Source organism: Pseudophryne corroboree, unplaced genomic scaffold (genome assembly GCF_028390025.1).
Source record: "Pseudophryne corroboree isolate aPseCor3 unplaced genomic scaffold, aPseCor3.hap2 scaffold_873, whole genome shotgun sequence".
Taxonomy (NCBI): Eukaryota; Metazoa; Chordata; class Amphibia; order Anura; family Myobatrachidae; genus Pseudophryne; species Pseudophryne corroboree.
The window spans coordinates 42,905-178,305 of NW_026970452.1; the positions used below are offsets into that span (position 1 = coordinate 42,905).

Genomic DNA, 135,401 nt, shown 5'->3' on the forward strand with positions numbered 1-135,401 from the left:
ATGCCTGATATGTCAGAATCTTATTGGTGTTTGGGTGTCTGTATGTTTTCAAATTGGTCTTGTGTTTGTTTGTGCTCTGGGTCGTGTTCCTACACCTGGATTTGAAATGTGTTGGTATCCCTGATGTGGACGGTGTGGCTTTCCTTCCTTTCTGTGTGCTCTTGATGCCCCACCTGTCCCTGAGGAATTTTTTCTTTTCCTTTCAATAATGATATCCTCCCCCTTTCTTAATCTGTTTTGAGTCAGTGTCTCTATTTTCTGATAGTCTTGATCCTTTTGATATAATTCCAAATTGTTGTGTAGTGAGATGATATCTTTATCTATTGTTGCTAGATCCTTCTGTTGTTCTATAATAATGTGTATCAGTTTCAAGGAACATTCTTTAAGAGTGTTGTTCCATTTGTCCATGAACTCTTTGTTCTCTCTATTATGTGTCGGTATTTTCTTAATAGTCAGTCCCTTTGGTATGGTTTTTTGGTCTGCGTACCATTGTAATGCAAACGTGTCCCACCATAATTTTGTCTCTTGTTTGAGTAGGCGTTCCAATCGGACTATGTGTGTACATAGATCCTGTCCCTTGCTGAGGAATGATGTGGTTTGTTCAAAGTTGGTGAATGTTTCTTTTGCCCTATCTATACGGTCATTCCTGTAGTCTAATAATCCCATGTGTGACTGTTTTGATGTTGATCTCTGCGTGTCCTACTGGAAAATGAAATTACGGGGGTGCGGTGTGTGCTGCAGCTTCTTGTGGACAATACGTTAATTGGAAAAAGGGGGGTGGAAGCTGCGCTCACAGAGTGGGGTACCAATTGTGCTGCTATACCTGAAGGCGTCCTACCTCCTTGCGTGGAATAATGGTTGTAAAGGTCAGCGCACTAATTGGTTGGTAAGGGTATGTAATGGGTGTGTGATGGTCTGGGTGAAGTTTGTGTGCCACGTGGATGTGTGTGTCAATGATGGTCACTCTAACCGTTGGATTGCCGTGTGCATCTAATTTTATTTTTATTTTTATTTTAAAATGTTCATACAGTATCAAGGTTGTCCTTATTGGCAACAACCTATGAGGATTAGATAATGGTTCCTTTCAGTTATTGGTCCACCTCTTTCAGGTGTGTCCTGCAGACTACCCTTTATTTTTGTATACCTTCCTAGTGGTATACAAGATGGACCCCAGTTCAGGTGAATGTCAGGTGTACCCTGCGGGTCACCTTTACCATAGGGGTAATGAGAGCCTATGTTCCCTCTGAGTCTGGATGCTGGATGGTGTCTATGGAGTATGATCAGTGCGGGCGTCCCGCCTGTCATACGCCTTCTGTGTGCAGCACTGAGGTGTGAAAGAGTGGGCTGTGTGCACTGACACTTACCGCCGTGGACAGGATTTTCTGCTGCCTGTCGCCGGTGAGCCGCGTCTCTGCTGTTCCCCCCCTCAGGCTGTCAGTCCTCCGTTACCTCCGTCTTTCTTAGTGGATGTTCTCCCCAGCGGCAGCCGGTCCCCTCCGTGGCTTCTTCTGTCTCCCTTACTGTGCGCGCTGTCTGGCGGCAGCTGATCTCCTTCGTCTCCTCCTCGTCGTCCGCGTTCCGTCCTGCCGCTTCCGGGTTCGCGCGTCACGTTCAGTACCACGTGAGCGCTCTTTCAGTGCAAAGTTCAGATTGCCCTGTTCCCTTCTCCGGCCGGAGAGGGGAATCTGTAGGCTGTATTCTTGTGAATGAGTGTGATGTTAATTACGTCCCAACGCGTTTCAGCACGAATGCCTTTGTCTAGGGTTACAAGTGTATGTTCCTGTGCCCATTATATGGTGCAGTTACCATGTTGATTGGTCCATACAGATTGTCTTTGGTCACCGCCCACCACTGTGATTGGTTGCGGTGACTCTCCACCTGTCAATCAATCACGTCATGTCGTCTATGTGTTTCGGACTTGCTCTTACTCCTAAGTGCAGGTCTCATTATTAACATGGACTACAATGTCAGCGTTGAGTTCTGTAAAATATACCCAGCTGCCTGTGCCTCTAGGTTGCAGTCTGTATGGACCAATCAACATGGTAACTGCACCATATAATGGGCACAGGAACATACACTTGTAACCCTAGACAAAGGCATTCGTGCTGAAAACGCGTTGGGACGTAATTAACATCACACTCATTCACAAGAATACAGCCTACAGATTCCCCTCTCCGGCCGGAGAAGGGAACAGGGCAATCTGAACTTTGCACTGAAAGAGCGCTCACGTGGTACTGAACGTGACGCGCGAACCCGGAAGCGGCAGGACGGAACGCGGACGACGAGGAGGAGACGAAGGAGATCAGCTGCCGCCAGACAGCGCGCACAGTAAGGGAGACAGAAGAAGCCACGGAGGGGACCGGCTGCCGCTGGGGAGAACATCCACTAAGAAAGACGGAGGTAACGGAGGACTGACAGCCTGAGGGGGGAACAGCAGAGACGCGGCTCACCGGCGACAGGCAGCAGAAAATCCTGGGTCCACGGCGGTAAGTGTCAGTGCACACAGCCCACTCTTTCACACCTCAGTGCTGCACACAGAAGGCGTATGACAGGCGGGACGCCCGCACTGATCATACTCCATAGACACCATCCAGCATCCAGACTCAGAGGGAACATAGGCTCTCATTACCCCTATGGTAAAGGTGACCCGCAGGGTACACCTGACATTCACCTGAACTGGGGTCCATCTTGTATACCACTAGGAAGGTATACAAAATAAAGGGTAGTCTGCAGGACACACCTGAAAGAGGTGGACCAATAACTGAAAGGAACCATTATCTAATCCTCATAGGTTGTTGCCAATAAGGACAACCTTGATACTGTATGAACATTTTAAAATAAAAATAAAAATAAAATTAGATGCACACGGCAATCCAACGGTTAGAGTGACCATCATTGACACACACATCCACGTGGCACACAAACTTCACCCAGACCATCACACACCCATTACATACCCTTACCAACCAATTAGTGCGCTGACCTTTACAACCATTATTCCACGCAAGGAGGTAGGACGCCTTCAGGTATAGCAGCACAATTGGTACCCCACTCTGTGAGCGCAGCTTCCACCCCCCTTTTTCCAATTAACGTATTGTCCACAAGAAGCTGCAGCACACACCGCACCCCCGTAATTTCATTTTCCAGTAGGACACGCAGAGATCAACATCAAAACAGTCACACATGGGATTATTAGACTACAGGAATGACCGTATAGATAGGGCAAAAGAAACATTCACCAACTTTGAACAAACCACATCATTCCTCAGCAAGGGACAGGATCTATGTACACACATAGTCCGATTGGAACGCCTACTCAAACAAGAGACAAAATTATGGTGGGACACGTTTGCATTACAATGGTACGCAGACCAAAAAAACCATACCAAAGGGACTGACTATTAAGAAAATACCGACACATAATAGAGAGAACAAAGAGTTCATGGACAAATGGAACAACACTCTTAAAGAATGTTCCTTGAAACTGATACACATTATTATAGAACAACACGAGAAGGATCTAGCAACAATAGATAAAGATATCATCTCACTACACAACAATTTGGAATTATATCAAAAGGATCAAGACTATCAGAAAATAGAGACACTGACTCAAAACAGATTAAGAAAGGGGGAGGATATCATTATTGAAAGGAAAAAGAAAAAATTCCTCAGGGACAGGTGGGGCATCAAGAGCACACAGAAAGGAAGGAAAGCCACACCGTCCACATCAGGGATACCAACACATTTCAAATCCAGGTGTAGGAACACGACCCAGAGCACAAACAAACACAAGACCAATTTGAAAACATACAGACACCCAAACACCAATAAGATTCTGACATATCAGGCATACATGACACTGATCCACTCAAACATAGCAAGATCCACAGACAGGGAATCTGAAACAGAATCGGACATCACGGACATATCATGTATGATAGAAGCAGAATCATCTTTCTCAATCACGAGATAGAGGATCCAAAGTACGAGGCTACAATAAGACAATCACTGGAGAAAGGATGTCTGACGGCACTAACAGATACACAGATAGGAAAACATGGCAGCCTAGGGACAGAAAGTACCACACAAGCAGAGAAAACACAAGACCAAACACCCACCAACATAACCACAAAAAATGGAGAACATTGGGACATAGATTTTTTAGATTTAGAGGCAGGCATTGCGGCCTGCCAAACACCGTCAAAACACACGCAGACCAACAAAAGAAAACTCATAGAACTAGACGAGGCTGTAGGGGAGGTCAAAAAACAAAACCAATAAGGACACAGAGAAAAAACCGTCAGTTGAAGGGATATTTAACCTAAGCAGTTTCCACCTAGGGGAACAACACAAGCAACTACTCAATAAAGGACTCAAATTCGCCCCAACTAGAAAGATGAACAAATTCGACACCTATATGGACATACAGGCATTCACTAGGAAGATCACACTCAAAAAATTCTTTGCACAAACCCACCTACAACACAAACCAGACGAACAAACCTCAACCTTCAAACACACTGACCACAAACCGCAATCAACATTTTACCCACAACACATAAAGGGACACATAATCAACACCTTTGAACAACTACTTACTAATGACTTAGAGAAAATGGACAACACATGTAATAAACATCTGAACCTGAACAAGGGAGAGATACAAGCCTTGGAGGAACTTAAGAACTCCAAAACACTGATCATTAAACGGCGGATAAGGGGGGTGGCATTGTACTGCTAGATAAAAAAGACTACATACAGGAATCAAAACGATTGCTCGGGGATACACAAACATACACCAAATTGACAGGAGATCCAACACAGGAATACAAACGACAGTTACAATCACTACTGAATGAAGGCCTATCACTAGGGATCATCAACAAAAAAGAATTTGACTTTCTCACCCCAACAAACCCTGTAATACTGTATTTTACTACCTCCCGAAGATACACAAAGACTTGGAACACCCACCGGGGAGACCAATAATCTCAGGGATCAACTCACTCACATCCAACCTTTCCAGATACATAGATTCCTTCCTACAACAACATGTAGTTAAACAGAAATCCTATCTAAGAGACACCACTCACACACTCCAAAACTACAGGATACAGTTTGGACAGAAGACATGTTTTTAGTGACAAGTGATGTAACATCCTTGTACACAGTCATAGATCACAAGCAAGGGACTGATAGTGCAAGACATTTCCTCTCACAAGACAACACACTACAACCCCTGCAGACAGATTTCATACTAAAGGCCATCACATTCATACTTGAACATAATTACACGTGGTTTGACGATGAATACTACAAACAGCAGACAGGGACAGCAATGGGGACCAGGTTCGCCCCGAGTTATGCCAACCTGTTTATGAGTAAGTGGGAGGAGGATAACATCTGGAAGGGGCATGACTTCGGAGCGAACCTGGTCCTCTGGCACAGGTATATAGATGATGTACTATTCATATGGAAAGGGACAGAGAACCAACTACAAGCATTTCTACTACACATCAGCAAGAATGACAGGAATTTACGTTTCACTACAAAATACAGCAAAGAACAAGTAGTGTTCCTTGATTTAGAGATCAATATTATGAACAACCAGATACTCACACGCACGCACCACAAACAGGTAGACGTGAATAGCTACATCTTATCCACAAGTGGCCACCACCCAAACTGGCTCCAGAGCATCCCGACAGGACAATTTACAAGACTGAGAAGGAACTGCACACGGATAGAAGACTATCACAAACAAGGACAAGACTTGAAACAGAAATTCATAGATAGGAAATACGACAAGGGGATTGTACATAAAGCATATAAGAAATTGGAGGACACAGATAGACATGACTTACTGAAATACAAGGAGAGACAAGAGAAACAGCACAACAACGACATTTATTTCATAACACAGTACAACACCGGAGCAGGTAGGATGAAACAGAGCATACTGAAACACTGGGCCATCTTAATGCAAGATGACACGTTAGCGAAAATATTACCCCAACAACCAAAAGTAGTGTATAGGAAGGCCCCAGACCTGAGGGAAAAATTAGTACATAATCACATCCCACCATCAAGACAAATACAGACCACACTAGAGGGTACTAAGAGAAAGAGAGGATTTTACTACTGTGGGTCGTGTTTAGGGTGCAGAACAACAAACTCCAGAACAACACAGAATACCACAGGATTTTGCTCGCACATCACCGGTCAAAAATATGAGATTAGAGAGGAACTCACATGCCACACAAAAGGGGTGATATACCTTATCACCTGCCCATGCGGACTACAATATGTGGGACGCACCATTAGAACACTAAAGATTAGGATCTCCGAGCACATACAGAACATAAAGAAGGGATATGAGAAACACAGTGTTTCACAGCACTTTAAGGAGACTCACATGCAGGACCCATCCAAACTACACTTTTTGGCAATAAAACAGATAACCAACAACTGGCGAGGGGGAGACTACCTGAAAAAAATCAATAGGGAGGAACTCAGATGGATCTACAATCTGAAAACCTTAACACCAAGAGGATTAAACATAGACTACAACATTGCCGCAGCCCTCTAACAATACGGGTTGAAACACATCATCAGAAGCACTGACCCACACCCACCCTACACATCCTGTCCTTTCTCCCCTTCCCCCCCCCCCCGTTCCACCCCAACCCCCCCCCCCTTCATCACCCCCCTCATACCCTCCCCACCACGTCTCATTTAAAGGCTCGCATAATCCTAACCAGAGATTCTCCCCCCTCCCCATCCCCCACATCCTTCCCCCTACACCCGACCACCACCCACACTGACAGGACAGACCACCCACATCAATTAATTACCCTTATATCCAATACAGCAATACAGCATAACGGCATCCCCATATTGCAATTCATTCTCATGTAACTATACAATCACCCACAGACTGCAACCTAGAGGCACAGGCAGCTGGGTATATTTTACAGAACTCAACGCTGACATTGTAGTCCATGTTAATAATGAGACCTGCACTTAGGAGTAAGAGCAAGTCCGAAACACATAGACGACATGACGTGATTGATTGACAGGTGGAGAGTCACCGCAACCAATCACAGTGGTGGGCGGTGACCAAAGACAATCTGTATGGACCAATCAACATGGTAACTGCACCATATAATGGGCACAGGAACATACACTTGTAACCCTAGACAAAGGCATTCGTGCTGAAACGCGTTGGGACGTAATTAACATCACACTCATTCACAAGAATACAGCCTACAGATTCCCCTCTCCGGCCGGAGAAGGGAACAGGGCAATCTGAACTTTGCACTGAAAGAGCGCTCACGTGGTACTGAACGTGACGCGCGAACCCGGAAGCGGCAGGACGGAACGCGGACGACGAGGAGGAGACGAAGGAGATCAGCTGCCGCCAGACAGCGCGCACAGTAAGGGAGACAGAAGAAGCCACGGAGGGGACCGGCTGCCGCTGGGGAGAACATCCACTAAGAAAGACGGAGGTAACGGAGGACTGACAGCCTGAGGGGGGAACAGCAGAGACGCGGCTCACCGGCGACAGGCAGCAGAAAATCCTGTCCACGGCGGTAAGTGTCAGTGCACACAGCCCACTCTTTCACACCTCAGTGCTGCACACAGAAGGCGTATGACAGGCGGGACGCCGCACTGATCATACTCCATAGACACCATCCAGCATCCAGACTCAGAGGGAACATAGGCTCTCATTACCCCTATGGTAAAGGTGACCCGCAGGGTACACCTGACATTCACCTGAACTGGGGTCCATCTTGTATACCACTAGGAAGGTATACAAAATAAAGGGTAGTCTGCAGGACACACCTGAAAGAGGTGGACCAATAACTGAAAGGAACCATTATCTAATCCTCATAGGTTGTTGCCAATAAGGACAACCTTGATACTGTATGAACATTTTAAAATAAAAATAAAAATAAAATTAGATGCACACGGCAATCCAACGGTTAGAGTGACCATCATTGACACACACATCCACGTGGCACACAAACTTCACCCAGACCATCACACACCCATTACATACCCTTACCAACCAATTAGTGCGCTGACCTTTACAACCATTATTCCACGCAAGGAGGTAGGACGCCTTCAGGTATAGCAGCACAATTGGTACCCCACTCTGTGAGCGCAGCTTCCACCCCCCTTTTTCCATCTAGGAGTGGCACTGCAGTGTCACGCATGATGGCCCTTCCAAAAAACACTCCCCAAACAGCACATGACGCAAAGAAAAAAAGAGGCGCAATGAGGTAGCTGTGTGACTAAGCTCAGCGACCCAAGTGGCCGACACAAACACCTGGCCCATCTAGGAGTGGCACTGCAGTGTCACGCAGGATGGCCCTTCCAAAAAACACTCCCCAAACAGCACATGACGCAAAGAAAAAAAGAGGCGCAATGAGGTAGCTGTGTGACTAAGCTCAGCGACCCAAGTGGCCGACACAAACACCTGGCCCATCTAGGAGTGGCACTGCAGTGTCACGCAGGATGGCCCTTCCAAAAACACTCCCCAAACAGCACATGACGCAAAGAAAAAAAGAGGCGCAATGAGGTAGCTGTGTGACTAAGCTCAGCGACCCAAGTGGCCGACACAAACACCTGGCCCATCTAGGAGTGGCACTGCAGTGTCACGCAGGATGGCCCTTCCAAAAAACACTCCCCAAACAGCACATGACGCAAAGAAAAAAAGTGGCGCAATGAGGTAGCTGTGTGACTAAGCTCAGCGACCCAAGTGGACGACACAAACACCTGGCCCATCTAGGAGTGTCACTGCAGTGTCACGCAGGATGGCCCTTCCAAAAAACACTCCCCAAACAGCACATGACGCAAAGAAAAAAAGAGGCGCAATGAGGTAGCTGTGTGACTAAGCTCAGCGACCCAAGTGGCCGACACAAACACCTGGCCCATCTAGGAGTGGCACTGCAGTGTCACGCAGGATGGCCCTTCCAAAAAACACTCCCCAAACAGCACATGACGCAAAGAAAAATAAAAGAAAAAAGAGGTGCAAGGTGGAATTGCCTTGGGCCCTCCCACCCACCCTTATGTTGTATAAACAGGACATGCACACTTTAACCAACCCATCATTTCAGTGACAGGGTCTGCCACACGACTGTGACTGAAATGACGGGTTGGTTTGGACCCCCACCAAAAAAGAAGCAATAAATCTCTCCTTGCACAAACTGGCTCTATAGAGGCAAGATGTCCACCTCATCATCATCCTCCGATTCATCACCGTGTACATCCCCCTCCTCACAGATTATCAATTCGTCCCCACTGGAATCCACCATCTCAGCTCCCTGTATACTTTGTGGAGGCAATTGCTGCTGGTCAATGTCTCCACGGAGCAATTGATTATAATTCATTTTAATGAACATCATCTTCTCCACATTTTCTGGAAGTAACCTCGTACGCCGATTGCTGACAAGGTGAGCGGCGGCACTAAACACTCTTTCGGAGTACACACTTGTGGGAGGGCAACTTAGGTAGAATAAAGCCAGTTTGTGCAAGGGCCTCCAAATTGCCTCTTTTTCCTGCCAGTATACGTACGGACTGTCTGACGTGCCTACTTGGATGCGGTCACTCATATAATCCTCCACCATTCTTTCAATGGTGAGAGAATCATATGCAGTGACAGTAGACGACATGTCCGTAATCGTTGGCAGGTCCTTCAGTCCGGACCAGATGTCAGCATCAGCAGTCGCTCCAGACTGCCCTGCATCACCGCCAGCGGGTGGGCTCGGAATTCTGAGCCTTTTCCTCGCACCCCCAATTGCGGGAGACTGTGAAGGAGGAGCTGTTGACCGATCAAGTTCCGCTTGACTTGATAATTTTCTCACCAGCAGGTCTTTGAACCCCTGCAGACTTGTGTCTGCCGGAAAGAGAGATACAACGTAGGTTTTAAATCTAGGATCGAGCACGGTGGCCAAAATGTAGTGCTCTGATTTCAACAGATTGACCACCCGTGAATCCTGGTTAAGCGAATGAAGGGCTCCATCCACAAGTCCCACATGCCTAGCGGAATCGCTCTGTCTTAGCTCCTCCTTCAATGTCTCCAGCTTCTTCTGCAAAAGCCTGATGATGGGAATGACCTGACTCAGGCTGGCAGTGTCTGAACTGACTTCACGTGTGGCAAGTTCAAAAGGTTGCAGAACCTTGCACAACGTTGAAATCATTCTCCACTGCGCTTGAGACAGGTGCATTCCACCTCCTATATCGTGGTCAGATGTATAGGCTTGAATGGCCTTTTGCTGCTCCTCCATCCTCTGAAGCATATAGAGGGTTGAATTCCACCTCGTTTCCACTTCTTGCTTCAGATGATGGCAGGGCAGGTTCAGGCGTTTTTGGTGTTGCTCCAGTCTTCTGTACGTGGTGCCTGTACGCCGAAAGTGTCCCGCAATTCTTGTGGCCACCGACAGCATCTCTTGCACGCCCCTGTCGTTTTTTAAATAATTCTGCACCACCAAATTCAAGGTATGTGCAAAACATGGGACGTGCTGGAATTTGCCCAGATATAATGCACGCACAATATTGCTGGCGTTGTCCGATGCCACAAATCCACAGGAGAGTCCAATTGGGGTAAGCCATTCTGTGATGATCTTCCTCAGTTGCCGTAAGAGGTTTTCATCTGTGTGCGTATTCTGGAAAGCGGTGATACAAAGCGTAGCCTGCCTAGGAAAGAGTTGGCGTTTGCGAGATGCTGCTACTGGTGCCGCCGCTGCTGTTCTTGCGGCGGGAGTCAATACATCTACCCAGTGGGCTGTCACAGTCATATAGTCCTGAGTCTGCCCTGCTCCACTTGTCCACATGTCCGTGGTTAAGTGGACATTGGGTACAACTGCATTTTTTAGGACACTGGTGAGTCTTTTTCTGAGGTCTGTGTACATTTTCGGTATCGCCTGCCTAGAGAAATGGAACCTAGATAGTATTTGGTACCGGGGACACAGTACCTCAATCAAGTCTATAGTTGGCTCTGAAGTAATGATGGATACTGGAACCACGTTTCTCACTGCCCAGGATGCCAAGGCCTCAGTTATCCGCTTTGCAGCAGGATGACTGCTGTGATATTTCATCTTCCTCGCAAAGGACTGTTGGACAGTCAATTGCTTGGTGGAAGTAGTAAAAGTGGTCTTACGACTTCCCCTCTGGGATGACCATCGACTCCCAGCAGCAACAACAGCAGCGCCAGCAGCAGTAGGCGTTACACTCAAGGATGCATCGGAGGAATCCCAGGCAGGAGAGAACTCGTCAGAATTGCCAGTGACATGGCCTGCAGGACTATTGGCATTCCTGGGGAAGGAGGAAATTGACACTGAGGGAGTTGGTGGGGTGGTTTGCGTGAGCTTGGTTACAAGAGGAAGGGATTTACTGGTCAGTGGACTGCTTCCGCTGTCGCCCAAAGTTTTTGAACTTGTCACTGACTTATGATGAATGCGCTGCAGGTGACGTATAAGGGAGGATGTTCCGAGGTGGTTAACGTCCTTACCCCTACTTATTACAGCTTGACAAAGGCAACACACGGCTTGACACCTGTTGTCCGCATTTCTGTTGAAATACTTCCACACCGAAGAGCTGATTTTTTTGGTATTTTCACCAGGCATGTCAATGGCCATATTCCTCCCACGGACAACAGGTGTCTCGCCGGGTGCCTGACTTAAACAAACCACCTCACCATCAGAATCCTCCTTGTCAATTTCCTCCCCAGCGCCAGCAACACCCATATTCTCCTCATCCTGGTGTACTTCAACACTGACATCTTCAATCTGACTATCAGGAACTGGACTGCGGGTGCTCCTTCCAGCACTTGCAGGGGGCGTGCAAATGGTGGAAGGTGCATGCTCTTCACGTCCAGTGTTGGGAAGGTCAGGCATCGCAACCGACACAATTGGACTCTCCTTGTGGATTTGTGATTTTGAAGAACGCACAGTTCTTTGCTGTGCTTTTGCCAGCTTAAGTCTTTTCATTTTTCTAGCGAGAGGCTGAGTGCTTCCATCCTCATGTGAAGCTGAACCACTAGCCATGAAGATAGGCCAGGGCCTCAGCCGTTCCTTGCCACTCCGTGTGGTAAATGGCATATTGGCAAGTTTACGCTTCTCCTCCGACGATTTTTATTTAGATTTTTGAGTCATTTTTTTACTGATCTTTTGTGTTTTGGATTTTACATGCTCTGTACTATGACATTGGGCATCGGCCTTGGCAGACGACGTTGATGGAATTTCATCGTCTCGGCCATGACTAGTGGCAGCAGCTTCAGCACGAGGTGGAAGTGGATCTTGATCTTTCCCTATTTTTGGAACCTCAACATTTTTGTTCTCCATATTTTAATAGGCACAACTAAAAGGCACCTCAGGTAAACAATGGAGATGGATGGATACTAGTATACTTATGGATGACGAGTGACTGACGACACAGAGGTAGCTACAGCCGTGGACTACCGTACTGCGTCTGCTAGTATAGAGATGATAATTAATGATATAAAAAAAAATATATATATAACTACTGTAGGTATATATAATATAATGACAGACCTGGTGGACACTGTCAGCAGACTGCTAAACTACTAGTATGAAGAAGATAGAAAAAAACTTCCACCACAGGTAGGTAGGTATACAATTATGGACGAGCACTGACGACACAGAGATAGCCACAGCCGTGGCCTACCGTACTGCGTCTGCTAGTATAGAGATGATAATTAATGATATAAAAAAAAATATATATAACTACTGTAGGTATATATAATATAATGACGGACCTGGTGGACACTGTCAGCAGACTGCTAAACTACTAGTATGAAGAAGATAGAAAAAAAAAACCACCACAGTTAGGTATACAATTATGGACGAGTGACGACACAGAGGTAGGTACAGCCGTGGACTACCGTACTGCGTCTGCTAGTATAGATAATATACTAAATATATTACTACTGTAGGTATATAATATAATGACGGACCTGGTGGACACTGTCAGCAGACTCCTAAACTACTAGTATGAAGAAGATAAAAAAAAAACCCCACCACAGGTAGGTAGGTATACAATTATGGACGAGCACTGACGACACAGAGATAGCCACAGCCGTGGACTACAGTACTGCGTCTGCTAGTATAGATAATATAATAAATATATTACTACTGTAGGTATATAATATAATGATGGACCTGGTGGACACTGTCAGTAGACTCCTAAACTACTAGTATGAAGAAGATAGAAAAAAAAAAAACCACCACAGGTAGGTAGGTATACAATTATGGACGAGCACTGACGACACAGAGATAGCCACAGCCGTGGACTACCGTACTGCGTCTGCTAATATAGAGATGATAAAGATGAAAAAAAAAATATAACACTACTGCAGGTAAATATTTATATAATATATGTATGACGGACCTGCTGGACACTGTCAGCAGAATGCATTTATAGAATAAAAAAAAAACACCACAGGAGTGTTTAACTTTTTCAGGCAGACAATATACTGGTGGTCACACTGGCAGCAAAAGTGTGCACTGTACTCCTGCTATAACTGCTCCCCAGTCTCCCCCACAATTAAGCTGTGTGAGCAGTGAGCACTCAGCACAGTCAGATATACATAGATGATATATCATGCAGCACACTGAGGCTGAGCACAGATATGGTATGTGTATCGTTTTTTTTCAGGCAGAGAACGGATTATAAATAATAAAACTGGTGGTCACTATCAGCAAAACTCTGCACTACTGAGTACTCCTGACAAGTTCAACTGCTCCCCAAATTAGTAGTAAATCAAATGTCACTCGTCTCTATCTTCTAATCTAAACGGAGAGGACGCCAGCCACGTCCTCTCCCTATCAATCTCAATGCACGTGTGAAAATGGCGGCGACGCGCGGCTCCTTATATAGAATCCAAGTCTCGTGAGAATCCGACAGCGGGATGATGACGTTCGGGCGCGCTCGGGTTAACCGAGCAAGGCGAGAGGATCCGAGTCTGCTCGGACCCGAGCAAAAAAGGGTGAAGTTCGGGCGGGTTCGGATTCCGAGGAACCGAACCCGCTCATCTCTTATGGCCACCCAGCATGACGCCTCCCTTCTTGACCATGCTGTAATTGCAGTCGCACTGCAGTTCAGCGTGATCATAAAAAATGGTGTAGCCTCCTGCTGGTGCAGACTGTATGTGCGCGCAGGAAGCCGCCACCATTTTTGTGATCACAGCGGCTGAATGTGATGTCATACAGCTGCTGTGACCACGCCCCCTGTGTCTCCTCCATTGCAGACCCCATTTTGAAGCCTTGCCCCCGCACCGCTCCATCCCTGACTTGGAAATGGAGTGTTGCTGACCCCCCTCTCCCCCCCTGCCCCGATTGACAGGCAGAGGCGATCGCATTCTCTGCGGGGTGCCGCAGAAAATGCAGGCACATGCGTATGCTCTTAGCAATTTTTGCAGTTGGATCACTTATTGTGATTGCAATCCAACCTGAATCAGGCCCTATTACCTATCACAATGCGCTGCGGGCAGTACAAAATTGGTTTAATATAGGAGAAAAACCCCCAGACCTGTGCTCCTTAACTGTACCTGGTGGCTAGTGGAGCGGCTGCCCAGTAATCAGTGTCCACGCCAGTGCGCACACGGTCCACCCCCTACGGCCACGCTCCCCTTCATCAGCGGCCTCGTGATCCGGAAGGGCGGTGTGTGTGTGACTGACCTTAGGAAGAAACCGGAGCCTCCGCTGCAGTGACCCAGCAACCAGGGCACGGGAGTATACAGCGCCGCTGGGAGTGATGAAGCTGCAGTAAAGATGTCTATTAGACCTAGCCTGCTGCAGCCCTTGTAGATTCTCATAAAACAAGTTCTTCTTTTCTTGTCAAAATGAATAGCTAAGAATTGGCTTCCTGAGGCAGGCCCCTGTTAAGTGGCCTGCTACTGAAGGCACCAACTACAAACTGAGCTCCCTGTTCATGGAAGCGGGGTTATAGAGGAGGATGCGCTGAGCATCTTGGGAACAGTCAAAAGCTTTGAGTCGGTTGGTGCCTCAGATCAAGATCCTACTCTACACCCCAATGTGAATCCTTGTGGAGTCCTGTGTACCCCACAGAAGAAATTAATGTGTCACACCCATTGGCAGCAACCTTAGAATAGCTGCTGATGGGCACAATTGAGAAAGGAAGGGGGGGGGGACATTTGAATCCAGCACATAGATGCAATTCAAATATGTAATTTGTACCTTCCTATTTTAAAATATAATGGATGAACTTCACCCTGTGAGAACAATCTTCATGATCAAGAGATCTCATATGCAAAATAAGTATGAGTTGGGATAGGGCTGGGGAGGGTGGCTGCTCGGGCAGCCCCTCCCCCATCAAGTTAAGGAGATTCAACTGAGGAAGCACAAGGGAACTCTCGTCTGGGGACAACAACTGCAGGGAGACCACATCTTTTCAGATGAACATGGGAGGGCGGAAGGCTGCCTAATACTGAAGCACCATCAAATATCAAACCATATGCAACAACTAGTACAAGCATTCCTGGGGGAAGGTCTGCAGCAGACGGATTTGCATACGGTGATGTCATCCAAGCAGTGGGCCAAAGTTGGCTGGAACCCTCATCTGCATATGAAAAGAGAAAAGGGGCATGCAGGGCATGGCGGCCTTTTGCGGTGCTTGGATGACCCCTAGTTCGCATTAAACACCCCCACCCTCCTTTGGTGTGGGGCTCATGTTGGCTATGCCCCAGCCCCTGAAGCATTCAAGCTGATTTCTTACAGCAGCTGGGCACTGTAACAGCTCCAGAGCTGCTCTGTAAGGCAACTAAAAGGGTGTGGGCCCTGCAGCACTACCTGTAGTTCGCATTGTGCGTTGGAAGGCACAAAGTAAGCAGACGGGAGAAGTCAGGATAGTGCGCAAGGGCATAGAAGGGAGTGGCTCCAGAAAAGAGAAGTGGAAACAGACAGCAAACTAGGCTGGAGAGAGACCTGAGACAAAGAGATCTGAATTATACGAGAGCCGACCAGGGGAAACACAAATTATGCAATCAAGTTTCCCACATTTGGGGAAATCACAGGAGCAGCACACCCAGAGTGCAATGGGTGAGCCTTGCCCTGGGAGAAGCACCTTCATGATCATAGTATCTCACCTGGCAGGTAAGTAGGAGTTGGGCTAGAGCTGGGGAGGGTCACTGCTCGGGCACCCCCCTGTCAAGTGAAGGAGATCCAACTGAGGCAGCACAAGGGAACTCTCGAAAGAAGAACAAGGCTAGAGGAATATATGAGACAAAGAAATCTGACTTTTACCAGAGCTGACCAGAGGAAAACACAAACACAGTCCCCCACTACCACAAAAAATGCAGGCGAGTTTCCCACATTTGGGGAAATCACAGGGGTCAGCATACCCAGAATGCAATGAATGAACCTCACCCTGGGTGAACAATCTTCATGACCATGGTGTCTCCTATGCAAAATAAGTATGATTTGGGATAGGGCTGGGAGGGCCGCTGCTCAGGCACATCTCTGTCAAGTAAAGGAGATTCAACTGAGGCAGCACAAGGGAACTCTCATCTGGGGACAACAACTGCAGGGAGAACACATATTTTCAGATGAACATGGGAGGGCAGAAGGCTGCCTAATACTGAAGCACCCCCAAACAACAAACCAAATGCAACAACTAGTGCAAGCATTCCTGGGGCAAGGCCTGCAGCAGATGGATTTGCATATGGTGATGTCATCCAAGCAGTGGGTCAAAGTTGGCTTCAACCCTCATCTGCATATGAAAAGAGAAAAGGGGCGTGCAGGGCATGGCGGCCTTTTGCGGTGCTTGGATTACCCCTAGTTCGCATTAAACACCCCCACCCACCTTTGGTGTGGGGCTCATGTTGGCCATGCCCCATCCCCTGAAGCATTCAAGCTGATTTCTTGCAGCAGCTGGGCACTGTAACAGCTCCAGAGCTGCTCTTTAAGGCAAGTAAAAGATTGTGTGGGCCCTGCAGCACTACCTGTAGTTTGCATTGTGCATTGGAAGGCACAAAGTAAGCAGACGGGAGGAGAAGTCAGGATAGTGCACAAGGGTATAGAAGGGAGGGGCTCAAGATAAAAGAAGTGGAAACAGACAGCAAACTAGGCTGGAGAAAGACCTGAGACAAAGAGATCTGAATTATACGAGAGCCGACCAGAGGAAACACAAATTATGCAGTCAAGTGTCCCACATTTGGGGAAATCGTAAGAGTAGCACACCCAGAGTGCAATGGGTGAGCCTTGCCCTGGGAGAAGCACCTTCCTGATCATAGTATCTCACCTGGCAGGTAAGTAGGAGTTGGGCTAGAGCTGGGGAGGGTCACTGCTCGGGCACCCCCCTGTCAAGTGAAGGAGATCCAACTGAGGCAGCACAAGGGAACTCTCGAAAGAAGAACAAGGCTAGAGGAATATATGAGACAAAGAAATCTGACTTTTACCAGAGCTGACCAGAGGAAAACACAAACACAGTCCCCCACTACCACAAAAAATGCAGGCGAGTTTCCCACATTTGGGGAAATCACAGGGGTCAGCATACCCAGAATGCAATGAATGAACCTCACCCTGGGTGAACAATCTTCATGACCATGGTGTCTCCTATGCAAAATAAGTATGATTTGGGATAGGGCTGGGAGGGCCGCTGCTCAGGCACATCTCTGTCAAGTAAAGGAGATTCAACTGAGGCAGCACAAGGGAACTCTCATCTGGGGACAACAACTGCAGGGAGAACACATATTTTCAGATGAACATGGGAGGGCAGAAGGCTGCCTAATACTGAAGCACCCCCAAACAACAAACCAAATGCAACAACTAGTGCAAGCATTCCTGGGGGAAGTTCTGCAGAAGACGGATTTGCATACGGTGATGTCATCCAAGCAGTGGGCCAAAGTTGGCTGGAACCCTCATCTGCATATGAAAAGAGAAAAGGGGTATGCAGGGCATGGCGGCCTTTTGCGGCGCTTGGATGACCCTTAGTTCGCATTAAACACCCCCACCCTCCTTCGGTGTGGGGCTCATGTTGGCCATGCCCCATCCCCTGAAGCATTCAAGCTGATTTCTTGCAGCAGCTTGGCACTGTATCAGCTCCAGAGCTGCTCTGTAAGGCAAGTAAAAGGGTGTGGGCCCTGCAGCACTACCTGTAGTTTGCATTGTGCATTGGAAGGCACAAAGTAAGCAGACAGGAGGAGAAGTCAGGATAGTGCACAAGGGTATAAAAGCGAGTTTCCCACATTTGGGAAAATCACAGGGGTCAGCATACCCAGAATGCAATGAATGAACCTCACCCTGGGAGAACAATCTTCATGACCATGGTATCTCCTATGCAAAATAAGTATGATTTGGGATAGGGCTGGGGAGGGCCGCTGCTCAGGCACATCTCTGTCAAGTAAAGGAGATTCAACTGAGGCAGCACAAGGGAACTCTCATCTGGGGACAACAACTGCAGGGAGAACACATATTTTCAGATAAAAATCTTGGTCATGCTCTGGTTTCTCTTCAGAACGAACAAATCTTTTGCCTTTTATTAAAGATTTCCGTGGAGAGGAGCAAAACCGAGTTTTATCTCAATTTTTGCATGCCCCATCTTTTTGGGGTTTCTTTTATCGGTTTAAAGATAGAATGAGTGTGCTTTAATGTAAGCTCATTTGCATAGAAATGACAGTAAATGTTTGTTTCTTTTCAAACAGAACTTTCTTGACCATGCTACTTGCTTGAAAGATCTGGGAGCACATGGAATACAGTACAAACCATGCTTATAGCAAGGAGAAGCCAGGTGAGAAATCTGCTTACTTTCAAGTTGGGCGCTCACTTTGATCTGAATGAGGACTGCTGGCACAGCATTTAGGCGACAGGTGGAATCTTGGTCATGCTCTGGTTTCTCTTCAAAACGAACAGATCTTTCGCCTTTTACTAAAGATTTCCGTGGAGAGGAGCAAAACTGAGTTTTATCTAAATTTTTGCATGCTCCGTCTTATTGGGGTTTCTTTTATCGGTTTAAAGATAGAACGAGTGTGCTTTAATGTAAGCTCATTTGCATAGAAATGACAGTAAATGTTTGTTTCTTTTCAAACAGAACTTTCTTGACTATACTAAATGCTTGAAAGATCTGGGAGCACATGGAAAAGAGTACAAACCATGTTTATAGCAAGGGGAAGCCTGGTGAGAAATCTGCTTTCTTTCTTTCAAATTGGGTGCTCACTTTGAGCTGAATGAGGACTGCTGGCATGGCACTCAGGCGACAGGTGGAATCTTGGTCATGTTCTGGTTTCTCTTCAGAACGAACAAATCTTTCGCCTTTTACTAAAGATTTCCGTGGAGAGGAGCAAAACTGAGTTTTATCTCAATTTTTGCATGCCCCATCTTATTGGGATTTTATTTTATCGGTTTAAAGATAGAACGAGTGTGCTTTAATGTAAGCTCATTTGCATAGAAATGACAGTAAATGTTTGTTTCTTTTCAAACAGAACTTTCTTGACCACACTAATTGCTTGAAAGATCTGGGAGCACATGGAAAAGAGTACAAACCATGTTTATAGCAAGGGGAAGCCTGGTGAGAAATCTGCTTTCTTTCTTTCAAATTGGGTGCTCACTTTGAGCTGAATGAGGATTGCTGGCATGGCACTCAGGCGACAGGTGGAATCTTGGTCATGCTCTGGTTTCTCTTCAAAACGAACAGATCTTTCGCCTTTTACTAAAGATTTCCGTGGAGAGGAGCAAAACTGAGTTTTATCTCAATTTTTGCATGCTCCGTCTTATTGGGGTTTCTTTTATCGGTTTAAAGATAGAACGAGTGTGCTTTAATGTAAGCTCATTTGCATAGAAATGACAGTAAATGTTTGTTTCTTTTCAAACAGAACTTTCTTGACTATACTAATTGCTTGAAAGATCTGGGAGCACATGGAAAAGAGTACAAACCATGTTTATAGCAAGGGGAAGCCTGGTGAGAAATCTGCTTTCTTTCTTTCAAATTGGGTGCTCACTTTGAGCTGAATGAGGACTGCTGGCATGGCACTCAGGCGACAGGTGGAATCTTGGTCATGTTCTGGTTTCTCTTCAGAACGAACAAATCTTTCGCCTTTTACTAAAGATTTCCGTGGAGAGGAGCAAAACTGAGTTTTATCTCAATTTTTGCATGCCCCATCTTATTGGGGTTTTATTTTATCGGTTTAAAGATAGAACGAGTGTGCTTTAATGTAAGCTCATTTGCATAGAAATGACAGTAAATGTTTGTTTCTTTTCAAACAGAACTTTCTTGACCACACTAATTGCTTGAAAGATCTGGGAGCACATGGAAAAGAGTACAAACCATGTTTATAGCAAGGGGAAGCCTGGTGAGAAATCTGCTTTCTTTCATTCAAATTGGGTGCTCACTTTCAGCTGAATGAGAACTGCTGGCATGGCACTCAGGCGACAGGTGGAATCTTGGTCATGCTCTGGTTTCTCTTCAGAACTAACAAATATTTCGCCTTTTATTAAAGATTTCCGTGGAGAGGAGCAAAACTGAGTTTTATCTCAATTTTTGCATGCCCCATATTATTGGGGTTTCTTTTATCAGTTTAAAGACAGAACGAGTGTGCTTTCTTGTTAGCTTTAATGTAAGTTTATTTGCATAACAATGACAGTAAATGTTGTTTCTTTTCAAACAGAACTTTCTTGACCATGCTACTTGCTTAAAGGTCTGGGAGCACATGGAAAACTGTACAAACCATGCAGTATCACAAGAGCCTTTATTTGATCTTTCATGAAGATAGAGCAGAATTGAGGACACGTCAACAATTTCTGCCGAAGGTGGTTCATCTTTCCACATGGTGCCTTTGGCCACTGACACCTTCGTTGAGTCAAAGTCTCTGGCTGTGGTCAGAACTTTGAAAATGTATGTCACCAGAACGGTTCAGATTAGGAAAACAGAGGCTCTGTTTGTCCTGTATGCTCCCAACAGGATTTGGTGTCCTGCTTCCATGCAGACCATTATGCGCTGGATCTGTGGTAAGATTCAGCATGCTCGTTCCACGGCAGGATTGCCGTTACTGAAGTAGGTGAAGACCCATTCTACTAGAAAGGTGGGTTCATCCTTGGCAGCTGGTCGGGGAGTCTCGGCATTGCAACTTTGCCGAGCAGCTATTTAGTAAACACTTTTGCTAAGTTTTACAAGTTTGATACCTTGGCTGATGATAACCTTAAGTTGGGTCATTCGGTGCTGCAGAGTCGTACGCACTCTCCCACCCGTTCAAGAGCTTTGGTATAACCCCATGGTTCTTAATGTGACCCCAGCATCCTCTAGGTCGTATGAGAAAATAGGATTTTAATACCTACCGGTAAATCCTTTTCTCTTAGTCTGTAGAGGATGCTGGGCACCCGTCCCAGTCCATACTGTGTCTGCAGTTATTACTTGTGGTTATACACATGTTGTGTTATGGTTCTGGTCAGCTTTTTGCTGCAATTGTTCATGCCGTTGGCTTGTGTTCTGTTGAATGCCACGTTCTGCGGCATGTTTAAGGTGTGAGCTGGTAAGATGCTCACCTTAGTTTAACAATAAATCCTTTCCTCGAAATGTCCGTCTCCCTGGGCACAGTTCCTATAACTGGAGTCTGGAGGAGGGGCATAGAGGGAGGAGCCAGTTCACACCCTTTGAAAGTCTTAAAGTGCCCATGTCTCTTGCGGATCCCGTCTATACCCCATGGTTCTTAATGTGACCCCAGCATCCTCTACGGACTAAGAGAAAAGAATGCCCTTGCGCACTATCCTGACTTCTCCTCCCGTCTGCTTACTTTGTGCCTTCCAACGCACAATGCGAACTACAGGTGGTGCTGCAGGGCCCACACCCTTTTACTTGCCTTACAGAACAGCTCTGGAGCTGTTACAGTGCCCAGCTGCTGCAAGAAATCAGCTTGAATGCTTCAGGGGATGGGGCATGGCCAACATGAGCCCCACACCAAAGGAGGGTGGGGGTGTTTAATGTGAACTAGGGGTCATCCAAGCACTGCAAAAGGCCGCCATGCCCTGCATGCCCCTTTTCTCTTTTCATATGCAGATGAGGGTTCCAGTCAACTTTGGCCCACTGCTTGGATAACATCACCGTATGCAAATCCGTCTGCTGCAGACCTTCCCCCAGGAATGCTTGTACTAGTTGTTGCATATGGTGCTTCAGTATTAGGCAGCCTTCCGCCCTCCCATGTTCATCTGAAAAGATGTGGTCTCCCTGCAGTTGTTGTCCCCAGACGAGAGTTCCCTTGTGCTTCCTCAGTTGAATCTCCTTAACTTGACGGGGGAGGTGCTGCCCGAGCAGCCCTCCCCAGCCCTATCCCAACTCATATTTATTTTGCATATGAGATCTCTTGATCATGAAGATTGTTCTCACAGGGTGAGGTTCATCCATTATATTTTAAAATAGGAAGGTACGAATTACATATTTGAATTGCATCTATGTGCTGGATTCAAATGTCCCCCCCCCCTTCCTTTCTCAATTGTGCCCATCAGCAGCTATTCTAAGGTTGCTGCCAATGGGTGTGACACATTAATTTCTTCTGTGGGGTACACTGGACTCCACAAGGATTCACATTGGGGTGTAGAGTAGGATCTTGATCTGAGGCACCAACCGGCTCAAAGCTTTTGACTGTTCCCAAGAAGCTCAGTGCATTCTCCTCTATAACCCCGCTTCCATGAACAGGGAGCTCAGTTTGTAGTTGGTGCCTTCAGTAGCAGGCCAATTAACAGGGGCCTGCCTCAGGCAGCCTATTCTTAGCTATTAATTTTGACAAGAAAAGAAGAACTTGTTTTATGAGAATCTACAAGGGCTGCAGCAGGCTAGGTCTAATAGACATCTTTACTGCAGCTTCATCACTCCCAGCGGCGCTGTATACTCCCGTGCCCTGGTTGCTGGGTCACTGCAGCGGAGGCTCCGGTTTCATCCTAAGGTCAGTCACACACACACCACCCTTCCGGATCACGAGGCCGCTGCTGAAGGGGAGCGAGGCCGTAGGGGGTGGGCCGTGTGCGCACTGCGGTGGACACTGATTACTGGGCAGCCGCTCCACTAGCCACCAGGTACAGTTAAGGAGCACAGGTCTGGGGGTTTTTCTCCTATATTAACCCAATTTTGTACTGCCCGCAGCGCATTGTGATAGGTAATAGGGCCTGATTCAGGTTGGATTGCAATCACAATAAGCGATCCAACTGCAAAAATTGCTAAGAGCATACGCATGTGCCTGCATTTTCTGCGGCACCCCGCAGAGAATGTGATCGCCTCTGCCTGTCAATCGGGGCGGGGAAGGGGGGGAGAGGTGGGTCAGCAACACTCCATTTCCAAGTCAGGGATGGAGCGGTGCGGGGGCAAGGCTTCAAAATGGGGTCTGCAACGGAGGAGACACAGGGGGCGTGGTCACAGCGACTGTATGACATCACATTCAGCCGCTGTGATCACAAAAATGGTGGCGGCTTCCTGCGCGCACATACAGTCTGCACCAGCAGGCGCCTACACCATTTTTTATGATCACGCTGAACTGCAGTGCGACTGCAATTACAGCATGGTCAAGAAGGGAGGCGTCATGCTGGGTGGCCATGCCCTGTCACTTTGCAGGAGCCAGCACCGCTCACACACTAGTCCCCGGGTGCAGCCCCCAACCCCCGGGACACCCGGAGCAACAAAATGTAGATTCAGGCCACCAGGCCACGCCCCTACCTATGAAACCATGCCTCCTTTTTACCATTGCACTGCTTATCTGCGCGCACTGCATTACAATCTCCCTCGCCACCTCTCTGGGTGTCACCAGTGATAGTGACACCTCTGCCATGCTTGTAGCAGCTGGTCCTAAGATCTACGCCTCAAACCCTGAGTGTTTGCCCTTGTGACTTGTTGATCATCATAGCGAAGCAGATGCTTACAGAAAACTGCAGGGGCTTAGATTGAAAATAAAAAAATTGATAGGGTATAAGGTAGAGAGGAGCGGGTTCGGTTCTCCGAGAACCGAATTCCCCACAAACTCCACGTGGTTTACACTGGTCCGAGGCAGGCTCGGTTGTTCCCGCCTGACTCGGAAAACCTGAACAAGGGAAAATGTCATCATCCCGCTGTCGGATTCTCGCGAGATTCGGATTCCATATAAAGAGCTGCGCGTTGCTGCCATTTTTACTCGTGCATTGAAGAGAGAGCGGAGAGGACGTGGCTATGTTCTCTCAGTGGAAATCTCAATATCAGTGCTCAGTATCAGTGGTTACTTATTGCTGCTCAGTAATACTAGTAGTGTGTCTCTCCTGCTCAGTGTCAGTTCTCAGTAGTATCCTCATCAGTGCTCAGTATCACTGTTCATTGTCTTGTGCTGCATTGTGTTGCTCAGCATAATACAGTACATTACTAATAGTCCAGTGCTGCATCTTGCTGCTCAGTGTCAGTTCTAGTATCCTCATCAGTGCTCACTATCACTGCTCATTGCATTGTGGTGTTCTGTATACTACAATAACATAGTAATATAGTAACATAGTTTTTGAGGTTGAATAGAGGCAAATTGCCCATCGTGTTCAACCTGTTTTAAGTTGTGATGATTCTACATACTTGCTGAATAATGTTTTATGACTAGTTAGCTACTATAACTCATGTTACCCCCGGATTAACCATGTTGATATTTTAAGTATTATAACCTTGGATAGCTTTTTCATTCAGAAATGTATCCATTCCTTTTTTAAATCCATTTACAGAGTCCGCCATTACCACCTTCCCTGGCAGGGAATTCCACATCCTGATTGCCCTAACAGTGAAGAAACCTTTCCTCCATTGCGTTCTGAACTTTCCTCCAGTCGCAGCGAGTGACCACGTGTTCTTTTAATAAATAATTCCTCTGATAACTCTTTGTTATGTATCTTTACATATTTGAAGATATTAATAATATCTCCTCTTAGGCACCTCTTTTCTAGTGTATAAATATTCAGCCTAGTAAGTCTTTCCTTATAGTCCAGTACTTTAAGGCCTTTAATCAATTTAGTCTTCAGGATCTCTGACACTTCCATGAGCAGCAGAGTAGTGCAATGGAAGCATGCTGGGCCCATAACCCAGAGGTCGATTGATCGAAACTATCCTCTGCTATGTGCATTTTTTTTTTTATAATTAAAGTAATCAAAAACTGGGATTGATATTTTGGCACTTTTATTTTTACTTAAAGTACAATAACTTTTATCATTTTAATTTGTTTTAATAGTATATTGACAGCATTGTTTTCTTTAAAAAATCCACTTACCATTTCAGTAATAGGGTAAAGAAAATTAATTGACAAAAACAAACTACATTGTCACCAGAAGAGCAATGCAAAATGTACAAGTGATATATGAAAATCATCTTCCATCTTGAATTTCAATGATGCATTGGGACAACAATTTGTGAGAAACATCTTCACCCATAAAGAAAGATTTTCTTAATTCCTTACCTGTGTGCTGATTAGATATCACCTTGTTTTCACATTAAACAGACTTCCCCATGAGGAAGCAGCAAGGATGCAGTGACGTTTCCTGGTGTCAACCTGTATTATTTCAGTAGACATTGAAATGAGGATGCATCTTTGATGCCTTTCCAATGAAGCAAGTTTAATTCAGTAATAGGTGAAAAACCATTCCTACAAAGGTGTTAATCAGAGACTTGGCTTTGTGGACACTTTTCAGAGAGCAAATTTGTTAGCATAAACATAAAATCAGAAAATGAAGAGCTGTTTAATCACTCAATTGGACTTTTCTGCCAGCATAATTTTTTTTCTCTGCAACTCACTGCTAAATTGTGCTTCCTAGCTGTTTTTTTTATAAAATCACTTAATCAAATCTAACTCTGATTACATCAGAGAAGGCCAGGTACCCTACACCATAAGGGGGGTTTTTGAAATTTTGACTTGTCTACTTAAAGATCACCAAAATCTGATTACAAGGTCAATTACATCCCTGGGTGGGATTGAACCACCAACCTTTTGGTTAATAGCCAAACATGCTAACCGATTGCGCCACAGAGACACCTTGCGAAAGTCAATACTGACAAAGGCTAATCAGCATTCATCTAGAACGTTTCCTAGAAAAACTTTAAAAAGTCAATAATCTGGAGAATTTTTGTAAGAAACACATTGGTACTTTCCCATGATGAAGTGAGTGCTTCAGGATTTCTTGCACTTACATGGGCTATTAACCAAAAGGTTGGTGGTTCAATCCCACCCAGGGATGTAATTGACCTTGTCATCAGATTTTGGTGATCTTTAAGTAGACAAGTCAAAATTTCAAACCCCCTCTTATGGTGTAGGGTACCTGGCCTTCTCTGACGTAATCAGAGTTAGATTTAATTAAGTGATTTTATAAAAAACAGCTAGGAAGCACAATTTAGCAGTGGGTTGCAGAGAAAAAAATAACATTTTAAACCTACCGGTAATTTTTTTTTCTCGTAGTCCGTAGAGGATGATGGGGACTCCGTAAGGACCATGGGGGATAGACGGGCTCCGCAGCAGACATGGGCACTTTAAGAAAGACTTTAGATCTGGGTGTGCACTGGCTCCTCCCTCTATGCCCCTCCTCCATACCTCAGTTAGAGAAACTGTGCCCAGAGGAGACGGACAGTACGAGGAAAGGATTTTTGTTAATCCAAGGTCAAGATTCATACCAGCCACACCAATCACACCGTATAACTTGTGATATACTACCCAGTTAACAGTATGAAAACAACATAGCATCAGTCCAAGACCGATGAAAACTAACATATAACCCTTATGTAAGCAATAACTATATACAAGTCTTGCAGAAGTAGTCCGCACTTGGGACGGGCACCCAGCATCCTCTACGGACTACGAGAAAAAGATTTACCGGTAGGTTTAAAATCTTATTTTCTCTTACGTCCTAGAGGATGCTGGGGACTCCGTAAGGACCATGGGGATTATACAAAGCTCCCAAACGGGCAGGAGAGTGCGGATGACTTTGCAGCACCGATTGAGCAAACAGGAGGTCCTCCTCAGCCAGGGTATCAAACTTATAGAACTTTGCAAAGGTGTTTGAACCAACTTTGACCCACTGCTTGGATGACATCACCATATGCAAATCCATCTGCGGCAGGCCTTCCCCCAGGAATGCTTGCACTAGTTGTTGCATTTGGTTTGTTGTTTGGGGTGCTTCAGTATTAGGCAGCCTTCTGCCCTCCCATGTTCATCTGAAAATATGTGTTCTCCCTGCAGTTGTTGTCCCCAGATGAGAGTTCCCTTGTGCTGCCTCAGTTGAATCTCCTTTACTTGACAGAGATGTGCCTGAGCAGCGGCCCTCCCCAGCCCTATCCCAAATCATACTTATTTTGCATAGGAGATACCATGGTCATGAAGATTGTTCTCCCAGGGTTAGGTTCATTCATTGCATTCTGGGTATGCTGACCCCTGTGATTTCCCCAAATGTGGGAAACTCAACTGCATTATTTGTGGTAGTGGGGGACTGTGTTTTGTGCTTTCCTCTGGTCAGCTCTGGTAAAAGTCAGATTTCTTTGTCTCAGATCTTCCTCTAGCCTTGTTCTTCTAGAGTTCCCTTGTGCTGCCTCAGTTGGATCTCCTTCACTTGACAGGGGGGTGCCCGAGCAGCGACCCTCCCCAGCTCTAGCCCAACTCCTACTTACCTGCCAGGTGAGATACTATGATCATGAAGATGCTTCTCCCAGGGGCAAGGCTCACCCATTGCACTCTGGCTGTGCTGCCCCTGCGATTTCCCAAATGTGGGAAACTTGACTGTCATAATTTGTGTTTCCCCTGGTCGGCTCTCATATAATTCAGATCTCTTTGTCTCAGGTCTCTCTCCAGCCTAGTTTGCTGTCTGTTTCCACTTCTTTTTTCTTGAGCCCCTCCCTTCTATACCCTTGTGCACTATCCTGACTTCTCCCATCTGCTTACTTTGTGCCTTCCAACGCACAATGCAAACTACAGGTAGTGCTGCAGGCCCACACCCTTTTACTTGCTTTACAGAGCAGCTCTGGAGCTGTTACAGTGCCCAGCTGCTGCAAGAAATCAGCTTGAATGCTTCAGGGGCTGGGGCATAGCCAACATGAGCCCCACACCGAAGGAGGGTGGAGGTGTTTAATGCGAACTAGGGGTCATCCAAGCGCCGCAAAAGGCCGCCATGCCCTGCACACCCCTTTTTTCTTTTCATATGCAGACGAGGGTTGAAGCCAACTTTGACCCACTGCTTGGATGACATCACCATATGCAAATCCATCTGCTGCAGGCCTTCCCCCAGGAATGCTTGCACTAGTAGTTGCATTTGGTTCGTTGTTTGGTGGGTGCTTCAGTTTTAGGCAGCCTTCTGCCCTCCCATGTTCATCTGAAAATATGTGTTCTCCCTGCAGTTGTTGTCCCCAGATGAGAGTTCCTTGTGCTGCCTCAGTTGAATCTCCTTTACTTGACAGAGAATGTGCCTGAGCAGCGGCCCTCCCCAGCCCTATCCCAAATCATACTTATTTTGCATAGGAGATACCTTGGTCATGAAGATTGTTCTCCCAGGGTGAGGTTCATTCATTGCATTCTGGGTATGCTGACCCCTGTGATTTCCCCAAATGTGGGAAACTCGACTGCATTATTTGTGGTAGTGGGGGACTGTGTTTGTGCTTTCCTCTGGTCAGCTCTGGTAAAAGTCAGATTTCTTTGTCTCAGATCTTTCCTCTAGCCTTGTTCTTCTTTCGAGAGTTCCCTTGTGCTGCCTCAGTTGGATCTCCTTCACTTGACAGGGGGTGCCAAGCAGCAATCCTCCACAGCTCTAGCCCAACTCCTACTTACCTGCCAGGTGAGATACTATGATCTTCACTGTTAGGGCAATCAGGATGTGGAATTCCCTGCCAGGGAAGGTGGTAATGGCGGACTCTGTAATTGGATTTAAAAAAGGAATGGATACATTTCTGAATGAAAAAAGCTATCCAAGGTTATAATACTTAAAATATCAACATGGTTAATCCGGGGGTAACATGAGTTGTAGTAGTTAACTAGTCATAAACATTATTCAGCAAGTATGTAGAATCATCACAACTTAAAACAGGTTGAACACGATGGGCAATTTGCCTCTTTTCAACCTCAAAAACTATATTACTATATGTTACTATATTACTATGTTACTGTAGTATACAGAACACCACAATGTAATGAGCAGTGATAGTGAGCACTGATGAGGATACTAGAACTGACACTGAGCAGCAAGATGCAGCACTGGACTATTAGTAATGTACTGTAGTAGTGCTGAGCACCACAATGCAGCACAAGACAATGAGCAGTGATACTGAGCACTGATGAGGATACTACTGAGAACTGACACTGAGCAGGAGAGACACACTACTAGTATTACTGAGCAGCAATAAGTAACCACTGATACTGAGCACTGATATTGAGATTTCCACTGAGGAGAACATAGCCACGTCCTCTCCGCTCCCTCTTCAATGCACGAGTAAAAATGGCGGCAACGCGCAGCTCTTTATATGAAATCCGAATCTCGCGAGAATCCGACAGCGGGATGATGACATTTTCCCTTGTTCAGGTTTTCGAGTCAGGCGGGAACAACCGAGCCTGCCTCGGACCAGTGTAAACCACGTGGAGTTCGTGGGGAATTCGGTTCTCGGGAGAACCGAACCCGCTCCTCTCTACCTTATACCCATATATTTTTTTAGATTTCAATCTAAGCCCCCTGCAGTTTTCTGTAAGCATCTGCTTCGCTTATGATGATCAACAAGTCACAAGGGCAAACACTCAGGGCTTGAGGCGTAGATCTTAGGACCAGCTGCTACAAGCATGGCAGAGGTGTCACTTATCACTGTGACACCCAGAGAGGTGGCGAAGGAGATTGTAATGCAGTGCGCGCAGATAAGCAGCGCAATGGTAAAAAGGAGGCATGGTTTCATAGGTAGGGGCGTGGCCTGGTGGCCTGAATCTACATTTTGTTGCTCCGGGTGTCCCGGGGGTTGGGGGCTGCACCCTGGGACTAGTGTGTGAGCGGTGCTGGCTCCTGCACAGTGACAGGACATGGCCACCCAGCATGACGCCTCCCTTCTTGACCAATCTGTAATTGCAGTCGCACTGCAGTTCAGCGTGATCATAAAAAATGGTGTAGCCTCCTGCTGGTGCAGACTGTATGTGCGCACAGGAAGCCGCCACCATTTTTGTGATCACAGCGGCTGAATGTGATGTCATACAGCCGCTGTGACCACGCCCCCTGTGTCTCCTCCGTTGCAGACCCCATTTTGAAGCCTTGCCCCCGCACCGCTCCATCCCTGACTTGGAAATGGAGTGTTGCTGACCCCCCTCTCCCCCCCTGCCCCGATTGACAGGCAGAGGCGATCGCATTCTCTGCGGGGTGCCGCAGAAAATGCAGGCACATGCGTATGCTCTTAGCAATTTTTGCAGTTGGATCGCTTACTGTGATTGCAATCCAACCTGAATCAGGCCCTATTACCTATCACAATGCGCTGCGGGCAGTACAAAATTGGTTTAATATGGGAGAAAAAACCCCAGACCTGTGCTCCTTAACTGTACCTGGTGGCTCGTGGAGCGGCTGCCCAGTAATCAGTGTCCACGCCAGTGCGCACACGGTCCACCCCCTACGGCCACGCTCCCCTTCATCAGCGGCCTCGTGATCCGGAAGGGCGGTGCGTGTGTGACTGACCTTAGGAAGAAACCGGAGCCTCCGCTGCAGTGACCCAGCAACCAGGGCACGGGAGTATACAGCGCCGCTGGGAGTGATGAAGCTGCAGTAAAGATGTCTATTAGACCTAGCCTGCTGCAGCCCTTGTAGATTCTCATAAAAAAAGTTCTTATTTTCTTGTCAAAATTAATAGCTAAGAATAGGCTGCCTGAGGCAGGCCCCTGTTAAGTGGCCTGCTACTGAAGGCACCAACTACAAACTGAGCTCCCTGTTCATGGAAGCGGGGTTATAGAGGAGAATGCGCTGAGCATCTTGGGAACAGTCAAAAGCTTTGAGCCGGTTGGTGCCTCAGATCAAGATCCTACTCTACACCCCAATGTGAATCCTTGTGGAGTCCAGTGTACCCCACAGAAGAAATTAATGTGTCACACCCATTGGCAGCAACCTTAGAATAGCTGCTGACGGGCACAATTGAGAAAGGAAGGGGGGGGGGACATTTGAATCCAGCACATAGATGCAATTCAAATATGTAATTTGAACCTTCCTATTTTAAAATATAATGGATGAACTTCACCCTGTGATAACAATCTTCATGATATAGAGATCTCATATGCAAAATAAGTATGAGTTGGGATAGGGCTGGGGAGGGTGGCTGCTCGGGCAAGCCCCTCCCCCGTCAAGTTAAGGAGATTCAACTGAGGAAGCACAAGGGAACTCTCGTCTGGGGACAACAACTGCAGGGAGACCACATTTTTTCAGATGAACATGGGAGGGCGGAAGGCTGCCTAATACTGAAGCACCATCAAATATCAAACCATATGCAATAACTAGTACAAGCATTCCTGGGGGAAGGTCTGCAGGAGACGAATTTGCATACGGTGATGTCATCCAAGCAGTGGGCCAAAGTTGGCTGGAACCCTCATCTGCATATGAAAAGAGAAAAGGGTTATGCAGGGCATGGCGGCCTTTTGCGGCGCTTGGATGACCCCTAGTTCGCATTAAACACCTCCACCTTCCTTCGGTGTGGGGCTCATGTTGGCTATGCCCCAGCCCCTGAAGCATTCAAGCTGATTTCTTGCAGCAGCTGGGCACTGTAACAGCTCCAGAGCTGCTCTGTAAGGCAAATAAAAGGGTGTGGGCCCTGCAGCACTACCTGTAGTTCGCATTGTGCGTTGGAAGGCACAAAGTAAGCAGACGGGAGAAGTCAGGATAGTGCGCAAGGGCATAGAAGGGAGCGGCTCAAGAAAAGAGAAGTGGAAACAGACAGCAAACTAGGCTGGAGAGAGACCTGAGACAAAGAGATCTGAATTATACGAGAGCCGACCAGGGGAAACACAAATTATGCAGTCAAGTTTCCCATATTTGGGGAAATCGCAGGGGCAGCACACCCAGAGTGCAATGGTTGAGCCTTGCCCTGGGAGAAGCACCTTCAAGATCATAGTATCTCACCTGGCAGGTAAGTAGGAGTTGGGCTAGAGCTGGGGAGGGTCGCTGCTCGGGCACCCCCCTGTCAAGTGAAGGAGATCCAACTGAGGCAGCACAATGGAACTCTCGAAAGAAGAACAAGGCTAGAGGAAGATCTGAGACAAAGAAATCTGACTTTTACCAGAGCTGACCAGCGGAAAACACAAACACAGTCCCCAACTACCACAAATAATGCAGGCGAGTTTCCCACATTTGGGTAAATCACAGGGGTCAGCATACCCAGAATGCAATGAATGAACCTCACCCTGGGTGAACAATTTTCATGACCATGGTGTCTCCTATGCAAAATAAGTATGATTTGGGATAGGGCTGGGGAGGGCCGCTGCTCAGGCACATCTCTGTCAAGTAAAGGAGATTCAACTGAGGCAGCACAAGGGAACTCTCATATGGGGACAACAACTGCAGGGAGAACACATATTTTCAGATGAACATGGGAGGGCAGAAGGCTGCCTAATACTGAAGCACCCCCAAACAACAAACCAAATGCAACAACTAGTGCAAGCATTCCTGGGGGAAGGCCTGCAGCAGATGGATTTGCATATGGTGATGTTATCCAAGCAGTGGGTCAAAGTTGGCTTCAACCCTCATCTGCATATGAAAAGAGAAAAGGGGCGTGCAGGGCATGGCGGCCTTTTGCGGTGCTTGGATGACCCCTAGATCGCATTAAACACCCCCACCCTCCTTTGGTGTGGGGCTCATGTTGGCCATGCCCCATCCCATGAAGCATTCAAGCTGATTTCTTGCAGCAGCTGGGCACTGTAACAGCTCCAGAGCTGCTCTGTAAGGCAAGTAAAAGGGTGTGGGCCCTGCAGCACTACCTGTAGTTTGCATTGTGCATTGGAAGGCACAAAGTAAGCAGACGGGAGGAGAAGTCAGGATAGTGCACAAGGGTATAGAAGGGAGGGGCTCAAGAAAAAAGAAGTGGAAACAGAGAGCAAACTAGGCTGGAGAGAGACCTGAGACAAAGAGATCTGAATTATACGAGAGCCGACCAGAGGAAACACAAATTATGCAGTCAAGTGTCCCACATTTGGGGAAATCGTAGGAGCAGCACACCCAGTGTGCAATGGGTGAGCCTTGCCCTGGGAGAAGCACCTTCCTGATTATAGTATCTCACCTGGGTGTGCTGCCCCTGCGATTTCCCCAAATGTGGGAAACTTGACTGCATAATTTGTGTTTCCCCTGGTCGGCTCTCATATAATTCAGATCTCTTTGTCTCAGGTCTCTCTCCAGCCTAGTTTGCTGTCTGTTTCCACTTCTTTTTTCTTGAGCCCCTCCCTTCTATACCCTTGTGGACTATCCTGACTTCTCCTCCTGTCTGCTTACTTTGTGCCTTCCAATGCACAATGCAAACTACAGGTAGTGCTGCAGGGCCCACACCCTTTTACTTGCCTTACAGAGCAGCTCTGGAGCTGTTACAGTGCCAAGCTGCTGCAAGAAATCAGCTTGAATGCTTCAGGGGCTGGGGCATGGCCAACATGAGCCCCACACCGAAGGAGGGTGGGGGTGTTTAATGCGAACTAAGGGTCATCCAAGCGCCACAAAAGGCCGCCATGCCCTGCATACCCCTTTTCTCTTTTCATATGCAGATGAGGGTTCCAGCCAACTTTGGCCCACTGCTTGGATGACATCACTATATGCATATCCGTCTTCTGCAGACCTTCCCCCAGGAATGCTTGTACTAGTTGTTGCATTTGGTTTGTTGTTTGGGGGTGCTTCAGTATTAGGCAGCCTTCTGCCCTCCCATGTTCATCTGAAAATATGTGTTCTCACTGCAGTTGTTGTCCCCAGATGAGAGTTCCCTTGTGCTGCCTCAGTTGAATCTCCTTTACTCTAAAACTTGTAAAACTTAGCAAAAGTGTTTACTAAATAGCTGCTCGGCAAAGTTGCAATGCCGAGACTCCCCGACCAGCTGCCCAGGATGAACCCACCTTTCTAGTAGAATGGGTCTTCACCTAATTCAGTAACGGCAATCCTGCCGTGGAATGAGCATGCTGAATCTTACCACAGATCCAGCGCATAATTGTCTACATGGAAGCAGGACACCCAATCCTGTTGGGAGCATACAGGACAAACAGAGCCTCTGTTTTCCTAATCTGAACCGTTCTGGTGACATAAATTTTCAAAGTTCTGACCACAGCCAGAGACTTTGACTCAACGAAGGTGTCAGTGGCCAAAGGCACCATGTGGAAAGATGAACCACCTTCGGCAGAAATAGTTGACGTGTCCTCAATTCTGCTCTATCTTCATGAAATATCAAATAAAGGCTCTTGTGATACTGCATGGTTTGTACTGTTTTCCATGTGCTCCCAGATCTTTCAAGCAAGAAGCATGGTCAAGAAAGTTCTGTTTGAAAAGAAACAACATTTACTGTCATTGTTATAGAATTTGGGAGAAAAAACAAGAAGAAATCTGCACTGTTGACGCACTGGACAGAATGAATGAATCATAAAATATAACCTTTATTAAGTATGTATTAAAATTGGATAAATATTAATATTATTATCCCAAACTGCAGTGAAACATAAAGGTTAAAATCACAGAACTAACATACATGTGCATAAGAAGAATAAAGAGATGTGAAAAAAAGGTTTAAAAAGCGTGTCCGTGTGTGATTATTTTTGAAGGCACAACCCTGGCGGGGTTGTTTATATAGATATATATGTTGCTAATAATCACTTTCTAGCGTAATGTTATTAAATAGCTGTTAGTATCTATGTCGTCAGGTACCACTGGGTCGTATCCTATATACTCCTGTGGGAAACTTGACTGCATAATTTGTGTTTCCCCTGGTCGGCTCTCGTATAATTCAGATCTCTTTGTCTCAGGTCTCTCTCCAGCCTAGTTTGCTGTCTGTTTCCACTTCTCTTTTCTTGAGCCGCTGCCTTCTATGCCCTTGTGCACTCTCCAGACTTCTCCTGTCTGCTTACTTTGTGCCTTCCAACGCACAATGCAAACTACAGGTAGTGCTGCAGGGCCCACACCCTTTTACTTGCCTTACAGAGCAGCTCTGGAGCTGTTACAGTGCCCAGCTGCAGCAAGAAATCAGCTTGAATGCTTCAGGGGCTGGGGCATAGCCAACATGAGCCCCACACCGACGGAGGGTGGAGGTGTTTAATGCAAACTAGGGGTCAGCCAAGCGCCGCAAAAGGCCGCCATGCCCTGCATGCCCCTTTTCTCTTTTCATATGCAGACGAGGGTTGAAGCCAACTTTGACCCACTGCTTGGATGACATCACCATATGCAAATCCATCTGCGGCAGGCCTTCCCCCAGGAATGCTTGCACTAGTTGTTGCATTTGGTTTGTTGTTTGGGGGTGCTTCAGTATTAGGCAGCCTTCTGCCCTCCCATGTTCATCTGAAAATATGTGTTCTCCCTGCAGTTGTTGTCCCCAGATGAGAGTTCCCTTGTGCTGCCTCAGTTGAATCTCCTTTACTTGACAGAGATGTGCCTGAGCAGCGGCCCTCCCCAGCCCTATCCCAAATCATACTTATTTTGCATAGGAGATACCATGGTCATGAAGATTGTTCTCCCAGGGTTAGGTTCATTCATTGCGTTCTGGGTATGCTGACCTCTGTGATTTCCCCAAATGTGGGAAACTCAACTGCATTATTTGTGGTAGTGGGGGACTGTGTTTGTGCTTTCCTCTGGTCAGCTCTGGTAAAAGTCAGATTTCTTTGTCTCAGATCTTCCTCTAGCCTTGTTCTTCTTTCAAGAGTTCCCTTGTGCTGCCTCAGTTGGATCTCCTTCACTTGACAGGGGGGTGCCCGAGCAGCGACCCTCCCCAGCTCTAGCCCAACTCCTACTTACCTGCCAGGTGAGATACTATGATCATGAAGTTGCTTCTCCCAGGGCAAGGCTCACCCATTGCACTCTGGGTGTGCTGCCCCTGCGATTTCCCCAAATATGGGAAACTTGATTGCATAATTTGTGTTTCCCCTAGTCGGCTCTCATATAATTCAGATCTCTTTGTCTCAGGTCTCTCTCCAGCCTAGTTTGCTGTCTGTTTCCACTTCTTTTTTCTTGAGCCCCTCCCTTCTATACCCTTGTGCACTATCCTGACTTCTCCTCCTGTCTGCTTACTTTGTGCCTTCCGATGCACAATGCAAACTACAGGTAGTGCTGCAGGGCCCACACCCTTTTACTTGCCTTACAGAGCAGCTCTGGAGCTGTTACAGTGCCAAGCTGCTGCAAGAAATCAGCTTGAATGCTTCAGGGGCTGGGGCATGGCCAACATGAGCCCCACACCGAAGTAGGGTGGGGGTGTTTAATGCGAACTAAGGGTCATCCAAGCGCCGCAAAAGGCCGCCATGCCCTGCATACCCCTTTTCTCTTTTCATATGCAGATGAGGGTTCCAGCCAACTTTGGCCCACTGCTTGGATGACATCACTGTATGCAAATCCGTCTTCTGCAGACCTTCCCCCAGGAATGCTTGTACTAGTTGTTGCATTTGGTTTGTTGTTTGGGGGTGCTTCAGTATTAGGCAGCCTTCTGCCCTCCCATGTTCATCTGAAAATATGTGTTCTCCCGGCAGTTGTTGTCCCCAGATGAGAGTTCCCTTGTGCTGCCTCAGTTGATTCTCCTTTACTTGACAGAGATGTGCCTGAGCAGCGGCCCTCCCCAGCCCTATCCCAAATCATACTTATTTTGCATAGGAGATACCATGGTCATAAAGATTGTTCTCCCAGGGTGAGGTTCATTCATTGCATTCTGGGTATGCTGACCCCTGTGATTTCCCCAAATGTGGGAAACTCAACTGCATTATTTGTGGTAGTGGGGGACTGTGTTTGTGTTTTCCTCTGGTCAGCTCTGGTAAAAGTCAGATTTCTTTGTCTCAGATCTTCCTCTAGCCTTGTTCTTCTTTCGAGAGTTCCATTGTGCTGCCTCAGTTTGATCTCCTTCACTTGACAGGGGGGTACCCGAGCAGCGACCCTCCCCAGCTCTAGCCCAACTCCTACATAACTGCCAGGTGAGATACTATGATCATGAAGGTGCTTCTCCCAGGGCAAGGCTCACCCATTGCACTCTGGGTGTGCTGCTCCTGCGATTTCCCCAAATGTGGGAAACTTGACTGCATAATTTGCGTTTCCCCTGGTCGGCTCTCGTATAATTCAGATCTCTTTGTCTCAGGTCTCTCTCCAGCCTAGTTTGCTGTCTGTTTCCACTTCTCTTTTCTTGAGCCGCTGCCTTCTATGCCCTTGTGCACTCTCCTGACTTCTCCTGTCTGCTTACTTTGTGCCTTCCAACGCACAATGCAAACTACAGGTAGTGCTGCAGGGCCCACACCCTTTTACTTGCCTTTCAGAGCAGCTCTGGAGCTGTTACAGTGCCCAGCTGCTGCAAGAAATCAGCTTGAATGCTTCAGGGGCTGGGGCATAGCCAACATGAGCCCCACACCGACGGAGGGTGGAGGTGTTTAATGCGAACTAAGGGTCATCCAAGCGCCGCAAAAGGCCGCCATGCCCTGCATACCCCTTTTCTCTTTTCATATGCAGATGAGGGTTCCAGCCAACTTTGGCCCACTGCTTGGATGACATCACCGTATGCAAATACGTCTTCTGCAGACCTTCCCCCAGGAATGCTTGTACTAGTTGTTGCATTTGGTTTGTTGTTTGGGGTGCTTCAGTATTAGGCAGCCTTCTGCTCTCCCATGTTCATCTGAAAATATGTGTTCTCCCTGCAGTTGTTGTCCCCAGATGAGACTTCTCTTGTGCTGCCTCAGTTGAATCTCCTTTACTTGACAGAGATGTGCCTGAGCAGCGGCCATCCCCAGCCCTATCCCAAATCATACTTATTTTGCATAGGAGATACCATGGTCATGAAGATTGTTCTTCCAGGGTGAGGTTCATTCATTGCATTCTGGGTATGCTGACCCCTGTGATTTCCCCAAATGTGGGAAACTCGACTGCATTATTTGTGGTAGTGGGGGACTGTGTTTGTGCTTTCCTCTGGTCAGCTCTGGTAAAAGTCAGATTTCTTTGTCTCAGATCTTCCTCTAGCCTTGTTCTTTTTTTGAGAGTTTCCTTGTGCTGCCTCAGTTGGATTTCCTTCACTTGACAGGGGGGTGCCCGAGCAGCGACCCTCCCCAGCTCTAGCCCAACTCCTACTTACCTGCCAGGTGAGATACTATGATCAGGAAGGTGCTTCTCCCAGGGCAAGGCTCACCCATTGCACTCTGGGTGTGCTGCTCCTACGATTTCCCCAAATGTGGGACACTTGACTACATAATTTGTGTTTCCTCTGGTCGGCTACTCGTATAATTCAGATCTCTTTGTCTCAGGTCTCTCTCCAGCCTAGTTTGCTGTCTGTTTCCACTTCTCTTTTCTTGAGCCCCTGCCCTTGCCCTTGTGCACTCTCCTGACTTCTCCTGTCTGCTTACTTTGTGCCTTCCAACGCACAATGCAAACTACAGGTAGTGCTGCAGGGCCAACACCCTTTTACTTGCCTTACAGAGCAGCTCTGGAGCTGTTACAGTGCCCAGCTGCTGCAAGAAATCAGCTTGAATGCTTCAGGGGCTGGGGCATAGCCAACATGAGCCCCACACCGACGGAGGGTGGAGGTGTTTAATGCGAACTAAGGGTCATCCAAGCGCCGCAAAAGGCCGCCATGCCCTGCATACCCCTTTTCTCTTTTCATATGCAGATGAGGGTTCCAGCCAACTTTGGCCCACTGCTTGGATGACATCACCGTATGCAAATCCGTCTTCTGCAGACCTTTTCCCAGGAATGCTTGTACTAGTTGTTGCATTTGGTTTGTTGTTTGGGGGTGCTTCAGTATTAGGCAGCCTTCTGCTCTCCCATGTTCATCTGAAAATATGTGTTCTCCCTGCAGTTGTTGTCCCCAGATGAGAGTTCCCTTGTGCTGCCTCAGTTGAATCTCCTTTACTTGACAGAGATGTGCCTGAGCAGCGGCCCTCCCCAGCCCTATCCCAAATCATACTTATTTTGCATAGGAGATACCATTGTCATGAAGATTGTTCTCCCAGGGTGAGGTTCATTCATTGCATTCTGGGTATGCTGACCCCTGTCATTTCCCCAAATGTGGGAAACTCGACTGCATTATTTGTGGTAGTGGGGGACTGTGTTTGTGCTTTCCTCTGGTCAGCTCTGGTAAAAGTCAGATTTCTTTGTCTCAGATCTTCCTCTAGCCTTGTTCTTTTTTCGAGAGTTTCCTTGTGCTGCCTCAGTTGGATCTCCTTCACTTGACAGGGGGGTGCCCGAACAGCGACCCTCCCCAGCTCTAGCCCAACTCCTACTTACCTGCCAGGTGAGATACTATGATCAGGAAGGTGCTTCTCCCAGGGCAAGGCTCACCCAATGCACTCTGGGTGTGCTGCTCCTACGATTTCCCCAAATGTGGGACACTTGATTACATAATTTGTGTTTCCTCTGGTCGGCTCTCGTATAATTCAGATCTCTTTGTCTCAGGTCTCTCTCCAGCCTAGTTTGCTGTCTGTTTCCACTTCTCTTTTCTTGAGCCGCTCCCTTCTATGCCCTTGTGCACTATCCTGACTTCTCCCGTCTGCTTACTTTGTGCCTTCCAACACACAATGCAAACTACAGGTAGTGCTGCAGGGCCCACACCCTTTTACTTGCTTTTCAGAGCAGCTCTGGAGCTGTTACAGTGCCCAGCTGCTGCAAGAAATCAGCTTGAATGCTTCAGGGGCTGGGGCATAGCCAACATGAGCCCCACACCGAAGGAAGGTGGAGGTGTTTAATGCAAACTAGGGGTCATCCAAGCGCCGCAAAAGGCCGCCATGCCCTGCACACCCCTTTTTTATTTTCATATGCAGACGAGGGTTGAAGCCAACTTTGACCCACTGCTTGGATGACATCACCATATGCAAATCCATCTGCTGCAGGCCTTCCCCCAGGAATGCTTGCACTAGTAGTTGCATTTGGTTTGTTGTTTGGGGGTGCTTCAGTGTTAGGCAGCCTTCTGCCCTCCCATGTTCATCTGAAAATATGTGTTCTCCCTGCAGTTGTTGTCCCCAGATGAGAGTTCCCTTGTGTTGCCTCAGTTGAATCTCCTTTACTTGACAGAGATGTGCCTGAGCAGCGGCCCTCCCCAGCCCTATCCCAAATCATACTTATTTTGCATAGGAGATACCATGGTCATGAAGATTGTTCTCCCAGGGTGAGGTTCATTCATTGCACTCTGGGTATGCTGACCCCTGTGATTTCCCCAAATGTGGGAAACTCGACTGCATTATTTGTGGTAGTGGGGGACTGCGTTTGTGCTTTCCTCTGGTCAGCTCTGGTAAAAGTCAGATTTCTTTGTCTCAGATCTTCCTCTAGCCTTGTTCTTCTTTCGAGAGTTCCCTTGTGCTGCCTCAGTTGGATCTCCTTCACTTGACAGGGGGTGCCCGAGCAGCAATCCTCCACAGCTCTAGCCCAACTCCTACTTACCTGCCAGGTGAGATATTATGATGTTCACTGTTAGGGCAATCAGGATGTGGAATTCCCTGCCAGGGAAGGTGGTAATGGCGGACTCTGTAATTGGATTTAAAAAAGGAATGGATACATTTCTGAATGAAAAAGCTATCCAAGGTTATAATACTTAAAATATCAACATGGTTAATCCGGGGGTAACATGAGTTATAGTAGCTAACTAGTCATAAAACATTATTCAGCAAGTATGTAGAATCATCACAACTTAAAACAGGTTGAACACGATGGGCAATTTGCCTCTATTCAACCTCAAAAACTATGTTACTATATGTTACTATATTACTATGTTACTGTAGTATACAGAACACCACAATGTAATGAGCAGTGATAGTGAGCACTGATGAGGATACTAGAACTGACACTGAGCAGCAAGATGCAGCACTGGACTATTAGTAATGTACTGTAGTATGCTGAGCACCACAATGCAGCACAAGACAATGAGCAGTGATACTGAGCACTGATGAGGATACTACTGAGAACTGACACTGAGCAGGAGAGACACACTACTAGTATTACTGAGCAGCAATAAGTAACCACTGATACTGAGCACTGATATTGAGATTTCCACTGAGAGAACATAGCCACGTCCTCTCCGCTCTCTCTTCAATGCACGAGTAAAAATGGCGGCAACGCGCAGCTCTTTATATGGAATCCGAATCTCGAGAGAATCCGACAGCGGGATGATGACATTTTCCCTTGTTCAGGTTTTCCGAGTCAGGCGGGAACAACCGAGCCTGCCTCGGACCAGTGTAAACCACATGGAGTTCGTGGGGAATTCGGTTCTCGGAGAACCGAACCCGCTCCTCTCTACCTTATACCCATCAATTTTTTTATTTTCAATCTAAGCCCCTGCAGTTTTCTGTAAGCATCTGCTTCGCTATGATGATCAACAAGTCACAAGGGCAAACACTCAGGGCTTGAGGCGTAGATCTTAGGACCAGCTGCTACAAGCATGGCAGAGGTGTCACTATCACTGGTGACACCCAGAGAGGTGGCGAAGGAGATTGTAATGCAGTGCGCGCAGATAAGCAGCGCAATGGTAAAAAGGAGGCATGGTTTCATAGGTAGGGGCGTGGCCTGGTGGCCTGAATCTACATTTTGTTGCTCCGGGTGTCCCGGGGGTTGGGGGCTGCACCCGGGGACTAGTGTGTGTGCGGTGCTGGCTCCTGCACAGTGACAGGGCATGGCCACCCAGCATGACGCCTCCATTCTTGACCATGCTGTAATTGCAGTCGCACTGCAGTTCAGCGTGATCATAAAAAATGGTGTAGCCTCCTGCTGGTGCAAACTGTATGTGCGCGCAGGAAGCCGCCACCATTTTTGTGATCACAGCGGCTGAATGTGATGTCATACAGCCGCTGTGACCACGCCCCCTGTGTCTCCTCCGTTGCAGACCCCATTTTGAAGCCTTGCCCCCGCACCGCTCCATCCCTGACTTGGAAATGGAGTGTTGCTGACCCCCCTCTCCCCCCCCCCGCCCCGATTGACAGGCAGAGGCGATCGCATTCTCTGCGGGGTGCCGCAGAAAATGCAGGCACATGCGTATGCTGTTAGCAATTTTTGCAGTTGGATCGCTTATTGTGATTGCATTCCAACCTGAATCAGGCCCTATTACCTATCACAATGCGCTGCGGGCAGTACAAAATTGGGTTAATATAGGAGTAAAACTCCCAGACCTGTGCTCCTTAACTGTACCTGGTGGCTAGTGGAGCGGCTGCCCAGTAATCAGTGTCCACGCCAGTGCGCACACGGTCCACCCCCTACGGCCACGCTCCCCTTCATCAGCGGCCTCGTGATCCGGAAGGGCGGTGTGTGTGTGACTGACCTTAGGAAGAAACTGGAGCCTCCGCTGCAGTGACCCAGCAACCAGGTGACAATGCTAAATTCCTTGTCGTATAAACAACCCTTTATGAAGCTAAGAACACTGTACGCTGTTTACTTAAGAAGTACCGTAATGGTACGCTATTGACGTAGCGATCGCTCAGCCGTAGGCGAGACGCTCAAGCGTCACGTTCGCTCGCGGCCCAGTGATCACAGGACACGTTATTGGCTATGTCTAGGGGAATGATTCGCTATGGCGTAGCTTACGCTCGAGACCACGAGGAGGTCACCAGCGATGCAGACGCTCACAACACTATACCTTTATGTTAAAACCTTATACCAATGAAATACACTGAATACCTTAATGTGAGTACAGGGTGTAAATGCAACCTTGTGTAACCTGACTAACTACAAAGCTGCTTGAGCGTCACCGACGCTCAAGTGAACACTTAACACTATAGAAAATACACAGATACTGGTTTAGGTTCCAAAGCCTATTAACTGTATTATATCTAATATACTTGTAAAAGGGGATAACAGTACAAATGATACACTACAATATAACAAGGACTTCCTAACCACAGAACTAAACAATAAATACAAAAAGACAATACTACACTGACCTAAATGCAATACAGTACAATACTATAATACTATGAGAGATATAAGAGAAAAGAAGAGAGAGAGAGATAGAGAGAGAGAGAGAAATTGGCTCACAGAAAGACAATGATTACGGAGAGAAACTTACGCACAAAGGGTATGATCGCCTGCGCCTCGATATCCAGCTCCCGGCTATCAGCAGATAACCGTTGATGAGAGAGTGAGAGCTGGATGTGGTCGGCCTGCCTATTTATACCCCACACACAATGCAATCTCATGGTCCTACAATCCCATTGTCCATTGGCCGAAGGAATTCGGCCCTGCATCATAACAAAAGGTCATAGGGTGATTCATACAGGTGGGCTGTGACGATTTCCAACAGCTCAGGTGGGTGGGAAACTGGGTTTCCCGCCGCATACCTATATATATTATTTGGAAAACCTTTATCGGATATCCTAGAGTCAGAGGCTGAATCGAAGAAGGTCAGATTTCCGGCTACCTACAACCCTATTTATGAGTAAATAATAGAAATGGACATAAACTTCTTATGTCCATAACTATTCGCACGAGCGATTAATACGCTCCAAACCAACACCGGAATATTGCTAATTAAATACTCTTCCGATGGGTACCAAACACTGCTGTATGATTCCTGTTAGACCCTTCGTACGATATAAAGAGGGATTCCTCAGCTCTGGGACATTGTATTTTAACCAAACTTTCAGAATCTATCAAAGGGACCATGATCTATAAACTACATTAATTGTGAAAATATGTAACGAATGAGTCGCACGCTACGACTACGTAAACTCTACCGTAAATGCGCATACCGCGCCTGCGAGTGTACGCTATTGCGGGTATGCGCCTCCACGGGAGAGCGTACGCACGCGCAGCGCGGACCAGTGTGCGGTGCAAATATGGCAACGTGCATTGAGACATTTTTCTGACTTTGACACAGGGCACGGGAGTATACAGCGCCGCTGGGAGTGATGAAGCTGCAGTAAAGATGTCTATTAGACCTAGCCTGCTGCAGCCCTTGTAGATTCTCATAAAACAAGTTCTTCTTTTCTTGTCAAAATTAATAGCTAAGAATAGGCTGCCTGAGGCAGGCCCCTGTTAAGTGGCCTGCTACTGAAGGCACCAACTACAAACTGAGCTCCCTGTTCATGGAAGCGGGGTTATAGACGAGGATGCGCTGAGCATCTTGGGAACAGTCAAAAGCTTTGAGCCGGTTGGTGCCTCAGATCAAGATCCTACTCTACACCCCAATGTGAATCCTTGTGGAGTCCAGTGTACCCCACAGAAGAAATTAATGTGTCACACCCATTGGCAGCAACCTTGGAATAGCTGCTGACGGGCACAATTGAGAAAGGAAGGGGGGGGGGGGACATTTGAATCCAGCACATAGATGCAATTCAAATATGTAATTTGTACCTTCCTATTTTAAAATATAATGGATGAACCTCACCCTGTGAGAACAATCTTCATGATCAAGAGATCTCATATGCAAAATAAGTATGAGTTGGGATAGGGCTGGGGAGGGTGGCTGCTCGGGTAGCCCCTCCCCCGTCAAGTTAAGGAGATTCAACTGAGGACGCACAAGGGAACTCTCGTCTTGGGACAACAACTGCAGGGAGACCACATCTGTTCAGATGAACATGGGAGGGTGGAAGGCTGCCTAATATTGAAGCACCATCAAATATCAAACCATATGCAACAACTAGTACAAGCATTCCTGGGGGAAGGTCTGCAGAAGACGGATTTGCATACGGTGATGTCATCCAAGATGTGGGCCAAAGTTGGCTGGAACCCTCATCTGCATATGAAAAGAGAAAAGGGGCATGCAGGGCATGGCGGCCTTTTGCGGTGCTTGGATGACCCCTAGTTCGCATTAAACACCCCCACCCTCCTTTGGTGTGGGGCTCATGTTGGCCATGCCCCATCCCCTGAAGCATTCAAGCTGATTTCTTGCAGCAGCTGGGCACTGTAACAGCTCCAGAGCTGTTCTGTAAGGCAAGTAAAAGGGTGTGGGCCCTGCAGCACCACCTGTAGTTCGCATTGTGCATTGGAAGGCACAAAGTAAGCAGACGGGAGGAGAAGTCAGGATAGTGCGCAAGGGCATCCTTTTCTCTTAGTCCGTAGAGGATGCTGGGGTCACATTAAGAACCATGGGGTATAGACGGGATCCGCAAGAGACATGGGCACTTTAAGACTTTCAAAGGGTGTGAACTGGCTCCTCCCTCTATGCCCCTCCTCCAGACTCCAGTTATAGGAACTGTGCCCAGGGAGACGGACATTTCGAGGAAAGGATTTATTGTTAAACTAAGGTGAGCATCTTACCAGCTCACACCTTAAGCATGCCGCAGAACGTGGCATTCAACAGAACACAAGCCAACGGCATGAACAATTGCAGCAAAAAGCTGACCAGAACCATAACATAACATGTGTATAACCACAAGTAATAACTGCAGACACAGTATGGACTGGGACGGGTGCCCAGCATCCTCTACGGACTAAGAGAAAAGGATTTACCGGTAGGTATTAAAATCCTATTTTCTCATACGACCTAGAGGATGCTGGGGTCACATTAAGAACCATGGGGTTATACCAAAGCTCTTGAACGGGTGGGAGAGTGCGTACGACTCTGCAGCACCGAATGACCCAACTTGAGGTTATCATCAGCCAAGGTATCAAACTTGTAAAACTTAGCAAAAGTGTTTACTAAATAGCTGCTCGGCAAAGTTGCAATGCCGAGACTCCCCGACCAGCTGCCCAGGATGAACCCACCTTTCTAGTAGAATGGGTCTTCACCTAATTCAGTAACGGCAATCCTGCCATGGAATGAGCATGCTGAATCTTACCACAGATCCAGCGCATAATGGTCTACATGGAAGCAGGACACCCAATCCTGTTGGGAGCATACAGGACAAACAGAGCCTCTGTTTTCCTAATCTGAACCGTTCTGGTGACATAAATTTTCAAAGTTCTGACCACAGCCAGAGACTTTGACTCAACGAAGGTGTCAGTGGCCAAAGGCACCATGTGGAAAGATGAACCACCTTCGGCAGAAATTGTTGACGTGTCCTCAATTCTGCTCTATCTTCATGAAAGATCAAATAAAGGCTCTTGTGATACTGCATGGTTTGTACTGTTTTCCATGTGCTCCCAGATCTTTCAAGCAAGTAGCATGGTCAAGAAAGTTCTGTTTGAAAAGAAACAACATTTACTGTCATTGTTATAGAATTTGGGAGAAAAAACAAGAAGAAATCTGCACTGTTGACGCACTGGACAGAATGAATGAATCATAAAATATAACCTTTATTAAGTATGTATTAAAATTGGATAAATATTAATATTATTATCCCAAACTGCAGTGAAACATAAAGGTTAAAATCACAGAACTAACATACATGTGCATAAGAAGAATAAAGAGATGTGAAAAAAAGGTTTAAAAAGCGTGTCCGTGTGTGATTATTTTTGAAGGCACAACCCTGGCGGGGTTGTTTATATAGATATATATGTTGCTAATAATCACTTTCTAGCGTAATGTTATTAAATAGCTGTTAGTATCTATGTCGTCAGGTACCACTGGGTCGTATCCTATATACTCCCTTCACTCAATAGGGGTTACCTCCCGGGAAGCCATCCCCATTGGCGAATTTGTGGGGGTGATTGAGTATAACCGGTAAGCTAACCTCCAATTTGTGGGGTGCTTAGGTAGATGGGGATCACTTATTTCTCTGTGTCCCCTAAGACTATATTCCTAAATTCAATACCACAGGGGGATAGCTTTCTATATCGGATAAGGAATCACTTGATAGGGAAATCTCTATGCATCATGGAAAGATCATATTTATTAATATCCAAACTAAAAAAATGATGAATAGCTTTAATTTAGCTGTTTAGATATAGTTAATTGGCGAGATATACCAACAGGTGCGGTTGCCTTAAGGAATATGGCAATTCCAATATAAATAGCAGCCCTCCTTCATATAATCAGCCAGATCTTATTAAATCTGGTCCAGATATAGCCGTTCAGATATACTTAATTGACAACATATATCAATCGGTGGGGTTGCCTTAAGGAATATAGCAATTCCAATTCTCATATAAATAGCAACCTTCCTTCATATATTCAGCCAGATCTTATTTAATCTGATCTAGGCGTAGGCAATAATGCTTTCCTTAGAGGTATAGCCACCTCAATTCTTATTAGGAAGCAAAGTGTCTGTCATAATGGTTTATCCAATTCATCTAAGAAATAATATATTCCATGTGTCAGAGATTCATTACTCTCTATTTACACTGTTAAAGAGTTAATTCTTATTATGTTACAGTGTAATGAAATTATCATATAGGGAGATGTGGCAATTCCATGTGCTATATATATAATAACCCTTAGTGGTCCAGATTCCACAATGAGGAATTTTCTTATAAACCGCTGAAACACACAGCTGTTTGACTGACTTCCAAATATATCTATCTCACTTTGTAACAGTCTTATGATAGAGAAACTGTTACATATTCGGTCACTTAGTTATCTAAAGGTAAACAGACTCAGTGTGAGGGTAATATAATATATCAAATGCGCTGTCAATAATCGTGGTAACTGGTGTAATAATGTGGTATATTGAGTATGCTAGTAAGGCATATAACTGCTCTCCAGCCTTTAAGTGTTACCAATCAATTTGTTACACTGTAAAGGATTTATGGTGTCCTGTTAGGACATGCAGCTGCTAGGCTGACTCAAAGATTTATCCATTTGTAACAATTATGTAACAGTTATATACATGTTACTGGTATTACATAGAAATAGTATGACACAGGCCAGCAGTCCCATGTGTCTAGATTCCACAATAGGAGATTTTCTTTGTCTTATAAACTGCTGGAACACACAGCTGCTAGACTGACTTCAAATATATATATTACTTTGTAACAGTCTTATAGTAAAGAGACTGTTACACACTGTCATTTAGTTATCTCAAGGTTAGCAGATTCTGTGTGAGGATAGTGTTCTGTTAGAACATGCAGCTGCTAGGCTGACTCATAGAAAATGTATCCATTTGTAACAAATGACACATACAGCATTAAATTAATATCTATAGCAGCCCATGTGACATCTCTACTCTTATCATAATTGTCTGGTTATTGCCAATCTGGACAGCAGGAGTGATATATATTCACTAGTCCCAATATCCCATCATATAAATATACCCACACTGATATACTTTCTTATCAAGAGTTATTAGTAGCTATCTGTATGCACTTTAGACATTGTATCTGCTAAGTGACATCATATCTAGTGTATTCCTTTCTTATAGCTCAGCTTCTATTCCCTATTAGTGGAGACTAACAGCTAACATCATAATCATATATTTTTGTTTTATAACATTTCACATGAGTCAAATACACGCGGACACGCCGTGCCCTACACGTGTGTTTCACTGCATCTATGGCAACTTACATTAAAGCTAACAAGAAAGCACACTCGTTCTGTCTTTAAACTGATAAAAGAAACCCCAATAATATGGGGCATGCAAAAATTGAGATAAAACTCAGTTTTGCTCCTCTCCACGGAAATCTTTAATAAAAGGCGAAATATTTGTTAGTTCTGAAGAGAAACCAGAGCATGACCAAGATTCCACCTGTCGCCTGAGTGCCATGCCAGCAGTTCTCATTGAGCTCAAAGTGAGCACCCAATTTGAAAGAAAGATAGCAGATTTCTCACCAGGCTTCCCCTAGCTATAAACATGGTTTGTACTCTTTTCCATGTGTTCCCAGATCTTTCAAGCAATTAGTATAGTCAAGAAAGTTCTGTTTGAAAAGAAACAAACATTTACTGTCATTTCTATGCAAATGAGCTTACATTAAAGCACACTCGTTCTATCTTTAAACAGATAAAATAAAACCCCAATAAGATGGGGAATGCAAAATTTGAGATAAAACTCAGTTTTGCTCCTCTCCACGGAAATCTTTAGTAAAAGGCGAAAGATTTGTTCGTTCTGAAGAGAAACCAGAGCATGACCAAGATTCCACCTGTCGCCTGAGTGCCATGCCAGCAGTCCTCATTCAGCTCAAAGTGAGCACCCAATTTGAAAGAAAGAAAGCAGATTTCTCACCAGGCTTCCCCTTGCTATAAGCATGGTTTGTACTCTTTTCCATGTGCTCCCAGATCTTTCAAGCAAGTAGCATGGTCAAGAAAGTTCTGTTTGAAAAGAAACAGACATTTACTGTCATTGTTATACAAATAAACTTACATTAAAGCCAACAAGAAAGCATACTCATTCTGTCCTTAAACTGATAAAAGAAACCCCAATAATATGGGGCATGCAAAAATTGAGATAAAACTCAGTTTTGCTCCTCTCCACGGAAATCTTTAATAAATGGCGAAAGATTTGTTCATTCTGAAGAGAAACCAGAGCATGACCAAGATTCCACCTGTCGCCTGAGTGCCATGCCAGCAGTCCTCATTCAGATCAAAGTGAGCGCCCAATTTGAAAGAAAGCAGATTTCTCACCTGGCTTCTCCTTGCTATAAGCATGGTTTGTACTGTATTCCATGTGCTCCCAGATCTTTCAAGCAAGTAGCATGGTCAAGAAAGTTCTGTTTGAAAAGAAACAAACATTTACTGTAATTTCTATGCAAATGAGCTTTCATTAAAGCACACTCATTCTATCTTTAAACCGATAAAAGAAAATCCAAAAAGATGGGGCATGCAAAAATTGAGGTAAAACTCAGTTTTGCTCCTCTCCACGGAAATCTTTAGTAAAAGGCGAAAGATTTGTTCGTTCTGAAGAGAAACCAGAGCATGACCAAGATTTTCATCTGAAAATATGTGTTCTCCCTGCAGTTGTTGTCCCCAGATGAGAGTTCCCTTGTGCTGCCTCAGTTGAATCTCCTTTACTTGACAGAGATGTGCCTGAGCAGCGGCCCTCCCCAGCCCTATCCCAAATCATACTTATTTTGCATAGGAGATACCATGGTCATGAAGATTGTTCTCCCAGGGTGAGGTTCATTCATTGCATTCTGGGTATGCTGACCCCTGTGATTTCCCCAATGTGGGAAACTCGACTGCATTATTTGTGGTAGTGGGGGACTGTGTTTGTGCTTTCCTCTGGTCAGCTCTGGTAAAAGTCAGATTTCTTTGTCTCAGATCTTCCTCTAGCCTTGTTCTTCTTTCGAGAGTTCCCTTGTGCTGCCTCAGTTGGATCTCCTTCACTTGACAGGGGGTGCCCGAGCAGCAATCCTCCACAGCTCTAGCCCAACTCCTACTTACCTGCCAGGTGAGATACTATGATCTTCACTGTTAGGGCAATCAGGATGTGGAATTCCCTGCCAGGGAAGGTGGTAATGGCGGACTCTGTAATTGGATTTAAAAAAGGAATGGATACATTTCTGAATAAAAAAGCTATCTAAGGTTATAATACTTAAAATATCAACATGGTTAATCCGGGGGTAACATGAGTTATAGTAGCTAACTAGTCATAAAACATTATTCAGCAAGTATGTAGAATCATCACAACTTAAAACAGGTTGAACACGATGGGCAATTTGCCTCTATTCAACCTCAAAAACTATGTTACTATATGTTACTATATTACTATGTTACTGTAGTATACAGAAAACCAAAATGCAATGAACAGTGATAGTGAGCACTGATGAGGATACTAGAACTGACACTGAGCAGCAAGATGCAGCACTGGACTATTAGTAATGTACTGTAGTATGCTGAGCACCACAATGCAGCACAAGACAATGAGCAGTGATACTGAGCACTGATGAGGATACTACTGAGAACTGACACTGAGCAGGAGAGACACACTACTAGTATTACTGAGCAGCAATAAGTAACCACTGATACTGAGCACTGATATTGAGATTTCCACTGAGAGAACATAGCCACGTCCATTCCGCTCTCTCTTCAATGCACGAGTAAAAATGGCGGCAACGCGCAGCTCTTTATATGGAATCCGAATCTCGCGAGAATCCGACAGCGGGATGATGACATTTTCCCTTGTTCAGGTTTTGCGAGTCAGGCGGGAACAACCGAGCCTGCCTCGGACCAGTGTAAACAACGTGGAGTTCGTGGGGAATTCGGTTCTCGGAGAACCGAACCCGCTCCTCTCTACCTTATACCAATCAATTTTTTTATTTTCAATCTAAGCCCCTGCAGTTTTCTGTAAGCATCTGCTTCGCTATGATGATCAACAAGTCACAAGGGCAAACACTCAGGGCTTGAGGCGTAGATCTTAGGACCAGCTGCTACAAGCATGGCAGAGGTGTCACTATCACTGGTGACACCCAGAGAGGTGGCGAGGGAGATTGTAATGCAGTGCGCGCAGATAAGCAGCGCAATGGTAAAAAGGAGGCATGGTTTCATAGGTAGGGGCGTGGCCTGGTGGCCTGAATCTACATTTTGTTGCTCCGGGTGTCCCGGGGGTTGGGGGCTGCACCCGGGGACTAGTGTGTGAGCGATGCTGGCTCCTGCACAGTGAAAGGGCATGGCCACCCAGCATGACGCCTCCCTTCTTGACCATGCTGTAATTGCAGTCGCACTGCAGTTCAGCGTGATCATAAAAAATGGTGTAGCCTCCTGCTGGTGCAGACTGTATGTGCGCGCAGGAAGCCGCCACCATTTTTGTGATCACAGCGGCTGAATGTGATGTCATACAGCCGCTGTGACCACGCCCCCTGTGTCTACTCCGTTGCAGACCCCATTTTGAAGCCTTGCCCCCGCACCGCTCCATCCCTGACTTGGAAATGGAGTGTTGCTGACCCACCTATCCCCCCCCGCCCCGATTGACAGGCAGAGGCGATCGCATTCTCTGCGGGGTGCCGCAGAAAATGCAGGCACATGCGTATGCTCTTAGCAATTTTTGCAGTTGGATCGCTTATTGTGATTGCAATCCAACCTGAATCAGGCCCTATTACCTATCACAATGCGCTGCGGGCAGTACAAAATTGGGTTAATATAGGAGAAAAACCCCCAGACCTGTGCTCCTTAACTGTACCTGGTGGCTAGTGGAGCGGCTGCCCAGTAATCAGTGTCCACGCCAGTGCGCACACGGTCCACCCCCTACGGCCACGCTCCCCTTCATCAGCGGCCTCGTGATCCGGAAGGGTGGTGTGTGTGTGACTGACCTTAGGATGAAACCGGACCCTCCGCTGCAGTGACCCAGCAACCAGGGCACGGGAGTATACAGCGCCGCTGGGAGTGATGAAGCTGCAGTAAAGATGTCTATTAGACCTAGCCTGCTGCAGCCCTTGTAGATTCTCATAAAACAAGTTCTTCTTTTCTTGTCAAAATTTATAGCTAAGAATAGGCTGCCTGAGGCAGGCCCCTGTTAAGTGGCCTGCTACTGAAGGCACCAACTACAAACTGAGCTCCCTGTTCATGGAAGCGGGGTTATAGAGGAGAATGCACTGAGCATCTTGGGAACAGTCAAAAGCTTTGAGCCGGTTGGTGCCTCAGATCAAGATCCTACTGTACACCCCAATGTGAATCCTTGTGGAGTCCAGTGTACCCCACAGAAGAAATTAATGTGTCACACCCATTGGCAGCAACCTTAGAATAGCTGCTGACGGGCACAATTGAGAAAGGAAGGGGGGGGGGACATTTGAATCCAGCACATAAATGCAATTCAAATATGTAATTTGTACCTTCCTATTTTAAAATATAATGGATGAACCTCACCCTGTGAGAACAATCTTCATGATCAAGAGATCACATATGCAAAATAAGTATGAGTTGGGATAGGGCTGGGGAGGGTGGCTGCTCGGGCAGCCCCTCCCCCGTCAAGTTAAGGAGATTCAACTGAGGAAGCACAAGGGAACTCTCGTCTGGGGACAACAACTGCAGGGAGACCACATCTTTTCAGATGAACATGGGAGGGCGGAAGGCTGCCTAATACTGAAGCACCATCAAATATCAAACCATATGCAACATCTAGTACAAGCCTTCCTGGGGGAAGGTCTGCAGCAGACGGATTTGCATACAGTGATGTTATTCAAGCAGTGGGCCAAAGTTGGCTGGAACCCTCATCTGCATATGAAAAGAGAAAAGGGGCGTGCAGGGCATGGCGGCCTTTTGCAGTGCTTGGATGACCCCTAGTTCTCATTAAACACCCCCACCCTCCTTTGGTGTGGGGCTCATGTTGGCCATGCCCCATCCCCTGAAGCATTCAAGCTGATTTCTTGCAGCAGCTGGGCACTGTAACAGCTCCAGAGCTGTTCTGTAAGGCAAGTAAAAGGGTGTGGGCCCTGCAGCACCACCTGTAGTTTGCATTGTGCGTTGGAAGGCACAAAGTAAGCAGACGGGAGGAGAAGTCAGGATAGTGCGCAAGGGCATCCTTTTCTCTTAGTCCGTAGAGGATGCTGGGGTCACATTAAGAACCATGGGGTATAGACGGGATCCGCAAGAGACATGGGCACTTTAAGACTATCAAAGGGTGTGAACTGGCTCCTCCCTCTATGCCCCTCCTCCAGACTCCAGTTATAGGAACTGTGCCCATGGAGATGGACATTTCGAGGAAAGGATTTATTGTTAAACTAAGGTGAGCATCTTACCAGCTCACACCTTAAGCATGCCGCAGAACGTGGCATTCAACAGAACACAAGCCAACGGCATGAATAATTGCAGCAAAAAGCTGACCAGAACCATAACACAACATGTGTATAACCACAAGTAATAACTGCAGACACAGTATGGACTGGGACGGGTGCCCAGCATCCTCTACAGACTAAGAGAAAAGGATTTACCGGTAGGTATTAAAATCCTATTTTCTCATACGACCTAGAGGATGCTGGGGTCACATTAAGAACCATGGGGTTATACCAAAGCTCTTGAACGGGTGGAAGAGTGCGTACGACTCTGCAGCACCGAATTACCCAACTTGAAGTTATCATCGGCCAAGGTATCAAACTTGTAAAACTTAGCAAAAGTGTTTACTAAATAGCTGCTCGGCAAAGTTGCAATGCCGAGACTCCCCGACCAGCTGCCCAGGATGAACCCACCTTTCTAGTAGAATGGGTCTTCACCTAATTCAGTAACGGCAATCCTGCCATGGAATGAGCATGCTGAATCTTACCACAGATCCAGCGCATAATGGTCTACATGGAAGCAGGACACCCAATCCTGTTGGGAGCATACAGGACAAACAGAGCCTCTGTTTTCCTAATCTGAACCGTTCTGGTGACATAAATTTTCAAAGTTCTGACCACAGCCAGAGACTTTGACTCAACGAAGGTGTCAGTGGCCAAAGGCACCATGTGGAAAGATGAACCACCTTCGGCAGAAATTGTTGACGTGTCCTCAATTCTGCTCTATCTTCATGAAAGATCAAATAAAGGCTCTTGTGATACTGCATGGTTTGTACTGTTTTCCATGTGCTCCCAGATCTTTCAAGCAAGTAGCATGGTCAAGAAAGTTCTGTTTGAAAAGAAACAAACATTTACTGTCATTGTTATGCAAATAAACTTACATTAAAGCTAACCAGAAAGCACACTCGTTCTGTCTTTAAACTGATAAAAGAAACCCCAATAATATGGGCATACCTCCCAACTTTGTCGGCTCGCAAAGAGGGACACACGCGCGGCGAAGTCGCACGCGCTCCCAAAAAGGGCGTGGCCTAAGTAAAAAGGGGCATGGCTTCGCGGGAGGACCCGCGATCGCGAGTCACGCCCCCGTTTTCGGCACTGAGGGGGCATGCCCAGCGCTCTGTGAGCCGCTGGCATGCCACCTCTCCCTCTGACTTCAGTGAATAGACGCTGTGCGCACAGCGACTATTCACCGCTGCTCTGCTAAGCAGGGCAGCGACAGACAGAGCCTCCCAACTGTCCTCCCCACCGCGGGACACTGCGGCCCGCAGGTGGGACAGCGGGACAGTCCCCAAAAAACGGGACTGTCCCGCGAAAATCGGGACAGTTGGGAGGTATGATATGGGGCATGCAAAAATTGAGATAAAACTCAGTTTTGCTCCTCTCCACGGAAATCTTTAGTAAAAGGCGAAAGATTTGTTCGTTCTGAAGAGAAACCAGAGCATGACCAAGATTCCACCTGTCGCCTGAGTGCCATGCCAGCAGTCCTCATTCAGCTCAAAGTGAGCACCCAATTTGAAAGAAAGAAAGCAGATTTCTCACCAGGCTTCCCCTTGCTATAAACATGGTTTGTACTCTTTTCCATGTGCTCCCAGATCTTTCAAGCAATTAGTATGGTCAAGAAAGTTCTGCTTGAAAAGAAACAGACATTTATTGTCATTGTTATGCAAATAAACTTACATTAAAGCTAACAAGAAAGCACACTTGTTCTGTCTTTAAACTGATAAAAGAAACCCCAATAATATGGGGCATGCAAAAATTGAGATAAAACTCAGTTTTGCTCCTCTCCACGGATAATCTTTAATAAAAGGCGAAAGATTTGTTCATTCTGAAGAGAAACCAGAGCATGACCAAGATTCCACCTGTCGCCTGAGTGCTGTGCCAGCAGTCCTCATTCAGATCAAAGTGAGCGCCCAATTTGAAAGAAAGCAGATTTCTCACCTGGCTTCTCCTTGCTATAAGCATGGTTTGTACTGTATTCCATGTGCTCCCAGATCTTTAAAGCAAGTAGCATGGTCAAGAAAGTTCTGTTTGAACATAAATAAACATTTACTGTCATTTCTATGCAAATGAGCTTACATTAAAGCACACTCATTCTATCTTTAAACCGGTAAAAGAAACCCCAAAAAGATGGGGCATGCAAAAATTGAGATAAAACTCGGTTTTGCTCCTCTCCACGGAAATCTTTAGTAAGAGGCGAAAGATTTGTTCGTTCTGAAGAGAAACCAGAGCATGACCAAGATTTTTATCTGAAAATATGTGTTCTCCCTGCAGTTGTTGTCCCCAGATGAGAGTTCCCTTGTGCTGCCTCAGCTGAATCTCCTTTACTTGACAGAGATGTGCCTGAGCAGCGGCCCTCCCCAGCCTTATCCCAAATCATACTTATTTTGCATAGGCGATACCATGGTCATGAAGATTGTTCTCCCAGGGTGAGGTTCATTCATTGCATTCTGGGTATGCTGACCCCTGTGATTTCCCCAAATGTGGGAAACTCGACTGCATTATTTGTGGTAGTGGGGGACTGTGTTTGTGCTTTCCTCTAGTCAGCTCTGGTAAAAGTCAGATTTATTTGTCTCAGATCTTCCTCTAGCCTTGTTCTTCTTTTGAGAGTTCCCTTGTGCTGCCTCAGTTGGATCTCTTTCACTTGACAGGGGGGTGCCCGAGTAGCGACCCTCCCCAGCTCTAGCCCAACTCCTACTTACCTGCCAGGTGAGATACTATGATCATGAAGGTGCTTCTCCCAGGGCAAGGCTCACCCATTGCACTCTGGGTGTGGTGCCCCTGCGATTTCCCCAAATGTGGGAAGCTTGACTGCATAATTTGTGTTTCCCCTGGTCGGCTCTCGTATAATTCAGATCTCTTTGTCTCAGGTCTCTCTCCAGCCTAGTTTGCTGTCTGTTTCCACTTCTTTTTTCATGAGCCCCTCCCTTTTATACCCTTGTGCACTATCCTGACTTCTCCTCTTGTCTGCTTATTTTGTGCCTTCCAATGCACAATGCAAACTACAGGTAGTGCTGCAGGGCCCACTCCCTTTTACTTGCCGTACAGAGCAGCTCTGGAGCTGTTACAGTGCCCAGCTGCTGCAAGAAATCAGCTTGAATGCTTCAGGGGCTGGGGCATAGCCAACATGAGCCCCACACCGAAGGAGGGTGGAGGTGTTTAATGCGAACTAGGGGTCATCCAAGCGCCGCAAAAGGCCGCTATGCCCTGCACGCCCCTTTTCTCTTTTCATATGCAGACGAGGGTTGAAGCCAACTTTGACCCACTGCTTGGATGACATCACCGTATGCAAATCCATCTGCTGCAGGCCTTCCCCCAGGAATGCTTGCACTAGTTGTTGCATTTGGTTTGTTGTTTGGGGGTGCTTCATTATTAGGCAGCCTTCTGCCCTCCCATGTTCATCTGAAAATATGTGTTCTCCCTGCAGTTGTTGTCCCCAGATGAGAGTTCCCTTGTGCTGCCTCAGTTGAATCTCCTTTACTTGACAGAGATGTGCCTGAGCAGCGGCCCTCCCCAGCCCTATCCCAAATCATACTTATTTTGCATAGGAGATACCATGGTCATGAAGATTGTTCTCCCAGGGTGAGGTTCATTCATTGCATTCTGGGTATGCTGACCCCTGTGATTTCCCCAAATGTGGGAAACTCGACTGCATTATTTGTGGTAGTGGGGGACTGTGTTTGTGCTTTCCTCTGGTCAGCTCTGGTAAAAGTCAGATTTATTTGTCTCAGATCTTCCTCTAGCCTTGTTCTTCTTTCGAGAGTTCCCTTGTGCTGCCTCAGTTGAATCTCCTTCACTTGACAGGGGGGTACCCGAGCAGCGACCCTCCCCAGCTCTAGCCCAACTTCTACTTACCTGGCAGGTGAGATACTATGATCATGTAGGTGCTTCTCCCAGGGCAAGGCTCACCCATTGCACTCTGGGTGTGCTGCTCCTGCGATTTCCCCAAATGTGGGAAACTTGACTGCATAATTTGTGTTTCCCCTGGTCGGCTCTCGTATAATTCAGATCTCTTTGTCTCAGGTCTCTCTCCAGCCTAGTTTGCTGTCTGTTTCAACTTCTCTTTTCTTAAGCCGCTCCCTTCTATGCCCTTGCGCACTATCCTGACTTCTCCCGTCTGCTTACTTTGTGCCTTCCAATGCACAATGCAAACTACAGGTAGTGCTGCAGGGCCCACACCCTTTTACTTGCCGTTCAGAGCAGCTCTGGAGCTGTTACAGTGCCCAGCTGCTGCAAGAAATCAGCTTGAATGCTTCAGGGGCTGGGGCATAGCCAACATGAGCCCCACACCGAAGGAGGGTGGAGGTGTTTAATGCGAACTAGGGGTCATCCAAGCGCCGCAAAAGGCTGCCATGCCCTGCACGCCCCTTTTCTCTTTTCATATGCAGACGAGGGTTGAAGCCAACTTTGACCCACTGCTTGGATGACATCACTATATGCAAATCCATCTGCTGCAAGCCTTCCCCCAGGAATGCTTGTACTAGTTGTTGCATTTGGTTTGTTGTTTGGGGGTGCTTCAGTATTAGGCAGCCTTCTGCCCTCCCATGTTTATCTGAAAATATGTGTTCTCCCTGCAGTTGTTGTCCCCAGATGAGAGTTCCCTTGTGCTGCCTCAGTTGAATCTCCTTTACTTGACAGAGATGTGCCTGAGCAGCGGCCCTCCCCAACCCTATCCCAAATCATACTTATTTTGCATAGGCGATACCATGGTCATGAAGATTGTTCTCCCAGGGTGAGGTTCATTCATTGCATTCTGGGTATGCTGACCCCTGTGATTTCCCCAAATGTGGGAAACTCGACTGCATTATTTGTGGTAGTGGGGGACTGTGTTTGTGCTTTCCTCTGGACAGCTCTGGTAAAAGTCAGATTTCTTTGTCTCAGATCTTCCTCTAGCCTTGTTCTTCTTTCGAGAGTTCCCTTGTGCTGCCTCAGTTGGATCTCTTTAACTTGACAGGGGGGTGCCCGAGCAGCGACCCTCCCCAGCTCTAGCCCAACTCCTACTTACTTGCCAGGTGAGATACTATGATCATGAAGGATCTTCTCCCAGGGCAAGGCTCACCCATTGCACTCTGGGTGTGGTGCCCCTGCGATTTCCCCAAATGTGGGAAGCTTGACTGCATAATTTGTGTTTCCCCTGGTCGGCTCTCGTATAATTCAGATCTCTTTGTCTCAGGTCTCTCTCCAGCCTAGTTTGCTGTCTGTTTCCACTTCTTTTTTCATGAGCCCCTCCCTTTTATACCCTTGTGCACTATCCTGACTTCTCCTCCTGTCTGCTTACTTTGTGCCTTCCAATGCACAATGCAAACTACAGGTAGTGCTGTAGGGCCCACACCCTTTAACTTGCCGTACAGAGCAGCTCTGGAGCTGTTACAGTGCCCAGCTACTGCAAGAAATCAGCTTGAATGCTTCAGGGGCTGGGGCACAGCCAACATGAGCCCCACACCGAAGGAGGGTGGAGGTGTTTAATGTGAACTAGGGGTAATCCAAGCACCGCAAAAGGCCGCCATGCCCTGCACGCCCCTTTTCTCTTTTCATATGCAGACGAGGGTTGAAGCCAACTTTGACCCACTGCTTGGATGACATCACCGTATGCAAATCCATCTGCTGCAGGCCTTCCCCCAGGAATGCTTGCACTAGTTGTTGCATTTGGTTTGTTGTTTGGGGGTGCTTCAGTATTAGGCAGCCTTCTGCCCTCCCATGTTCATCTGAAAATATGTGTTCTCCCTGCAGTTGTTGTCCCCAGATGAGAGTTCCCTTGTGCTGCCTCAGTTGAATCTCCTTTACTTGACAGAGATGTGCCTGAGCAGCGGCCCTCCCCAGCCCTATCCCAAATCATACTTATTTTGCATAGGAGATACCATGGTCATGAAGATTGTTCTCCCAGGGTGAGGTTCATTCATTGCATTCTGGGTATGCTGACCCCTGTGATTTCCCCAAATGTGGGAAACTCGACTGCATTATTTGTGGTAGTGGGGGACTGTGTTTGTGCTTTCCTCTGGTCAGCTCTGGTAAAAGTCAGATTTATTTGTCTCAGATCTTCCTCTAGCCTTGTTCTTCTTTCGAGAGTTTCCTTGTGCTGCCTCAGTTGGATCTCTTTCACTTGACAGGGGGGTGCCCGAGCAGCGACCCTCCCCAGCTCTAGCCCAACTCCTACTTACCTGCCAGGTGAGATACTATGATCATGAAGGTGCTTCTCCCAGGGCAAGGCTCACCCATTGCACTCTGATTTCCCCAAATGTGGGAAGCTTGACTGCATAATTTGTGTTTCCCCTGGTCGGCTCTCGTATAATTCAGATCTCTTTTTCTCAGGTCTCTCTCCAGCCTAGTTTGCTGTCTGTTTCCACTTCTTTTTTCATGAGCCCCTCCCTTTTATACCCTTGTGCACTATCCTGACTTCTCCTCCTGTCTGCTTACTTTGTGCCTTCCAATGCACAATGCAAACTACAGGTAGTGCTGCAGGGCCCACACCCTTTTACTTGCCGTACAGAGCAGCTCTGGAGCTGTTACAGTGCCCAGCTGCTGCAAGAAATCAGCTTGAATGCTTCAGGGGCTGGGGCATAGCCAACATGAGCCCCACACCGAAGGAGGGTGGAGGTGTTTAATGCGAACTAGGGGTCATCCAAGCGCCGCAAAAGGCCGCCATGCCCTGCACGCCCCTTTTCTCTTTTCATATGCAGACGAGGGTTGAAGCCAACTTTGACCCACTGCTTGGATGACATCACCGTATGCAAATCCATCTGCTGCAGGCCTTCCCCCAGGAATGCTTGCACTAGTTGATGCATTTGGTTTGTTGTTTGGGGGTGCTTCAGTATTAGGCAGCCTTCTGCCCTCCCATGTTCATCTGAAAATATGTGTTCTCCCTGCAGTTGTTGTCCCCAGATGAGAGTTCCCTTGTGCTGCCTCAGTTGAATCTCCTTTACTTGACAGAGATGTGCCTGAGCAGCGGCCCTCCCCAGCCCTATCCCAAATCATACTTATTTTGCATAGGAGATACCATGGTCATGAAGATTGTTCTCCCACGGTGAGGTTCATTCATTGCATTCTGGGTATGCTGACCCCTGTGATTTCCCCAAATGTGGGAAACTCGACTGCTTTATTTGTGGTAGTGGGGGACTGTGTTTGTGCTTTCCTCTGGTCAGCTCTGGTAAAAGTCAGATTTATTTGTCTCAGATCTTCCTCTAGCCTTGTTCTTCTTTCGAGAGTTCCCTTGTGCTGCCTCAGTTGGATCTCCTTCACTTGACAGGGGGGTACCCGAGCAGCGACCCTCCCCAGCTCTAGCCCAACTTCTACTTACCTGGCAGGTGAGATACTATGATCATGTAGGTGCTTCTCCCAGGGCAAGGCTCACCCATTGCACTCTGGGTGTGCTGCTCCTGCGATTTCCCCAAATGTGGGAAACTTGACTGCATAATTTGTGTTTCCCCTGGTCGGCTCTCGTATAATTCAGATCTCTTTGTCTCAGGTCTCTCTCCAGCCTAGTTTGCTGTCTGTTTCAACTTCTCTTTTCTTGAGCCGCTCCCTTCTATGCCCTTGCGCACTATCCTGACTTCTCCCGTCTGCTTACTTTGTGCCTTCCAATGCACAATGCAAACTACAGGTAGTGCTGCAGGGCCCACACCCTTTTACTTGCCGTTCAGAGCTGCTCTGGAGCTGTTACAGTGCCCAGCTGCTGCAATAAATCAGCTTGAATGCTTCAGGGGATGGGGCATGGCCAACATGAGCCCCACACCAAAGGAGGGTGGGGTGTTTAATGCGAACTAGGGGTCATCCAAGCACCGCAAAAGGCCGCCATGCCCTGCACGCCCCTTTTCTCTTTTCATATGCAGATGAGGGTTGAAGCCAACTTTGACCCACTGCTTGGATGACATCACCGTATGCAAATCCGTCTTCTGCAGAACTTCCCCCAGGAATGCTTGCACTAGTTGTTGCATTTGGTTTGTTGTTTGGGGGTGCTTCAGTATTAGGCAGCCTTCTGCCCTCCCTTGTTCATCTGAAAATATGTGTTCTCCCTGCAGTTGTTGTCCCCAGATGAGAGTTCCCTTGTGCTGCCTCAGTTGAATCTCCTTTACTTGACAGAGATGTGCATGAGCAGCGGCCCTCCCCAGCCCTATCCCAAATCATACTTATTTTGCATAGGAGATACCATGGTCATGAAGATTACTCTCCCAGGGTGAGGTTCATTCATTGCATTCTGGGTATGCTGACCCCTGTGATTTCCCCAAATGTGGGAAACGTGACTGCTTTATTTGTTGGTAGTGGGGGACTGTGTTTGTGTTTTCCTCTGATCTCTGGTAAAAGTCAGATTTCTTTGTTTCAGATCTTCCTCTAGCCTTGTTCTTCTTTCGAGAGTTTCCTTGTGCTGCCTCAGTTGGATCTCCTTCACTTGACAGGGGGGTGCCCGAGCAGCGACCCTCCCCAGCTCTAGCCCAACTCCTACTTACCTGCCAGGTGAGATACTATGATCATGAAGGTGCTTCTCCCAGGGCAAGGCTCACCCATTGCACTCTGGGTGTGCTGCCCCTGCGATTTCCCCAAATGTGGGAAACTTGACTGCATAATTTGTGTTTCCCCTGGTCAGGTCTCGTATAATTCAGATCTCTTTGTCTCAGGTCTCTCTCCAGCCTAGTTTGCTGTCTGTTTCCACTTCTCTTTTCTTGAGCCGCTCCCTTCTATGCCCTTGCGCACTATCCTGACTTCTCCTCCTTTCTGCTTACTTTGTGCCTTCCAACGCACAATGCGAACTACAGGTAGTGCTGCAGGGCCCACACCCTTTTACTTGCCTTACAGAGCAGCTCTGGAGCTGTTACAGTGCCCAGCTGCTGCAAGAAATCAGCTTGAATGCTTCAGGGGCTGGGGCATAGCCAACATGAGCCCCACACCGAAGGAGGGTGGAGGTGTTTAATGCAAACTAGGGGTCAGCCAAGTGCTGCAAAAGGCCACCATGCCCTGCACGCCCCTTTTCTCTTTTCATATGCAGACGAGGGTTGAAGCCAACTTTGACCCACTGCTTGGATGACATCACCATATGCAAATCTATCTGCTGCAGGCCTTCCCCCAGGAATGCTTGCACTAGTTGTTGCATTTGGTTTGTTGTTTGGGGGTGCTTCAGTATTAGGCAGCCTTCTGCCCTCCCATGTTCATCTGAAAATATGTGTTCTCCCTGCAGTTGTTGTCCCCAGATGAGAGTTCCCTTGTGCTGCCTCAGTTGAATCTCCTTTACTTGACAGAGATGTGCCTGAGCAGCGGCCCTCCCCAGCCATATCCCAAATCATACTTATTTTGCATAGGAGATACCATTGTTATGAAGATTGTTCTCCCAGGGTGCGGTTCATTCATTGCACTCTGGGTATGCTGACCCCTGTGATTTCCCCAAATGTGGGAAACTCGACTGCATTATTTGTGGTAGTGGTGGACTGTGTTTGTGCTTTCCTCTGGTCAGCTCTGGTAAAAGTCAGATTTCTTTGTCTCAGATCTTCCTCTAGCCTTGTTCTTCTTTCGAGAGTTCCTTTGTGCTGCCTCAGTTGGATCTCCTTCACTTGACAGGGGGGTGCCCGAGCAGCGACCCTCCCCAGCTCTAGCCCAACTCCTACTTACCTGCCAGGTGAGATACTATGATCATGAAGGTGCTTCTCCAAGGGCAAGGCTCACCCATTGCACTCTGGGTGTGCTGCTCCTGCGATTTCCCCAAATGTGGGAAACTTGACTGCATAATTTGTGTTTCCCCTGGTCAGGTCTCGTATAATTCAGATATCTTTGTCTCAGGTCTCTCTCCAGCCTAGTTTGCTGTCTGTTTCCACTTCTCTTTTCTTGAGCCGCTCCCTTCTATGCCCTTGCGCACTATCCTGACTTCTCCTCCTTTCTGCTTACTTTGTGCCTTCCAACGCACAATGCGAACTACAGGTAGTGCTGCAGGGCCCACACCCTTTTACTTGCCTTACAGAGCAGCTCTGGAGCTGTTACAGTGCCCAGCTGCTGCAAGAAATCAGCTTGAATGCTTCAGGGGCTGGGGCATAGCCAACATGAGCCCCACACCGAAGGAGGGTGGAGGTGTTTAATGCAAACTAGGGGTCAGCCAAGTGCCGCAAAAGGCCACCATGCCCTGCACGCCCCTTTTCTCTTTTCATATGCAGACGAGGGTTGAAGCCAACTTTGACCCACTGCTTGGATGACATCACCATATGCAAATCTATCTGCTGCAGGCCTTCCCCCAGGAATGCTTGCACTAGTTGTTGCATTTGGTTTGTTGTTTGGGGGTGCTTCAGTATTAGGCAGCCTTCTGCCCTCCCATGTTCATCTGAAAATATGTGTTCTCCCTGCAGTTGTTGTCCCCAGATGAGAGTTCCCTTGTGCTGCCTCAGTTGAATCTCCTTTACTTGACAGAGATGTGCCTGAGCAGCGGCCCTCCCCAGCCATATCCCAAATCATACTTATTTTGCATAGGAGATACCATTGTTATGAAGATTGTTCTCCCAGGGTGCGGTTCATTCATTGCACTCTGGGTATGCTGACCCCTGTGATTTCCCCAAATGTGGGAAACTCGACTGCATTATTTGTGGTAGTGGTGGACTGTGTTTGTGCTTTCCTCTGGTCAGCTCTGGTAAAAGTCAGATTTCTTTGTCTCAGATCTTCCTCTAGCCTTGTTCTTCTTTCGAGAGTTCCTTTGTGCTGCCTCAGTTGGATCTCCTTCACTTGACAGGGGGGTGCCCGAGCAGCGACCCTCCCCAGCTCTAGCCCAACTCCTACTTACCTGCCAGGTGAGATACTATGATCATGAAGGTGCTTCTCCCAGGGCAAGGCTCACCCATTGCACTCTGGGTGTGCTGCCCCTGCAATTTCCCCAAATGTGGGAAACTTGACTGCATAATTTGTGTTTCCCCTGGTCGGCTCTCGTATAATTCAGATCTCTTTGTCTCAGGTCTCTCTCCAGCCTAGTTTGCTGTCTGTTTCCACTTCTCTTTTCTTGAGCCCCTCCCTTCTATACCCTTGTGCACTATCCTGACTTCTCCTCCCGTCTGCTTACTTTGTGCCTTCCAATGCACAATGCAAACTACAGGTAGTGCTGCAGGGCCCACACCCTTTTACTTGCCTTACAGAGCAGCTCTGGAGCTGTTACAGTGCCCAGCTGCTGCAAGAAATCAGCTTGAATGCTTCATGGGATGGGGCATGGCCAACATGAGCCCCACACCAAAGGAGGGTGGGGGTGTTTAATGCGATCTAGGGGTCATCCAAGCAGCGCAAAAGGCCGCCATGCCCTGCACGCCCCTTTTCTCTTTTCATATGCAGATGAGGGTTGAAGCCAACTTTGACCCACTGCTTGGATAACATCACCATATGCAAATCCATCTGCTGCAGGCCTTCCCCCAGGAATGCTTGCACTAGTTGTTGCATTTGGTTTGTTGTTTGGGGGTGCTTCAGTATTAGGCAGCCTTCTGCCCTCCCATGTTCATCTGAAAATATGTGTTCTCCCTGCAGTTGTTGTCCCCAGATGAGAGTTCCCTTGTGCTGCCTCAGTTGAATTTCCTTTACTTGACAGAGATGTGCCTGAGCAGCGGCCCTCCCCAGCCCTATCCCAAATCATACTTATTTTGCATAGGAGACACCATGGTCATGAAGATTGTTCACCCAGGGTGAGGTTCATTCATTGCATTCTGGGTATGCTGACCCCTGTGATTTCCCCAAATGTGGGAAACTCGCCTGCATTATTTGTGGTAGTGGGGGACTGTGTTTGTGTTTTCCGCTGGTCAGCTCTGGTAAAAGTCAGATTTCTTTGTCTCAGATCTTCCTCTAGCCTTGTTCTTCTTTCGAGAGTTCCATTGTGCTGCCTCAGTTGGATCTCCTTCACTTGACAGGGGGGTGCCCGAGCAGCGACCCTCCCCAGCTCTAGCCCAACTCCTATTTACCTGCCAGGTGAGATACTATGATCTTGAAGGTGCTTCTCCCAGGGCAAGGCTCACCCATTGCACTCTGGCTGTGCTGCCCCTGCGATTTCCCCAAATGTGGGAAACTTGACTGCATAATTTGTGTTTCCCCTGGTCGGCTCTCGTATAATTCAGATCTCTTTGTCTCAGGTCTCTCTCCAGCCTAGTTTGCTGTCTGTTTCCACTTCTCTTTTCTTGAGCCGCTCCCTTCTATGCCCTTGCGCACTATCCTGACTTCTCCCGTCTGCTTACTTTGTGCCTTCCAACGCACAATGCGAACTACAGGTAGTGCTGCAGGGCCCACACCCTTTTATTTGCCTTACAGAGCAGCTCTGGAGCTGTTACAGTGCCCAGCTGCTGCAAGAAATCAGCTTGAATGCTTCAGGGGCTGGGGCATAGTCAACATGAGCCCCACACCGAAGGAGGGTGGAGGTGTTTAATGCGAACTAGGGGTCATCCAAGCACCGCAAAAGGCCGCCATGCCCTGCACGCCCCTTTTCTCTTTTCATATGCAGATGAGGGTTGAAGCCAACTTTGACCCACTGCTTGGATGACATCACCGTATGCAAATCCGTCTTCTGCAGAACTTCCCCCAGGAATGCTTGCACTAGTTGTTGCATTTGGTTTGTTGTTTGGGGGTGCTTCAGTATTAGGCAGCCTTCTGCCCTCCCATGTTCATCTGAAAATATGTGTTCTCCCTGCAGTTGTTGTCCCCAGATGAGAGTTCCCTTGTGCTGCCTCAGTTGAATCTCCTTTACTTGACAGAGATGTGCATGAGCAGCGGCCCTCCCCAGCCCTATCCCAAATCATACTTATTTTGCATAGGAGATACCATGGTCATGAAGATTACTCTCCCAGGGTGAGGTTCATTCATTGCATTCTGGGTATGCTGACCCCTGTGATTTCCCCAAATGTGGGAAACGTGACTGCTTTATTTGTTGGTAGTGGGGGACTGTGTTTGTGTTTTCCTCTGATCTCTGGTAAAAGTCAGATTTCTTTGTTTCAGATCTTCCTCTAGCCTTGTTCTTCTTTCGAGAGTTTCCTTGTGCTGCCTCAGTTGGATCTCCTTCACTTGACAGGGGGGTGCCCGAGCAGCGACCCTCCCCAGCTCTAGCCCAACTCCTACTTACCTGCCAGGTGAGATACTATGATCATGAAGGTGCTTCTCCCAGGGCAAGGCTCACCCATTGCACTCTGGGTGTGCTGCCCCTGCGATTTCCCCAAATGTGGGAAACTTGACTGCATAATTTGTGTTTCCCCTGGTCAGGTCTCGTATAATTCAGATCTCTTTGTCTCAGGTCTCTCTCCAGCCTAGTTTGCTGTCTGTTTCCACTTCTCTTTTCTTGAGCCGCTCCCTTCTATGCCCTTGCGCACTATCCTGACTTCTCCTCCTTTCTGCTTACTTTGTGCCTTCCAACGCACAATGCGAACTACAGGTAGTGCTGCAGGGCCCACACCCTTTTACTTGCCTTACAGAGCAGCTCTGGAGCTGTTACAGTGCCCAGCTGCTGCAAGAAATCAGCTTGAATGCTTCAGGGGCTGGGGCATAGCCAACATGAGCCCCACACCGAAGGAGGGTGGAGGTGTTTAATGCAAACTAGGGGTCAGCCAAGTGCTGCAAAAGGCCACCATGCCCTGCACGCCCCTTTTCTCTTTTCATATGCAGACGAGGGTTGAAGCCAACTTTGACACACTGCTTGGATGACATCACCATATGCAAATCTATCTGCTGCAGGCCTTCCCCCAGGAATGCTTGCACTAGTTGTTGCATTTGGTTTGTTGTTTGGGGGTGCTTCAGTATTAGGCAGCCTTCTGCCCTCCCATGTTCATCTGAAAATATGTGTTCTCCCTGCAGTTGTTGTCCCCAGATGAGAGTTCCCTTGTGCTGCCTCAGTTGAATCTCCTTTACTTGACAGAGATGTGCCTGAGCAGCGGCCCTCCCCAGCCATATCCCAAATCATACTTATTTTGCATAGGAGATACCATTGTTATGAAGATTGTTCTCCCAGGGTGAGGTTCATTCATTGCACTCTGGGTATGCTGACCCCTGTGATTTCCCCAAATGTGGGAAACTCGACTGCATTATTTGTGGTAGTGGTGGACTGTGTTTGTGCTTTCCTCTGGTCAGCTCTGGTAAAAGTCAGATTTCTTTGTCTCAGATCTTCCTCTAGCCTTGTTCTTCTTTCGAGAGTTCCTTTGTGCTGCCTCAGTTGGATCTCCTTCACTTGACAGGGGGGTGCCCGAGCAGCGACCCTCCCCAGCTCTAGCCCAACTCATACTTACCTGCCAGGTGAGATACTATGATCATGAAGGTGCTTCTCCAAGGGCAAGGCTCACCCATTGCACTCTGGGTGTGCTGCTCCTGCGATTTCCCCAAATGTGGGAAACTTGACTGCATAATTTGTGTTTCCCCTGGTCAGGTCTCGTATAATTCAGATATCTTTGTCTCAGGTCTCTCTCCAGCCTAGTTTGCTGTCTGTTTCCACTTCTCTTTTCTTGAGCCGCTCCCTTCTATGCCCTTGCGCACTATCCTGACTTCTCCTCCTTTCTGCTTACTTTGTGCCTTCCAACGCACAATGCGAACTACAGGTAGTGCTGCAGGGCCCACACCCTTTTACTTGCCTTACAGAGCAGCTCTGGAGCTGTTACAGTGCCCAGCTGCTGCAAGAAATCAGCTTGAATGCTTCAGGGGCTGGGGCATAGCCAACATGAGCCCCACACCGAAGGAGGGTGGAGGTGTTTAATGCAAACTAGGGGTCAGCCAAGTGCCGCAAAAGGCCACCATGCCCTGCACGCCCCTTTTCTCTTTTCATATGCAGACGAGGGTTGAAGCCAACTTTGAGCCACTGCTTGGATGACATCACCATATGCAAATCTATCTGCTGCAGGCCTTCCCCCAGGAATGCTTGCACTAGTTGTTGCATTTGGTTTGTTGTTTGGGGGTGCTTCAGTATTAGGCAGCCTTCTGCCCTCCCATGTTCATCTGAAAATATGTGTTCTCCCTGCAGTTGTTGTCCCCAGATGAGAGTTCCCTTGTGCTGCCTCAGTTGAATCTCCTTTACTTGACAGAGATGTGCCTGAGCAGCGGCCCTCCCCAGCCATATCCCAAATCATACTTATTTTGCATAGGAGATACCATTGTTATGAAGATTGTTCTCCCAGGGTGCGGTTCATTCATTGCACTCTGGGTATGCTGACCCCTGTGATTTCCCCAAATGTGGGAAACTCGACTGCATTATTTGTGGTAGTGGTGGACTGTGTTTGTGCTTTCCTCTGGTCAGCTCTGGTAAAAGTCAGATTTCTTTGTCTCAGATCTTCCTCTAGCCTTGTTCTTCTTTCGAGAGTTCCTTTGTGCTGCCTCAGTTGGATCTCCTTCACTTGACAGGGGGGTGCCCGAGCAGCGACCCTCCCCAGCTCTAGCCCAACTCCTACTTACCTGCCAGGTGAGATACTATGATCATGAAGGTGCTTCTCCCAGGGCAAGGCTCACCCATTGCACTCTGGGTGTGCTGCCCCTGCAATTTCCCCAAATGTGGGAAACTTGACTGCATAATTTGTGTTTCCCCTGGTCGGCTCTCGTATAATTCAGATCTCTTTGTCTCAGGTCTCTCTCCAGCCTAGTTTGCTGTCTGTTTCCACTTCTCTTTTCTTGAGCCCCTCCCTTCTATACCCTTGTGCACTATCCTGACTTCTCCTCCCGTCTGCTTACTTTGTGCCTTCCAATGCACAATGCAAACTACAGGTAGTGCTGCAGGGCCCACACCCTTTTACTTGCCTTACAGAGCAGCTCTGGAGCTGTTACAGTGCCCAGCTGCTGCAAGAAATCAGCTTGAATGCTTCATGGGATGGGGCATGGCCAACATGAGCCCCACACCAAAGGAGGGTGGGGGTGTTTAATGCGATCTAGGGGTCATCCAAGCAGCGCAAAAGGCCGCCATGCCCTGCACGCCCCTTTTCTCTTTTCATATGCAGATGAGGGTTGAAGCCAACTTTGACCCACTGCTTGGATAACATCACCATATGCAAATCCATCTGCTGCAGGCCTTCCCCCAGGAATGCTTGCACTAGTTGTTGCATTTGGTTTGTTGTTTGGGGGTGCTTCAGTATTAGGCAGCCTTCTGCCCTCCCATGTTCATCTGAAAATATGTGTTCTCCCTGCAGTTGTTGTCCCCAGATGAGAGTTCCCTTGTGCTGCCTCAGTTGAATTTCCTTTACTTGACAGAGATGTGCCTGAGCAGCGGCCCTCCCCAGCCCTATCCCAAATCATACTTATTTTGCATAGGAGACACCATGGTCATGAAGATTGTTCACCCAGGGTGAGGTTCATTCATTGCATTCTGGGTATGCTGACCCCTGTGATTTCCCCAAATGTGGGAAACTCGCCTGCATTATTTGTGGTAGTGGGGGACTGTGTTTGTGTTTTCCGCTGGTCAGCTCTGGTAAAAGTCAGATTTCTTTGTCTCAGATCTTCCTCTAGCCTTGTTCTTCTTTCGAGAGTTCCATTGTGCTGCCTCAGTTGGATCTCCTTCACTTGACAGGGGGGTGCCCGAGCAGCGACCCTCCCCAGCTCTAGCCCAACTCCTATTTACCTGCCAGGTGAGATACTATGATCTTGAAGGTGCTTCTCCAAGGGCAAGGCTCACCCATTGCACTCTGGCTGTGCTGCCCCTGCGATTTCCCCAAATGTGGGAAACTTGACTGCATAATTTGTGTTTCCCCTGGTCGGCTCTCGTATAATTCAGATCTCTTTGTCTCAGGTCTCTCTCCAGCCTAGTTTGCTGTCTGTTTCCACTTCTCTTTTCTTGAGCCGCTCCCTTCTATGCCCTTGCGCACTATCCTGACTTCTCCCGTCTGCTTACTTTGTGCCTTCCAACGCACAATGCGAACTACAGGTAGTGCTGCAGGGCCCACACCCTTTTATTTGCCTTACAGAGCAGCTCTGGAGCTGTTACAGTGCCCAGCTGCTGCAAGAAATCAGCTTGAATGCTTCAGGGGCTGGGGCATAGTCAACATGAGCCCCACACCGAAGGAGGGTGGAGGTGTTTAATGCGAACTAGGGGTCATCCAAGCGCCGCAAAATGCCGCCATGCCCTGCATAACCCTTTTCTCTTTTCATATGCAGATGAGGGTTCCAGCCAACTTTGGCCCACTGCTTGGATGACATCACCGTATGCAAATTCGTCTCCTGCAGACCTTCCCCCAGGAATGCTTGTACTAGTTATTGCATATGGTTTGATATTTGATGGTGCTTCAGTATTAGGCAGCCTTCCGCCCTCCCATGTTCATCTGAAAAGATGTGGTCTCCCTGCAGTTGTTGTCCCCAGACGAGAGTTCCCTTGTGCTTCCTCAGTTGAATCTCCTTAACTTGACGGGGGAGGGGCTGCCCGAGCAGCCACCCTCCCCAGCCCTATCCCAACTCATACTTATTTTGCATATGAGATCTCTATATCATGAAGATTGTTCTCACAGGGTGAGGTTCATCCATTATATTTTAAAATAGGAAGGTTCAAATTACATATTTGAATTGCATCTATGTGCTGGATTCAAATGTCCCCCCCCCCTTCCTTTCTCAATTGTGCCCATCAGCAGCTATTCTAAGGTTGCTGCCAATGGGTGTGACACATTAATTTCTTCTGTGGGGTACACTGGACTCCACAAGGATTCACATTGGGGTGTAGAGTAGGATCTTGATCTGAGGCACCAACCGGCTCAAAGCTTTTGACTGTTCCCAAGATGCTCAGCGCATTCTCCTCTATAACCCCGCTTCCATGAACAGGGAGCTCAGTTTGTAGTTGTTGCCTTCAGTAGCAGGCCACTTAACAGGGGCCTGCCTCAAGCAGCCTATTCTTAGCTATTAATTTTGACAAGAAAAGAAGAACTTTTTTTATGAGAATCTACAAGGGCTGCAGCAGGCTAGGTCTAATAGACATCTTTACTGCAGCTTCATCACTCCCAGCGGCACTGTATACTCCCGTGCCCTGGTTGCTGGGTCACTGCAGCGGAGGCTCCGGTTTCTTCCTAAGGTCAGTCACACACAATGTAACACCCCGGTATAACAAGTGTGTAAACTATGTGGAACAGGTCAGGGATACCTTGATGGACTATTCCTCCTTCAGCAGCAGCTCTTCTCTATTCCTGGCAGAGAGGCAAGGTTTCCCCAGACACAAAGAAAGGCAGGCAGGGCTTTGTATGAAAGAATAAATGGTTTACCACATAACTCAGAAAAGGAACTGATTACAGTAGGGAAGGGAAAGATTTGATTCAAGCAACTTAAACACAGACACCATATACACTTTAAGTCATTACACAAATGGTAATATAACTAAATCTGAGATTAATACTATGTTGCTTAGTAATAGAAATCAACTTATGCAGACAATATTTAAGTCCAAGATAACATTGGTGTCACTGCAGGGAGTCTCTATGTGCACGTTGGGGCCCGGTTATGTTGTTACATAGTTATATGCAGCTATTGTCTCCTTTAGCTGTGAACAAAATATTGTAGCTCTGTGTAGTAAAGATGATTGTTTAAAACAAACTGGAGCTGCTTCCCATGTAAATCGCTGCATAGGTATAGTAAATATAGGATAATGTCCTTTGCAGTGGAGTAGGTTTCAGTATAAATATGGATTTATCTCACCCAGTCAATAGATGTTTCTGAGGCAGTTTCCCCTCAGATGTAGGCCAGTCAGCATTGGTATAAAGGCTTTATACTCTCCTGTCTCTGACACTTGCTGTGCACTCTCTTGGCTGAGAGTGTCATGGCGTTCTTACTTGTTAATTGCTGCACTTCCACTGCTGTATTTTGCACTACTGCTTACTCTCTCATGCAATTTTCAGCTTATTTGTCTCCCCTCTCTCAGCTGCTCATCTCTGCGTAATGGCGTCGCCAGCTCTTTCCTCACCATGGCTCCAACTGACTTCTCAAACTGCTGTTCAATTTTCTTTTAAATAAACTTTATTTAAAATGGCACAGGCAACTACACTGTTGTCAAAAATGTCCTTGTTGTTATGGGATATCACACGTGCCCCCCCCCAAAACATGCGTGTCCTCACGCATTTTGGTTTTATCCCTATATAAACTTCTCACTATATCCAGTCACATTCATTAGTGAACACAGATTATGTCTGAAACATTAACATTTATCAACATTTTTAACATCAGTATCTGATAGGTATAATTCCTTTTGTGCTATAGTACATTAACACATGCTCCTGGAGCAATCGGTTGAAATCTGGACAGTATATGGTCTTGAAAAGTTTGTCTAGGAAACCTCAACCCCCCTGCCATGGATGAGTATTGAACTCTTTCTAAACTGTCTTTGGGACATGCTGTACAAAACTGCAGCTGACTATGGTGGTTTTCTGTTTTGCAAGCCCTAGTCTTCTTGCCTCCTTGTCGGTGACAAACCACCTTAGTCTGCTGTAAATACATTTTATGAGCCTCTTCCATTCCATCTTGGGATTCAGTATCACAGCTGGTTTGGGACAATGGATTCTGGAGAGAAAGAGGCAGCAAGGTTCTTCTTACAGAACAGGTTGGACAGTTTCGGCACCATCTCTTGATGTCTTCCCTCATTTCAACCCAAAAGAACTTTTTCCAGATGCTTGTTTCCATCCTTTTGCACCCAGGGTGACCTGACTTGTAATGAGTATTAGGATCCACACTACATCGAACCAACTGTCCTTTCTCTTCAAACAGCCTTTCTCGCTGTCTCAACAACTTCAGGAGTTCTGGCGAGGATTCTTGCCTTTGTCGCTTGGTCAGGTATTTCCCAATCTTCAGTAAGGCTTTGAGGTGTCTTATCATCTGACTTTTATCTTGCAGGTGGTCAAAACTGGTTCCTTGAATAGGTTGCTCACAGTTTCTAGAACTGGATGCTATATTATTCATGCCTAACATTGAAGCATTCTTTCGGATAATCTGGACACTGGAGATGGGCATTTCTATCATTATTTGGCTGGCCTTATTTTTTTCATGTTCCTCTCTTACAGATAATTCTGTTATCATTCTTCCCTTTTGTTTGGCTATCCCAGGTTGAAGGCCTTGTTTCTCCTGGAGCTTGTCAGTTTGAAACTCTCCTTGGAGTGCTGCTACGAGCTCCTCACAGCAGTTCCGCAACACATTCATGCCCACTATCACTGGAGGCAATCCATCATCTTGGGCAGTGGTGATGATGAAGCCTTGCTGTGGTAGCACTGTTCGTCCGATTTGAATTTCAGCTTCCCAGTATCCTTTGCAAGGGATGCAGTGCCCATTGCTTGCAATCGGGTTTATCAATGTGGAAGTTGACGGAAACATCTGTTCCTCAGTCCAATGCTGCTCAAACTGTGTTGCTTGTATTGTGGTCACTTGTGATCCAGTGTCTAAGAGAGCGGGCATTGAGACTCCATTGATGCAAACTTGAACCACCGGGCATTGGCTAACATAACGGGTTAACCACATGAATTTGGAGTTTAAATGATCTGGCTGCTCAAATTCTCTCTTAATTTGTCCGCTTCCTTCACAGCTTTGAAAAATGGGTCGCCTTTGGGAGGCAAAGTGGTTGGAAAAAAGTGTCTCCCTGTTTCTATGTAGGTCCCATTGGGAACTGTTCAGTGGTCTCCTCTCCTGGCACCATTCCATTTCTTCATGGAGCAGTGCCTGCTGTCTCTTCAGAATCTGCAGGTCTCTGCGCATCTCTGTCACACCACGTGTCAGTTCAGCCAGCAGACTTCGTAACTCACTAGAAGAGTCAAATATGCATGTCTTTGAACATGGCACTGTCACTCCTTTTACTGTAGGTGGGTAAGTAGCTCCTTTAAAACTTGACTCCTGGGCATCAGAATTCTCTTGATACCGTGGCATCTCTGGAATAGACTCTTGTGGAACAGCCCCTGAAGTAAGACTGGAGCCTAGAACTTTAATCGCAGCCTCTTTAAAATCCAGGAATGTGCTTCCAGGCTTCTGCAATCTCAATAGTCGCAGCTGAGTTTTTACAAATTCGCCCCTTGCAACTTCAGTGAACTGGTCCAATAACATTTTCTCTTTGTCATGCACTTCCTCAGGGTCTGCTTGCTGAACATCTCTGAGTGCTTCCTGAAAGCTGAGGGCATAGCCCCGTAGTGACTCTCCTGGTTGTTGCTTTCGAGCAAAGAAGTGCATTTTAAGTTCTGACACTGTCCTTGTGTCAAATGTGGTAGCAAGCCTGTTGAGGATCTGGTCCACAGTCTTCTTCTCTTCAGTAGGCCAGGAAGTAACCTCTCTAAGTGCAAGCCCTTTCAACTGTCCCATCAAGATCTCCAACTTTTGCTGCTCTTTCAGCGGGTACAGACGAAACAAAGACTGCAGTAGTATCCTCATCAGTTTATTTTTGTCAATTACCATTTTAATAATCGGGTAAAGAAAATTAAGTGGATTTTTGAAAGAAAACAATACTGTCAATATACTATTAAAACAAATTAAAATGGTAAAAGTTATTGTACTTTAAGTAAAAATAAAAGAGCAAAAATATCAATCCCAGTTTTGGATTACTTTAATTAACAAAAAAAAATGCATATAGCAGAGGATAGTTTCAATCTGCCTACCTCTGGGCTATGGACCCAGCATGCTTCCATTACAGTACTCTGCTGCACATGTAATTGCAAGAGATCCTGAAGCACTCACTCATCATGGGAAAGTACCAATGTGTTTCTTCATTGGTTGATGGAAGAAACATCTTACAAAAACTCTCCAGATTATTGACTATTTAAAGTTTTTCTTGGAAACGTTCTAGATGAATGCTTATCAGCCTTTGTCAGTATGTACTTTTGCAAAGTGTCGCTGTGGCGCAATCAGTTAGTGTGTAAGGCTATTAACCAAAAGGTTGGTGGTTCAATCCCACCCAGGGACGTAATTGACCTTGTTATCAGATTTTGGTGATCTTTAAGTAGACAAGTCAAAATTTCAAAAACCCCTCTTATGGTGTAGGGTACCTGGCCTTCTCTGATGTAATCAGAGTTAGATTTGATTCAGTGATTTTATAAAAACAGCTAGGAAGCACAATTTAGCAGTGGTTTGCAGAGAAAAAGAAATATGCTGGCAAAAAAATCCAATTGAGTGATTAAACAGCTCTTCATTTTCTGGCTTTACTTTTATGCTAACAAATTTGTTCTCTGAAAAGTGTCCACAAAGCCAAATATCTGATTAACATCTTTGTAGGGATGGTTTTTCACCTATTACTAAATTAAACTTGCTTCATTGGAAAGGCAGCAAGATGCATCCTCATTTCAATATCTACTGAAATAATACAGGTTGACACCAGGAAACATTAACGCCACTGCATCCTTGCTGCTTTCTCATGTGGAAGTCTGTTTAATGTGAAAACAAGGTGATATCTAATTAGCACACAGGTAAGGAATTAAGAAAATCTTTATTTAAGGGTGAAGATGTTTCTCACAAAATCGTTGCCCCAATGCATCATTGAAATTCAAGCTGGAAAGATGATTTTAATATATCACTTGTACATTTTGTATTGCTCTTCTGGTGACAATGTAGTTTGTTTTTGTCAATTACCATTTTAATAATAGGGTAAAGAAAATTAAGTGGATTTTTGAAAGAAAACAATACTGTCAATATACTATTAAAACAAATTAAAATGGTAAAAGTTATTGTACTTTAAGTAAAAATAAAAGCTAAAATATCAATCCCAGTTTTGGATTACTTTAATGAACAAAAAAATATGCATATAGCAAAGGATAGTTTCAATCTGCCTACCTCTGGGTTATGGACCCAGCATGCTTCCATTACAGTACTCTGCTGCACATGTAAGTGCAAGAGATCCTGAAGCACTCACTCATCATGCGAAAGTACCAATGTGTTTCTTCATTGGTTGCTGGAAGAAACATCTTACAAAAACTCTCCAGATTATTGACTTTTTAAAGTTTTTCTAGGAAACGTTCTAGATGAATGCTTATTAGTCTTTGTCAGTATTTACTTTTTGCAAAGTGTCTCTGTGGCGCAATCGGTTAGTGTGTTCAGCTATTAATCAAAAGGTTGGTGGTTCAATCCCACCCAGGGACGTGATTGACCTTGTGATCAGATTTTGGTGATATTTAAGTAGACAAGTCAAAATTGCAAACCCCCTCTTATGGTGTAGGGTACCTGGCCTTCTCTGATGTAATCAGAGTTAGATTTGATTAAGTGATTTTATAAAAAAAACAGCTAGGAAGCACAATTTAGCAGTGAGTTGCAGAGAAAAAGAAAAATGCTGGCAGAAAAATCCAATTGAGTGATTAAACAGCTCTTCATTTTCTGGCTTTATTTTTATGATAACAAATTTGTTCTCTGAAAAGTGTCCACAAAGCCAAGTATCTGATTAACATCTTTGTAGGGATGGTTTTTCACCTATTACTAAATTAAACTTGCTTCATTGGAAAGGCAGCAAGATGCATCCTCATTTCAATATCTACGGAAATAATACAGGTTGACACCATGAAACATTAACGCCACTGCATCTTTGCTGTTTTCTCATGTGGAAGTCTGTTTAATGTGAAAACAAGGTGATATCTAATTAGCACACAGGTAAGGAATTAAGAAAATCTTTATTTAAGGGTGAAGATGTTTCTCACAAAATCGTTGCCCCAATGCATCATTGAAATCCAAGCTGGAAAGATGATTTTAATATATTACTTGAACATTTTATATTGCTCTTCTGGTGATAATGTAGTTTGTTTTTGTCAATTACCATTTTAATAATCGGGTAAAGAAAATTAAGTGGATTTTTGAAAGAAAACAATATTGTCAATATACTATTAAAACAAATTAAAATGGTAAAAGTTATTGTACTTTAAGTAAAAATAAAAGAGCAAAAATATCAATCCCAGTTTTGGATTACTTTAATTAACAAAAAAAAATGCATATAGCAGAGGATAGTTTCAATCTGCCTACCTCTGGGTTATGGACCCAGCATGCTTCCATTACAGTACTCTGCTGCACATGTAAGTGCAAGAGATCCTGAAGCACTCACTCATCATGGGAAAGTACCAATGTGTTTCTTCATTGGTTGATGGAAGAAACATCTTACAAAAACTCTCCACATTATTGACTTTTTAAAATGTTTCTAGGAATCGTTCTAGATGAATGCTTATTAGCCTTTGTCAGTATGGACTTTTGCAAAGTGTTGCTGTGGTGCAATCAGTTACTGTGTAAGGCTATTAACCAAAAGGTTGGTGGTTCAATCCCACCCAGGGACGTAATTGACCTCGTTATCAGATTTTGGTGATCTTTATGTAGACAAGTCAAAATTTCGAAAACCCCTCTTATGGTGTAGGGTACCTGGCCTTCTCTGATGTAATCAGAGTTAGATTTGATTCAGTGATTTTATAAAAACAGCTAGGAAGCACAATTTAGCAGTGGGTTGCAGAGAAAAAGAAATATGCTGGCAAAAAAATCCAATTGAGTGATTAAATAGCTCTTCATTTTCTGGCTTTATTTTTATGCTAACAAATTTGTTCTCTGAAAAGTGTCCACAAAGCCAAGTATCTGATTAACATCTTTGTAGGGATGGTTTTTCACCTATTACTAAATTAAACTTGCTTCATTGGAAAGGCAACAAGATGCATCCTCATTTCAATATCTACTGAAATAATACAGGTTGACACCAGGAAACATTAACGCCACTGCATCCTTGCTGCTTTCTCATGTGGAAGTCTGTTTAATGTGAAAACAAGGTGATATCTAATTAGCACACAGGTAAGGAATTAAGAAAATCTTTATTTAAGGGTGAAGATGTTTCTCACAAAATCGTTGCCCCAATGCATCATTTAAATTCAAGCTGGAAAGATGATTTTAATATATCATTTGTACATTTTGTATTGCTCTTCTGGTGACAATGTAGTTTGTTTTTGTCAATTACCATTTTAATAATCGGGTAAAGAAAATTAATTGGATTTTTGAAAGAAAACAATACTGTCAATATACTATTAAAACAAATTAAAATGGTAAAAGTTATTGTACTTTAAGTAAAAATAAAAGAGCAAAAATATCAATCCCAGTTTTGGATTACTTTAATTAACAAAAAAAAATGCATATAGCAGAGGATAGTTTCAATCTGCCTACCTCTGGGTTATGGACCCAGCATGCTTCCATTACAGTACTCTGCTGCACATGTAAGTGCAAGAGATCCTGAAGCACTCACTCATCATGGGAAAGTACCAATGTGTTTCTTCATTGGTTGATGGAAGAAACATCTTACAAAAACTCTCCACATTATTGACTTTTTAAAATGTTTCTAGGAATCGTTCTAGATGAATGCTTATTAGCCTTTGTCAGTATGGACTTTTGCAAAGTGTTGCTGTGGCGCAATCAGTTACTGTGTAAGGCTATTAACCAAAAGGTTGGTGGTTCAATCCCACCCAGGGATGTAATTGACCTTGTTATCAGATTTTGGTGATCTTTATGTAGACAAGTCAAAATTTCAAACCCCCTCTTATGGTGTAGGGTACCTGGCCTTCTCTGATGTAATCAGAGTTAGATTTGATTCAGTGATTTTATAAAAACAGCTAGGAAGCACAATTTAGCAGTGGGTTGCTGAGAAAAAGAAATATGCTGGCAAAAAAATCCAATTGAGTGATTAAACAGCTCTTCATTTTCTGGCTTTATTTTTATGCTAACAAATTTGTTCTCTGAAAAGTGTCCACAAAGCCAAGTTTCTGATTAACACATTTGTAGGGATGGTTTTTCACCTATTACTAAATTAAACTTGCTTCATTGGAAAGGCAGCAAGATGCATCCTCATTTCAATATCTACTGAAATAATACAGGTTGACACCAGGAAACATTAACGCCACTGCATCCTTGCTGCTTTCTCATGTGGAAGTCTGTTTAATGTGAAAACAAGGTGATATCTAATTAGCACACAGGTAAGGAATTAAGAAAATCTTTATTTAAGGGTGAAGATGTTTCTCACAAAATCGTTGCCCCAATGCATCATTGAAATTCAAGCTGGAAAGATGATTTTAATATATCACTTGTACATTTTGTATTGCTCTTCTGGTGACAATGTAGTTTGTTTTTGTCAATTACCATTTTAATAATCGGGTAAAGAAAATTAAGTGGATTTTTGAAAGAAAACAATACTGTCAATATACTATTAAAACAAATGAAAATGGTAAAAGTTATTGTACTTTAAGTAAAAATAAAAGAGCAAAAATATCAATCCCAGTTTTGGATTACTTTAATTAACAAAAAAAAACGCATATAGCAGAGGATAGTTTCAATCTGCCTACATCTGGGCTATGGACCCAGCATGCTTCCATTACAGTACTCTGCTGCACATGTAATTGCAAGAGATCCTGAAGTACTCACTCATCATGGGAAAGTACCAATGTGTTTCTTCATTGGTTGATGGAAGAAACATCTTACAAAAACTCTCCAGATTATTGACTATTTAAAGTTTTTCTAGGAAACGTTCTAGATGAATGCTTATTAGCCTTTGTCAGTATGTACTTTTGCAAAGTGTCGCTGTGGCGCAATCAGTTAGTGTGTACGGCTATTAACCAAAAGGTTGGTGGTTCAATCCCACCCAGGGATGTAATTGACCTTGTTATCAGATTTTGGTGATCTTTAAGTAGACAAGTCAAAATTTCAAAAACCCCTGTTATGGTGTAGGGTACCTGGCCTTCTCTGATGTAATCAGAGTTAGATTTGATTCAGTGATTTTATAAAAACAGCTAGGAAGCACAATTTAGCAGCGGTTTGCAGAGAAAAAGAAATATGCTGGCAAAAAAATCCAATTGAGTGATTAAACAGCTCTTCATTTTCTGGCTTTATTTTTATGCTAACAAATTTGTTCTCTGAAAAGTGTCCACAAAGCCAAGTATCTGATTAACATCTTTGTAGGGATGGTTTTTCACCTATTACTAAATTAAACATGCTTCATTGGGAGCACATGGAAAAGAGTACAAACCATGTTTATAGCAAGGGGAAGCCTGGTGAGAAATCTGCTTTCTTTCTTTCAAATTGGGTGCTCACTTTGAGCTGAATGAGGACTGCTGGCATGGCACTCAGGCGACAGGTGGAATCTTGGTCATGTTCTGGTTTCTCTTCAGAACGAACAAATCTTTCGCCTTTTACTAAAGATTTCCGTGGAGAGGAGCAAAACTGAGTTTTATCTCAATTTTTGCATGCCCCATCTTATTGGGGTTTTATTTTATCGGTTTAAAGATAGAACGAGTGTGCTTTAATGTAAGCTCATTTGCATAGAAATGACAGTAAATGTTTGTTTCTTTTCAAACAGAACTTTCTTGACCACACTAATTGCTTGAAAGATCTGGGAGCACATGGAAAAGAGTACAAACCATGTTTATAGCAAGGGGAAGCCTGGTGAGAAATCTGCTTTCTTTCATTCAAATTGGGTGCTCACTTTCAGCTGAATGAGAACTGCTGGCATGGCACTCAGGCGACAGGTGGAATCTTGGTCATGCTCTGGTTTCTCTTCAGAACTAACAAATATTTCGCCTTTTATTAAAGATTTCCGTGGAGAGGAGCAAAACTGAGTTTTATCTCAATTTTTGCATGCCCCATATTATTGGGGTTTCTTTTATCAGTTTAAAGACAGAACGAGTGTGCTTTCTTGTTAGCTTTAATGTAAGTTTATTTGCATAACAATGACAGTAAATGTTGTTTCTTTTCAAACAGAACTTTCTTGACCATGCTACTTGCTTAAAGGTCTGGGAGCACATGGAAAACAGTACAAACCATGCAGTATCACAAGAGCCTTTATTTGATCTTTCATGAAGATAGAGCAGAATTGAGGACACGTCAACAATTTCTGCCGAAGGTGGTTCATCTTTCCACATGGTGCCTTTGGCCACTGACACCTTCGTTGAGTCAAAGTCTCTGGCTGTGGTCAGAACTTTGAAAATGTATGTCACCAGAACGGTTCAGATTAGGAAAACAGAGGCTCTGTTTGTCCTGTATGCTCCCAACAGGATTTGGTGTCCTGCTTCCATGCAGACCATTATGCGCTGGATCTGTGGTAAGATTCAGCATGCTCGTTCCACGGCAGGATTGCCGTTACTGAAGTAGGTGAAGACCCATTCTACTAGAAAGGTGGGTTCATCCTTGGCAGCTGGTCGGGGAGTCTCGGCATTGCAACTTTGCCGAGCAGCTATTTAGTAAACACTTTTGCTAAGTTTTACAAGTTTGATACCTTGGCTGATGATAACCTTAAGTTGGGTCATTCGGTGCTGCAGAGTCGTACGCACTCTCCCACCCGTTCAAGAGCTTTGGTATAACCCCATGGTTCTTAATGTGACCCCAGCATCCTCTAGGTCGTATGAGAAAATAGGATTTTAATACCTACCGGTAAATCCTTTTCTCTTAGTCTGTAGAGGATGCTGGGCACCCGTCCCAGTCCATACTGTGTCTGCAGTTATTACTTGTGGTTATACACATGTTGTGTTATGGTTCTGGTCAGCTTTTTGCTGCAATTGTTCATGCCGTTGGCTTGTGTTCTGTTGAATGCCACGTTCTGCGGCATGTTTAAGGTGTGAGCTGGTAAGATGCTCACCTTAGTTTAACAATAAATCCTTTCCTCGAAATGTCCGTCTCCCTGGGCACAGTTCCTATAACTGGAGTCTGGAGGAGGGGCATAGAGGGAGGAGCCAGTTCACACCCTTTGAAAGTCTTAAAGTGCCCATGTCTCTTGCGGATCCCGTCTATACCCCATGGTTCTTAATGTGACCCCAGCATCCTCTACGGACTAAGAGAAAAGAATGCCCTTGCGCACTATCCTGACTTCTCCTCCCGTCTGCTTACTTTGTGCCTTCCAACGCACAATGCGAACTACAGGTGGTGCTGCAGGGCCCACACCCTTTTACTTGCCTTACAGAACAGCTCTGGAGCTGTTACAGTGCCCAGCTGCTGCAAGAAATCAGCTTGAATGCTTCAGGGGATGGGGCATGGCCAACATGAGCCCCACACCAAAGGAGGGTGGGGGTGTTTAATGTGAACTAGGGGTCATCCAAGCACTGCAAAAGGCCGCCATGCCCTGCATGCCCCTTTTCTCTTTTCATATGCAGATGAGGGTTCCAGTCAACTTTGGCCCACTGCTTGGATAACATCACCGTATGCAAATCCGTCTGCTGCAGACCTTCCCCCAGGAATGCTTGTACTAGTTGTTGCATATGGCGCTTCAGTATTAGGCAGCCTTCCGCCCTCCCATGTTCATCTGAAAAGATGTGGTCTCCCTGCAGTTGTTGTCCCCAGACGAGAGTTCCCTTGTGCTTCCTCAGTTGAATCTCCTTAACTTGACGGGGGAGGTGCTGCCCGAGCAGCCCTCCCCAGCCCTATCCCAACTCATATTTATTTTGCATATGAGATCTCTTGATCATGAAGATTGTTCTCACAGGGTGAGGTTCATCCATTATATTTTAAAATAGGAAGGTACGAATTACATATTTGAATTGCATCTATGTGCTGGATTCAAATGTCCCCCCCCCTTCCTTTCTCAATTGTGCCCGTCAGCAGCTATTCTAAGGTTGCTGCCAATGGGTGTGACACATTAATTTCTTCTGTGGGGTACACTGGACTCCACAAGGATTCACATTGGGGTGTAGAGTAGGATCTTGATCTGAGGCACCAACCGGCTCAAAGCTTTTGACTGTTCCCAAGAAGCTCAGTGCATTCTCCTCTATAACCCCGCTTCCATGAACAGGGAGCTCAGTTTGTAGTTGGTGCCTTCAGTAGCAGGCCAATTAACAGGGGCCTGCCTCAGGCAGCCTATTCTTAGCTATTAATTTTGACAAGAAAAGAAGAACTTGTTTTATGAGAATCTACAAGGGCTGCAGCAGGCTAGGTCTAATAGACATCTTTACTGCAGCTTCATCACTCCCAGCGGCGCTGTATACTCCCGTGCCCTGGTTGCTGGGTCACTGCAGCGGAGGCTCCGGTTTCATCCTAAGGTCAGTCACACACACACCACCCTTCCGGATCACGAGGCCGCTGCTGAAGGGGAGCGAGGCCGTAGGGGGTGGGCCGTGTGCGCACTGCGGTGGACACTGATTACTGGGCAGCCGCTCCACTAGCCACCAGGTACAGTTAAGGAGCACAGGTCTGGGGGTTTTTCTCCTATATTAACCCAATTTTGTACTGCCCGCAGCGCATTGTGATAGGTAATAGGGCCTGATTCAGGTTGGATTGCAATCACAATAAGCGATCCAACTGCAAAAATTGCTAAGAGCATACGCATGTGCCTGCATTTTCTGCGGCACCCCGCAGAGAATGTGATCGCCTCTGCCTGTCAATCGGGGCGGGGAAGGGGGGGAGAGGTGGGTCAGCAACACTCCATTTCCAAGTCAGGGATGGAGCGGTGCGGGGGCAAGGCTTCAAAATGGGGTCTGCAACGGAGGAGACACAGGGGGCGTGGTCACAGCGACTGTATGACATCACATTCAGCCGCTGTGATCACAAAAATGGTGGCGGCTTCCTGCGCGCACATACAGTCTGCACCAGCAGGAGGCTACACCATTTTTTATGATCACGCTGAACTGCAGTGCGACTGCAATTACAGCATGGTCAAGAAGGGAGGCGTCATGCTGGGTGGCCATGCCCTGTCACTTTGCAGGAGCCAGCACCGCTCACACACTAGTCCCCGGGTGCAGCCCCCAACCCCCGGGACACCCGGAGCAACAAAATGTAGATTCAGGCCACCAGGCCACGCCCCTACCTATGAAACCATGCCTCCTTTTTACCATTGCACTGCTTATCTGCGCGCACTGCATTACAATCTCCCTCGCCACCTCTCTGGGTGTCACCAGTGATAGTGACACCTCTGCCATGCTTGTAGCAGCTGGTCCTAAGATCTACGCCTCAAACCCTGAGTGTTTGCCCTTGTGACTTGTTGATCATCATAGCGAAGCAGATGCTTACAGAAAACTGCAGGGGCTTAGATTGAAAATAAAAAAATTGATAGGGTATAAGGTAGAGAGGAGCGGGTTCGGTTCTCCGAGAACCGAATTCCCCACGAACTCCACGTGGTTTACACTGGTCCGAGGCAGGCTCGGTTGTTCCCGCCTGACTCGGAAAACCTGAACAAGGGAAAATGTCATCATCCCGCTGTCGGATTCTCGCGAGATTCGGATTCCATATAAAGAGCTGCGCGTTGCTGCCATTTTTACTCGTGCATTGAAGAGAGAGCGGAGAGGACGTGGCTATGTTCTCTCAGTGGAAATCTCAATATCAGTGCTCAGTATCAGTGGTTACTTATTGCTGCTCAGTAATACTAGTAGTGTGTCTCTCCTGCTCAGTGTCAGTTCTCAGTAGTATCCTCATCAGTGCTCAGTATCACTGTTCATTGTCTTGTGCTGCATTGTGTTGCTCAGCATAATACAGTACATTACTAATAGTCCAGTGCTGCATCTTGCTGCTCAGTGTCAGTTCTAGTATCCTCATCAGTGCTCACTATCACTGCTCATTGCATTGTGGTGTTCTGTATACTACAATAACATAGTAATATAGTAACATAGTTTTTGAGGTTGAATAGAGGCAAATTGCCCATCGTGTTCAACCTGTTTTAAGTTGTGATGATTCTACATACTTGCTGAATAATGTTTTATGACTAGTTAGCTACTATAACTCATGTTACCCCCGGATTAACCATGTTGATATTTTAAGTATTATAACCTTGGATAGCTTTTTCATTCAGAAATGTATCCATTCCTTTTTTAAATCCAATTACAGAGTCCGCCATTACCACCTTCCCTGGCAGGGAATTCCACATCCTGATTGCCCTAACAGTGAAGAAACCTTTCCTCCATTGCGTTCTGAACTTTCCTCCAGTCGCAGCGAGTGACCACGTGTTCTTTTAATAAATAATTCCTCTGATAACTCTTTGTTATGTATCTTTACATATTTGAAGATATTAATAATATCTCCTCTTAGGCACCTCTTTTCTAGTGTATAAATATTCAGCCTAGTAAGTCTTTCCTTATAGTCCAGTACTTTAAGGCCTTTAATCAATTTAGTCTTCAGGATCTCTGACACTTCCATGAGCAGCAGAGTAGTGCAATGGAAGCATGCTGGGCCCATAACCCAGAGGTCGATTGATCGAAACTATCCTCTGCTATGTGCATTTTTTTTTTTATAATTAAAGTAATCAAAAACTGGGATTGATATTTTGGCACTTTTATTTTTACTTAAAGTACAATAACTTTTATCATTTTAATTTGTTTTAATAGTATATTGACAGCATTGTTTTCTTTAAAAAATCCACTTAATTTTCTTTACCCTATTACTGAAATGGTAATTGACAAAAACAAACTACATTGTCACCAGAAGAGCAATGCAAAATGTACAAGTGATATATGAAAATCATCTTCCATCTTGAATTTCAATGATGCATTGGGACAACAATTTGTGAGAAACATCTTCACCCATAAAGAAAGATTTTCTTAATTCCTTACCTGTGTGCTGATTAGATATCACCTTGTTTTCACATTAAACAGACTTCCCCATGAGGAAGCAGCAAGGATGCAGTGACGTTTCCTGGTGTCAACCTGTATTATTTCAGTAGACATTGAAATGAGGATGCATCTTTGATGCCTTTCCAATGAAGCAAGTTTAATTCAGTAATAGGTGAAAAACCATTCCTACAAAGGTGTTAATCAGAGACTTGGCTTTGTGGACACTTTTCAGAGAGCAAATTTGTTAGCATAAAAATAAAATCAGAAAATTAAGAGCTGTTTAATCACTCAATTGGACTTTTCTGCCAGCATAATTTTTTTTCTCTGCAACTCACTGCTAAATTGTGCTTCCTAGCTGTTTTTTTATAAAATCACTTAATCAAATCTAACTCTGATTACATCAGAGAAGGCCAGGTACCCTACACCATAAGGGGGGTTTTTGAAATTTTGACTTGTCTACTTAAAGATCACCAAAATCTGATTACAAGGTCAATTACATCCCTGGGTGGGATTGAACCACCAACCTTTTGGTTAATAGCCAAACATGCTAACCGATTGCGCCACAGAGACACCTTGCGAAAGTCAATACTGACAAAGGCTAATAAGCATTCATCTAGAACGTTTCCTAGAAAAACTTTAAAAAGTCAATAATCTGGAGAATTTTTGTAAGAAACACATTGGTACTTTCCCATGATGAGTGAGTGCTTCAGGATTTCTTGCACTTACATGGGCTATTAACCAAAAGGTTGGTGGTTCAATCCCACCCAGGGATGTAATTGACCTTGTCATCAGATTTTGGTGATCTTTAAGTAGACAAGTCAAAATTTCAAACCCCCTCTTATGGTGTAGGGTACCTGGCCTTCTCTGACGTAATCAGAGTTAGATTTAATTAAGTGATTTTATAAAAAACAGCTAGGAAGCACAATTTAGCAGTGGGTTGCAGAGAAAAAAATAACATTTTAAACCTACCGGTAATTTTTTTTTCTCGTAGTCCGTAGAGGATGATGGGGACTCCGTAAGGACCATGGGGGATAGACGGGCTCCGCAGCAGACATGGGCACTTTAAGAAAGACTTTAGATCTGGGTGTGCACTGGCTCCTCCCTCTATGCCCCTCCTCCATACCTCAGTTAGAGAAACTGTGCCCAGAGGAGACGGACAGTACGAGGAAAGGATTTTTGTTAATCCAAGGTCAAGATTCATACCAGCCACACCAATCACACCGTATAACTTGTGATATACTACCCAGTTAACAGTATGAAAACAACATAGCATCAGTCCAAGACCGATGAAAACTAACATATAACCCTTATGTAAGCAATAACTATATACAAGTCTTGCAGAAGTAGACCGCACTTGGGACGGGCACCCAGCATCCTCTACGGACTACGAGAAAAAGATTTACCGGTAGGTTTAAAATCTTATTTTCTCTTACGTCCTAGAGGATGCTGGGGACTCCGTAAGGACCATGGGGATTATACCAAAGCTCCCAAACGGGCAGGAGAGTGCGGATGACTTTGCAGCACCGATTGAGCAAACAGGAGGTCCTCCTCAGCCAGGGTATCAAACTTATAGAACTTTGCAAAGGTGTTTGAACCAACTTTGACCCACTGCTTGGATGACATCACCATATGCAAATCCATCTGCGGCAGGCCTTCCCCCAGGAATGCTTGCACTAGTTGTTGCATTTGGTTTGTTGTTTGGGGGTGCTTCAGTATTAGGCAGCCTTCTGCCCTCCCATGTTCATCTGAAAATATGTGTTCTCCCTGCAGTTGTTGTCCCCAGATGAGAGTTCCCTTGTGCTGCCTCAGTTGAATCTCCTTTACTTGACAGAGATGTGCCTGAGCAGCGGCCCTCCCCAGCCCTATCCCAAATCATACTTATTTTGCATAGGAGATACCATGGTCATGAAGATTGTTCTCCCAGGGTTAGGTTAATTCATTGCATTCTGGGTATGCTGACCCCTGTGATTTCCCCAAATGTGGGAAACTCAACTGCATTATTTGTGGTAGTGGGGGACTGTGTTTGTGCTTTCCTCTGGTCAGCTCTGGTAAAAGTCAGATTTCTTTGTCTCAGATCTTCCTCTAGCCTTGTTCTTCTTTCGAGAGTTCCCTTGTGCTGCCTCAGTTGGATCTCCTTCACTTGACAGGGGGGTGCCCGAGCAGCGACCCTCCCCAGCTCTAGCCCAACTCCTACTTACCTGCCAGGTGAGATACTATGATCATGAAGATGCTTCTCCCAGGGCAAGGCTCACCCATTGCACTCTGGGTGTGCTGCCCCTGCGATTTCCCCAAATGTGGGGGAAACTTGACTGCATAATTTGTGTTTCCCCTGGTCGGCTCTCATATAATTCAGATCTCTTTGTCTCAGGTCTCTCTCCAGCCTAGTTTGCTGTCTGTTTCCACTTCTTTTTTCTTGAGCCCCTCCCTTCTATACCCTTGTGCACTATCCTGACTTCTCCCGTCTGCTTACTTTGTGCCTTCCAACGCACAATACAAACTACAGGTAGTGCTGCAGGGCCCACACCCTTTTACTTGCTTTACAGAGCAGCTCTGGAGCTGTTACAGTGCCCAGCTGCTGCAAGAAATCAGCTTGAATGCTTCAGGGGCTGGGGCATAGCCAACATGAGCCCCACACCGAAGGAGGGTGGAGGTGTTTAATGCGAACTAGGGGTCATCCAAGCGCCGCAAAAGGCCGCCATGCCCTGCACACCCCTTTATTCTTTTCATATGCAGACGAGGGTTGAAGCCAACTTTGACCCACTGCTTGGATGACATCACCATATTCAAATCCATCTGCTGCAGGCCTTCCCCCAGGAATGCTTGCACTAGTTGTTGCATTTGGTTTGTTGTTTGGGGGTGCTTCAGTATTAGGCAGCCTTCTGCCCTCCCATGTTCATCTGAAAATATGTGTTCTCCCTGCAGTTGTTGTCCCCAGATGAGAGTTCCCTTGTGCTGCCTCAGTTGAATCTCCTTTACTTGACAGAGATGTGCCTGAGCAGCGGCCCTCCCCAGCCCTATCCCAAATCATACTTATTTTGCATAGGAGATACCATGGTCATGAAGATTGTTCTCCCAGGGTTAGGTTAATTCATTGCATTCTGGGTATGCTGACCCCTGTGATTTCCCCAAATGTGGGAAACTCAACTGCATTATTTGTGGTAGTGGGGGACTGTGTTTGTGCTTTCCTCTGGTCAGCTCTGGTAAAAGTCAGATTTCTTTGTCTCAGATCTTCCTCTAGCCTTGTTCTTCTTTCGAGAGTTCCCTTGTGCTGCCTCAGTTGGATCTCCTTCACTTGACAGGGGGGTGCCCGAGCAGCGACCCTCCCCAGCTCTAGCCCAACTCCTACTTACCTGCCAGGTGAGATACTATGATCATGAAGATGCTTCTCCCACGGCAAGGCTCACCCATTGCACTCTGGCTGTGCTGCCCCTGCGATTTCCCCAAATGTGGGAAACTTGACTGCATAATTTGTGTTTCCCCTGGTCGGCTCTCATATAATTCAGATCTCTTTGTCTCAGGTCTCTCTCCAGCCTAGTTTGCTGTCTGTTTCCACTTCTTTTTTCTTGAGCCCCTCCCTTCTATACCCTTGTGCACTATCCTGACTTCTCCCATCTGCTTACTTTGTGCCTTCCAACGCACAATGCAAACTACAGGTAGTGCTGCAGGGCCCACACCCTTTTACTTGCTTTACAGAGCAGCTCTGGAGCTGTTACAGTGCCCAGCTGCTGCAAGAAATCAGCTTGAATGCTTCAGGGGCTGGGGCATAGCCAACATGAGCCCCACACCGAAGGAGGGTAGAGGTGTTTAATGCGAACTAGGGGTCATCCAAGCGCCGCAAAAGGCCGCCATGCCCTGCACACCCCTTTTTTCTTTTCATATGCAGACGAGGGTTGAAGCCAACTTTGACCCACTGCTTGGATGACATCACCATATGCAAATCCATCTGCTGCAGGCCTTCCCCCAGGAATGCTTGCACTAGTAGTTGCATTTGGTTCGTTGTTTGGGGGTGCTTCAGTTTTAGGCAGCCTTCTGCCCTCCCATGTTCATCTGAAAATATGTGTTCTCCCTGCAGTTGTTGTCCCCAGATGAGAGTTCCCTTGTGCTGCCTCAGTTGAATCTCCTTTACTTGACAGAGATGTGCCTGAGCAGCGGCCCTCCCCAGCCCTATCCCAAATCATACTTATTTTGCATAGGAGATACCTTGGTCATGAAGATTGTTCTCCCAGGGTGAGGTTCATTCATTGCATTCTGGGTATGCTGACCCCTGTGATTTCCCCAAATGTGGGAAACTCGACTGCATTATTTGTGGTAGTGGGGGACTGTGTTTGTGCTTTCCTCTGGTCAGCTCTGGTAAAAGTCAGATTTCTTTGTCTCAGATCTTCCTCTAGCCTTGTTCTTCTTTCGAGAGTTCCCTTGTGCTGCCTCAGTTGGATCTCCTTCACTTGACAGGGGGTGCCCAAGCAGCAATCCTCCACAGCTCTAGCCCAACTCCTACTTACCTGCCAGGTGAGATACTATGATCTTCACTGTTAGGGCAATCAGGATGTGGAATTCCCTGCCAGGGAAGGTGGTAATGGCGGACTCTGTAATTGGATTTAAAAAAGGAATGGATACATTTCTGAATGAAAAAGCTATCCAAGGTTATAATACTTAAAATATCAACATGGTTAATCCGGGGGTAACATGAGTTGTAGTAGTTAACTAGTCATAAAACATTATTCAGCAAGTATGTAGAATCATCACAACTTAAAACAGGTTGAACACGATGGGCAATTTGCCTCTTTTCAACCTCAAAAACTATATTACTATATGTTACTATATTACTATGTTACTGTAGTATACAGAACACCACAATGTAATGAGCAGTGATAGTGAGCACTGATGAGGATACTAGAACTGACACTGAGCAGCAAGATGCAGCACTGGACTATTAGTAATGTACTGTAGTATGCTGAGCACCACAATGCAGCACAAGACAATGAGCAGTGATACTGAGCACTGATGAGGATACTACTGAGAACTGACACTGAGCAGGAGAGACACACTACTAGTATTACTGAGCAGCAATAAGTAACCACTGATACTGAGCACTGATATTGAGATTTCCACTGAGAGAACATAGCCACGTCCTCTCCGCTCCCTCTTCAATGCACGAGTAAAAATGGCGGCAACGCGCAGCTCTTTATATGAAATCCGAATCTCGCGAGAATCCGACAGCGGGATGATGACATTTTCCCTTGTTCAGGTTTTCCGAGTCAGGCGGGAACAACCGAGCCTGCCTCGGACCAGTGTAAACCACGTGGAGTTCGTGGGGAATTTGGTTCTCGGAGAACCGAACCCGCTCCTCTCTACCTTATACCCATATATTTTTTTATTTTCAATCTAAGCCCCTGCAGTTTTCTGTAAGCATCTGCTTCGCTATGATGATCAACAAGTCACAAGGGCAAACACTCAGGGCTTGAGGCGTAGATCTTAGGACCAGCTGCTACAAGCATGGCAGAGGTGTCACTATCACTGGTGACACCCAGAGAGGTGGCGAAGGAGATTGTAATGCAGTGCGCGCAGATAAGCAGCGCAATGGTAAAAAGGAGGCATGGTTTCATAGGTAGGGGCGTGGCCTGGTGGCCTGAATCTACATTTTGTTGCTCCGGGTGTCCCGGGGGTTGGGGGCTGCACCCGGGGACTAGTGTGTGAGCGGTACTGGCTCCTGCACAGTGACAGGACATGGCCACCCAGCATGACGCCTCCCTTCTTGACCAATCTGTAATTGCAGTCGCACTGCAGTTCAGCGTGATCATAAAAAATGGTGTAGCCTCCTGCTGGTGCAGACTGTATGTGCGCGCAGGAAGCCGCCACCATTTTTGTGATCACAGCGGCTGAATGTGATGTCATACAGCCGCTGTGACCACGCCCCCTGTGTCTCCTCCGTTGCAGACCCCATTTTGAAGCCTTGCCCCCGCACCGCTCCATCCCTGACTTGGAAATGGAGTGTTGCTGACCCCCCTCTCCCCCCCTGCCCCGATTGACAGGCAGAGGCGATCGCATTCTCTGCGGGGTGCCGCAGAAAATGCAGGCACATGCGTATGCTCTTAGCAATTTTTGCAGTTGGATCGCTTACTGTGATTGCAATCCAACCTGAATCAGGCCCTATTACCTATCACAATGCGCTGCGGGCAGTACAAAATTGGTTTAATATGGGAGAAAAAACCCCAGACCTGTGCTCCTTAACTGTACCTGGTGGCTCGTGGAGCGGCTGCCCAGTAATCAGTGTCCACGCCAGTGCGCACACGGTCCACCCCCTACGGCCACGCTCCCCTTCATCAGCGGCCTCGTGATCCGGAAGGGCGGTGCGTGTGTGACTGACCTTAGGAAGAAACCGGAGCCTCCGCTGCAGTGACCCAGCAACCAGGGCACGGGAGTATACAGCGCCGCTGGGAGTGATGAAGCTGCAGTAAAGATGTCTATTAGACCTAGCCTGCTGCAGCCCTTGTAGATTCTCATAAAAAAAGTTCTTATTTTCTTGTCAAAATTAATAGCTAAGAATAGGCTGCCTGAGGCAGGCCCCTGTTAAGTGGCCTGCTACTGAAGGCACCAACTACAAACTGAGCTCCCTGTTCATGGAAGCGGGGTTATAGAGGAGAATGCGCTGAGCATCTTGGGAACAGTCAAAAGCTTTGAGCCGGTTGGTGCCTCAGATCAAGATCCTACTCTACACCCCAATGTGAATCCTTGTGGAGTCCAGTGTACCCCACAGAAGAAATTAATGTGTCACACCCATTGGCAGCAACCTTAGAATAGCTGCTGACGGGCACAATTGAGAAAGGAAGGGGGGGGGACATTTGAATCCAGCACATAGATGCAATTCAAATATGTAATTTGAACCTTCCTATTTTAAAATATAATGGATGAACTTCACCCTGTGATAACAATCTTCATGATATAGAGATCTCATATGCAAAATAAGTGTAAGTTGGGATAGGGCTGGGGAGGGTGGCTGCTCGGGCAAGCCCCTCCCCCGTCAAGTTAAGGAGATTCAACTGAGGAAGCACAAGGGAACTCTCGTCTGGGGACAACAACTGCAGGGAGACCACATTTTTTCAGATGAACATGGGAGAGCGGAAGGCTGCCTAATACTGAAGCACCATCAAATATCAAACCATATGCAATAACTAGTACAAGCATTCCTGGGGGACGGTCTGCAGGAGACGAATTTGCATACGGTGATGTCATCCAAGCAGTGGGCCAAAGTTGGCTGGAACCCTCATCTGCATATGAAAAGAGAAAAGGGTTATGCAGGGCATGGCGGCCTTTTGCGGCGCTTGGATGACCCCTAGTTCGCATTAAACACCTCCACCCTCCTTCGGTGTGGGGCTCATGTTGGCTATGCCCCAGCCCCTGAAGCATTCAAGCTGATTTCTTGCAGCAGCTGGGCACTGTAACAGCTCCAGAGCTGCTCTGTAAGGCAAATAAAAGGGTGTGGGCCCTGCAGCACTACCTGTAGTTCGCATTGTGCGTTGGAAGGCACAAAGTAAGCAGACGGGAGAAGTCAGGATAGTGCGCAAGGGCATAGAAGGGAGCGGCTCAAGAAAAGAGAAGTGGAAACAGACAGCAAACTAGGCTGGAGAGAGACCTGAGACAAAGAGATCTGAATTATACGAGAGCCGACCAGGGGAAACACAAATTATGCAGTCAAGTTTCCCATATTTGGGGAAATCGCAGGGGCAGCACACCCAGAGTGCAATGGTTGAGCCTTGCCCTGGGAGAAGCACCTTCAAGATCATAGTATCTCACCTGGCAGGTAAGTAGGAGTTGGGCTAGAGCTGGGGAGGGTCGCTGCTCGGGCACCCCCCTGTCAAGTGAAGGAGATCCAACTGAGGCAGCACAATGGAACTCTCGAAAGAAGAACAAGGCTAGAGGAAGATCTGAGACAAAGAAATCTGACTTTTACCAGAGCTGACCAGCGGAAAACACAAACACAGTCCCCAACTACCACAAATAATGCAGGCGAGTTTCCCACATTTGGGTAAATCACAGGGGTCAGCATACCCAGAATGCAATGAATGAACCTCACCCTGGGTGAACAATTTTCATGACCATGGTGTCTCCTATGCAAAATAAGTATGATTTGGGATAGGGCTGGGGAGGGCCGCTGCTCAGGCACATCTCTGTCAAGTAAAGGAGATTCAACTGAGGCAGCACAAGGGAACTCTCATATGGGGACAACAACTGCAGGGAGAACACATATTTTCAGATGAACATGGGAGGGCAGAAGGCTGCCTAATACTGAAGCACCCCCAAACAACAAACCAAATGCAACAACTAGTGCAAGCATTCCTGGGGGAAGGCCTGCAGCAGATGGATTTGCATATGGTGATGTTATCCAAGCAGTGGGTCAAAGTTGGCTTCAACCCTCATCTGCATATGAAAAGAGAAAAGGGGCGTGCAGGGCATGGCGGCCTTTTGCGGTGCTTGGATGACCCCTAGATCGCATTAAACACCCCCACCCTCCTTTGGTGTGGGGCTCATGTTGGCCATGCCCCATCCCATGAAGCATTCAAGCTGATTTCTTGCAGCAGCTGGGCACTGTAACAGCTCCAGAGCTGCTCTGTAAGGCAAGTAAAAGGGTGTGGGCCCTGCAGCACTACCTGTAGTTTGCATTGTGCATTGGAAGGCACAAAGTAAGCAGACGGGAGGAGAAGTCAGGATAGTGCACAAGGGTATAGAAGGGAGGGGCTCAAGAAAAAAGAAGTGGAAACAGAGAGCAAACTAGGCTGGAGAGAGACCTGAGACAAAGAGATCTGAATTATACGAGAGCCGACCAGAGGAAACACAAATTATGCAGTCAAGTGTCCCACATTTGGGGAAATCGTAGGAGCAGCACACCCAGTGTGCAATGGGTGAGCCTTGCCCTGGGAGAAGCACCTTCCTGATTATAGTATCTCACCTGGGTGTGCTGCCCCTGCGATTTCCCCAAATGTGGGAAACTTGACTGCATAATTTGTGTTTCCCCTGGTCGGCTCTCATATAATTCAGATCTCTTTGTCTCAGGTCTCTCTCCAGCCTAGTTTGCTGTCTGTTTCCACTTCTTTTTTCTTGAGCCCCTCCCTTCTATACCCTTGTGGACTATCCTGACTTCTCCTCCTGTCTGCTTACTTTGTGCCTTCCAATGCACAATGCAAACTACAGGTAGTGCTGCAGGGCCCACACCCTTTTACTTGCCTTACAGAGCAGCTCTGGAGCTGTTACAGTGCCAAGCTGCTGCAAGAAATCAGCTTGAATGCTTCAGGGGCTGGGGCATGGCCAACATGAGCCCCACACCGAAGGAGGGTGGGGGTGTTTAATGCGAACTAAGGGTCATCCAAGCGCCGCAAAAGGCCGCCATGCCCTGCATACCCCTTTTCTCTTTTCATATGCAGATGAGGGTTCCAGCCAACTTTGGCCCACTGCTTGGATGACATCACTATATGCATATCCGTCTTCTGCAGACCTTCCCCCAGGAATGCTTGTACTAGTTGTTGCATTTGGTTTGTTGTTTGGGGGTGCTTCAGTATTAGGCAGCCTTCTGCCCTCCCATGTTCATCTGAAAATATGTGTTCTCACTGCAGTTGTTGTCCCCAGATGAGAGTTCCCTTGTGCTGCCTCAGTTGAATCTCCTTTACTCTAAAACTTGTAAAACTTAGCAAAAGTGTTTACTAAATAGCTGCTCGGCAAAGTTGCAATGCCGAGACTCCCCGACCAGCTGCCCAGGATGAACCCACCTTTCTAGTAGAATGGGTCTTCACCTAATTCAGTAACGGCAATCCTGCCGTGGAATGAGCATGCTGAATCTTACCACAGATCCAGCGCATAATTGTCTACATGGAAGCAGGACACCCAATCCTGTTGGGAGCATACAGGACAAACAGAGCCTCTGTTTTCCTAATCTGAACCGTTCTGGTGACATAAATTTTCAAAGTTCTGACCACAGCCAGAGACTTTGACTCAACGAAGGTGTCAGTGGCCAAAGGCACCATGTGGAAAGATGAACCACCTTCGGCAGAAATAGTTGACGTGTCCTCAATTCTGCTCTATCTTCATGAAATATCAAATAAAGGCATGGTTTGTACTGTTTTCCATGTGCTCCCAGATCTTTCAAGCAAGAAGCATGGTCAAGAAAGTTCTGTTTGAAAAGAAACAACATTTACTGTCATTGTTATAGAATTTGGGAGAAAAAACAAGAAGAAATCTGCACTGTTGACGCACTGGACAGAATGAATGAATCATAAAATATAACCTTTATTAAGTATGTATTAAAATTGGATAAATATTAATATTATTATCCCAAACTGCAGTGAAACATAAAGGTTAAAATCACAGAACTAACATACATGTGCATAAGAAGAATAAAGAGATGTGAAAAAAAGGTTTAAAAAGCGTGTCCGTGTGTGATTATTTTTGAAGGCACAACCCTGGCGGGGTTGTTTATATAGATATATATGTTGCTAATAATCACTTTCTAGCGTAATGTTATTAAATAGCTGTTAGTATCTATGTCGTCAGGTACCACTGGGTCGTATCCTATATACTCCTGTGGGAAACTTGACTGCATAATTTGTGTTTCCCCTGGTCGGCTCTCGTATAATTCAGATCTCTTTGTCTCAGGTCTCTCTCCAGCCTAGTTTGCTGTCTGTTTCCACTTCTCTTTTCTTGAGCCGCTGCCTTCTATGCCCTTGTGCACTCTCCAGACTTCTCCTGTCTGCTTACTTTGTGCCTTCCAACGCACAATGCAAACTACAGGTAGTGCTGCAGGGCCCACACCCTTTTACTTGCCTTACAGAGCAGCTCTGGAGCTGTTACAGTGCCCAGCTGCAGCAAGAAATCAGCTTGAATGCTTCAGGGGCTGGGGCATAGCCAACATGAGCCCCACACCGACGGAGGGTGGAGGTGTTTAATGCAAACTAGGGGTCAGCCAAGCGCCGCAAAAGGCCGCCATGCCCTGCATGCCCCTTTTCTCTTTTCATATGCAGACGAGGGTTGAAGCCAACTTTGACCCACTGCTTGGATGACATCACCATATGCAAATCCATCTGCGGCAGGCCTTCCCCCAGGAATGCTTGCACTAGTTGTTGCATTTGGTTTGTTGTTTGGGGGTGCTTCAGTATTAGGCAGCCTTCTGCCCTCCCATGTTCATCTGAAAATATGTGTTCTCCCTGCAGTTGTTGTCCCCAGATGAGAGTTCCCTTGTGCTGCCTCAGTTGAATCTCCTTTACTTGACAGAGATGTGCCTGAGCAGCGGCCCTCCCCAGCCCTATCCCAAATCATACTTATTTTGCATAGGAGATACCATGGTCATGAAGATTGTTCTCCCAGGGTTAGGTTCATTCATTGCGTTCTGGGTATGCTGACCTCTGTGATTTCCCCAAATGTGGGAAACTCAACTGCATTATTTGTGGTAGTGGGGGACTGTGTTTGTGCTTTCCTCTGGTCAGCTCTGGTAAAAGTCAGATTTCTTTGTCTCAGATCTTCCTCTAGCCTTGTTCTTCTTTCAAGAGTTCCCTTGTGCTGCCTCAGTTGGATCTCCTTCACTTGACAGGGGGGTGCCCGAGCAGCGACCCTCCCCAGCTCTAGCCCAACTCCTACTTACCTGCCAGGTGAGATACTATGATCATGAAGTTGCTTCTCCCAGGGCAAGGCTCACCCATTGCACTCTGGGTGTGCTGCCCCTGCGATTTCCCCAAATATGGGAAACTTGATTGCATAATTTGTGTTTCCCCTAGTCGGCTCTCATATAATTCAGATCTCTTTGTCTCAGGTCTCTCTCCAGCCTAGTTTGCTGTCTGTTTCCACTTCTTTTTTCTTGAGCCCCTCCCTTCTATGCCCTTGTGCACTATCCTGACTTCTCCTCCTGTCTGCTTACTTTGTGCCTTCCGATGCACAATGCAAACTACAGGTAGTGCTGCAGGGCCCACACCCTTTTACTTGCCTTACAGAGCAGCTCTGGAGCTGTTACAGTGCCAAGCTGCTGCAAGAAATCAGCTTGAATGCTTCAGGGGCTGGGGCATGGCCAACATGAGCCCCACACCGAAGTAGGGTGGGGGTGTTTAATGCGAACTAAGGGTCATCCAAGCGCCGCAAAAGGCCGCCATGCCCTGCATACCCCTTTTCTCTTTTCATATGCAGATGAGGGTTCCAGCCAACTTTGGCCCACTGCTTGGATGACATCACTGTATGCAAATCTGTCTTCTGCAGACCTTCCCCCAGGAATGCTTGTACTAGTTGCTGCATTTGGTTTGTTGTTTGGGGGTGCTTCAGTATTAGGCAGCCTTCTGCCCTCCCATGTTCATCTGAAAATATGTGTTCTCCCGGCAGTTGTTGTCCCCAGATGAGAGTTCCCTTGTGCTGCCTCAGTTGAATCTCCTTTACTTGACAGAGATGTGCCTGAGCAGCGGCCCTCCCCAGCCCTATCCCAAATCATACTTATTTTGCATAGGAGATACCATGGTCATAAAGATTGTTCTCCCAGGGTGAGGTTCATTCATTGCATTCTGGGTATGCTGACCCCTGTGATTTCCCCAAATGTGGGAAACTCAACTGCATTATTTGTGGTAGTGGGGGACTGTGTTTGTGTTTTCCTCTGGTCAGCTCTGGTAAAAGTCAGATTTCTTTGTCTCAGATCTTCCTCTAGCCTTGTTCTTCTTTCGAGAGTTCCATTGTGCTGCCTCAGTTTGATCTCCTTCACTTGACAGGGGGGTACCCGAGCAGCGACCCTCCCCAGCTCTAGCCCAACTCCTACATAACTGCCAGGTGAGATACTATGATCATGAAGGTGCTTCTCCCAGGGCAAGGCTCACCCATTGCACTCTGGGTGTGCTGCTCCTGCGATTTCCCCAAATGTGGGAAACTTGACTGCATAATTTGCGTTTCCCCTGGTCGGCTCTCGTATAATTCAGATCTCTTTGTCTCAGGTCTCTCTCCAGCTTAGTTTGCTGTCTGTTTCCACTTCTCTTTTCTTGAGCCGCTGCCTTCTATGCCCTTGTGCACTCTCCTGACTTCTCCTGTCTGCTTACTTTGTGCCTTCCAACGCACAATGCAAACTACAGGTAGTGCTGCAGGGCCCACACCCTTTTACTTGCCTTTCAGAGCAGCTCTGGAGCTGTTACAGTGCCCAGCTGCTGCAAGAAATCAGCTTGAATGCTTCAGGGGCTGGGGCATAGCCAACATGAGCCCCACACCGACGGAGGGTGGAGGTGTTTAATGCGAACTAAGGGTCATCCAAGCGCCGCAAAAGGCCGCCATGCCCTGCATACCCCTTTTCTCTTTTCATATGCAGATGAGGGTTCCAGCCAACTTTGGCCCACTGCTTGGATGACATCACCGTATGCAAATACGTCTTCTGCAGACCTTCCCCCAGGAATGCTTGTACTAGTTGTTGCATTTGGTTTGTTGTTTGGGGTGCTTCAGTATTAGGCAGCCTTCTGCTCTCCCATGTTCATCTGAAAATATGTGTTCTCCCTGCAGTTGTTGTCCCCAGATGAGAGTTCTCTTGTGCTGCCTCAGTTGAATCTCCTTTACTTGACAGAGATGTGCCTGAGCAGCGGCCCTCCCCAGCCCTATCCCAAATCATACTTATTTTGCATAGGAGATACCATGGTCATGAAGATTGTTCTTCCAGGGTGAGGTTCATTCATTGCATTCTGGGTATGCTGACCCCTGTGATTTCCCCAAATGTGGGAAACTCGACTGCATTATTTGTGGTAGTGGGGGACTGTGTTTGTGCTTTCCTCTGGTCAGCTCTGGTAAAAGTCAGATTTCTTTGTCTCAGATCTTCCTCTAGCCTTGTTCTTTTTTTGAGAGTTTCCTTGTGCTGCCTCAGTTGGATTTCCTTCACTTGACAGGGGGGTGCCCGAGCAGCGACCCTCCCCAGCTCTAGCCCAACTCCTACTTACCTGCCAGGTGAGATACTATGATCAGGAAGGTGCTTCTCCCAGGGCAAGGCTCACCCATTGCACTCTGGGTGTGCTGCTCCTACGATTTCCCCAAATGTGGGACACTTGACTACATAATTTGTGTTTCCTCTGGTCGGCTACTCGTATAATTCAGATCTCTTTGTCTCAGGTCTCTCTCCAGCCTAGTTTGCTGTCTGTTTCCACTTCTCTTTTCTTGAGCCCCTGCCCTTGCCCTTGTGCACTCTCCTGACTTCTCCTGTCTGCTTACTTTGTGCCTTCCAACGCACAATGCAAACTACAGGTAGTGCTGCAGGGCCAACACCCTTTTACTTGCCTTACAGAGCAGCTCTGGAGCTGTTACAGTGCCCAGCTGCTGCAAGAAATCAGCTTGAATGCTTCAGGGGCTGGGGCATAGCCAACATGAGCCCCACACCGACGGAGGGTGGAGGTGTTTAATGCGAACTAAGGGTCATCCAAGCGCCGCAAAAGGCCGCCATGCCCTGCATACCCCTTTTCTCTTTTCATATGCAGATGAGGGTTCCAGCCAACTTTGGCCCACTGCTTGGATGACATCACCGTATGCAAATCCGTCTTCTGCAGACCTTTTCCCAGGAATGCTTGTACTAGTTGTTGCATTTGGTTTGTTGTTTGGGGGTGCTTCAGTATTAGGCAGCCTTCTGCTCTCCCATGTTCATCTGAAAATATGTGTTCTCCCTGCAGTTGTTGTCCCCAGATGAGAGTTCCCTTGTGCTGCCTCAGTTGAATCTCCTTTACTTGACAGAGATGTGCCTGAGCAGCGGCCCTCCCCAGCCCTATCCCAAATCATACTTATTTTGCATAGGAGATACCATTGTCATGAAGATTGTTCTCCCAGGGTGAGGTTCATTCATTGCATTCTGGGTATGCTGACCCCTGTCATTTCCCCAAATGTGGGAAACTCGACTGCATTATTTGTGGTAGTGGGGGACTGTGTTTGTGCTTTCCTCTGGTCAGCTCTGGTAAAAGTCAGATTTCTTTGTCTCAGATCTTCCTCTAGCCTTGTTCTTTTTTCGAGAGTTTCCTTGTGCTGCCTCAGTTGGATCTCCTTCACTTGACAGGGGGGTGCCCGAACAGCGACCCTCCCCAGCTCTAGCCCAACTCCTACTTACCTGCCAGGTGAGATACTATGATCAGGAAGGTGCTTCTCCCAGGGCAAGGCTCACCCAATGCACTCTGGGTGTGCTGCTCCTACGATTTCCCCAAATGTGGGACACTTGATTACATAATTTGTGTTTCCTCTGGTCGGCTCTCGTATAATTCAGATCTCTTTGTCTCAGGTCTCTCTCCAGCCTAGTTTGCTGTCTGTTTCCACTTCTCTTTTCTTGAGCCGCTCCCTTCTATGCCCTTGTGCACTATCCTGACTTCTCCCGTCTGCTTACTTTGTGCCTTCCAACGCACAATGCAAACTACAGGTAGTGCTGCAGGGCCCACACCCTTTTACTTGCTTTACAGAGCAGCTCTGGAGCTGTTACAGTGCCCAGCTGCTGCAAGAAATCAGCTTGAATGCTTCAGGGGCTGGGGCATAGCCAACATGAGCCCCACACCGAAGGAAGGTGGAGGTGTTTAATGCAAACTAGGGGTCATCCAAGCGCCGCAAAAGGCCGCCATGCCCTGCACACCCCTTTTTTATTTTCATATGCAGACGAGGGTTGAAGCCAACTTTGACCCACTGCTTGGATGACATCACCATATGCAAATCCATCTGCTGCAGGCCTTCCCCCAGGAATGCTTGCACTAGTAGTTGCATTTGGTTTGTTGTTTGGGGGTGCTTCAGTATTAGGCAGCCTTCTGCCCTCCCATGTTCATCTGAAAATATGTGTTCTCCCTGCAGTTGTTGTCCCCAGATGAGAGTTCCCTTGTGTTGGCTCAGTTGAATCTCCTTTACTTGACAGAGATGTGCCTGAGCAGCGGCCCTCCCCAGCCCTATCCCAAATCATACTTATTTTGCATAGGAGATACCATGGTCATGAAGATTGTTCTCCCAGGGTGAGGTTCATTCATTGCACTCTGGGTATGCTGACCCCTGTGATTTCCCCAAATGTGGGAAACTCGACTGCATTATTTGTGGTAGTGGGGGACTGCGTTTGTGCTTTCCTCTGGTCAGCTCTGGTAAAAGTCAGATTTCTTTGTCTCAGATCTTCCTCTAGCCTTGTTCTTCTTTCGAGAGTTCCCTTGTGCTGCCTCAGTTGGATCTCCTTCACTTGACAGGGGGTGCCCGAGCAGCAATCCTCCACAGCTCTAGCCCAACTCCTACTTACCTGCCAGGTGAGATACTATGATGTTCACTGTTAGGGCAATCAGGATGTGGAATTCCCTGCCAGGGAAGGTGGTAATGGCGGACTCTGTAATTGGATTTAAAAAAGGAATGGATACATTTCTGAATGAAAAAGCTATCCAAGGTTATAATACTTAAAATATCAACATGGTTAATCCGGGGGTAACATGAGTTATAGTAGCTAACTAGTCATAAAACATTATTCAGCAAGTATGTAGAATCATCACAACTTAAAACAGGTTGAACACGATGGGCAATTTGCCTCTATTCAACCTCAAAAACTATGTTACTATATGTTACTATATTACTATGTTACTGTAGTATACAGAACACCACAATGTAATGAGCAGTGATAGTGAGCACTGATGAGGATACTAGAACTGACACTGAGCAGCAAGATGCAGCACTGGACTATTAGTAATGTACTGTAGTATGCTGAGCACCACAATGCAGCACAAGACAATGAGCAGTGATACTGAGCACTGATGAGGATACTACTGAGAACTGACACTGAGCAGGAGAGACACACTACTAGTATTACTGAGCAGCAATAAGTAACCACTGATACTGAGCACTGATATTGAGATTTCCACTGAGAGAACATAGCCACGTCCTCTCCGCTCTCTCTTCAATGCACGAGTAAAAATGGCGGCAACGCGCAGCTCTTTATATGGAATCCGAATCTCGAGAGAATCCGACAGCGGGATGATGACATTTTCCCTTGTTCAGGTTTTCCGAGTCAGGCGGGAACAACCGAGCCTGCCTCGGACCAGTGTAAACCACATGGAGTTCGTCGGGAATTCGGTTCTCGGAGAACCGAACCCGCTCCTCTCTACCTTATACCCATCAATTTTTTTATTTTCAATCTAAGCCCCTGCAGTTTTCTGTAAGCATCTGCTTCGCTATGATGATCAACAAGTCACAAGGGCAAACACTCAGGGCTTGAGGCGTAGATCTTAGGACCAGCTGCTACAAGCATGGCAGAGGTGTCACTATCACTGGTGACACCCAGAGAGGTGGCGAAGGAGATTGTAATGCAGTGCGCGCAGATAAGCAGCGCAATGGTAAAAAGGAGGCATGGTTTCATAGGTAGGGGCGTGGCCTGGTGGCCTGAATCTACATTTTGTTGCTCCGGGTGTCCCGGGGGTTGGGGGCTGCACCCGGGGACTAGTGTGTGTGCGGTGCTGGCTCCTGCACAGTGACAGGGCATGGCCACCCAGCATGACGCCTCCATTCTTGACCATGCTGTAATTGCAGTCGCACTGCAGTTCAGCGTGATCATAAAAAATGGTGTAGCCTCCTGCTGGTGCAAACTGTATGTGCGCGCAGGAAGCCGCCACCATTTTTGTGATCACAGCGGCTGAATGTGATGTCATACAGCCGCTGTGACCACGCCCCCTGTGTCTCCTCCGTTGCAGACCCCATTTTGAAGCCTTGCCCCCGCACCGCTCCATCCCTGACTTGGAAATGGAGTGTTGCTGACCCCCCTCTCCCCCCCCCGCCCCGATTGACAGGCAGAGGCGATCGCATTCTCTGCGGGGTGCCGCAGAAAATGCAGGCACATGCGTATGCTGTTAGCAATTTTTGCAGTTGGATCGCTTATTGTGATTGCATTCCAACCTGAATCAGGCCCTATTACCTATCACAATGCGCTGCGGGCAGTACAAAATTGGGTTAATATAGGAGTAAAACTCCCAGACCTGTGCTCCTTAACTGTACCTGGTGGCTAGTGGAGCGGCTGCCCAGTAATCAGTGTCCACGCCAGTGCGCACACGGTCCACCCCCTACGGCCACGCTCCCCTTCATCAGCGGCCTCGTGATCCGGAAGGGCGGTGTGTGTGTGACTGACCTTAGGAAGAAACTGGAGCCTCCGCTGCAGTGACCCAGCAACCAGGGCACGGGAGTATACAGCGCCGCTGGGAGTGATGAAGCTGCAGTAAAGATGTCTATTAGACCTAGCCTGCTGCAGCCCTTGTAGATTCTCATAAAACAAGTTCTTCTTTTCTTGTCAAAATTAATAGCTAAGAATAGGCTGCATGAGGCAGGCCCCTGTTAAGTGGCCTGCTACTGAAGGCACCAACTACAAACTGAGCTCCCTGTTCATGGAAGCGGGGTTATAGAGGAGGATGCGCTGAGCATCTTGGGAACAGTCAAAAGCTTTGAGCCGGTTGGTGCCTCAGATCAAGATCCTACTCTACACCCCAATGTGAATCCTTGTGGAGTCCAGTGTACCCCACAGAAGAAATTAATGTGTCACACCCATTGGCAGCAACCTTAGAATAGCTGCTGACGGGCACAATTGAGAAAGGAAGGGGGGGGGGGGACATTTGAATCCAGCACATAGATGCAATTCAAATATGTAATTTGTACCTTCCTATTTTAAAATATAATGGATGAACCTCACCCTGTGAGAACAATCTTCATGATCAAGAGATCTCATATGCAAAATAAGTATGAGTTGGGATAGGGCTGGGGAGGGTGGCTGCTCGGGCAGCCCCTCCCCCGTCAAGTTAAGGAGATTCAACTGAGGACGCACAAGGGAACTCTCGTCTGGGGACAACAACTGCAGGGAGACCACATCGGTTCAGATGAACATGGGAGGGTGGAAGGCTGCCTAATATTGAAGCACCATCAAATATCAAACCATATGCAACAACTAGTACAAGCATTCCTGGGGGAAGGTCTGCAGAAGACGAATTTGCATACGGTGATGTCATCCAAGATGTGGGCCAAAGTTGGCTGGAACCCTCATCTGCATATGAAAAGAGAAAAGGGGCATGCAGGGCATGGCGGCCTTTTGCGGTGCTTGGATGACCCCTAGTTCGCATTAAACACCCCCACCCTCCTTTGGTGTGGGGCTCATGTTGGCCATGCCCCATCCCCTGAAGCATTCAAGCTGATTTCTTGCAGCAGCTGGGCACTGTAACAGCTCCAGAGCTGTTCTGTAAGGCAAGTAAAAGGGTGTGGGCCCTGCAGCACCACCTGTAGTTCGCATTGTGCGTTGGAAGGCACAAAGTAAGCAGACGGGAGGAGAAGTCAGGATAGTGCGCAAGGGCATCCTTTTCTCTTAGTCCGTAGAGGATGCTGGGGTCACATTAAGAACCATGGGGTATAGACGGGATCCGCAAGAGACATGGGCACTTTAAGACTTTCAAAGGGTGTGAACTGGCTCCTCCCTCTATGCCCCTCCTCCAGACTCCAGTTATAGGAACTGTGCCCAGGGAGACGGACATTTCGAGGAAAGGATTTATTGTTAAACTAAGGTGAGCATCTTACCAGCTCACACCTTAAGCATGCCGCAGAACGTGGCATTCAACAGAACACAAGCCAACGGCATGAACAATTGCAGCAAAAAGCTGACCAGAACCATAACATAACATGTGTATAACCACAAGTAATAACTGCAGACACAGTATGGACTGGGACGGGTGCCCAGCATCCTCTACGGACTAAGAGAAAAGGATTTACCGGTAGGTATTAAAATCCTATTTTCTCATACGACCTAGAGGATGCTGGGGTCACATTAAGAACCATGGGGTTATACCAAAGCTCTTGAACGGGTGGGAGAGTGCGTACGACTCTGCAGCACCGAATGACCCAACTTGAGGTTATCATCAGCCAAGGTATCAAACTTGTAAAACTTAGCAAAAGTGTTTACTAAATAGCTGCTCGGCAAAGTTGCAATGCCGAGACTCCCCGACCAGCTGCCCAGGATGAACCCACCTTTCTAGTAGAATGGGTCTTCACCTAATTCAGTAACGGCAATCCTGCCATGGAATGAGCATGCTGAATCTTACCACAGATCCAGCGCATAATGGTCTACATGGAAGCAGGACACCCAATCCTGTTGGGAGCATACAGGACAAACAGAGCCTCTGTTTTCCTAATCTGAACCGTTCTGGTGACATAAATTTTCAAAGTTCTGACCACAGCCAGAGACTTTGACTCAACGAAGGTGTCAGTGGCCAAAGGCACCATGTGGAAAGATGAACCACCTTCGGCAGAAATTGTTGACGTGTCCTCAATTCTGCTCTATCTTCATGAAAGATCAAATAAAGGCTCTTGTGATACTGCATGGTTTGTACTGTTTTCCATGTGCTCCCAGATCTTTCAAGCAAGTAGCATGGTCAAGAAAGTTCTGTTTGAAAAGAAACAACATTTACTGTCATTGTTATAGAATTTGGGAGAAAAAACAAGAAGAAATCTGCACTGTTGACGCACTGGACAGAATGAATGAATCATAAAATATAACCTTTATTAAGTATGTATTAAAATTGGATAAATATTAATATTATTATCCCAAACTGCAGTGAAACATAAAGGTTAAAATCACAGAACTAACATACATGTGCATAAGAAAAATAAAGAGATGTGAAAAAAAGGTTTAAAAAGCGTGTCCGTGTGTGATTATTTTTGAAGGCACAACCCTGGCGGGGTTGTTTATATAGATATATATGTTGCTAATAATCACTTTCTAGCGTAATGTTATTAAATAGCTGTTAGTATCTATGTCGTCAGGTACCACTGGGTCGTATCCTATATACTCCCTTCACTCAATAGGGGTTACCTCCCGGGAAGCCATCCCCATTGGGAATGAAAATTTTAAAGCCTACTGTTAGTGCTTCATCTACACGTTATAGCCCTGAATTTTCCAATGCCTAGCTCTTTGCAAAAGAGAGATATCGGCAAGGAAAAGCTGTATTGTACCTTTGCATTTTTCTCCCAAACGAAAGACACTAGAATGAAAATTTTAAAGCCTCCTGTTAGTGCTTCATCTACACGTTATAGCCCTGAATTTTCCAATGCCTATTTCTTTGCAAAAGAGAGATATCGGCAAGGAAAAGCTTTATTGTACCTTTGCATTTTTCTCCCAAACGAAGGACACTAGAATGAAAATTTTAAAGCCTCCTATTAGTGCTTCATCTACACGTTATAGCCCTGAATTTTCCAATGCCTATTTCTTTGCAAAAGAGAGATATCGGCAAGGAAAAGCTGTATTGTACCTTTGCATTTTTCTCCCAAACGAAGGACACTAGAATGAAAATTTTAAAGCCTCCTGTTAGTGCTTCATCTACACGTTATAGCCCAGAATTTTCCAATGCCTATCTCTTTGCAAAAGAGAGATATCGGCAAGGAAAAGCTGTATTGTACCTTTGCATTTTTCTCCCAAACGAAAGACACTAGAATGAAAATTTTAAAGCCTCCTGTTAGTGCTTCATCTACACGTTACAGCCCTGAATTTTCCAATGCCTATCTCTTTGCAAAAGAGAGATATCGGCAAGGAAAAGCTGTATTGTACCTTTGCATTTTTCTACCAAAGGAAAGACACTAGAATGAAAATTGAAAAGCCTCCTGTTAGTGCTTCATCTACACGGTATAGCCCTGAATTTTCCAATGCCTAGCTCTTTGCAAAAGAGAGATATTGGCAAGGAAAAGCTGTATTGTACTTTTGCATTTTTCTCCCAAACGAAGGACACTAGAATGAAAATTTTAAAGCCTCCTGTTAGTGCTTCATCTACACGTTATAGCCCTGCATTTTCCAATGCCTATCTCTTTGCAAAAGAGAGATATCGGCAAGGAAAAGCAGCATTGTACCTTTGCATTTTTCTCCCAAACGAAAGACACTAGAATGAAAATTGTAAAGCCTCCTGTTAGTGCTTCATCTACACGTTATAGCCCTGCATTTTCCAATGCCTAGCTCTTTGCAAAAGAGAGATATTGGCAAGGAAAAGCTGTATTGTACCTTTGCATTTTTCTCCCAAACGAAAGACACTAGAATGAAAATTTTAAAGCCTCCTGTTAGTGCTTCATCTACACGTTATAGCCCAGAATTTTCCAATGCCTATCTCTTTGCAAAAGAGAGATATCGGCAAGGAAAAGCTGTATTGTACCTTTGCATTTTTCTCCCAAACGAAAGACACTAGAATGAAAATTTTAAAGCCTCCTGTTAGTGCTTCATCTACACGTTATAGCCCTGAATTTTCCAATGCCTATTTCTTTGCAAAAGAGAGATATCGGCAAGGAAAAGCTTTATTGTACCTTTGCATTTTTCTCCCAAACGAAGGACACTAGAATGAAAATTTTAAAGCCTCCTATTAGTGCTTCATCTACACGTTATAGCCCTGAATTTTCCAATGCCTATTTCTTTGCAAAAGAGAGATATCGGCAAGGAAAAGCTGTATTGTACCTTTGCATTTTTCTCCCAAACGAAGGACACTAGAATGAAAATTTTAAAGCCTCCTGTTAGTGCTTCATCTACACGTTATAGCCCAGAATTTTCCAATGCCTATCTCTTTGCAAAAGAGAGATATCGGCAAGGAAAAGCTGTATTGTACCTTTGCATTTTTCTCCCAAACGAAAGACACTAGAATGAAAATTTTAAAGCCTCCTGTTAGTGCTTCATCTACACGTTATAGCCCTGAATTTTCCAATGCCTATCTCTTTGCAAAAGAGAGATATCGGCAAGGAAAAGCTGTATTGTACCTTTGCATTTTTCTACCAAACGAAGGACACTAGAATGAAAATTTAAAAGCCTCCTGTTAGTGCTTCATCTACACGGTATAGCCCTGAATTTTCCAATGCCTAGCTCTTTGCAAAAGAGAGATATTGGCAAGGAAAAGCTGTATTGTACTTTTGCATTTTTCTCCCAAACGAAGGACACTAGAATGAAAATTTTAAAGCCTCCTGTTAGTGCTTCATCTACACGTTATAGCCCTGCATTTTCCAATGCCTATCTCTTTGCAAAAGAGAGATATCGGCAAGGAAAAGCAGCATTGTACCTTTGCATTTTTCTCCCAAACGAAAGACACTAGAATGAAAATTGTAAAGCCTCCTGTTAGTGCTTCATCTACACGTTATAGCCCTGCATTTTCCAATGCCTAGCTCTTTGCAAAAGAGAGATATTGGCAAGGAAAAGCTGTATTGTACCTTTGCATTTTTCTCCCAAACGAAAGACACTAGAATGAAAATTTTAAAGCCTCCTGTTAGTGCTTCATCTACACGTTATAGCCCTGAATTTTCCAATGCTTATCTCTTTGCAAAAGAGAGATATCGGCAAGGAAAAGCAGCATTGTACTTTTGCATTTTTCTCCCAAACGAAAGACACTAGAATGAAAATTTTAAAGCCTCCTGTTAGTGCTTCATCTACACGTTATAGCCCTGAATTTTCCAATGCCTAGCTCTTTGCAAAAGAGAGATATTGGCAAGGAAAAGCTGTATTGTACCTTTGCATTTTTCTCCCAAACGAAGGACACTAGATTGAAAATTTTTAAGCCTCCTATTAGTGCTTCATCTACACGTTCTAGCCCTGAATTTTCCAATGCCTAGCTCTTTGCAAAAGAGAGATATCGGCAAGGAAAAGCGGTATTGTACCTTTGCATTTTTCTCCCAAACGAAATACACTAGAATGAAAATTTTAAAGCCTCCTGTTAGTGCTTCATCTACACGTTATAGCCCTGAATTTTCCAATGCCTATCTCTTTGCAAAAGAGAGATATCGGCAAGGAAAAGCTGTATTGTACCTTTGCATTTTTCTCCCAAACGAAGGACACTAGAATGAAAATTTTAAAGCCTCCTATTAGTGCTTCATCTACACGTTATAGCCCTGAATTTTTCAATGCCTATCTCTTTGCAAAAGAGAGCTATCGGCAAGGAAAAGCTGTATTGTACCTTTGCAGTTTTCTCCCAAACGAAGGACACTAGAATGAAAATTTTAAAGCCCCCTGTTAGTGCTTCATCTACACGTTATAGCCCTGAATTTTCCAATGCCTATCTATTTGCAAAAGAGAGATATCGGCAAGGAAAAGCTGTATTGTACCTTTGCATTTTTCTCCCAAACGTAAGACACTAGAATGAAAATTTTAAAGCCTCCTGTTAGTGCTTCATCTACACGTTATAGCCCTGAATTTTCCAATGCCTATCTCTTTGCAAAAGAGAGATATCGGCAAGGAAAAGCTGTATTGTACCTTTGCATTTTTCTCCCAAACGAAAGACACTAGAATGAAAATTTTAAAGCCTCCTGTTAGTGCTTCATCTACACGTTATAGCCCTGCATTTTCCAATGCCTATCTCTTTGCAAAAGAGAGATATCGGCAAGGAAAAGCAGCATTGTACCTTTGCATTTTTCTCCCAAACGAAAGACACTAGAATGAAAATTGTAAAGCCTCCTGTTAGTGCTTCATCTACACGTTATAGCCCTGCATTTTCCAATGCCTAGCTCTTTGCAAAAGAGAGATATTGGCAAGGAAAAGCTGTATTGTACCTTTGCATTTTTCTCCCAAACGAAAGACACTAGAATGAAAATTTTAAAGCCTCCTGTTAGTGCTTCATCTACACGTTATAGCCCTGAATTTTCCAATGCTTATCTCTTTGCAAAAGAGAGATATTGGCAAGGAAAAGCAGCATTGTACTTTTGCATTTTTCTCCCAAACGAAAGACACTAGAATGAAAATTTTAAAGCCTCCTGTTAGTGCTTCATCTACACGTTATAGCCCTGAATTTTCCAATGCCTAGCTCTTTGCAAAAGAGAGATATTGGCAAGGAAAAGCTGTATTGTACCTTTGCATTTTTCTCCCAAACGAAGGACACTAGATTGAACATTTTAAAGCCTCCTATTAGTGCTTCATCTACACGTTATAGCCCTGAATTTTCCAATGCCTAGCTCTTTGCAAAAGAGAGATATCGGCAAGGAAAAGCGGTATTGTACCTTTGCATTTTTCTCCCAAACGAAATACACTAGAATGAAAATTTTAAAGCCTCCTGTTAGTGCTTCATCTACACGTTATAGCCCTGAATTTTCCAATGCCTATCTCTTTGCAAAAGAGAGATATCGGCAAGGAAAAGCTGTATTGTACCTTTGCATTTTTCTCCCAAACGAAGGACACTAGAATGAAAATTTTAAAGCCTCCTATTAGTGCTTCATCTACACGTTATAGCCCTGAATTTACCAATGCCTATCTCTTTGCAAAAGAGAGATATCGGCAAGGAAAAGCTGTATTGTACCTTTGCAGTTTTCTCCCAAACGAAGGACACTAGAATGAAAATTTTAAAGCCTCCTGTTAGTGCTTCATCTACACGTTATAGCCCTGAATTTTCCAATGCCTATCTCTTTGCAAAAGAGAGATATCGGCAAGGAAAAGCTGTATTGTACCTTTGCATTTTTCTCCCAAACGAAAGACACTAGAATGAAAATTTTAAAGCCTCCTATTAGTGCTTCATCTACACGTTATAGCCCTGAATTTACCAATGCCTATCTCTTTGCAAAAGAGAGATATCGGCAAGGAAAAGCTGTATTGTACCTTTGCATTTTTCTCCCAAACGAAAGACACTAGAATGAAAATTTTAAAGCCTCCTGTTAGTGCTTCATCTACACGTTATAGCCCTGAATTTTCCAATGCCTATCTCTTTGCAAAAGAGAGATATCGGCAAGGAAATGCTGTATTGTACCTTTGCATTTTTCTCCCAAACGAAAGACACTAGAATGAAAATTTTAAAGCCTCCTGTTAGTGCTTCATCTACACGTTATAGCCCTGAATTTTCCAATGCTTATCTCTTTGCAAAAGAGAGATATCGGCAAGGAAAAGCAGCATTGTACTTTTGCATTTTTCTCCCAAACGAAAGACACTAGAATGAAAATTTTAAAGCCTCCTGTTAGTGCTTCATCTACACGTTATAGCCCTGAATTTTCCAATGCCTAGCTCTTTGCAAAAGAGAGATATTGGCAAGGAAAAGCTGTATTGTACCTTTGCATTTTTCTCCCAAACGAAGGACACTAGATTGAAAATTTTTAAGCCTCCTATTAGTGCTTCATCTACACGTTCTAGCCCTGAATTTTCCAATGCCTAGCTCTTTGCAAAAGAGAGATATCGGCAAGGAAAAGCGGTATTGTACCTTTGCATTTTTCTCCCAAACGAAATACACTAGAATGAAAATTTTAAAGCCTCCTGTTAGTGCTTCATCTACACGTTATAGCCCTGAATTTTCCAATGCCTATCTCTTTGCAAAAGAGAGATATCGGCAAGGAAAAGCTGTATTGTACCTTTGCATTTTTCTCCCAAACGAAGGACACTAGAATGAAAATTTTAAAGCCTCCTATTAGTGCTTCATCTACACGTTATAGCCCTGAATTTTTCAATGCCTATCTCTTTGCAAAAGAGAGCTATCGGCAAGGAAAAGCTGTATTGTACCTTTGCAGTTTTCTCCCAAACGAAGGACACTAGAATGAAAATTTTAAAGCCCCCTGTTAGTGCTTCATCTACACGTTATAGCCCTGAATTTTCCAATGCCTATCTATTTGCAAAAGAGAGATATCGGCAAGGAAAAGCTGTATTGTACCTTTGCATTTTTCTCCCAAACGAAAGACACTAGAATGAAAATTTTAAAGCCTCCTGTTAGTGCTTCATCTACACGTTATAGCCCTGAATTTTCCAATGCCTATCTCTTTGCAAAAGAGAGATATCGGCAAGGAAAAGCTGTATTGTACCTTTGCATTTTTCTCCCAAACGAAAGACACTAGAATGAAAATTTTAAAGCCTCCTGTTAGTGCTTCATCTACACGTTATAGCCCTGCATTTTCCAATGCCTATCTCTTTGCAAAAGAGAGATATCGGCAAGGAAAAGCAGCATTGTACCTTTGCATTTTTCTCCCAAACGAAAGACACTAGAATGAAAATTGTAAAGCCTCCTGTTAGTGCTTCATCTACACGTTATAGCCCTGCATTTTCCAATGCCTAGCTCTTTGCAAAAGAGAGATATTGGCAAGGAAAAGCTGTATTGTACCTTTGCATTTTTCTCCCAAACGAAAGACACTAGAATGAAAATTTTAAAGCCTCCTGTTAGTGCTTCATCTACACGTTATAGCCCTGAATTTTCCAATGCTTATCTCTTTGCAAAAGAGAGATATTGGCAAGGAAAAGCAGCATTGTACTTTTGCATTTTTCTCCCAAACGAAAGACACTAGAATGAAAATTTTAAAGCCTCCTGTTAGTGCTTCATCTACACGTTATAGCCCTGAATTTTCCAATGCCTAGCTCTTTGCAAAAGAGAGATATTGGCAAGGAAAAGCTGTATTGTACCTTTGCATTTTTCTCCCAAACGAAGGACACTAGATTGAACATTTTAAAGCCTCCTATTAGTGCTTCATCTACACGTTATAGCCCTGAATTTTCCAATGCCTAGCTCTTTGCAAAAGAGAGATATCGGCAAGGAAAAGCGGTATTGTACCTTTGCATTTTTCTCCCAAACGAAATACACTAGAATGAAAATTTTAAAGCCTCCTGTTAGTGCTTCATCTACACGTTATAGCCCTGAATTTTCCAATGCCTATCTCTTTGCAAAAGAGAGATATCGGCAAGGAAAAGCTGTATTGTACCTTTGCATTTTTCTCCCAAACGAAGGACACTAGAATGAAAATTTTAAAGCCTCCTATTAGTGCTTCATCTACACGTTATAGCCCTGAATTTACCAATGCCTATCTCTTTGCAAAAGAGAGATATCGGCAAGGAAAAGCTGTATTGTACCTTTGCAGTTTTCTCCCAAACGAAGGACACTAGAATGAAAATTTTAAAGCCTCCTGTTAGTGCTTCATCTACACGTTATAGCCCTGAATTTTCCAATGCCTATCTCTTTGCAAAAGAGAGATATCGGCAAGGAAAAGCTGTATTGTACCTTTGCATTTTTCTCCCAAACGAAAGACACTAGAATGAAAATTTTAAAGCCTCCTATTAGTGCTTCATCTACACGTTATAGCCCTGAATTTACCAATGCCTATCTCTTTGCAAAAGAGAGATATCGGCAAGGAAAAGCTGTATTGTACCTTTGCATTTTTCTCCCAAACGAAAGACACTAGAATGAAAATTTTAAAGCCTCCTGTTAGTGCTTCATCTACACGTTATAGCCCTGAATTTTCCAATGCCTATCTCTTTGCAAAAGAGAGATATCGGCAAGGAAATGCTGTATTGTACCTTTGCATTTTTCTCCCAAACGAAAGACACTAGAATGAAAATTTTAAAGCCTCCTGTTAGTGCTTCATCTACACGTTATAGCCCTGAATTTTCCAATGCCTATCTCTTTGCAAAAGAGAGATATCGGCAAGGAAAAGCTGTATTGTACCTTTGCATTTTTCTCCCAAACGAAAGACACTAGAATGAAAATTTTAAAGCCTCCTGTTAGTGCTTCATCTACACGTTATAGCCCTGCATTTTCCAATGCCTATCTCTTTGCAAAAGAGAGATATCGGCAAGGAAAAGCAGCATTGTACCTTTGCATTTTTCTCCCAAACGAAAGACACTAGAATGAAAATTGTAAAGCCTCCTGTTAGTGCTTCATCTACACGTTATAGCCCTGCATTTTCCAATGCCTAGCTCTTTGCAAAAGAGAGATATTGGCAAGGAAAAGCTGTATTGTACCTTTGCATTTTTCTCCCAAACGAAAGACACTAGAATGAAAATTTTAAAGCCTCCTGTTAGTGCTTCATCTACACGTTATAGCCCTGAATTTTCCAATGCTTATCTCTTTGCAAAAGAGAGATATTGGCAAGGAAAAGCAGCATTGTACTTTTGCATTTTTCTCCCAAACGAAAGACACTAGAATGAAAATTTTAAAGCCTCCTGTTAGTGCTTCATCTACACGTTATAGCCCTGAATTTTCCAATGCCTAGCTCTTTGCAAAAGAGAGATATTGGCAAGGAAAAGCTGTATTGTACCTTTGCATTTTTCTCCCAAACGAAGGACACTAGATTGAACATTTTAAAGCCTCCTATTAGTGCTTCATCTACACGTTATAGCCCTGAATTTTCCAATGCCTAGCTCTTTGCAAAAGAGAGATATCGGCAAGGAAAAGCGGTATTGTACCTTTGCATTTTTCTCCCAAACGAAATACACTAGAATGAAAATTTTAAAGCCTCCTGTTAGTGCTTCATCTACACGTTATAGCCCTGAATTTTCCAATGCCTAGCTCTTTGCAAAAGAGAGATATCGGCAAGGAAAAGCGGTATTGTACCTTTGCATTTTTCTCCCAAACGAAGGACACTAGAATGAAAATTTTAAAGCCTCCTATTAGTGCTTCATCTACACGTTATAGCCCTGAATTTACCAATGCCTATCTCTTTGCAAAAGAGAGATATCGGCAAGGAAAAGCTGTATTGTACCTTTGCAGTTTTCTCCCAAACGAAGGACACTAGAATGAAAATTTTAAAGACTCCTGTTAGTGCTTCATCTACACGTTATAGCCCTGAATTTTCCAATGCCTATCTCTTTGCAAAAGAGAGATATCGGCAAGGAAAAGCTGTATTGTACCTTTGCATTTTTCTCCCAAACGAAAGACACTAGAATGAAAATTTTAAAGCCTCCTATTAGTGCTTCATCTACACGTTATAGCCCTGAATTTACCAATGCCTATCTCTTTGCAAAAGAGAGATATCGGCAAGGAAAAGCTGTATTGTACCTTTGCATTTTTCTCCCAAACGAAAGACACTAGAATGAAAATTTTAAAGCCTCCTGTTAGTGCTTCATCTACACGTTATAGCCCTGAATTTTCCAATGCTTATCTCTTTGCAAAAGAGAGATATTGGCAAGGAAAAGCAGCATTGTACTTTTGCATTTTTCTCCCAAACGAAAGACACTAGAATGAAAATTTTAAAGCCTCCTGTTAGTGCTTCATCTACACGTTATAGCCCTGAATTTTCCAATGCCTATCTCTTTGCAAAAGAGAGATATCGGCAAGGAAAAGCTGTATTGTACCTTTGCATTTTTCTCCCAAACGAAGGACACTAGATTGAACATTTTAAAGCCTCCTATTAGTGCTTCATCTACACGTTATAGACCTGAATTTTCCAATGCCTAGCTCTTTGCAAAAGAGAGATATCGGCAAGGAAAAGCGGTATTGTACCTTTGCATTTTTCTCCCAAACGAAATACACTAGAATGAAAATTTTAAAGCCTCCTGTTAGTGCTTCATCTACACGTTATAGCCCTGAATTTTCCAATGCCTATCTCTTTGCAAAAGAGAGATATCGGCAAGGAAAAGCTGTATTGTACCTTTGCATTTTTCTCCCAAACGAAGGACACTAGAATGAAAATTTTAAAGCCTCCTATTAGTGCTTCATCTACACGTTATAGCCCTGAATTTACCAATGCCTATCTCTTTGCAAAAGAGAGATATCGGCAAGGAAAAGCTGTATTGTACCTTTGCAGTTTTCTCCCAAACGAAGGACACTAGAATGAAAATTTTAAAGCCTCCTATTAGTGCTTCATCTACACGTTATAGCCCTGAATTTTCCAATGCCTATCTCTTTGCAAAAGAGAGATATCGGCAAGGAAAAGCTGTATTGTACCTTTGCATTTTTCTCCCAAACGAAAGACACTAGAATGAAAATTTTAAAGCCTCCTTTTAGTGCTTCATCTACACGTTATAGCCCTGAATTTTCCAATGATTATCTCTTTGCAAAAGAGAGATATCGGCAAGGAAAAGCTGTATTGTACCTTTGCATTTTTCTCCCAAACGAAAGACACTAGAATGAAAATTTTAAAGCCTCCTATTAGTGCTTCATCTACACGTTATAGCCCTGAATTTTCCAATGATTATCTCTTTGCAAAAGAGAGATATCGGCAAGGAAAAGCTGTATTGTACCTTTGCATTTTTCTCCCAAACGAAAGACACTAGAATGAAAATTTTAAAGCCTCCTGTTAGTGCTTCATCTACACGTTATAGCCCTGAATTTTCCAATGCCTATCTCTTTGCAAAAGAGAGATATCGGCAAGGAAAAGCTGTATTGTACCTTTGCATTTTTCTACCAAACGAAAGACACTAGAATGAAAATTTAAAAGCCTCCTGTTAGTGCTTCATCTACACGGTATAGCCCTGAATTTTCCAATGCCTAGCTCTTTGCAAAAGAGAGATATTGGCAAGGAAAAGCTGTATTGTACTTTTGCATTTTTCTCCCAAACGAAGGACACTAGAATGAAAATTTTAAAGCCTCCTGTTAGTGCTTCATCTACACGTTATAGCCCTGCATTTTCCAATGCCTATCTCTTTGCAAAAGAGAGATATCGGCAAGGAAAAGCAGCATTGTACCTTTGCATTTTTCTCCCAAACGAAAGACACTAGAATGAAAATTGTAAAGCCTCCTGTTAGTGCTTCATCTACACGTTATAGCCCTGCATTTTCCAATGCCTAGCTCTTTGCAAAAGAGAGATATTGGCAAGGAAAAGCTGTATTGTACCTTTGCATTTTTCTCCCAAACGAAAGACACTAGAATGAAAATTTTAAAGCCTCCTGTTAGTGCTTCATCTACACGTTATAGCCCAGAATTTTCCAATGCCTATCTCTTTGCAAAAGAGAGATATCGGCAAGGAAAAGCTGTATTGTACCTTTGCATTTTTCTCCCAAACGAAAGACACTAGAATGAAAATTTTAAAGCCTCCTGTTAGTGCTTCATCTACACGTTATAGCCCTGAATTTTCCAATGCCTATTTCTTTGCAAAAGAGAGATATCGGCAAGGAAAAGCTTTATTGTACCTTTGCATTTTTCTCCCAAACGAAGGACACTAGATTGAACATTTTAAAGCCTCCTATTAGTGCTTCATCTACACGTTATAGACCTGAATTTTCCAATGCCTAGCTCTTTGCAAAAGAGAGATATCGGCAAGGAAAAGCGGTATTGTACCTTTGCATTTTTCTCCCAAACGAAATACACTAGAATGAAAATTTTAAAGCCTCCTGTTAGTGCTTCATCTACACGTTATAGCCCTGAATTTTCCAATGCCTATCTCTTTGCAAAAGAGAGATATCGGCAAGGAAAAGCTGTATTGTACCTTTGCATTTTTCTCCCAAACGAAGGACACTAGAATGAAAATTTTAAAGCCTCCTATTAGTGCTTCATCTACACGTTATAGCCCTGAATTTACCAATGCTTATCTCTTTGCAAAAGAGAGATATCGGCAAGGAAAAGCTGTATTGTACCTTTGCAGTTTTCTCCCAAACGAAGGACACTAGAATGAAAATTTTAAAGCCTCCTGTTAGTGCTTCATCTACACGTTATAGCCCTGCATTTTCCAATGCCTATCTCTTTGCAAAAGAGAGATATCGGCAAGGAAAAGCAGCATTGTACCTTTGCATTTTTCTCCCAAACGAAAGACACTAGAATGAAAATTGTAAAGCCTCCTGTTAGTGCTTCATCTACACGTTATAGCCCTGCATTTTCCAATGCCTAGCTCTTTGCAAAAGAGAGATATTGGCAAGGAAAAGCTGTATTGTACCTTTGCATTTTTCTCCCAAACGAAAGACACTAGAATGAAAATTTTAAAGCCTCCTGTTAGTGCTTCATCTACACGTTATAGCCCTGAATTTTCCAATGCTTATCTCTTTGCAAAAGAGAGATATTGGCAAGGAAAAGCAGCATTGTACTTTTGCATTTTTCTCCCAAACGAAAGACACTAGAATGAAAATTTTAAAGCCTCCTGTTAGTGCTTCATCTACACGTTATAGCCCTGAATTTTCCAATGCCTAGCTCTTTGCAAAAGAGAGATATTGGCAAGGAAAAGCTGTATTGTACCTTTGCATTTTTCTCCCAAACGAAGGACACTAGATTGAACATTTTAAAGCCTCCTATTAGTGCTTCATCTACACGTTATAGCCCTGAATTTTCCAATGCCTAGCTCTTTGCAAAAGAGAGATATCGGCAAGGAAAAGCGGTATTGTACCTTTGCATTTTTCTCCCAAACGAAATACACTAGAATGAAAATTTTAAAGCCTCCTGTTAGTGCTTCATCTACACGTTATAGCCCTGAATTTTCCAATGCCTATCTCTTTGCAAAAGAGAGATATCGGCAAGGAAAAGCTGTATTGTACCTTTGCATTTTTCTCCCAAACGAAGGACACTAGAATGAAAATTTTAAAGCCTCCTATTAGTGCTTCATCTACACGTTATAGCCCTGAATTTACCAATGCCTATCTCTTTGCAAAAGAGAGATATCGGCAAGGAAAAGCTGTATTGTACCTTTGCAGTTTTCTCCCAAACGAAGGACACTAGAATGAAAATTTTAAAGCCTCCTGTTAGTGCTTCATCTACACGTTATAGCCCTGAATTTTCCAATGCCTATCTCTTTGCAAAAGAGAGATATCGGCAAGGAAAAGCTGTATTGTACCTTTGCATTTTTCTCCCAAACGAAAGACACTAGAATGAAAATTTTAAAGCCTCCTATTAGTGCTTCATCTACACGTTATAGCCCTGAATTTACCAATGCCTATCTCTTTGCAAAAGAGAGATATCGGCAAGGAAAAGCTGTATTGTACCTTTGCATTTTTCTCCCAAACGAAAGACACTAGAATGAAAATTTTAAAGCCTCCTGTTAGTGCTTCATCTACACGTTATAGCCCTGAATTTTCCAATGCCTATCTCTTTGCAAAAGAGAGATATCGGCAAGGAAATGCTGTATTGTACCTTTGCATTTTTCTCCCAAACGAAAGACACTAGAATGAAAATTTTAAAGCCTCCTGTTAGTGCTTCATCTACACGTTATAGCCCTGAATTTTCCAATGCCTATCTCTTTGCAAAAGAGAGATATCGGCAAGGAAAAGCTGTATTGTACCTTTGCATTTTTCTCCCAAACGAAAGACACTAGAATGAAAATTTTAAAGCCTCCTGTTAGTGCTTCATCTACACGTTATAGCCCTGCATTTTCCAATGCCTATCTCTTTGCAAAAGAGAGATATCGGCAAGGAAAAGCAGCATTGTACCTTTGCATTTTTCTCCCAAACGAAAGACACTAGAATGAAAATTGTAAAGCCTCCTGTTAGTGCTTCATCTACACGTTATAGCCCTGCATTTTCCAATGCCTAGCTCTTTGCAAAAGAGAGATATTGGCAAGGAAAAGCTGTATTGTACCTTTGCATTTTTCTCCCAAACGAAAGACACTAGAATGAAAATTTTAAAGCCTCCTGTTAGTGCTTCATCTACACGTTATAGCCCTGAATTTTCCAATGCTTATCTCTTTGCAAAAGAGAGATATTGGCAAGGAAAAGCAGCATTGTACTTTTGCATTTTTCTCCCAAACGAAAGACACTAGAATGAAAATTTTAAAGCCTCCTGTTAGTGCTTCATCTACACGTTATAGCCCTGAATTTTCCAATGCCTAGCTCTTTGCAAAAGAGAGATATTGGCAAGGAAAAGCTGTATTGTACCTTTGCATTTTTCTCCCAAACGAAGGACACTAGATTGAACATTTTAAAGCCTCCTATTAGTGCTTCATCTACACGTTATAGCCCTGAATTTTCCAATGCCTAGCTCTTTGCAAAAGAGAGATATCGGCAAGGAAAAGCGGTATTGTACCTTTGCATTTTTCTCCCAAACGAAATACACTAGAATGAAAATTTTAAAGCCTCCTGTTAGTGCTTCATCTACACGTTATAGCCCTGAATTTTCCAATGCCTATCTCTTTGCAAAAGAGAGATATCGGCAAGGAAAAGCTGTATTGTACCTTTGCATTTTTCTCCCAAACGAAGGACACTAGAATGAAAATTTTAAAGCCTCCTATTAGTGCTTCATCTACACGTTATAGCCCTGAATTTACCAATGCCTATCTCTTTGCAAAAGAGAGATATCGGCAAGGAAAAGCTGTATTGTACCTTTGCAGTTTTCTCCCAAACGAAGGACACTAGAATGAAAATTTTAAAGACTCCTGTTAGTGCTTCATCTACACGTTATAGCCCTGAATTTTCCAATGCCTATCTCTTTGCAAAAGAGAGATATCGGCAAGGAAAAGCTGTATTGTACCTTTGCATTTTTCTCCCAAACGAAAGACACTAGAATGAAAATTTTAAAGCCTCCTATTAGTGCTTCATCTACACGTTATAGCCCTGAATTTACCAATGCCTATCTCTTTGCAAAAGAGAGATATCGGCAAGGAAAAGCTGTATTGTACCTTTGCATTTTTCTCCCAAACGAAAGACACTAGAATGAAAATTTTAAAGCCTCCTGTTAGTGCTTCATCTACACGTTATAGCCCTGAATTTTCCAATGCTTATCTCTTTGCAAAAGAGAGATATTGGCAAGGAAAAGCAGCATTGTACTTTTGCATTTTTCTCCCAAACGAAAGACACTAGAATGAAAATTTTAAAGCCTCCTGTTAGTGCTTCATCTACACGTTATAGCCCTGAATTTTCCAATGCCTATCTCTTTGCAAAAGAGAGATATCGGCAAGGAAAAGCTGTATTGTACCTTTGCATTTTTCTCCCAAACGAAGGACACTAGATTGAACATTTTAAAGCCTCCTATTAGTGCTTCATCTACACGTTATAGACCTGAATTTTCCAATGCCTAGCTCTTTGCAAAAGAGAGATATCGGCAAGGAAAAGCGGTATTGTACCTTTGCATTTTTCTCCCAAACGAAATACACTAGAATGAAAATTTTAAAGCCTCCTGTTAGTGCTTCATCTACACGTTATAGCCCTGAATTTTCCAATGCCTATCTCTTTGCAAAAGAGAGATATCGGCAAGGAAAAGCTGTATTGTACCTTTGCATTTTTCTCCCAAACGAAGGACACTAGAATGAAAATTTTAAAGCCTCCTATTAGTGCTTCATCTACACGTTATAGCCCTGAATTTACCAATGCCTATCTCTTTGCAAAAGAGAGATATCGGCAAGGAAAAGCTGTATTGTACCTTTGCAGTTTTCTCCCAAACGAAGGACACTAGAATGAAAATTTTAAAGCCTCCTGTTAGTGCTTCATCTACACGTTATAGCCCTGAATTTTCCAATGCCTATCTCTTTGCAAAAGAGAGATATCGGCAAGGAAAAGCTGTATTGTACCTTTGCATTTTTCTCCCAAACGAAAGACACTAGAATGAAAATTTTAAAGCCTCCTTTTAGTGCTTCATCTACACGTTATAGCCCTGAATTTTCCAATGATTATCTCTTTGCAAAAGAGAGATATCGGCAAGGAAAAGCTGTATTGTACCTTTGCATTTTTCTCCCAAACGAAAGACACTAGAATGAAAATTTTAAAGCCTCCTATTAGTGCTTCATCTACACGTTATAGCCCTGAATTTTCCAATGATTATCTCTTTGCAAAAGAGAGATATCGGCAAGGAAAAGCTGTATTGTACCTTTGCATTTTTCTCCCAAACGAAAGACACTAGAATGAAAATTTTAAAGCCTCCTGTTAGTGCTTCATCTACACGTTATAGCCCTGAATTTTCCAATGCCTATCTCTTTGCAAAAGAGAGATATCGGCAAGGAAAAGCTGTATTGTACCTTTGCATTTTTCTACCAAACGAAAGACACTAGAATGAAAATTTAAAAGCCTCCTGTTAGTGCTTCATCTACACGGTATAGCCCTGAATTTTCCAATGCCTAGCTCTTTGCAAAAGAGAGATATTGGCAAGGAAAAGCTGTATTGTACTTTTGCATTTTTCTCCCAAACGAAGGACACTAGAATGAAAATTTTAAAGCCTCCTGTTAGTGCTTCATCTACACGTTATAGCCCTGCATTTTCCAATGCCTATCTCTTTGCAAAAGAGAGATATCGGCAAGGAAAAGCAGCATTGTACCTTTGCATTTTTCTCCCAAACGAAAGACACTAGAATGAAAATTGTAAAGCCTCCTGTTAGTGCTTCATCTACACGTTATAGCCCTGCATTTTCCAATGCCTAGCTCTTTGCAAAAGAGAGATATTGGCAAGGAAAAGCTGTATTGTACCTTTGCATTTTTCTCCCAAACGAAAGACACTAGAATGAAAATTTTAAAGCCTCCTGTTAGTGCTTCATCTACACGTTATAGCCCAGAATTTTCCAATGCCTATCTCTTTGCAAAAGAGAGATATCGGCAAGGAAAAGCTGTATTGTACCTTTGCATTTTTCTCCCAAACGAAAGACACTAGAATGAAAATTTTAAAGCCTCCTGTTAGTGCTTCATCTACACGTTATAGCCCTGAATTTTCCAATGCCTATTTCTTTGCAAAAGAGAGATATCGGCAAGGAAAAGCTTTATTGTACCTTTGCATTTTTCTCCCAAACGAAGGACACTAGATTGAACATTTTAAAGCCTCCTATTAGTGCTTCATCTACACGTTATAGACCTGAATTTTCCAATGCCTAGCTCTTTGCAAAAGAGAGATATCGGCAAGGAAAAGCGGTATTGTACCTTTGCATTTTTCTCCCAAACGAAATACACTAGAATGAAAATTTTAAAGCCTCCTGTTAGTGCTTCATCTACACGTTATAGCCCTGAATTTTCCAATGCCTATCTCTTTGCAAAAGAGAGATATCGGCAAGGAAAAGCTGTATTGTACCTTTGCATTTTTCTCCCAAACGAAGGACACTAGAATGAAAATTTTAAAGCCTCCTATTAGTGCTTCATCTACACGTTATAGCCCTGAATTTACCAATGCCTATCTCTTTGCAAAAGAGAGATATCGGCAAGGAAAAGCTGTATTGTACCTTTGCAGTTTTCTCCCAAACGAAGGGCACTAGAATGAAAATTTTAAAGCCTCCTGTTAGTGCTTCATCTACACGTTATAGCCCTGAATTTTCCAATGCCTATCTCTTTGCAAAAGAGAGATATCGGCAAGGAAAAGCTGTATTGTACCTTTGCATTTTTCTCCCAAACGAAAGACACTAGAATGAAAATTTTAAAGCCTCCTTTTAGTGCTTCATCTACACGTTATAGCCCTGAATTTTCCAATGATTATCTCTTTGCAAAAGAGAGATATCGGCAAGGAAAAGCTGTATTGTACCTTTGCATTTTTCTCCCAAACGAAAGACACTAGAATGAAAATTTTAAAGCCTCCTATTAGTGCTTCATCTACACGTTATAGCCCTGAATTTTCCAATGATTATCTCTTTGCAAAAGAGAGATATCGGCAAGGAAAAGCTGTATTGTACCTTTGCATTTTTCTCCCAAACGAAAGACACTAGAATGAAAATTTTAAAGCCTCCTGTTAGTGCTTCATCTACACGTTATAGCCCTGAATTTTCCAATGCCTATCTCTTTGCAAAAGAGAGATATCGGCAAGGAAAAGCTGTATTGTACCTTTGCATTTTTCTACCAAACGAAAGACACTAGAATGAAAATTTAAAAGCCTCCTGTTAGTGCTTCATCTACACGGTATAGCCCTGAATTTTCCAATGCCTAGCTCTTTGCAAAAGAGAGATATTGGCAAGGAAAAGCTGTATTGTACTTTTGCATTTTTCTCCCAAACGAAGGACACTAGAATGAAAATTTTAAAGCCTCCTGTTAGTGCTTCATCTACACGTTATAGCCCTGCATTTTCCAATGCCTATCTCTTTGCAAAAGAGAGATATCGGCAAGGAAAAGCAGCATTGTACCTTTGCATTTTTCTCCCAAACGAAAGACACTAGAATGAAAATTGTAAAGCCTCCTGTTAGTGCTTCATCTACACGTTATAGCCCTGCATTTTCCAATGCCTAGCTCTTTGCAAAAGAGAGATATTGGCAAGGAAAAGCTGTATTGTACCTTTGCATTTTTCTCCCAAACGAAAGACACTAGAATGAAAATTTTAAAGCCTCCTGTTAGTGCTTCATCTACACGTTATAGCCCAGAATTTTCCAATGCCTATCTCTTTGCAAAAGAGAGATATCGGCAAGGAAAAGCTGTATTGTACCTTTGCATTTTTCTCCCAAACGAAAGACACTAGAATGAAAATTTTAAAGCCTCCTGTTAGTGCTTCATCTACACGTTATAGCCCTGAATTTTCCAATGCCTATTTCTTTGCAAAAGAGAGATATCGGCAAGGAAAAGCTTTATTGTACCTTTGCATTTTTCTCCCAAACGAAGGACACTAGAATGAAAATTTTAAAGCCTCCTATTAGTGCTTCATCTACACGTTATAGCCCTGAATTTTCCAATGCCTATTTCTTTGCAAAAGAGAGATATCGGCAAGGAAAAGCTGTATTGTACCTTTGCATTTTTCTCCCAAACGAAGGACACTAGAATGAAAATTTTAAAGCCTCCTGTTAGTGCTTCATCTACACGTTATAGCCCAGAATTTTCCAATGCCTATCTCTTTGCAAAAGAGAGATATCGGCAAGGAAAAGCTGTATTGTACCTTTGCATTTTTCTCCCAAACGAAAGACACTAGAATGAAAATTTTAAAGCCTCCTGTTAGTGCTTCATCTACACGTTATAGCCCTGAATTTTCCAATGCCTATCTCTTTGCAAAAGAGAGATATCGGCAAGGAAAAGCTGTATTGTACCTTTGCATTTTTCTACCAAACGAAGGACACTAGAATGAAAATTTAAAAGCCTCCTGTTAGTGCTTCATCTACACGGTATAGCCCTGAATTTTCCAATGCCTAGCTCTTTGCAAAAGAGAGATATTGGCAAGGAAAAGCTGTATTGTACTTTTGCATTTTTCTCCCAAACGAAGGACACTAGAATGAAAATTTTAAAGCCTCCTGTTAGTGCTTCATCTACACGTTATAGCCCTGCATTTTCCAATGCCTATCTCTTTGCAAAAGAGAGATATCGGCAAGGAAAAGCAGCATTGTACCTTTGCATTTTTCTCCCAAACGAAAGACACTAGAATGAAAATTGTAAAGCCTCCTGTTAGTGCTTCATCTACACGTTATAGCCCTGCATTTTCCAATGCCTAGCTCTTTGCAAAAGAGAGATATTGGCAAGGAAAAGCTGTATTGTACCTTTGCATTTTTCTCCCAAACGAAAGACACTAGAATGAAAATTTTAAAGCCTCCTGTTAGTGCTTCATCTACACGTTATAGCCCTGAATTTTCCAATGCTTATCTCTTTGCAAAAGAGAGATATCGGCAAGGAAAAGCAGCATTGTACTTTTGCATTTTTCTCCCAAACGAAAGACACTAGAATGAAAATTTTAAAGCCTCCTGTTAGTGCTTCATCTACACGTTATAGCCCTGAATTTTCCAATGCCTAGCTCTTTGCAAAAGAGAGATATTGGCAAGGAAAAGCTGTATTGTACCTTTGCATTTTTCTCCCAAACGAAGGACACTAGATTGAAAATTTTTAAGCCTCCTATTAGTGCTTCATCTACACGTTATAGCCCTGAATTTTCCAATGCCTAGCTCTTTGCAAAAGAGAGATATCGGCAAGGAAAAGCGGTATTGTACCTTTGCATTTTTCTCCCAAACGAAATACACTAGAATGAAAATTTTAAAGCCTCCTGTTAGTGCTTCATCTACACGTTATAGCCCTGAATTTTCCAATGCCTATCTCTTTGCAAAAGAGAGATATCGGCAAGGAAAAGCTGTATTGTACCTTTGCATTTTTCTCCCAAACGAAGGACACTAGAATGAAAATTTTAAAGCCTCCTATTAGTGCTTCATCTACACGTTATAGCCCTGAATTTTTCAATGCCTATCTCTTTGCAAAAGAGAGCTATCGGCAAGGAAAAGCTGTATTGTACCTTTGCAGTTTTCTCCCAAACGAAGGACACTAGAATGAAAATTTTAAAGCCCCCTGTTAGTGCTTCATCTACACGTTATAGCCCTGAATTTTCCAATGCCTATCTCTTTGCAAAAGAGAGATATCGGCAAGGAAAAGCTGTATTGTACCTTTGCATTTTTCTCCCAAACGAAAGACACTAGAATGAAAATTTTAAAGCCTCCTGTTAGTGCTTCATCTACACGTTATAGCCCTGAATTTTCCAATGCCTATCTCTTTGCAAAAGAGAGATATCGGCAAGGAAAAGCTGTATTGTACCTTTGCATTTTTCTCCCAAACGAAAGACACTAGAATGAAAATTTTAAAGCCTCCTGTTAGTGCTTCATCTACACGTTATAGCCCTGCATTTTCCAATGCCTATCTCTTTGCAAAAGAGAGATATCGGCAAGGAAAAGCAGCATTGTACCTTTGCATTTTTCTCCCAAACGAAAGACACTAGAATGAAAATTGTAAAGCCTCCTGTTAGTGCTTCATCTACACGTTATAGCCCTGCATTTTCCAATGCCTAGCTCTTTGCAAAAGAGAGATATTGGCAAGGAAAAGCTGTATTGTACCTTTGCATTTTTCTCCCAAACGAAAGACACTAGAATGAAAATTTTAAAGCCTCCTGTTAGTGCTTCATCTACACGTTATAGCCCTGAATTTTCCAATGCTTATCTCTTTGCAAAAGAGAGATATTGGCAAGGAAAAGCAGCATTGTACTTTTGCATTTTTCTCCCAAACGAAAGACACTAGAATGAAAATTTTAAAGCCTCCTGTTAGTGCTTCATCTACACGTTATAGCCCTGAATTTTCCAATGCCTAGCTCTTTGCAAAAGAGAGATATTGGCAAGGAAAAGCTGTATTGTACCTTTGCATTTTTCTCCCAAACGAAGACACTAGATTGAACATTTTAAAGCCTCCTATTAGTGCTTCATCTACACGTTATAGCCCTGAATTTTCCAATGCCTAGCTCTTTGCAAAAGAGAGATATCGGCAAGGAAAAGCGGTATTGTACCTTTGCATTTTTCTCCCAAACGAAATACACTAGAATGAAAATTTTAAAGCCTCCTGTTAGTGCTTCATCTACACGTTATAGCCCTGAATTTTCCAATGCCTATCTCTTTGCAAAAGAGAGATATCGGCAAGGAAAAGCTATATTGTACCTTTGCATTTTTCTCCCAAACGAAGGACACTAGAATGAAAATTTTAAAGCCTCCTATTAGTGCTTCATCTACACGTTATAGCCCTGAATTTACCAATGCCTATCTCTTTGCAAAAGAGAGATATCGGCAAGGAAAAGCTGTATTGTACCTTTGCAGTTTTCTCCCAAACGAAGGACACTAGAATGAAAATTTTAAAGCCTCCTGTTAGTGCTTCATCTACACGTTATAGCCCTGAATTTTCCAATGCCTATCTCTTTGCAAAAGAGAGATATCGGCAAGGAAAAGCTGTATTGTACCTTTGCATTTTTCTCCCAAACGAAAGACACTAGAATGAAAATTTTAAAGCCTCCTATTAGTGCTTCATCTACACGTTATAGCCCTGAATTTACCAATGCCTATCTCTTTGCAAAAGAGAGATATCGGCAAGGAAAAGCTGTATTGTACCTTTGCAGTTTTCTCCCAAACGAAGGACACTAGAATGAAAATTTTAAAGCCCCCTGTTAGTGCTTCATCTACACGTTATAGCCCTGAATTTTCCAATGCCTATCTATTTGCAAAAGAGAGATATCGGCAAGGAAAAGCTGTATTGTACCTTTGCATTTTTCTCCCAAACGAAAGACACTAGAATGAAAATTTTAAAGCCTCCTGTTAGTGCTTCATCTACACGTTATAGCCCTGAATTTTCCAATGCCTATCTCTTTGCAAAAGAGAGATATCGGCAAGGAAAAGCTGTATTGTACCTTTGCATTTTTCTCCCAAACGAAAGACACTAGAATGAAAATTTTAAAGCCTCCTGTTAGTGCTTCATCTACACGTTATAGCCCTGCATTTTCCAATGCCTATCTCTTTGCAAAAGAGAGATATCGGCAAGGAAAAGCAGCATTGTACCTTTGCATTTTTCTCCCAAACGAAAGACACTAGAATGAAAATTGTAAAGCCTCCTGTTAGTGCTTCATCTACACGTTATAGCCCTGCATTTTCCAATGCCTAGCTCTTTGCAAAAGAGAGATATTGGCAAGGAAAAGCTGTATTGTACCTTTGCATTTTTCTCCCAAACGAAAGACACTAGAATGAAAATTTTAAAGCCTCCTGTTAGTGCTTCATCTACACGTTATAGCCCTGAATTTTCCAATGCTTATCTCTTTGCAAAAGAGAGATATTGGCAAGGAAAAGCAGCATTGTACTTTTGCATTTTTCTCCCAAACGAAAGACACTAGAATGAAAATTTTAAAGCCTCCTGTTAGTGCTTCATCTACACGTTATAGCCCTGAATTTTCCAATGCCAAGCTCTTTGCAAAAGAGAGATATTGGCAAGGAAAAGCTGTATTGTACCTTTGCATTTTTCTCCCAAACGAAGGACACTAGATTGAACATTTTAAAGCCTCCTATTAGTGCTTCATCTACACGTTATAGCCCTGAATTTTCCAATGCCTAGCTCTTTGCAAAAGAGAGATATCGGCAAGGAAAAGCGGTATTGTACCTTTGCATTTTTCTCCCAAACGAAATACACTAGAATGAAAATTTTAAAGCCTCCTGTTAGTGCTTCATCTACACGTTATAGCCCTGAATTTTCCAATGCCTATCTCTTTGCAAAAGAGAGATATCGGCAAGGAAAAGCTGTATTGTACCTTTGCATTTTTCTCCCAAACGAAGGACACTAGAATGAAAATTTTAAAGCCTCCTATTAGTGCTTCATCTACACGTTATAGCCCTGAATTTACCAATGCCTATCTCTTTGCAAAAGAGAGATATCGGCAAGGAAAAGCTGTATTGTACCTTTGCAGTTTTCTCCCAAACGAAGGACACTAGAATGAAAATTTTAAAGCCTCCTGTTAGTGCTTCATCTACACGTTATAGCCCTGAATTTTCCAATGCCTATCTCTTTGCAAAAGAGAGATATCGGCAAGGAAAAGCTGTATTGTACCTTTGCATTTTTCTCCCAAACGAAAGACACTAGAATGAAAATTTTAAAGCCTCCTATTAGTGCTTCATCTACACGTTATAGCCCTGAATTTACCAATGCCTATCTCTTTGCAAAAGAGAGATATCGGCAAGGAAAAGCTGTATTGTACCTTTGCATTTTTCTCCCAAACGAAAGACACTAGAATGAAAATTTTAAAGCCTCCTGTTAGTGCTTCATCTACACGTTATAGCCCTGAATTTTCCAATGCCTATCTCTTTGCAAAAGAGAGATATCGGCAAGGAAATGCTGTATTGTACCTTTGCATTTTTCTCCCAAACGAAAGACACTAGAATGAAAATTTTAAAGCCTCCTGTTAGTGCTTCATCTACACGTTATAGCCCTGAATTTTCCAATGCCTATCTCTTTGCAAAAGAGAGATATCGGCAAGGAAAAGCTGTATTGTACCTTTGCATTTTTCTCCCAAACGAAAGACACTAGAATGAAAATTTTAAAGCCTCCTGTTAGTGCTTCATCTACACGTTATAGCCCTGCATTTTCCAATGCCTATCTCTTTGCAAAAGAGAGATATCGGCAAGGAAAAGCAGCATTGTACCTTTGCATTTTTCTCCCAAACGAAAGACACTAGAATGAAAATTGTAAAGCCTCCTGTTAGTGCTTCATCTACACGTTATAGCCCTGCATTTTCCAATGCCTAGCTCTTTGCAAAAGAGAGATATTGGCAAGGAAAAGCTGTATTGTACCTTTGCATTTTTCTCCCAAACGAAAGACACTAGAATGAAAATTTTAAAGCCTCCTGTTAGTGCTTCATCTACACGTTATAGCCCTGAATTTTCCAATGCTTATCTCTTTGCAAAAGAGAGATATTGGCAAGGAAAAGCAGCATTGTACTTTTGCATTTTTCTCCCAAACGAAAGACACTAGAATGAAAATTTTAAAGCCTCCTGTTAGTGCTTCATCTACACGTTATAGCCCTGAATTTTCCAATGCCTAGCTCTTTGCAAAAGAGAGATATTGGCAAGGAAAAGCTGTATTGTACCTTTGCATTTTTCTCCCAAACGAAGGACACTAGATTGAACATTTTAAAGCCTCCTATTAGTGCTTCATCTACACGTTATAGCCCTGAATTTTCCAATGCCTAGCTCTTTGCAAAAGAGAGATATCGGCAAGGAAAAGCGGTATTGTACCTTTGCATTTTTCTCCCAAACGAAATACACTAGAATGAAAATTTTAAAGCCTCCTGTTAGTGCTTCATCTACACGTTATAGCCCTGAATTTTCCAATGCCTATCTCTTTGCAAAAGAGAGATATCGGCAAGGAAAAGCTGTATTGTACCTTTGCATTTTTCTCCCAAACGAAGGACACTAGAATGAAAATTTTAAAGCCTCCTATTAGTGCTTCATCTACACGTTATAGCCCTGAATTTACCAATGCCTATCTCTTTGCAAAAGAGAGATATCGGCAAGGAAAAGCTGTATTGTACCTTTGCAGTTTTCTCCCAAACGAAGGACACTAGAATGAAAATTTTAAAGACTCCTGTTAGTGCTTCATCTACACGTTATAGCCCTGAATTTTCCAATGCCTATCTCTTTGCAAAAGAGAGATATCGGCAAGGAAAAGCTGTATTGTACCTTTGCATTTTTCTCCCAAACGAAAGACACTAGAATGAAAATTTTAAAGCCTCCTATTAGTGCTTCATCTACACGTTATAGCCCTGAATTTACCAATGCCTATCTCTTTGCAAAAGAGAGATATCGGCAAGGAAAAGCTGTATTGTACCTTTGCATTTTTCTCCCAAACGAAAGACACTAGAATGAAAATTTTAAAGCCTCCTGTTAGTGCTTCATCTACACGTTATAGCCCTGAATTTTCCAATGCTTATCTCTTTGCAAAAGAGAGATATTGGCAAGGAAAAGCAGCATTGTACTTTTGCATTTTTCTCCCAAACGAAAGACACTAGAATGAAAATTTTAAAGCCTCCTGTTAGTGCTTCATCTACACGTTATAGCCCTGAATTTTCCAATGCCTATCTCTTTGCAAAAGAGAGATATCGGCAAGGAAAAGCTGTATTGTACCTTTGCATTTTTCTCCCAAACGAAGGACACTAGATTGAACATTTTAAAGCCTCCTATTAGTGCTTCATCTACACGTTATAGACCTGAATTTTCCAATGCCTAGCTCTTTGCAAAAGAGAGATATCGGCAAGGAAAAGCGGTATTGTACCTTTGCATTTTTCTCCCAAACGAAATACACTAGAATGAAAATTTTAAAGCCTCCTGTTAGTGCTTCATCTACACGTTATAGCCCTGAATTTTCCAATGCCTATCTCTTTGCAAAAGAGAGATATCGGCAAGGAAAAGCTGTATTGTACCTTTGCATTTTTCTCCCAAACGAAGGACACTAGAATGAAAATTTTAAAGCCTCCTATTAGTGCTTCATCTACACGTTATAGCCCTGAATTTACCAATGCCTATCTCTTTGCAAAAGAGAGATATCGGCAAGGAAAAGCTGTATTGTACCTTTGCAGTTTTCTCCCAAACGAAGGACACTAGAATGAAAATTTTAAAGCCTCCTGTTAGTGCTTCATCTACACGTTATAGCCCTGAATTTTCCAATGCCTATCTCTTTGCAAAAGAGAGATATCGGCAAGGAAAAGCTGTATTGTACCTTTGCATTTTTCTCCCAAACGAAAGACACTAGAATGAAAATTTTAAAGCCTCCTTTTAGTGCTTCATCTACACGTTATAGCCCTGAATTTTCCAATGATTATCTCTTTGCAAAAGAGAGATATCGGCAAGGAAAAGCTGTATTGTACCTTTGCATTTTTCTCCCAAACGAAAGACACTAGAATGAAAATTTTAAAGCCTCCTATTAGTGCTTCATCTACACGTTATAGCCCTGAATTTTCCAATGATTATCTCTTTGCAAAAGAGAGATATCGGCAAGGAAAAGCTGTATTGTACCTTTGCATTTTTCTCCCAAACGAAAGACACTAGAATGAAAATTTTAAAGCCTCCTGTTAGTGCTTCATCTACACGTTATAGCCCTGAATTTTCCAATGCCTATCTCTTTGCAAAAGAGAGATATCGGCAAGGAAAAGCTGTATTGTACCTTTGCATTTTTCTACCAAACGAAAGACACTAGAATGAAAATTTAAAAGCCTCCTGTTAGTGCTTCATCTACACGGTATAGCCCTGAATTTTCCAATGCCTAGCTCTTTGCAAAAGAGAGATATTGGCAAGGAAAAGCTGTATTGTACTTTTGCATTTTTCTCCCAAACGAAGGACACTAGAATGAAAATTTTAAAGCCTCCTGTTAGTGCTTCATCTACACGTTATAGCCCTGCATTTTCCAATGCCTATCTCTTTGCAAAAGAGAGATATCGGCAAGGAAAAGCAGCATTGTACCTTTGCATTTTTCTCCCAAACGAAAGACACTAGAATGAAAATTGTAAAGCCTCCTGTTAGTGCTTCATCTACACGTTATAGCCCTGCATTTTCCAATGCCTAGCTCTTTGCAAAAGAGAGATATTGGCAAGGAAAAGCTGTATTGTACCTTTGCATTTTTCTCCCAAACGAAAGACACTAGAATGAAAATTTTAAAGCCTCCTGTTAGTGCTTCATCTACACGTTATAGCCCAGAATTTTCCAATGCCTATCTCTTTGCAAAAGAGAGATATCGCAAGGAAAAGCTGTATTGTACCTTTGCATTTTTCTCCCAAACGAAAGACACTAGAATGAAAATTTTAAAGCCTCCTGTTAGTGCTTCATCTACACGTTATAGCCCTGAATTTTCCAATGCCTATTTCTTTGCAAAAGAGAGATATCGGCAAGGAAAAGCTTTATTGTACCTTTGCATTTTTCTCCCAAACGAAGGACACTAGAATGAAAATTTTAAAGCCTCCTATTAGTGCTTCATCTACACGTTATAGCCCTGAATTTTCCAATGCCTATCTCTTTGCAAAAGAGAGATATCGGCAAGGAAAAGCTGTATTGTACCTTTGCATTTTTCTACCAAACGAAGGACACTAGAATGAAAATTTAAAAGCCTCCTGTTAGTGCTTCATCTACACGGTATAGCCCTGAATTTTCCAATGCCTAGCTCTTTGCAAAAGAGAGATATTGGCAAGGAAAAGCTGTATTGTACTTTTGCATTTTTCTCCCAAACGAAGGACACTAGAATGAAAATTTTAAAGCCTCCTGTTAGTGCTTCATCTACACGTTATAGCCCTGCATTTTCCAATGCCTATCTCTTTGCAAAAGAGAGATATCGGCAAGGAAAAGCAGCATTGTACCTTTGCATTTTTCTCCCAAACGAAAGACACTAGAATGAAAATTGTAAAGCCTCCTGTTAGTGCTTCATCTACACGTTATAGCCCTGCATTTTCCAATGCCTAGCTCTTTGCAAAAGAGAGATATTGGCAAGGAAAAGCTGTATTGTACCTTTGCATTTTTCTCCCAAACGAAAGACACTAGAATGAAAATTTTAAAGCCTCCTGTTAGTGCTTCATCTACACGTTATAGCCCTGAATTTTCCAATGCTTATCTCTTTGCAAAAGAGAGATATCGGCAAGGAAAAGCAGCATTGTACTTTTGCATTTTTCTCCCAAACGAAAGACACTAGAATGAAAATTTTAAAGCCTCCTGTTAGTGCTTCATCTACACGTTATAGCCCTGAATTTTCCAATGCCTAGCTCTTTGCAAAAGAGAGATATTGGCAAGGAAAAGCTGTATTGTACCTTTGCATTTTTCTCCCAAACGAAGGACACTAGATTGAAAATTTTTAAGCCTCCTATTAGTGCTTCATCTACACGTTATAGCCCTGAATTTTCCAATGCCTAGCTCTTTGCAAAAGAGAGATATCGGCAAGGAAAAGCGGTATTGTACCTTTGCATTTTTCTCCCAAACGAAATACACTAGAATGAAAATTTTAAAGCCTCCTGTTAGTGCTTCATCTACACGTTATAGCCCTGAATTTTCCAATGCCTATCTCTTTGCAAAAGAGAGATATCGGCAAGGAAAAGCTGTATTGTACCTTTGCATTTTTCTCCCAAACGAAGGACACTAGAATGAAAATTTTAAAGCCTCCTATTAGTGCTTCATCTACACGTTATAGCCCTGAATTTTTCAATGCCTATCTCTTTGCAAAAGAGAGCTATCGGCAAGGAAAAGCTGTATTGTACCTTTGCAGTTTTCTCCCAAACGAAGGACACTAGAATGAAAATTTTAAAGCCCCCTGTTAGTGCTTCATCTACACGTTATAGCCCTGAATTTTCCAATGCCTATCTCTTTGCAAAAGAGAGATATCGGCAAGGAAAAGCTGTATTGTACCTTTGCATTTTTCTCCCAAACGAAAGACACTAGAATGAAAATTTTAAAGCCTCCTGTTAGTGCTTCATCTACACGTTATAGCCCTGAATTTGCCAATGCCTATCTCTTTGCAAAAGAGAGATATCGGCAAGGAAAAGCTGTATTGTACCTTTGCATTTTTCTCCCAAACGAAAGACACTAGAATGAAAATTTTAAAGCCTCCTGTTAGTGCTTCATCTACACGTTATAGCCCTGCATTTTCCAATGCCTATCTCTTTGCAAAAGAGAGATATCGGCAAGGAAAAGCAGCATTGTACCTTTGCATTTTTCTCCCAAACGAAAGACACTAGAATGAAAATTGTAAAGCCTCCTGTTAGTGCTTCATCTACACGTTATAGCCCTGCATTTTCCAATGCCTAGCTCTTTGCAAAAGAGAGATATTGGCAAGGAAAAGC

The 135,401-nt window shown here is 44.8% G+C and overlaps 72 non-coding genes and 6 pseudogenes across 72 annotated transcripts; 60 read left to right on the forward strand and 18 right to left on the reverse strand.

The window, feature by feature from the left end:
* Positions 1–15,984: 15,984 nt before the first annotated feature.
* Positions 15,985–16,147, reverse strand: LOC135043581 (U1 spliceosomal RNA). Its single transcript, XR_010236415.1, has one exon. It is a non-coding gene; the product is annotated as a U1 spliceosomal RNA (small nuclear RNA).
* A 152-nt stretch (positions 16,148–16,299) lies between these two features.
* Positions 16,300–16,463, reverse strand: LOC135043662 (U1 spliceosomal RNA). Its single transcript, XR_010236487.1, has one exon. It is a non-coding gene; the product is annotated as a U1 spliceosomal RNA (small nuclear RNA).
* A 675-nt stretch (positions 16,464–17,138) lies between these two features.
* Positions 17,139–17,301, reverse strand: LOC135043575 (U1 spliceosomal RNA). Its single transcript, XR_010236410.1, has one exon. It is a non-coding gene; the product is annotated as a U1 spliceosomal RNA (small nuclear RNA).
* Positions 17,302–17,453: 152 nt separating this feature from the next.
* Positions 17,454–17,617, reverse strand: LOC135043663 (U1 spliceosomal RNA). The gene has a single exon (XR_010236488.1). It is a non-coding gene; the product is annotated as a U1 spliceosomal RNA (small nuclear RNA).
* Positions 17,618–18,209: 592 nt separating this feature from the next.
* Positions 18,210–18,337, reverse strand: LOC135043604 (U1 spliceosomal RNA; annotated as a pseudogene).
* Positions 18,338–18,481: 144 nt separating this feature from the next.
* Positions 18,482–18,597, forward strand: LOC135043619 (U5 spliceosomal RNA). Its single transcript, XR_010236445.1, has one exon. It is a non-coding gene; the product is annotated as a U5 spliceosomal RNA (small nuclear RNA).
* Positions 18,598–18,867: 270 nt separating this feature from the next.
* On the forward strand, positions 18,868–18,983 carry LOC135043622 (U5 spliceosomal RNA). The gene has a single exon (XR_010236449.1). It is a non-coding gene; the product is annotated as a U5 spliceosomal RNA (small nuclear RNA).
* A 274-nt stretch (positions 18,984–19,257) lies between these two features.
* Positions 19,258–19,373, forward strand: LOC135043615 (U5 spliceosomal RNA). The gene has a single exon (XR_010236441.1). It is a non-coding gene; the product is annotated as a U5 spliceosomal RNA (small nuclear RNA).
* A 275-nt stretch (positions 19,374–19,648) lies between these two features.
* LOC135043621 (U5 spliceosomal RNA) lies at positions 19,649–19,764 on the forward strand. Its single transcript, XR_010236448.1, has one exon. It is a non-coding gene; the product is annotated as a U5 spliceosomal RNA (small nuclear RNA).
* A 274-nt stretch (positions 19,765–20,038) lies between these two features.
* Positions 20,039–20,154, forward strand: LOC135043610 (U5 spliceosomal RNA). The gene has a single exon (XR_010236436.1). It is a non-coding gene; the product is annotated as a U5 spliceosomal RNA (small nuclear RNA).
* A 275-nt stretch (positions 20,155–20,429) lies between these two features.
* LOC135043628 (U5 spliceosomal RNA) lies at positions 20,430–20,545 on the forward strand. The gene has a single exon (XR_010236455.1). It is a non-coding gene; the product is annotated as a U5 spliceosomal RNA (small nuclear RNA).
* A 6,743-nt stretch (positions 20,546–27,288) lies between these two features.
* On the forward strand, positions 27,289–27,453 carry LOC135043646 (U1 spliceosomal RNA). Its single transcript, XR_010236472.1, has one exon. It is a non-coding gene; the product is annotated as a U1 spliceosomal RNA (small nuclear RNA).
* Positions 27,454–27,601: 148 nt separating this feature from the next.
* LOC135043602 (U1 spliceosomal RNA) lies at positions 27,602–27,744 on the forward strand (annotated as a pseudogene).
* A 692-nt stretch (positions 27,745–28,436) lies between these two features.
* On the forward strand, positions 28,437–28,600 carry LOC135043640 (U1 spliceosomal RNA). Its single transcript, XR_010236466.1, has one exon. It is a non-coding gene; the product is annotated as a U1 spliceosomal RNA (small nuclear RNA).
* Positions 28,601–31,909: 3,309 nt separating this feature from the next.
* LOC135043587 (U1 spliceosomal RNA) lies at positions 31,910–32,072 on the reverse strand. The gene has a single exon (XR_010236420.1). It is a non-coding gene; the product is annotated as a U1 spliceosomal RNA (small nuclear RNA).
* A 152-nt stretch (positions 32,073–32,224) lies between these two features.
* LOC135043669 (U1 spliceosomal RNA) lies at positions 32,225–32,388 on the reverse strand. Its single transcript, XR_010236494.1, has one exon. It is a non-coding gene; the product is annotated as a U1 spliceosomal RNA (small nuclear RNA).
* Positions 32,389–33,062: 674 nt separating this feature from the next.
* Positions 33,063–33,218, reverse strand: LOC135043607 (U1 spliceosomal RNA). Its single transcript, XR_010236433.1, has one exon. It is a non-coding gene; the product is annotated as a U1 spliceosomal RNA (small nuclear RNA).
* A 2,361-nt stretch (positions 33,219–35,579) lies between these two features.
* Positions 35,580–35,743, forward strand: LOC135043648 (U1 spliceosomal RNA). Its single transcript, XR_010236474.1, has one exon. It is a non-coding gene; the product is annotated as a U1 spliceosomal RNA (small nuclear RNA).
* Positions 35,744–35,895: 152 nt separating this feature from the next.
* On the forward strand, positions 35,896–36,030 carry LOC135043591 (U1 spliceosomal RNA; annotated as a pseudogene).
* A 702-nt stretch (positions 36,031–36,732) lies between these two features.
* Positions 36,733–36,896, forward strand: LOC135043634 (U1 spliceosomal RNA). The gene has a single exon (XR_010236460.1). It is a non-coding gene; the product is annotated as a U1 spliceosomal RNA (small nuclear RNA).
* Positions 36,897–37,048: 152 nt separating this feature from the next.
* Positions 37,049–37,211, forward strand: LOC135043593 (U1 spliceosomal RNA). The gene has a single exon (XR_010236423.1). It is a non-coding gene; the product is annotated as a U1 spliceosomal RNA (small nuclear RNA).
* A 670-nt stretch (positions 37,212–37,881) lies between these two features.
* On the forward strand, positions 37,882–38,045 carry LOC135043637 (U1 spliceosomal RNA). Its single transcript, XR_010236463.1, has one exon. It is a non-coding gene; the product is annotated as a U1 spliceosomal RNA (small nuclear RNA).
* A 152-nt stretch (positions 38,046–38,197) lies between these two features.
* Positions 38,198–38,361, forward strand: LOC135043578 (U1 spliceosomal RNA). Its single transcript, XR_010236412.1, has one exon. It is a non-coding gene; the product is annotated as a U1 spliceosomal RNA (small nuclear RNA).
* Positions 38,362–39,029: 668 nt separating this feature from the next.
* LOC135043658 (U1 spliceosomal RNA) lies at positions 39,030–39,193 on the forward strand. Its single transcript, XR_010236483.1, has one exon. It is a non-coding gene; the product is annotated as a U1 spliceosomal RNA (small nuclear RNA).
* Positions 39,194–39,345: 152 nt separating this feature from the next.
* Positions 39,346–39,508, forward strand: LOC135043598 (U1 spliceosomal RNA). The gene has a single exon (XR_010236427.1). It is a non-coding gene; the product is annotated as a U1 spliceosomal RNA (small nuclear RNA).
* Positions 39,509–40,179: 671 nt separating this feature from the next.
* LOC135043638 (U1 spliceosomal RNA) lies at positions 40,180–40,343 on the forward strand. Its single transcript, XR_010236464.1, has one exon. It is a non-coding gene; the product is annotated as a U1 spliceosomal RNA (small nuclear RNA).
* An 8,137-nt stretch (positions 40,344–48,480) lies between these two features.
* LOC135043629 (U5 spliceosomal RNA) lies at positions 48,481–48,596 on the reverse strand. The gene has a single exon (XR_010236456.1). It is a non-coding gene; the product is annotated as a U5 spliceosomal RNA (small nuclear RNA).
* A 275-nt stretch (positions 48,597–48,871) lies between these two features.
* On the reverse strand, positions 48,872–48,987 carry LOC135043612 (U5 spliceosomal RNA). Its single transcript, XR_010236438.1, has one exon. It is a non-coding gene; the product is annotated as a U5 spliceosomal RNA (small nuclear RNA).
* Positions 48,988–49,273: 286 nt separating this feature from the next.
* On the reverse strand, positions 49,274–49,389 carry LOC135043625 (U5 spliceosomal RNA). Its single transcript, XR_010236452.1, has one exon. It is a non-coding gene; the product is annotated as a U5 spliceosomal RNA (small nuclear RNA).
* A 270-nt stretch (positions 49,390–49,659) lies between these two features.
* Positions 49,660–49,775, reverse strand: LOC135043623 (U5 spliceosomal RNA). The gene has a single exon (XR_010236450.1). It is a non-coding gene; the product is annotated as a U5 spliceosomal RNA (small nuclear RNA).
* A 144-nt stretch (positions 49,776–49,919) lies between these two features.
* Positions 49,920–50,082, forward strand: LOC135043627 (U1 spliceosomal RNA). The gene has a single exon (XR_010236454.1). It is a non-coding gene; the product is annotated as a U1 spliceosomal RNA (small nuclear RNA).
* A 4,811-nt stretch (positions 50,083–54,893) lies between these two features.
* On the reverse strand, positions 54,894–55,006 carry LOC135043632 (U5 spliceosomal RNA). The gene has a single exon (XR_010236458.1). It is a non-coding gene; the product is annotated as a U5 spliceosomal RNA (small nuclear RNA).
* A 286-nt stretch (positions 55,007–55,292) lies between these two features.
* Positions 55,293–55,409, reverse strand: LOC135043633 (U5 spliceosomal RNA). Its single transcript, XR_010236459.1, has one exon. It is a non-coding gene; the product is annotated as a U5 spliceosomal RNA (small nuclear RNA).
* A 270-nt stretch (positions 55,410–55,679) lies between these two features.
* Positions 55,680–55,795, reverse strand: LOC135043617 (U5 spliceosomal RNA). Its single transcript, XR_010236443.1, has one exon. It is a non-coding gene; the product is annotated as a U5 spliceosomal RNA (small nuclear RNA).
* Positions 55,796–55,939: 144 nt separating this feature from the next.
* LOC135043643 (U1 spliceosomal RNA) lies at positions 55,940–56,103 on the forward strand. The gene has a single exon (XR_010236469.1). It is a non-coding gene; the product is annotated as a U1 spliceosomal RNA (small nuclear RNA).
* Positions 56,104–56,255: 152 nt separating this feature from the next.
* LOC135043584 (U1 spliceosomal RNA) lies at positions 56,256–56,418 on the forward strand. The gene has a single exon (XR_010236418.1). It is a non-coding gene; the product is annotated as a U1 spliceosomal RNA (small nuclear RNA).
* Positions 56,419–57,092: 674 nt separating this feature from the next.
* LOC135043571 (U1 spliceosomal RNA) lies at positions 57,093–57,256 on the forward strand. Its single transcript, XR_010236406.1, has one exon. It is a non-coding gene; the product is annotated as a U1 spliceosomal RNA (small nuclear RNA).
* A 152-nt stretch (positions 57,257–57,408) lies between these two features.
* Positions 57,409–57,571, forward strand: LOC135043671 (U1 spliceosomal RNA). The gene has a single exon (XR_010236496.1). It is a non-coding gene; the product is annotated as a U1 spliceosomal RNA (small nuclear RNA).
* Positions 57,572–58,242: 671 nt separating this feature from the next.
* LOC135043645 (U1 spliceosomal RNA) lies at positions 58,243–58,406 on the forward strand. Its single transcript, XR_010236471.1, has one exon. It is a non-coding gene; the product is annotated as a U1 spliceosomal RNA (small nuclear RNA).
* Positions 58,407–58,558: 152 nt separating this feature from the next.
* On the forward strand, positions 58,559–58,721 carry LOC135043601 (U1 spliceosomal RNA). Its single transcript, XR_010236430.1, has one exon. It is a non-coding gene; the product is annotated as a U1 spliceosomal RNA (small nuclear RNA).
* Positions 58,722–59,395: 674 nt separating this feature from the next.
* On the forward strand, positions 59,396–59,559 carry LOC135043582 (U1 spliceosomal RNA). Its single transcript, XR_010236416.1, has one exon. It is a non-coding gene; the product is annotated as a U1 spliceosomal RNA (small nuclear RNA).
* A 972-nt stretch (positions 59,560–60,531) lies between these two features.
* LOC135043652 (U1 spliceosomal RNA) lies at positions 60,532–60,695 on the forward strand. Its single transcript, XR_010236478.1, has one exon. It is a non-coding gene; the product is annotated as a U1 spliceosomal RNA (small nuclear RNA).
* Positions 60,696–60,847: 152 nt separating this feature from the next.
* On the forward strand, positions 60,848–61,010 carry LOC135043673 (U1 spliceosomal RNA). Its single transcript, XR_010236498.1, has one exon. It is a non-coding gene; the product is annotated as a U1 spliceosomal RNA (small nuclear RNA).
* A 670-nt stretch (positions 61,011–61,680) lies between these two features.
* LOC135043572 (U1 spliceosomal RNA) lies at positions 61,681–61,845 on the forward strand. Its single transcript, XR_010236407.1, has one exon. It is a non-coding gene; the product is annotated as a U1 spliceosomal RNA (small nuclear RNA).
* Positions 61,846–61,994: 149 nt separating this feature from the next.
* LOC135043676 (U1 spliceosomal RNA) lies at positions 61,995–62,157 on the forward strand. Its single transcript, XR_010236501.1, has one exon. It is a non-coding gene; the product is annotated as a U1 spliceosomal RNA (small nuclear RNA).
* A 674-nt stretch (positions 62,158–62,831) lies between these two features.
* LOC135043653 (U1 spliceosomal RNA) lies at positions 62,832–62,995 on the forward strand. The gene has a single exon (XR_010236479.1). It is a non-coding gene; the product is annotated as a U1 spliceosomal RNA (small nuclear RNA).
* Positions 62,996–63,147: 152 nt separating this feature from the next.
* On the forward strand, positions 63,148–63,310 carry LOC135043574 (U1 spliceosomal RNA). Its single transcript, XR_010236409.1, has one exon. It is a non-coding gene; the product is annotated as a U1 spliceosomal RNA (small nuclear RNA).
* A 674-nt stretch (positions 63,311–63,984) lies between these two features.
* Positions 63,985–64,148, forward strand: LOC135043654 (U1 spliceosomal RNA). Its single transcript, XR_010236480.1, has one exon. It is a non-coding gene; the product is annotated as a U1 spliceosomal RNA (small nuclear RNA).
* Positions 64,149–64,300: 152 nt separating this feature from the next.
* LOC135043674 (U1 spliceosomal RNA) lies at positions 64,301–64,463 on the forward strand. The gene has a single exon (XR_010236499.1). It is a non-coding gene; the product is annotated as a U1 spliceosomal RNA (small nuclear RNA).
* Positions 64,464–65,137: 674 nt separating this feature from the next.
* Positions 65,138–65,301, forward strand: LOC135043667 (U1 spliceosomal RNA). The gene has a single exon (XR_010236492.1). It is a non-coding gene; the product is annotated as a U1 spliceosomal RNA (small nuclear RNA).
* A 152-nt stretch (positions 65,302–65,453) lies between these two features.
* LOC135043589 (U1 spliceosomal RNA) lies at positions 65,454–65,616 on the forward strand. Its single transcript, XR_010236422.1, has one exon. It is a non-coding gene; the product is annotated as a U1 spliceosomal RNA (small nuclear RNA).
* Positions 65,617–66,287: 671 nt separating this feature from the next.
* LOC135043573 (U1 spliceosomal RNA) lies at positions 66,288–66,452 on the forward strand. Its single transcript, XR_010236408.1, has one exon. It is a non-coding gene; the product is annotated as a U1 spliceosomal RNA (small nuclear RNA).
* A 149-nt stretch (positions 66,453–66,601) lies between these two features.
* LOC135043677 (U1 spliceosomal RNA) lies at positions 66,602–66,764 on the forward strand. Its single transcript, XR_010236502.1, has one exon. It is a non-coding gene; the product is annotated as a U1 spliceosomal RNA (small nuclear RNA).
* A 674-nt stretch (positions 66,765–67,438) lies between these two features.
* Positions 67,439–67,602, forward strand: LOC135043651 (U1 spliceosomal RNA). The gene has a single exon (XR_010236477.1). It is a non-coding gene; the product is annotated as a U1 spliceosomal RNA (small nuclear RNA).
* A 152-nt stretch (positions 67,603–67,754) lies between these two features.
* Positions 67,755–67,917, forward strand: LOC135043566 (U1 spliceosomal RNA). Its single transcript, XR_010236404.1, has one exon. It is a non-coding gene; the product is annotated as a U1 spliceosomal RNA (small nuclear RNA).
* A 674-nt stretch (positions 67,918–68,591) lies between these two features.
* On the forward strand, positions 68,592–68,755 carry LOC135043655 (U1 spliceosomal RNA). The gene has a single exon (XR_010236481.1). It is a non-coding gene; the product is annotated as a U1 spliceosomal RNA (small nuclear RNA).
* A 152-nt stretch (positions 68,756–68,907) lies between these two features.
* LOC135043675 (U1 spliceosomal RNA) lies at positions 68,908–69,070 on the forward strand. The gene has a single exon (XR_010236500.1). It is a non-coding gene; the product is annotated as a U1 spliceosomal RNA (small nuclear RNA).
* Positions 69,071–69,744: 674 nt separating this feature from the next.
* LOC135043668 (U1 spliceosomal RNA) lies at positions 69,745–69,908 on the forward strand. The gene has a single exon (XR_010236493.1). It is a non-coding gene; the product is annotated as a U1 spliceosomal RNA (small nuclear RNA).
* Positions 69,909–70,060: 152 nt separating this feature from the next.
* LOC135043600 (U1 spliceosomal RNA) lies at positions 70,061–70,223 on the forward strand. Its single transcript, XR_010236429.1, has one exon. It is a non-coding gene; the product is annotated as a U1 spliceosomal RNA (small nuclear RNA).
* Positions 70,224–80,528: 10,305 nt separating this feature from the next.
* Positions 80,529–80,644, forward strand: LOC135043611 (U5 spliceosomal RNA). Its single transcript, XR_010236437.1, has one exon. It is a non-coding gene; the product is annotated as a U5 spliceosomal RNA (small nuclear RNA).
* A 275-nt stretch (positions 80,645–80,919) lies between these two features.
* LOC135043630 (U5 spliceosomal RNA) lies at positions 80,920–81,035 on the forward strand. Its single transcript, XR_010236457.1, has one exon. It is a non-coding gene; the product is annotated as a U5 spliceosomal RNA (small nuclear RNA).
* Positions 81,036–87,777: 6,742 nt separating this feature from the next.
* On the forward strand, positions 87,778–87,941 carry LOC135043605 (U1 spliceosomal RNA). The gene has a single exon (XR_010236431.1). It is a non-coding gene; the product is annotated as a U1 spliceosomal RNA (small nuclear RNA).
* Positions 87,942–88,093: 152 nt separating this feature from the next.
* On the forward strand, positions 88,094–88,237 carry LOC135043576 (U1 spliceosomal RNA; annotated as a pseudogene).
* Positions 88,238–88,929: 692 nt separating this feature from the next.
* Positions 88,930–89,093, forward strand: LOC135043616 (U1 spliceosomal RNA). The gene has a single exon (XR_010236442.1). It is a non-coding gene; the product is annotated as a U1 spliceosomal RNA (small nuclear RNA).
* Positions 89,094–89,245: 152 nt separating this feature from the next.
* LOC135043596 (U1 spliceosomal RNA) lies at positions 89,246–89,387 on the forward strand (annotated as a pseudogene).
* Positions 89,388–90,079: 692 nt separating this feature from the next.
* LOC135043641 (U1 spliceosomal RNA) lies at positions 90,080–90,243 on the forward strand. Its single transcript, XR_010236467.1, has one exon. It is a non-coding gene; the product is annotated as a U1 spliceosomal RNA (small nuclear RNA).
* A 3,303-nt stretch (positions 90,244–93,546) lies between these two features.
* Positions 93,547–93,709, reverse strand: LOC135043588 (U1 spliceosomal RNA). Its single transcript, XR_010236421.1, has one exon. It is a non-coding gene; the product is annotated as a U1 spliceosomal RNA (small nuclear RNA).
* A 152-nt stretch (positions 93,710–93,861) lies between these two features.
* On the reverse strand, positions 93,862–94,025 carry LOC135043670 (U1 spliceosomal RNA). Its single transcript, XR_010236495.1, has one exon. It is a non-coding gene; the product is annotated as a U1 spliceosomal RNA (small nuclear RNA).
* Positions 94,026–94,699: 674 nt separating this feature from the next.
* Positions 94,700–94,855, reverse strand: LOC135043608 (U1 spliceosomal RNA). Its single transcript, XR_010236434.1, has one exon. It is a non-coding gene; the product is annotated as a U1 spliceosomal RNA (small nuclear RNA).
* Positions 94,856–97,202: 2,347 nt separating this feature from the next.
* On the forward strand, positions 97,203–97,366 carry LOC135043650 (U1 spliceosomal RNA). Its single transcript, XR_010236476.1, has one exon. It is a non-coding gene; the product is annotated as a U1 spliceosomal RNA (small nuclear RNA).
* A 152-nt stretch (positions 97,367–97,518) lies between these two features.
* On the forward strand, positions 97,519–97,653 carry LOC135043592 (U1 spliceosomal RNA; annotated as a pseudogene).
* Positions 97,654–98,355: 702 nt separating this feature from the next.
* Positions 98,356–98,519, forward strand: LOC135043635 (U1 spliceosomal RNA). The gene has a single exon (XR_010236461.1). It is a non-coding gene; the product is annotated as a U1 spliceosomal RNA (small nuclear RNA).
* Positions 98,520–98,671: 152 nt separating this feature from the next.
* LOC135043595 (U1 spliceosomal RNA) lies at positions 98,672–98,834 on the forward strand. The gene has a single exon (XR_010236425.1). It is a non-coding gene; the product is annotated as a U1 spliceosomal RNA (small nuclear RNA).
* A 670-nt stretch (positions 98,835–99,504) lies between these two features.
* Positions 99,505–99,668, forward strand: LOC135043639 (U1 spliceosomal RNA). The gene has a single exon (XR_010236465.1). It is a non-coding gene; the product is annotated as a U1 spliceosomal RNA (small nuclear RNA).
* A 152-nt stretch (positions 99,669–99,820) lies between these two features.
* Positions 99,821–99,984, forward strand: LOC135043579 (U1 spliceosomal RNA). Its single transcript, XR_010236413.1, has one exon. It is a non-coding gene; the product is annotated as a U1 spliceosomal RNA (small nuclear RNA).
* Positions 99,985–100,652: 668 nt separating this feature from the next.
* LOC135043659 (U1 spliceosomal RNA) lies at positions 100,653–100,816 on the forward strand. Its single transcript, XR_010236484.1, has one exon. It is a non-coding gene; the product is annotated as a U1 spliceosomal RNA (small nuclear RNA).
* A 152-nt stretch (positions 100,817–100,968) lies between these two features.
* On the forward strand, positions 100,969–101,131 carry LOC135043599 (U1 spliceosomal RNA). The gene has a single exon (XR_010236428.1). It is a non-coding gene; the product is annotated as a U1 spliceosomal RNA (small nuclear RNA).
* A 671-nt stretch (positions 101,132–101,802) lies between these two features.
* LOC135043649 (U1 spliceosomal RNA) lies at positions 101,803–101,966 on the forward strand. Its single transcript, XR_010236475.1, has one exon. It is a non-coding gene; the product is annotated as a U1 spliceosomal RNA (small nuclear RNA).
* The last annotated feature ends 33,435 nt before the right edge of the window (positions 101,967–135,401 follow it).